Raw genomic sequence first — 125611 nt, 5'->3', positions numbered from 1 at the left:
ATGCTATGGACCTCAAAACAGTAACAACTATAACAAATCCTGGGAACCTCCACACTGCAGACCGGCGTCCGCAGCACCCAGGCACTGCCCTGCCCAGGTTCTTAGGAACATCCTTACAGTGCAAGCCCCCCCCCCCCCAAAAAAATTGAGCCTGATCATGGACAGACTATTCCAGAGGGGTCCTGTCCATGCCGCTGTGAGCGATTTCAGTTCCACTTCCAACTCACCCGCATCCAGGGCGCACTTCCTGAGCTCAAGGCAGCGTGCGGGGTGGGGTGGGGGGTGGGGGGGAAGTGAGCAAAGGACCGAGGTGAGAGAGAGCAAAGGCAGCCGCGGGGGAAGACGCCGTCCCGGTTGGGAGGGCCTGGAAGTCTTCATGGAGGAGGTGGCATAACAAACCGATTCGTCATTTATTAACATGTGCTATTAACTCTGTGCTGTGCACTGTACATCTGAGGGCCTGGGGTCACGATGATAAATGACAAGCCCAGAGTCTTCGTCTGCCAGGTGTCCCCAAGCAGCACCATGTACAATTGCCTGCGACAGGGGTGAACAAAGTCACAAAGGCTTTTACAACCTGATGGCAGAGAAGATTAATGTCATTGAAAAAAAGAAAAAAAGCAGGTGAAATGTGAGGCACGGACACCGGAGCCACTGCCACAGCAGGAACGGGGTGGCCACGGATTTCTTGCCGGAAGAGCATCTTTGACGTGTGACCTAACAACTGTCTTTGGCCAAAAAACGAGAGACGGGATTTCTCGTGTGTTCAAATGGATTTTCCATTTTTTCCTAAAGCGGAATTTACTTCTTTCCCCGGAAACCACAACCCACAGGGGCGGAAAGTAAATGAGACATAAATATAAACAAGGCCCCCCCGAAGGGCACTTGGCAGAAAAGGGTTCCTTGAGGGGACATGCCAACTGACGTCTCAGTGAGGTCACTTACAATGACTCACTGCCGTTCTGTTAACCAGAGAGAAAAGGGGGAAACCCAGGGATGGTCGTGAAAATGGTGCGATGACAAAGGACTCCAGGCAAAGCCAGGGTCCCCGCACCTTCATTCCCAAGCTACGGGCAGTAAACAAAGGACATCTTCTTCTTTCCTCCTCCGGGGCGCCTCCGGATTACAGACTCCTCTGAGGAGATCCCCGTCCGAGCCCAGAACCACGGCGCGGAACAGAGGGCCCAGCTCGGCCACCTCGGTGCGACCGGAGGCTGCCAGCGTGTGGGCGGTGTCACTAATCCACTTGGCGGGCCCTGAGTCCAGCCGCCGAGCCCTGCCGCCCTCGTCTGTTTTCCTGAGGACCGAAGGCTCGTCCCAAGAAATCAGCTGAGAGCCGCTTACAAAAACCTCACTTTAACTCGGGAGGCGGGGGAGGGGGTCCACAGGACAGGGCGGGCTGCGCTCGGAACAGACCCCCGCGCCCCGCCCTGCACGCTCGAGTCACCCGTGTCCTTTAAAAACTGCGGCGTGGGTCCCACCCAATACATGGCAATGACGACCTCATTGGTTTGGGACATGGCCTGGGCATCAGGGCTTGAAAAACTGCCCCTTCTCTCGTCGGTATAGGGGCGGCTCACTGACCGCACACCTCCCAAGGGTCGCCTTGTGGAAGGGGGTTCTGTGAGGCCCCAAGGGCCAAAACTCAGGCGAGGTTTGTCCTCAGCACGGTCGCTCCGGGGAGCCAGGGAAGTGGCGGTACCCGGTCCCGGGGTACGGCAACGACGGGAACCCGGGAATCATGCCCCGAGGGGCAGGGTCAGAGGCCTCGGACACAGACAGTAGATTGGGGACGACGCTCTAACCAACGGAGCTATCTGGCTGGGGACCCCCCTCTCTCTCTCTGTTTTCAAACTTCCTCAATTTCAAAGCCCTTTGAGGGCAAGGAGTAGAGGAAATGAAGAAATAAGTAGGTCTCTGGGTTTAAACTTCAGCGTCAAGGCTGGAGTTGGCGACCGTCCTGTGTGTGTGTGTGTCCTCCTGGGGCCTGTGACATCAGCGTGCACTCCGCTGGAAAGACCACCTCGGAGCGGGTTGCTGAATTTCCCCCCAGAACTCCACGGGGCTGCGCAGGCGGGAGAGGGGCCTCAACGCCAGGATGGCAATGTGTCACACACGATGGCTTGCACGTCTTTGGGGATTAGCGAACATCTCATTAATTTGTTTTTATGTTTTTCCCGAATGTTTGACAAAACCCTTCATCGAGAAACTGGCTGAAAAACAGATGTCGGCGGTGAGGAAGGAATCCCAGCTGCTGTCACGCTGGTCCTTTTCTGGGAGTCTCTGAAGTTCAGGGCGGGAGGGCTCAGCAGCACTGCCACCCAGGGAGGCCTCTGTGCGCCGCGGGGTCCCCGGGCAGCTCTGCGGACACCAAGGGAGCCGGGCCCGCCTTTAGGGGCGCACGGGGCCTGTCTGCGTCACGTCCGCTGGGGAGCCAACGTCTTGGGTTCACATTGGTGCTGGTCTCCTACTGGGTGCAAAGGACTGGGGAGCAGGAACAACTCGCCCAGGCCGGGGCCAGAGAGGCTTCCCGGAGGCGTTGCGCCTGTGCAGCAGGGGTGGGAAGGGCCATTCGTTGGGACCGAGAGGAGGGGTGTCAGCAGCAGAGGTCAAGACAGGGCAGTGCCTGCAGGTGAAGACGAGGGTGTGTGTTAAACACCAGCACTGACAGAGAGAGGGGTTCCATGAAGGGCAGGAAGCAGATGCCCAGGGGTGTGTACGTAGTTCGTCTGCTCCCTCCCTGGCCCCAGCCTCCGGCACCCTGGAGTACGGGTCTCTAAACCCTCTTTTATACGTGAAAACACTGGAGGTAGCTCAGTTGGTTGGAGCGTCTTCCCAATATGCTAAAGTTGCAGGTTCAATTCCCAGTCTGGGCGCGTACAAGAAGCAACCAACGGATGTGTAAATGGGTAGAACAAATCGATGTTTCTCTCTCTCAAAAAATCAATACAAACGTAAAAAAAAAAAAAGAGAGCGTGGAACAGAGAACACCCTGGACGCGTCGGTACAACGCTCCTGACCGCCCGGAGCCTGCCCACTCCCACCGGGCTGTGAGGAGGACACCGAGACCGGCCCCTGGAACGGAGCCGGGTGCTGATCAGCGCACAGCCCTTCCGACTCGAAGCCTGTAGTCCTCTGGGTGGGCGTGCGGCTGAACCGTGGCCATGGCCCCCTAGGGTGTCCACCTGCTATTCCCCGGAACCTGTGACCATGTTACCTCACGTGGCAAAAGCTGCGTTGCAGGTGTGATCTAGTTAGGAACCTCGAGGTGGGAGATTCTCCTGGATCAGCGGGGGGGGGGCCCGCCGGCATCACACCGTCCTGCAGAAGGGAGGCAGGAAGATCAGGATCAGTAGCAGCCGCAGAGGCGACGATGGAAAATGAGACCCTGATGTGACGTGAGGAAGGGGACAGGGGCCGAGGAGGCAGGGGGTCCCCGGCAGCGGGAGGGCCAGGGACAGGTTCTGCCCCTGCTCCGGGACGCCCTGAGGGAACCAGCTTGCCAGTGCCTCGGTTTTAGCCCCAAGTGAGACGGGTGTTAGGCGTCTGACCTCCGGAGCTGCCAGAGAATCAGCGATTCTCTGTGATTTGTTGCAATAGCCCCAGGAAACTCTTGCGTGTTGGACACATTTGCCACCACAGCACCACCGGTCACAGCGTCTTGGAAAAACTCACTGAGGAAATGGGCGCTGAACGGACGGCCTGGCGTCCTTCTGAATAAATATCCTCAGCGACGGCGTGCTTCCCTTTTTGATCAAGCCCAGCAAATATTTATTGGGCAACCGACGTCAGGCGCTGTGAGAGTAAAATGTGGCAAAACGCCTGTTTTCCTGCAGGTCGCTCCCAGGCTAGGAAGGAAGCAAAAGGGGGCCCACAAACCTCAGGGACGAAAGCGGAAAATGTGCGTCCTCAGAGGCTCCCGACACAGCGGACGGTAAGAAGGGGAGCCGTCGTCACCTGGGCTGTCCCCAGAGTGTGGAGTGGCAGGGAATCGGAGGAAACCGGCCTGGATTTCGGCTGCTAGAGAGCAGGGGCGGGGCAGCAGGCGGCCAGGGTGGGGGGAGGCCTGGGATGGGTGAGGACGCAGACCGAAGGCGCCATGGACACCAAGTGCAGGAAGGAACGAGGGCTGCAGGGTTCCACGCTACCCCCGTTCCCAGCTTCAGGCATCTGTTGGGGGCCTTGACATGTGTCCCCTGTGAATAAGGGCGGACACCTGTCCCAAACGGCACACGCCCCTCCACGTACCTGTCTCCTCGGGCGCGTGCGGGAAGCTCTCTCGGCCTTCGGAGTCGGAAACTGCTCTGAGTCACCGGGTTTGTCATTTGCGACATCCGGGGGTGTTGCCTAACCCTCTCCCGGGCTACTACTGTCCCCTGGTCACCGGCAAAAGAAGCCCCCATTTCCCCACATCCCCAGTTACAGCTGTGTTCCCAGATTTGGTAACCGAGTGACAGTTATATCCTGTTTGATTACCAGTGAGGTTTGGCCTCTTGTGCCCTCGGAGTTTCTGCGAATCGGCAGCTCAGGCCCTCGGGTCACTTGCCCAAGGGGTCACACGCCTGTGAGTTGTTATGACTGATCCATACTCTGAACACCCTCTGGATGCTGCTTTGTTGGGTATCTAACTTGCCACTATTTCCTGCCCCTTTACGGGTTGTCTTTTCCGTTTCTTTAAGCCAAATGGTTTTTTAGTGAGTCGAGCACAGAAATATTTTTATTTCATCACTTGTGCTCTTTGGGTGGCATTTAGGAAATCCTTCCTGACCTGATTTCAGGAATCTATTTTCCTAGCAAATGTTTTCTAATTGTTTTAAAACCTCAGCTAGTTCCATTGCATGGGTTATTTATTTATTTTTTGGCATGTTGTGTCCTGCGTATTGTGCCATGTCTGGAGCCAGGTGCTTTTCTCCCTCTGTGCTTGGCCCCCGGCACCACACAGCCACCTCCTTTCTGCACGTGTGTGTGTTTTCAGGCTCTGCCGCTGCGGGTCCCTCAGGTCTAGTTCTCTCTCTGCACTTCCATCGTACGGCGCCCAGCTGCCTGCTGGCCAGAAGCCTCCATTTTTCTTTCCTACGAGATGTCGCCCGAACTCCACGGGCATGGTCCACAGACCGCTGGGTCACAAAGTTGGCCTGGGCTAGTCACTGTTCAGAGCAAAAATCATTTTTACTGCCATGAAATTTTAAAAGGCCGTTACATTAGTTACACATATACGCAACCGACTTAATAACCGTTAGTCATCGAGAACATTCAGGGAATACAAATGATGATTGGTCCACAGCACAATTCACATCCAGGAGAAGAAAAGTTAGCAGAGCAACGATTAAGTGCTTAAACCGTCCGCCGAAGTTCGTCGGTGACATTCCTCGTCTCGCAGGGAAAAGGAGAGTGTTACGAAGCAGGTGTCCTGTTCCGGCCACCTCCCCGGGCAGCGCCCGCCCCGGGCTGGGGCCGGCGCCTCGGCCCCCAAGCCCGCTCTGGCCGCGAGCCCCAGGCACGCGGGGAAGGCGGGGCCTCTTCACGCTGCCTCAGGCCCAGGACAGTGGAGGAAGCGGGGGCAGCAGGTGGCCCCTTTGCACACAAGACAAGGGTCTGGAGAAGGGAGCAGGCCCAGCCACCAAACCTGTGTTTCCTGGTAAAACACAGGTCATTTCGGCCGTGACCTGCTGCCGTCGAGGGCTGTTCAGTGACTGGCGTGGCCTCGCGAACAGGACAGGCCCTAAAGGTCGCCGAGCACAGGCGTAAGAACCCACAGTCACGTCCCGGCCCGAGTACCGACACACACGCGCCTGTCCCTCGTTCCCTGGGGCGTCGTCCCGCGGGAGCGCGGACATCGTCGGAGATGCTCAGCTGGGAACACACAGCCTCCCTATGGGCACAGATAAATGCGCCCGGCTTCCCGTCACCCACAAACCCTCCCCTCCCGGGACTGAGAACTGCGCTTGTCCACGCCCCGCTGGGCTGCATTTAAGTGAGAGGAGGAGGTGAAAGGTCCCAGGAGGCAGGGCCTCCTCCGTTCCCTTCCCAGCCCCTCAGTGTCCAGCAGGCCAGGGTACGGCCAGCGGGTCAACCTAACGTGCCACCTCAGAAACCCCCCCAAGTTCCTGCCAAAAAAAAACAGAAGGACAAACACACACAAAACACCCACAACTTCCCAACTCACAGGCTAAAGGCCACGGTCTGTTTTCATTTTACTGAGAAATCATTCTTTGATCCAAAAGCTGTTTTTGTGCCTTTTTTGGAAATAATTATCCTGGCCGCGGGCCACGAGGCAGAGGTTGCCCAGCCGGGCCCCCTGGGGAGCCCCTCAGGGTCTGGTATACGACGCGGGGGGGGGGGGCGGCGGGGGGCGGGGGAAGAGAGTGCCCGCCTCCAGCCACGTCCCCCGAAGCCAAAGGCTCCTGAGGGAAACACACCCCCTGCACCTGAACCGGGCCACGTAGCTCTTCACAAGGGACAAACGCCGCTCTGGAAACTAAGGTCGGTGTTAATTTTGAGTCTAGGAACCGGGGTCACACAAAGCTGTTGCCGACTGAGGGCACCGCCCGACGATGCCGGGCCCGTGGGGTGGGCTCGCGGGGCTCACCCCTAAAACTGTCCCCCGTGTCACTGAGCAGAATTCACCCTGGCGAGGCTGGTCCTGGGAAGCCACCTGGAGGTGCAGGACAGGAGGCCTGGGCGCTGCTCCCGTTCACACCTCGGCACAAGGGCTGCGGACCCCCCGGTGAGCCTCCTGCAGACCCTGGGCTGCAGGAGGTCAACCCTCACCGGCGGGGCAAGGAGGGGAAACGCCGGCCCATGCGCCCAGCGCCCGGACCATGGGCCGCGCCGCCTGAGGCCGGGCGGCCGCTGTGCGTGGGGCGGGGGTCAGCGCTCGCTCACAACGCACGCAGCACTCAAGACGCCCACTCTGTCCCCACGCAACAGGCACAGGCACCACACAGCTAACAGGACGGGGACTCACATCACACTGCACAAAGTACACATCCACAGCACAAGAGACACAGCACAGGCTCAGCGAGCTGGGGGAGGAGCCTCCACGTGAGCCCGTGGCCCCTCACCCCTGCTCCTCTTCCCAGCTCACAGGACACAGGCTGCGCCTCCCGCTCGCCTCTGGGCCTCTGCCTGGGGCGCCCGAGCCCCACCCACCCCCAAAAAATAAAGGCGAGAAGAAACCTGGTCCCACTTCTCGGGCGGGCCTAGGGGTGGAGGTGCGTGGGTACTTGGGGATATAACCAAACTCTTTATAAGTGAAAATCGTCTATGACGAGATTATACACAACCAGATTTTAAGGACCCGGTGGCCTTGCCTCCCAAGGACACACAGATTCAACACAATAAATACAAGCGGCGCCCAACGTCTACCAGGACTCCGGGCGGCAGCCGGGCAGCCGCGGCGGCGGGTGAGCGCTGAGCGGAGCTGCGCCTGGGCGCAGGCGGGGGGCGAGGCGCCCGCTGCTGGGGGGTCCGCGGCAGGGCAAGCGGGCAGAGAAGCGGCCCCACTCACGCGGGTGTCCCCCTCACACCTGGGGCGGCGCTGCAGGGCGGAGGCCTCGCTCTGTCCACGGCTACTCAGAAAACGGCGGGAACATGCCCAGGTCAGCGAAGTCTTCGATGTTATAGTTGCCTGTCCCCTGGGTCGGGTCTCCCGGCATGGGCAGCATGTCCTGCAGCAGGGGGACAGGGAGGCCGCCGGGGAGTCGGGCACGCGCACGGCCACGCCGCCTCAGGGTTGCGTGTCCGCCTCGGGGCCAGCCCAGGGACGCCCCCCGCCCCCAGGGACGCTCTGCAGGGGTCCCCGAGTGTCGGGGGCCCAGGGAAGCTGCTCCTTGCTGGGTGCTTCATTCCCACAGGTCAACGCCACTGCAGGGCACAGCCTTTGCTTACGGCCGGGCCGGGACCCCGGGGTGCAGAAGGGCTGCGCCGCAGGGCGAACCCGGCCCGGCCCCAAGCAAGTGCACGCAGTCAGCGGCGGCCGTGCAGGAGGCGCGCGGCGCACGTGACGGGGCGCGGGGGCCTCAGAGGCCCTCGTCCCTGCGTCTGGGGAGGGCGCGGCCAAAGCCCGACGCGCCCAGGCGTCCCTTTCAGCGAGCCCTTCCAGCTCTCTGGGCCTCAGACCGCCCACCCAGCAAGCGGGAGTGGCTACATTTCAATTCCTAACGGCAACTGCCCGGCAGCGTGTTCTGTTTATTTGTCGATCCACGAGAGACGCCGGGAAGAAGGAGCTCTACGGCCCGCCAAGTTTGGGAAGCAGGGCACGCTTTACCTTCCTCCTAACGTCCTCGGTCCTCGGCAGTACAACGAAGGCTCTGGGAAGTCCTGCAGCCAAGCCACTGCGTGACTGTGTAGCCAGAGTTTCACAGACTTACTGGACCGAGAGCCCTGTCTAGCATCGTGACCATGACAAGCCAGGGAAGGGGACCCCATCCTGCAGGGCGGCTGGGAGGGGGAAGGGCGGGCCGGGCCGAGCTGCGCAGAGGGGCCGGGGCAGCCGCCGCCGGCCGCCGGCTTTACCTGGAACACCTCGGTCTGGCCGGGCTGCTGGTGGCCGTGCTGCTCCCCGGCCTGCTGCCCGTGGTGCTGGCTCTGCCACTGCGACCAGACCTCCGAGGGCCGCCCCGGGAACTGCCCGCCGCTCTGCCCGCTTTCAGCTGCAAGATCCGAGGGACGAGGCGCCAGCATGGAGGGGCTGCCTGCGCCCCGCTTCCTGCCGGCGCCCGGGCTGGGCCCCCTCAACGCGCGTGGGAGGCCGTAACCCCCAGGACCTGAGACCGCCACTCGGGAGTGGCCGACAAAGAGAGGTTATTCACGTAAAGCGAGGCCATGAGGGTGGGCTCCAGGCCACTAAGGCTGGTGTCCTGGGAAGGTCGGCCCTGGCCGGGCGGCTCCGTCGGCTGGAGCACCATCCCGTACCCGGCGGGTCCCGGGGCTGACTTCCAGTCGGGGCACACACCCGAGTCGGGGGACAGTGGGGTCCTGCAGAGGGACGGCGGGGTCGGGATGAGCTGCACCCCAGGGACGCGGGCTGGGGGCGGCGGGCGGGCCCGCGTGGCGGCTGGGGCTCTGAACAGCGGCCGCCCTCTGGACGGCACCGGGAGCTCCGACGGCCGGGCTCAGCCTCGCGCTCCCCAGGAAGTGCCCCCGGACCCCACTCTCGGGTGTCCCACGGTGTCACCCCGGAGAAGGCGGCACCGCTCAGGCTTCTTGCCAGAGCCTTGGGTCCCTCAGCCCACCCTGGGAGTGACAGCAAGGGACACACAGCAGAGGGTGGTTAGAGAGCCCTTTCCGGCCTGAGGTTTTGTGGGCAGAGCCAGGAAGGCTGTGCCGCCGTGGGACGGCCCCCTCCTCGGTTAACGTGAGAGGGAGAGGGAGCGCTGCAGCGTCCACCGTTCACACGGCCGGTCATCCCGGCGACTCGTCCCCCGTGTTTTGAAACAAGATGACAGGGTTTTTAACGCGGGGGTCCTGAGGGTCCTTGCCAAGGGACACACAGGGTGAAAGGGCATGCCGATGACCTCACTGGCGCAGAGGGACAGAGTCCCTGGGCCTTGACTGTGGCGGCGGCGTCATCCGCCATCCGCCATCCGCCATCCGTAAGGCCCGGGTCTAAGCAGCCGGTCTCCTAGGCGACCACCGGCCTCCTCAAAGCCGGAGAGGAGCGGGGTCCGCAGACCTGCAGACGCGGCGCCAGGATTCTGGGAGTGTGGCGCTCAGCCGCCCCCCGCCCCCAGGATGTTCAGGAAGCATCTCTGTGGGCCCTCCCAGGAATCTCTGCCCCAGCCCCCACCTACCGAACCCCGGGGTCCTGCTGGCCAGGCTGGAGTAGGCATTCCCTCCCGGCGAGGAGGTCGCAGGGCTGGAGAGCGGGCTGTAGGAGGCGGGGTCGGCCGGGTAGCTGTGGCTCGTTCCCATCCCGAAGGGGGATGACTGCGTCTTGCTGGACTGAGAGGGCATTTGCTACAATCAGGACAGAGCGAGGACATGGGACGCGTCGCCGGCAGGCCCCCGCCCCGCGCAGCTATGGGCGCAGCGGCAGCGCCTGCTCTGGGCTGGCGGGAAGCCCACGGCCCCCCTGGCTGGCTGGGCACAAGGCCTGAGACCCAGCCCACAGGTACGGGCCCGAGGATTTTGGTGGCCGGGGTCCTCCAGCTCCCAGTTATGGGGCCTCAGCCCCGGCTCAGGGCTGGGGCGCGCACACGGCGTGCCGAGCTCTGCTCTCGCGGCGGCCGAGGGCAGTGCCCTCGCGGAGGCCCATACCTGCCCGGGGAAAGGGGGCCGACTCCCCGTCCACGCCACCTGACTCTGGTTTAGCTGCCGGGAGATCTGGGACATGTTCTGGCCCGTCGAGGAGGACGACTGGATGTCGTTCACTCCAGGCACGTGAACCACGGAAGAGCTGGAGGAAAAGAGAACAGCACGTCGGTCCGAGAGGCCCCGCCCAGCCCACGCCCCGTGGGGACCACCACCTTCCTGCTCCCCGCCTCTCCCGCTCCCTCCGCTGATGATACCCAGGAACGGGGACGCCCGTCCCTTTAAAAACCAGCCTCGGCGCTAAGCGCCTCCTTTGTGCTCTGGTTAATTTGTTCCTCTGGGGCGCCTGCAGGGCTTCGGGCTTCAGGAACTAGGCCGCGGGCTGTCATTTGCTCCCTTTCAGCGGAAGGACGAGGCCGGTCCCTGGAAGCTGGGCAGGCCAGTCCTAAGCACGCTGCTGGCTGCCCCTCTGCCTGCCTTGTGGAACCCCTCAGAGCCATTGGGTGGTTCTCCGGGGGGGCCCGTGCAAGAGTCCCGGGGCCCCCTGCACATCCTTCTGCGGGCCCAGCTCTCTGACACTGGCGCGCCCAGCTGTCCGGGGGCCGGAGCGCCCACGACCCCCCCCCACGCAGCTGCTGTTCCTCCTCCGCACCGTGTCTCTGGGACAACAGCCTCGCCCGGGCGTCGCCTCGGCAGCGGCAGCGGCAGCGGGACTGAGTCCTAGCCACCCCCTCAGCCTCGCTCTCCCCTCCGCCCTGCACGCCGCCCTGCCCCCAACCTCCACCAGGGCCGAGTCCTCCAGCCCCGCCTCTCCCGAGGGCCCCCGGCGAAGGGGTCCAAACTCCTCCGAGTGGCATTCGAGGCCCCACAGCCTTGGGCTGTTCCTCCCCGACTTGAAGCCTCCCCCTCACTCCTGCCTTCTGGGGGCCTCCCCGGTCTCACTCCTGTTTCCCCCGTGGGTCCTGGGGCAGATTTGCCTCCGGGGCTGCTGCCAGGGCTTCCCCAGGGACCTCCGGAGGCCCGAGAGGCCAAAAGCCAAGGCTGGGCAAGGCCGACACGCTGCCTGCCCCCGAGCGGCCCTTAAGGCCGAGACCCGCGGCACGATAGGCCGTGACGTCCTCTTCCTCGGGCGAGGCCGTGGCCTCTGAAAACCTGAGGCCAGGGCACATCCAGCTCCCTTGTCAGGTGTCGGCAGCTCCGCCCCACCCAGGTCCTGGCGGGGAGCCAGCTCTGCCCCTGCTCGCTGGCAGACACGGTGGCTGCTGCCTCTCACATCCGAGAGTAACTGACACCGCGTATCTATGGCAACCCATGGAGGCTGCCGGGCAGAACCAGAGGCACCAGAGCCCTTGCTTGGCCAGGGGCCTGCAGACGGCAACCGCACACACACAGAGCCCAGCCGCGACCGCGCGGCCCCCGCCCCGCCCGGCCCGTACCTGAAGGCCTTGCCCGAGTGTCCGGCGGGGAACGGGCTTCCCTGTGAGTAGATCTGCTGGGTTCCCGCTGCAGAGGCTGAGCTCATCATCTTCTTCTCCGCTGCAGAGAGCAGAGCAAGGGTCACGGTCAAGGGCGCCCTGCCCTGCAGACCACGGGTGGCTCCCGTTGGGGCCTTCCCTGCACCCGACACCTCGGCTGGGACACCCGCCACAGGGAGGCAGGCCCTGCCGGGCGTCAGGAAGATGAAAAGAACTAGCGAAGTCCTTCCTCAGACGCGATTTTACCAGATCCTTCCAACCCCGTGGAAAGGAAGCGCCTGTGCGGCAGGACGCGAGCAGCGATCAAGGCGCTCGGTTCCGGCTGCGGTCCCGCTCCCGGCGCGGGGGCGGCGAGGTCGCGCACAAACGCCTCTTTGACATCTTCATCGTTTTGATTTCACTTCGCTCTGCTTGGCTTCTATCATATTGTGGCAGGTTACTTACTATTCAGGAGTTATCAACCAGGAGTCCTTGAACATCAACGTATTTTATCCCTCTTGATAGTCATATTTTCCTGAGATCTCCCTTTTTCTTCTATTTTGCAATTGGCTGACAATTTCCACATTTTTTCTTGGACATGAGACTACTTTCCTTCCTTTTCTTTTTCCCCTTAATGGTCATGTTTAGACACAATGGAAGCAGTATTTTTCTACAAATGTCAGCGATAAGACAGTGTGTACCGCTGAAAATATTTCTGTTTAATACCCCCAAGTCCAAACCATGCCTGGATCTTTCTGAATTGATTTGATTCTGGTGGCCTTTTCTGTCTTCTAACAATTTGTACATTAATTCCAGGTGTTTGTAGCTTCCTTTTTTACCCCTACGGCTTTGCCAAGCCGTCCCTTCGGCTCTCGTGTGCCACAGTTGATGCAGCGTTTGTCTCACAATGCAAGTCAGGTTTCACGTTGGTACAAGCGGGCGGTGCACGCCTGAGAATGTCTTTCTGTTGTTCCCAAGTAAGGGAGCAGGCTGGTTGCTGGAGGACACTTGCATCACCTCTTTTCTTCCCCTTTATTTTCTTCTCTGTTGATTCCCCTCTATTTTGTCATTGTTACGGGAAGGTGTGTGTCTGTATGCTGACACATGTCACGTGGAATTCCCAGACGCTGTGGGCACTGTGGAAACTCCTGCCTCCCTCCTGCTGGGGGAAGCCACATTTCTCTACACAGGTGGAGGACGCACGGGTGCAGGTAGAGGGCGCATCTGGGTAGTCAGGGGAACGAAGAGCAGGAGCCTCCCCGTCCTGGTGGCAGGTCTGTCTGCCGTTGGGGGCTGGGCGCCATGTGGTGCTGGCACCTACGGCCCTCTGTGGGCGGCCGCCCCCGCACCTCCTGTGACACCGCCACGCTCGGTCCTCAGCCACGTTGTAAGGACGCTGCGGCCTTCCGCGGCGCACACGGCGTGGGTACGGAGACTTGCTCTCTTCCAGCTCCCGGGGCCTCTCTGCCCCGCCTCGGCCCACCCTGTCCCCAGCGTGTTCATCCTCATAGGATGTTACTGGGGTTCCCTGCCAATGACAGCATGTCCTTTGGGGTCAGTCGGCTGCTCTCTCCAACTTCAGCTGACCTAGACCGCGCTGGATCTTGCCGAAATGCCTCAACCACAAGAACATGCTATCTTCCTTCTGAATTTTGGAACCGATGGGGACATTTCCCAGTTTTACAAGTTGCTACTCCTAGTAGGAATCAGAGAGGGAGGTGGCCACACACAGGGTTCCATGGGGCGCCCTCGCTGAGAACTGCGTCTCTGTCTCTACAGTAGGGGAGACAACCCGGTGCCCCGCAAACGGTCCAGAGTGAACTGTGGGAGTCGATGCAAGCGATAAAAATGACTTAGATTGTCTAATGATCTGGAAATAAGCTCACAATAAACCACCACATGAAAAGAGCAAGGTACCCAATGCTGCAAGCTCAACTATGTACATAAAAGGCCTTCATGTGTGTAAAAAACGCAGAAAGGACATACTTTTTAAAATGATTACATCCAGGTGGTAGGAGAGTGGATCATTTTTATTTTTGTCTTTAATGCATACTTTTATTTTAAAATGTGGTCTCCTTTATGTGAGGGATTAAGCGGAGATTTTTTTTTTTTTTAAAACAGGGACAGTTACAAAAACTAAAGCGCCCCGGGGATCAATACTGTTCGTTTATTCCAAAATTTCCCATTTTGAAGACAAGACGCCAGAGGCCTGAGGGGATGGGTGAGGAAGAGGCGTGGCCAGAGGTGGGCAGGCCCGCCCGGATCCTGCCCTCACGGCCTGCGGCCCCGCCCCCACGAGTGGCTGTCTCCCGTGGGCCAGACAGTGGCCGGAAACCCCGCATGCACAGCCCCGGCGCCGCCCGGACACTTACATGCTCCAATCCCCGCGAACATCTCAGCGAACCGGGGGTCCCTCTCCTGGGAAAAGATCGCATCCGCCTTTTCCACCGACTTCCCGGCTTCATGCACGCCAGCGGGCAGGCTGGGGACAGGGACCTGTTCGCACATCGAGACACAACAGCGTCCCGCGCGTGAGGCCCCGGCCCCCCAGGAAGCGGCCCCCGCGGGCCTTGCCGGCTGAGCCGTGGGGTGGGGCGAGCAGCTTTCCTATGCCCGAGAGCCAGGAACAGACGTGGTGGGGTGGGAACAGGAGGTCCCAGAAAGCACAGCAGGGTCACAGGATGACGGAGAAAAGCAAAAATAATTAATGTACTCTACCTCTCAGGGAGAGGGGACATAAAGTTTCCTTCAGGAGAGGTCAAGTGCCCATACCGGGGGGTCCCTGCCTGTCACCTGAAGCAGTGGGAGAGGAAGAGGGGAGGAGACAGAGATGGGGGGCCTGGGGAGGCGGGGGCGGGTGGGGAGGAAGGCGCGGGAAGGACACAGTGCAGGTGAAGGGCAGGGAGGAAGAGCGGGACCCAGACGAGAGGCGGGAGAGTCGGCTGGGACGGTTCGGAGCCGGGTGAGTCGGCCTCTGGCTGTTGGCGCAGAGCCTGACTGTGCCCGTAGCCCTGACGTTCTCGGCCCCGACTGTGGCTCAGAGGCCGCCTGTCACCCGGTTCACACCCTTTTGCGGCTGAGCTCTGCGTGAAAGAGTGACAGGTCCTCCAGGGACCCAAGTCTCTGCACAGCGTGGGAGGACGGAGTGACAGGCTCTGCTGGGCGGAGGGGCTCAAGCCAAGAGCTGGGTTTAGTCCGCAGGCCCCGGGGGCGGGGGCAGCTGCTCACCTGCGCTAAGTCGTAGGACGACAGCCCGTCCCGCTGGTGCACCTCCAACTCCGCCTGCTGCTGCTGGAGCTGCCTGGGGAGCAAGACGCCAGCCGTCTGTCAGCACGGCGGCCGCCCCGGGGCCCGCCCCGCCCCAGGCCCCACGCGCGGCCCCCGCCGGCTCCCTGTGTTGCTCCCGCGTTTTGTTTATTTCTTCTTTATTAAAATGCTCCGAATCAAGACGCCAAGTTCTGAATTCTAAGTGTAAGCTGCTGATGCACAGGAAATAAGTTTTGATTTATGACTTCATTTTATGCAGGATATAAAGACACTTCAAAGAAGGAAAAAACATTAAGGCAAAATTCAGAAAAGCAGTTGGGGTTTCTTTTTTTTTATTGTATTTTTCCCGTTACCGTATACAAAAGGCAGTCGCGTTTAACACGGAGCGAACGTTTAGATCTAAGCGCCAGTTTTCAGGAGCTAGCCCGACCCCCACGGTGCTGACTGGCCCCGGCATCAGCACTAACAGGCGCTTCTGCGGTGCGGGGCAGGGGCGGGCTGGAGCCACCGGGACGGGAGGCTGCCCTCATCCCTTTGAGCTCCTCCGCCAGACAACGCTCCTTCCACGGGGCGTAGAAAGCAGGTCGCGGGCTGGGCTGCACACCCCATGTCCGGACACCCGCATTCCCATCCCACAGCCCTTGGTTCCCACGCTGCCCTGTCCTGGGAAGAGGCCTGAGTAGGTTTCTTGGACATTTCGTGGAGACGGAGTAAAAATAAACCTTGGTACGTTTGCAAATTCCAGAGAGGAGAAATGCGCTGCTCAGGAGAAAGCTGACCGACAGCTCCTGCGAGGGAACCAGGGCCCCCACCGCAGCCAAGCGCGGCCCCCCACAAGCTGGGGGTGAGAGCTGACGAGGAGGAACCAGGCGTGTCCGGCCCGGCTCCCTGTCCTGGCAGCCTCCGCGCACCGAGGGCGTCACGGCGCGGGGCTGACGCGTGCGGATTTTCTCGGCCGGAAGGAGCGCTCGCACCCCTGGGAGAAGCCAGGGTCCGGCTGGAGGCGTCGGGGGGCTCAGCAAGCTCGGCCGAGCGGAGCGAGGCTCATCATCCCCGCCTGACAGAGCACCGTCTCCATGCCCGTGAAGGGCCCCGGAGCTGCTTCGCTTGCGGCCGGGGAGCGGCGTGTCTTAGAGAGTGTGCCCCCAGGCCACCTGGGCTGGCTCTACAGGGGCCGGACGGAAGGCGGGGGAGCCGCCAGGGAGAGGACGGGTGCTCGCCTGAGAGACGCCAAGGCCCCACCCGGGGCTCTGAGGAGGCACGGGAGCGGCCGAGGGGCCAGAGGAAATCCCAGGCAGAACCTGCAGGGTCCGCTTCTGGCCAGGCATCTGCTGCGGGTGGATGGGAGGGCGGGACCGGGACACGTCCCAGGTCGGGGCTTGGCGACCGGGTGCTCCGGCTCTAAGCCCTGCAGAAGCCAGGAACGAACCTTCCTTTCACTTCTTGTGTACCCCCGATTCCCAGCATCCTGCCAACTGCCAGCCCGGCGGGCGGGGCCGTCGCTGAGGACGGGCGCTGGGCTCCCAGCGGGGCTGCAGACGTGGAGCTGCAGGGAAACACACGCCCGGCGCACAGCGTGCAGCCGCGGTCAGGGCGGCCGGCGGGGCCGCGGACAGTCATCGCGCAGGAGGGAGGGCTGGGCCGAGCAGGCGCCGAGGGACAGCGTCAGGCACTCCCTGCCGACATCCTGGCTCCTAGGACGGCACGGCCCTCGGTGGGGCCAAGGCAAAAACACTGCAACGACTCCCGTCGGGAACGGCCCCCGGTGTGTCCCCCCCCCGCCGAGCGCTGCCCCCCCAAACTCCAAGACGGGGGCGTGCGTCAAAGCCGCGCGTCCAGCCCGTGAGACGGGCGTCTGCGTTGCTCTCCGGGCTTCGTCCCGCTTTCCTGCTCTGCGGTCACTCGGGGACGACGGGCCCTCTTCTCGGCGGCCGCCGACCATCAGACGCCTGACTTCTCCGGGACGTTTCTTTCCGATGACTGAGTGCGGCAGGGCTTGAATTTCTTTCCCCCAATTTTCCACAACAAGGCAGCCTGCTGCTGGCAAAGGCTAGGGCTCTGGAAAGAGCCAGACTGGTCCCCGTCCGCGGCCGTCACTGCCCTCTGCTGGCCACAAAAGCGGTCCACCTTGCAGCGCAGGAGCGGCGTGAGAGCAGGGTGCGCGCTGTCCCCACGGCGCCCTTCTGAACGCTTCCTCCCGTCGGGCGCCTACGTGGCTGCGGAAGCTCGCGCGTGGAGGGAGGGCGTGCAGCAGGCGGGTGAACAGCAGGAAAGGGACGGGATCACAACTGGGGGCAGCTCTCGCTAAGAACCCGTCAAAATGCTGGCATCAAAGGAGGGAAGTTCGAGCACAGCGTCTGTGGCTCTGAACGCACGACGATGGGCTTGCCCGTCTCCCCGGCACCCGCAGGGGCGGCGGCGGTGGCCGGCGGCGGGGCTGTGGCAGGAGGGACGCGTCGGGGGGCACGGTGCAGCCTGAGCAGGTGCTCGGCCGCCCCGCTGGCACGTCCTCTCCTCGCTGCAGCCCCTCCCTAGGGCCCCGCGCCCAGCCTGGCTCCAAGGGTCGGCCTGGAGGGAGCAGCCTCCCCACTGCCCGGAGCCTCGGGGAAGGACAGGAGGGACCGACACGGACACTGCCATGGGCAGGAGGAGGTCCACGCCCAGACCCAGCCTCTCGATTCGCGAGAAAGGCCGCAGGACCCGCCCAGAGGTAGAAGGAAGCCACGCAGTGCGCTTCCGGAAGCCAAAGGACATCTGGGGCTGCACGTAAGGAATGACCGAGACCCCGGCCAGCAGCTGTGGCAGGCGGCAAGGTGGCTCCCTGCACACCGCCCCCCTGCAGGGTGTGAGGGCGAGGCTCCACCCCCCCATCCCCAGTACCGGCGAGGCGGCGAGGCGGCGAGGCTGCGAAAGGGGACTTGTTCACAGGGACCCGGGACTGAGAAACCCAGGCCACCTGCCCTCAGAGAGACCTTGCGTGGGCTTGTGTGTCCAGGCGGTGCTTGGAGGCCGGACCCTGGCCGAGGCTGCGACGCAGAGGGCGCTGCTGCCCGGGAAGAAGGCTGCTCCGTGGGGCCCAAGGGGAGCTCTGCTGCCCAGGGGCCTGGGAGGCAGGAAGCAGGGCGACCGCCTGTGGGCTGCAGTCACGGGGACACTGCCGGCAGGCGAGGACGGGCAGGTGGCGGGTGGGAAGAGACCCGTCTCGGTGCTGAGTGTGGGAGAACGGCGGTGCCAACGATGGGGACGGGGGACGGCGGGCGGCCAGTCCTCGGCCCCTGCAGGCTGCAGCCGCCAGCACCCCGGGCACAGGAGCCAGGGCTCCGTGCGCTGGGCGCCGCGTCGACTTTGTTTATGCTGCTTCCTCGAGGATAAAAGCAGACAGGAGGCACGACCTGCATGTCGCTCAGAGCTGGGCCTCGGTTCATCCTGCCAGGGAGGAGGCCCCCCACGGCACGGCCAGGAAACGGGGGCAGAGGCTGAGGCCGGCCTGAGCCGACACCTGGAGGGCCCGGCTGTGGGAAGCAGCACGTGCCAGCGGCCGGGCACAGAGAGACCGCGGGTCCCCGAGGCGCCCACCCCCGGCCCCAGAGCCGTTCGCCCCTGCAGCCCGGCTCAGCAGGACCGAGCGCCCCAGCTCCGCGCGCAGGGGCGGGGCCGACGGCGGGGAGGAAGGCACGTACTTGACGTTGGTGTTGGTGCAGATGACGTACTCGATCTCGTCCGAGTAGGGGTTCTGGAAGGTGAAGCTGCTGGTGCGGATCAGCAGCCACTCGCGGTTCTTGGTGCGGAACCGGTACATGACCGACAGCACCTGCCCTTTCAGCTTCACCACCTGCAGAAGCAAGTGGAGACGGAATGAGCGAGAGGAGGGACTGGGCGTGGCGGCGGCCGGAGGCAGAGAGAGCGAGGGCGAGGGGGGCACTCCAGCCACGGGCCCCCCGCCGGCTTCCCCGCTGCGACTCCGCACTGCGCCTGGGTCCTCCTGCCGCCGCTGTGTGAGAGACCCAGCGAACGCCTGCCTTGTATCAGGGCTTTCTTAGCTTTCACAAATGAGATTGGGAAACTCTAAGGGGGACCGAGCCTCTTCCTGGGACCCCGTGCGGCTCCGGGGGCAGATGGCGCCCGGGCGAGCGTTGCAGTGGGGCAGGCTGCTGCCGCGTGAGCCTGTGTGGGCGGGCCCTCCTGGGGGAGGGCACAGCCTGAGCACACGTTTGGGGGCTGGGAAACGCGAGGCGCGGTGGGGCCAGGCCGCACCTTCGGGCAGGAGCTACGCAGTCCAGGCCTCAAGGCCAGGCTGGTGCTTCGTGCAGGGGCGATGCTGAGACCTGAGGCCACGAGGGCCAGGCTGAGGCCCAGCCTCACATGCTGCCCATGAAAACAGCTCCGCCTGCATCACCGTGGTGATGGGAGGCGTCTGAGCGCCGAGGAAGAGATGGGAGGGGACCCTCTGTGTCACGGGGCCCCGCTCCTCCGTCTGACTTCCAGGTAAACCGTGACCCAGAGAGGGGATCTGGGAGGCCACTCGGGTGTCCGGGCCCCCGGCGGGTGTGCTGTGACCACCCAACTCAGATTCCTCACGTGCGTGATCTGGGCCATTCGGTGTTTTTGTTTCAGCCCAGAGTTCAAGGGCTGACAGAGCTCCCGCCGCGCTTTTGAAAAAACAAGCCACTTCCCTGTATCAACATTCGTTGCCCACCCCGCTGCCGGTGGCCGAAGCCCAGAGAACACAAGCGCGCCCCGGGGCGCCCCGCGGCTGCGCGCCACTTCCCGTGGGCCCTGCGGGGGCCGGGCCAAGGCTCCAGGGGCTTCTCCTGGACCTTCCCCTCCCACTTGCGGGACGGAGGGCGGGGGGCGGCTCACAGAGCCAGAGTAACTGAGGCTGGAAGCCAGGCAGGGTTAGATGTTCAATTCCGTCCTTTTCTTCTCAAAGCCAACCAGGTTCTGGCCGCGTCAGAGGCCTGTCCGATGGGGAGGCCTGCGTGCGGGCGGTGGCACAGGAATGGGGGCTCTGGAAGGAGGCGAGCCCCAGCCCCAGCTCTGTTATCGCCGTGCTGTGGGACTCGCTCCCGCCCTCCCTGCGACCCTCCCCGTCCTCTGCTCTTCCCTGCGACTCAGCGATCTCTTCCCGATAGGTCTGCCTCCCCTGCAAGGCTGCGAGCTCCTTCGGGGCAGGGCCCTGACTGCCCAGTACGCTGTGGAGCGGATGTCCTGCCGGCCACACCCCCGCGGGCCCGGCCTCTACGCCCCGGCAGCGGCAGCGGCGGTACCTGCTGAAAGCTCTCGCGCAGGTGGCTCTGATCCTCCGAGTGGCAGAATTCCAGAATGTCCTTTCCCAGAAGATCCTACACAAGGAGAGAGGGTTTAATAACCCCAGTCCCTGTTTTCATAACTTACATATCAACACAGTGTTCACCTTCCACGCCCTTCACCCGTCTCCCGCCTGCCCCACGCAGGGGAAAGGGTGGGTGAACACCCTCCCCAGCACAACGCGACCGTGGAGCCGCGGGGGAGGCTGCTGGAACCCCTCCCAAGCCCCTCCGGCACCGCCAACTCATCTCCACTTCGCAGAGGCCCTCAGTCCACAGCATCGGGATGCAATTTTATTTTTGTTTGCCTTAGAGAAGCAAACTGCAACAAACGTGTCAATAAACATAAGAAGACAGCACGCGATAGCAGGCAGGCAGGTGGCAGGTACGCTACCTAAGAGCACTGGAATTGTTTAAACGTTTAAACTGTTTAATTGTTTTTAATGAACCGTTTAACTTGCAGCTCTCTTGTGGCTGGAGGAACACTGTTGCCACAGAATAACTGCACTTCTCAAACGCCTGTTTACGATCTACCTCCCCTCGCCTTGGTTCTAAGCAAAGGGCCTAGCGTCCCCCAGAGCAGCCGCGTGCCTCGCCGTGACGCGACCCGACGGCCATGCGCTCCGAGCGGCCCACCTGGGGCTGGTAGCCGATCACACTGATGCACCTCGGGTCCACGAACGTGATGATCCCGTCGGAGCTGTGCCGCGACAGGAACTCCGTGGGCGCCGACACCCCGCTCATGTCCATGCACACGGGAGAGCTGGTCACCTGCGGCGGGAGACCCACGGCGAGGAAGTTTGACAGAGACAGAGGAGGGGGCAGCCCGGGCAGACTGAGCTCACAGGTCCTTCCACATCGTTCACACGATGCGCCTAAACGTTCCAACAGCCCGATCGCGCCTCCGACAGACAGTGACCGAGGGCCACGTCCTCCCATCGCCGCGCCTCAGTTTCCCCATCAGCCCGTGGGAGTAACGAAGCCTGTCGTCCGACACGCGGGGGGTGAGACGGCAGAGAGGCTGCGCGTCAGACACCAGCACACGGTCGGTGCTGAGACACGTCAGCAGCCTTCCCTCTTCCCGCCTTCCCTCTGCCGCGGATCGCAGAGGCGGCCACGGAGCGGGCCAAGGTATTTAGAAAGTCAACACGGGGGGACTGAAGTCCCCCAGGGAGTCTCCCTTCACCCATCTGCAAGGAATAACCAATGTTTATCCTACGTGATCGAAACTGCTTACTCCTCTGTCTGAAAACGGTGAGACACAGGGAATCAGGGACGTGAACAGCAAGGGTCCTGTGCCCCATGTCTCTACGGCCCCCAACCCCTAAGGGGGGTGCTCAGTGCCACAGGGACAGCGAAGAGCCCCGCAGACGGAGCCAGTGCGCTTCAGACATGGTTCTCAGCGTGTTCAGTGTTTTTCAAGATTAAAAAGACGCATCCCCTACCCTCTCGGAGCTGCGGGAGAGGGGCAGGCGGGCAGCGGACTGTGGGGACAGACCGTGGACGATGGCCCCGGGCCGGGGCGCGGGGCCGGGGGTGTGACCTCGGACTGCGCGGGGGGAGGGGTCTTTGTAGCTGGGGCTCCTGGCGGGAGTGAACAGGAAGTACACGGGGCTCTGAAAGGAGGCACCGGGCAGAGGTGGGGACACGCGTGGTGAGGGGGGCCGGGCACGGCCTGGAGCAGGGTGGACGGCGCCGGGGAGTGAGGCGCCCCGAGCTGGCGCTTTGTCCTACGGGCCCTCGACGAGGACACACCCACGGTGACTAAACAGGTGCGGGCGGCAGACTGACCAAGCCCCCGGGGAGGCGGGGACTCTGCAGCTCACGGCCCGCAGCCCCGTGTGCTCCCACGTCCAGCCTCCTGAGACACGGAACCTGTACCGGTAACCTGCGGCCTCTCGTCGAGGTTAAAGGGGCTGTTTCTCACCTGCAGCCTCCCGATCGCCACGAGGCAGTATTTGCTGCCTTGCCCCACGTCCGCGTCCTCTTCGGGTATGGTCATTCCTGGAACGAGAAACGACGGACAGGAGGGGCGTCGGGGACGTGGCGCAGGCGATCGGCAGCAGGGACCCGCGGCCGGCCCCTCGGCTCTGGGACGGGGGCCCTGGAGCCCGCCCCTCCCCCGCCCCCTCCGCCCGACGTCGTTTGATAATTTCATGGCCCGTTGTCATCTGCACTTGTGGGCGATGCAGAGGAAATTAAGGAAGATGAAATGCCACGTGTTCATTCGTGCGTGTGCAAACCGTGGCCAAAACATTCCGTGACGGAAGGAATTTCAGTAAGAACGGCGGCTACGCATTTCAGGTTGGGTAAGCCTTTCCCGCGCCTGTTGACAAAGGACCAAGTAAAGACCATGAGAATCACTGCACTGCCATCAGCTGGTTCTTCGGGGTAGGACCCGGGTAAAGAGACACTTTTTAGCTCGTAACATTTAGAAAAAATTTTAGCAGCTTCCTTTCACTTTATTTTTCAAGGTTGTATAGATCTTCTAAATTTCTTTTAGGAAGGTGGACTGTGTGCAATAATAATAATAAAGACAGTTTTTCAAAGGGTGGCGCGTGACGCTTTGGCACGTAGCAGTGGGGGGCTTCCCACGCCTGGGACTCTCTCTGGGGCTGCATCTCGTTCTCCGGCAGCTTAGGCGGCAGAACTCCGCCCCGCGGGCTCCAAACTGAGAGAAGATGCACCCACGGCCGTGGAAGTTTAATTCTAAACCATCTGGCCGAGGTGCGGCTTGTCTTTCCAAACAAACAGCCACTGAGTCACGGAAAGTAACATGCATCTCCTCTTGCCTCAAGTCCCGCGTGAGCATTCTCTTTATAAACTTGGACTTGGAAGATAGAGCTTTGTTTCCAGTAAATCGTCATCTGTAAACAGAGTCGGGGGGAGGGGAGGGGAGGGCCGCAACAGTAGAGCCACCCCGAGGGGCAGCTGGCCCCCAGGAAGGAAGGAGGGGCAGGACGGTCTCGCCGCCGGGCACGGAGGAGGGGCCCCTTCCCTGGCGGGGGCGGGGGTGGTGGTGTTTCCTCGGAAAGCCGGGGCAGCTGTCCAAGGGAACCCGTGAACGCCGACCGCTGCCTCAGCTGTGGGTCTCACTACGATGGTCCGCTTTTCGTGGTAAAAAGTTCAGCGATACAAGGACCACGACACGCTCCGCTGGCTGGCTTCGCCCCGTTTCCGGCTTCCGGAAGCTAAACCCCACCCGTGCCGAGCGGGCCTCTCTCAGGCAAGGCTGGGCCTGGGGGTCCCTCTGCCACCCACCCCGGCTTTGCGGCTACGCCCTTCCTCCAGCTTCCCATCACAGCACTCCTGTCTGGGACCCCTGAGGGACGTGGGGAGACTCTGGGGAGACCTGGGGGCTGGCTGGCACCGACAGCCCCTCCAGGGCTCCCTTGTGCCGCCCCACCGCTCACCACAGCCCGCGCCTCGCCGGCCCCGTCCTACGTCTGCTCTCACCAGCGTCGCCGCTGGCTCCGCCCGGCTCCGCATCCTCCGCGAGCAGCCTCCCCTGCCCTCGCACCGGCTCAGACTGGCCAGCTCCCAGCCGGGTTCCTTCCGCTCAGCCCTTGGCGGCCGCACGGTTTGCAGGCGCAGACCCCAAGGTCCGCGCACGGCCTGCTGGCCCGGACGCTCATGCTGCCGCCTCCCCACGCCCTCCGCTGTCCCCTCCCCCAACCGTGCCTGCACCATTCGCTCCGTCTGTCTTCCCGGAACACGGCCTCGGCCCTATCTGAGCCCCTTTTCAAAAAAGCCTCAGGGGCCCCCCCAGTCACCCGGGTCACGGCCATGCATTCCCTCCGAGGTGCTGGTGGGTCCTCCCCGGTGAGCAGCTCATCCAGTGGGGCAGGGACCCGCGCGCGGCACCGGGAGCGAGGGTGTGCACAGCAGAATGGAACACCTTCCCGCAGGCCGGCAGAGCGCTCCCCCGAGCCTGCCGGCCGCACGCTGGCCAGGACGGGCAAGCCCAGGAAGCTGCCTGTGGCCTACGCACGTGGAGCAGAGAAGGGAAGGGTTTTCCTGAGCACGCTGGCGGCGCGCGGCCGGTCACCCCCCCTGCAGGAAGGCACCCGCTTGCTTTATGTTTGAAACAGCGGTGACAACATTCCCCTGGTTCCAGGAAGAAGAGCTACAGGGGCATGTCCTCGTGCCCAGAGCCAGCACTGAGAGAAGATGAGTCCGCAGGGACAGAGGGCTCCGGCTCTGGAGGGGCCAGAGGAGTCCTAGCCCAGAAACCCTGACTCCGCCGTCCCCTGACCGCAAGGCCTCCCGCCTCTGTGAACCCCACGAGGCGCGAGGAAGGGCAGCTACGAGCCGTGACGTGGGGGCAGCCCTCATCCCCGCTCCACGGGGCTGCCTGCGGTGAGACAGCCTATACGGGGCCTCCGGCAACGGGCTGGGCACGAGGGCTCGGGCGCCGCAGCGCCGTCCTTGGCCCCAGCCGAGGGCGGGGGAGATGCCGGGGCCCGCGAGGCACGCGGCCCCGGAGGGCCTCAGGCTGCCCTCTGCCGAGAGGCCTCGCGCAGTGCTCGCCTCGGCCCTGGCCGTCGTGGGCCCAAACGCCAGGTCAGACGTCGGCCGTGAGCTCAGCCCAACGTGACACAGTTTCTGAGCATCTAGTAGGCAAGCGCCTGACTCTCTGCTCTGGGTCAGGGACTCGGCCGCGCGGGAGACCGGCTCCTCCCCTCGGGGAGCTCACGGCGGGTCGGGACGGACCATCGCGATGCCATATGGTTAGCGTTAGGGCCGAGAGGGGCGCGCGGCCAGGGCCGGGCGCCAGGGCCAGGAGGGACGGGCGCAGCCCTGTTTAGCAAAGTGGTTTTTAATAGGAACAGGATAATTCCAGCCATGTTAGCGGATTTCGACAATTCCCCGATCCGTTTCACAAGCCCATTTTGCCCGTAATTAAATTACCTTTGCTTTGGGAGCTCTCTGCCCCAGCCAGGTCTACATAAACCTGAGTCACAGAGGCAGCACCCGCCCCAACTGTAACGAGAAACTGCCGCCTGGGAGGAGAGTCAGCCCTGGCCAGGAGTGCGTCTCCGCTCCTCACGAGGGGCCGCGTGCGCCCCGCGCCAGCGCCCGTGGAAAGTTGGGCAGCTGTCCAGCCACTCTGGGCGGCGTCTCTCCAGGGACTGACAGCCCCGCATGTGAATGAAGACACATTTTTCTGCCGTCCGCCAAATGCAGGCGGAGGAAAGAAAAAACCACCACCTTCTGCTGCGAGCAATTGAGGCCACTTGTTCACAGCCCGCTTCCAAAGTCCTCCCTGAGGAATAGTAATAAGATATAGGAAAACAAAAGAAGTCCCTTTGGCCGAACACATTTAACACATTTGGGAAGCGCAGTGTAAACGAAGACGAAGAGATTTCATCACCAGGGGCCTCTGCAGAGAACGACACTTGTGACCTGGGAGCAGGGAAATCAAGACGGCCAAGTCCCCCGAAAGGAGCTTTGGCTGAAAAGGGCCCACGGAGACCCCCTGAGTAAGCACCTGTCCCCACAGGGCGCGGCAGCAATGACGGCCTGAGACGAGAGAAGTCCAGGTCGGTGTGCAGATGACGGTGGGCCCCCCGACAGCAGGCCAGCCACGGCGAGGGACGGCCCCGGCGCAGGTCGGGCGACGCGGGGTGAGGGGCCGCCGCCAAGCCACGCTTCCCTGCGTCCGAGGGAAAGGCCCCCGGCAGAGCCCGCCGAGGAGCTCCGCGCGGCTGCGGCTCGCGATGAGCACCGCGTGGGGGCAAACCATGAGGGCACGCGCTCCCGGGGCACAGGCCGCCCAGGAGGGTCTGCGGCAAAACGCCCGCGTGTCCTGCCAGGCTGCCTGCGGCCCCCGTGCACAGACCAGGGGACGCCACCTCGCTCAGGGAACCGCGAGGCCGGACGTTCCTCTTCGGCCCCCGGCACGGCCTGACGGGTCTCCGGAGAGCCCACGCGACCAGTGATGGCACCGTCCGCAACCCTCGACGAGGGGCAACCCCGCGGCGCCCTCTAGGCCACGTGGGAGGAAGTCACAGGCATGTGGAAAAGGGCCGAGCCCTGGCCGGCCGGGCTCTGGGTGAGGGCCGGCTGGAGCGCAGGGACGGAGGCCGACCCGACACGCCGGCGGATGGACGCTCCCCCTACCCCCTGCCCCCGTGCCCTGCGGTCCGTGCGCGCCTCTGTTACGACCCCCGATCCGGGGCTGGGCAATGACCTGCACACCTGCCGGGCTCTTCCAGGGGACGGCGGGCTCCTTACAGGCAGGACCCGTGCCAGACCTGCCCGAGGACCGCCAGGGCCTAGCAAACGTGACAGGCGTTCAGAAGTGGTGGCTGAAGGAAGCGTCAGAATGGCTTTGCCCCGCCCGAGAGCAAGGAGGCCTGAAACTGCCAGCCGCCATCCTCCACCTCACGAGCGAAGTCCACGGCTCCGGAGTCTCCCCAGGCCGTCGCGGTGAGGGCCCGAGCAGGCGACGGGTCCTGCAGCGCACATGCCACGTGGGCTGAGGGTGGGAGACAGCGGGGCTCCGGCTGCGGCAGAGACAAGTAGCTTCTGGAGGTTTTCGAACGAAGGAGAAACAGGCACAGTTTGTCCAACAGCAAACTCCAGGAAGAGCAGAGCTGCTCTAGATGAGCTCATGGCAGGGCTGATGTGCCTGCTGAGCTGGGAGCGCTGGCCCAGGCTCTGCGGATCCCAGCCCAAACCCCACAATAACCTCAGGCCTCTGGCATGCTGCGGCCAAGGCTTCCTGAAAGTCCAGCAGCAAAGGGAACAAAAGCATCCGCCTTCTCGATGAGAAAGCACACAGGGCGCCAACAACCGAGTCCCTTCCTGACCCAGGGGACCCGGTGGGAGAGAACGTGGTCTTGGTTCCGCGCTCTCCCCCGGGGTCAGATGCTGGCTCTCCTGGGCGGGCCCACTGCCCGCTAACCAGAGATTTCCGGGGACTGTTAGGAGAGGCACCGAGCAGGCCAGATGACAGTTACTGTCACAGAAACGGCTTCTGGCTCAGAAATGAGTGTCCGTCTGTGAAGTACACAAGGTGCTAGGTGAGGACTACGGGGGGAGGCCATGAACACCTCCAGAGCTTCAAAGTCTCCTGGTGACCGAGCACGCCTCCCAAAACAGAACGCACAGCCATCTTCGGTGACTTCTCCTCTAGGATGCTGAGCGTAGCGTGCTTGCTGCACAGACTAAATGCGTTATGGATCAGACAAGGGAATGAACTATCTTTGGAACTCTTGTCCTACTCATACCCCCACAAGCTTGGATTGAAATCTATGTAAGGGGCCTAGGAAACGCGGCAGGGCCAGCTGGAAAGGCCACAGTGCAGCAGGAAGGGCCCCCGGAACAGGTCGGATTCTCTGTGGTGCGTGGCTCTCGGGGGGGTCGGCAAGGTGGCCCAGAACTCCGAGGGCCCGGCCGTCAGAGAAGTGTTTCATGAGGCCCGCATGTGCTCCGTAAAGCCTGCCTCTCCTCACCTTCGGAGACATCCAGGGTCGCCTGCAGATATTTTTAGCAACTTCGGTGTTTAGGAAACTTCATGCTTCCTAAGCAAGTCATTGTTTATCGTTGAGCAAGCAGCCTGAGCTCATGAGAAAGCAGGGAGAGCATTCCTCGCGGACGTTTACAAGCCATCGTGGAAGCATTAAGCGAGGTGCCGCCCTGATGCTCCAGTTCCGTGACCTTATGCTGGGGTAAGAGTGCCAATGACCTCACTTCAGCCCCTCCGCGGGGCCAGATGACTGTCTCTACCATCCTAAATGATTTCCGGGAAAGTGGATTCTATTAATGGCTTTGGAAATTCTAGGAAGACATTCCTTCACCAGTCCACCCCCTCCAGGTCAACTGCTTCGTTTGTCTGGACAAACGTCTTTCTTTCATCCCTCCAGCCTTCGCGAAACACCTACTATGGGCCAGGTTGAGCTGAGCACGGGGCTGAGCAAATGCATGAGGTGTGAGGGTCTAAATGATAAGCACAGAGTGTTCCGTGTGCTGAGAACGTACGTGCCAATCAAGGAACCAAGAACAAACAGCCACAGGACAGGGACTGTGGCCTGCAGGACCGCCAGGAGCGCCCGGTGTGGGCACAGGCTTGTTTCCACAGCCTCGGCCTTTACGGAAATGCAGTCACTACACACAGCAAAACAAAACCCAGAGACGTACAAACAACCCCGCCCCACAAACATACGCGTCTGATTTCCGTGCAAACCGACCGTCGGAAAGGCTCCTAAGATGGACTTCATACAAATGTCACTGTCTCTGATTATGAAAGTCATGGAAGACTTTGGAAAATGCAGGAATCGACAAGAAAAAAAGGAACCACTCATCTACTACACAGAAGTAACAATCATGAGTATTCTATACATTGGTACAATGTTTCGACGTGTGGACAGACCCGTGGTTTGTCATTTTCCAATGCATTTGTCATTGCGGTGCTGATGTTGTATAACCCGCCCCTGTTTTCAACTATTCGCACTTCGCCTCCTTCCTAACGCGTCCTCTGAAGCACATGCCTGTTTCATGCTTGTCCGGTTTTCTGTGAAATAAGCGTTCCAGGCTATTCGTAACCAATTCTCTGCCACTGAGGTTTAGATTAATTAGTTCAAAACTTTCCTCAGAATCAACTCCCAGGAGCGGAGTTCCTGTGTGTTGCAGGGATGCGCATCGTAAGCCACTGAGCACGTACAATGAAAGTGCCCCGCAGAAGGCAGGTGCTGACTTACACCCCCAGCAGGCACACCACGGACGCACCCCTCTGAACCTCACCAGCACGGTGGGCTCCGTCTCTCTTACTTTTTGTGAGTTGGTAGGTAAGAGGAGACGGTATCAAATGATTAGTATTTGCAGTTATGATTAACAAGAGACCGAAGTTTTTATTTTTATTTATTTATTTATTTGCCAAATGCTTAACGTGTGCGCGCGTGTGTATTTTTTAAGACCCTTTTCACGTCCTCGCTCATGTTCCCAAGAGTGAAATTTTCCTTTCGGTCACTTTCCTCATTTTGTCCGAATGGTGCCTTCTCTGCAATTAACCTAAATAAGAGATGAATGCCTCCTGCGTGTGACACCCCCTCAAATATTTAAAGGCAGAAATCATGTCGTGCTTTCTCCAAGAAAAACACCCCGGCTCCTCCCACCATGTCTCCTGGGGCCAAGTTTCCAGGGCGGCTGTCGAAGGCTTCAGGCATCATGCGTCCCTCGGCCCACGGCCTGCACGTCCAGCGCTCACGGCGCCGAGCTCCGTGCCCCTGCCTCCCGGGCGCCTGCCCGGGGCCGTCTCGGCGGGCTCTCCGGACGCCGCCCCTGCGCGCACAGCGGCCCGGCCTCCTCCCCCGCTCACCCCCGGGACGCCAGGAGCTAGTGTCATGGGGTCGTGGCGTGGCTCGTGGGTTATAAGGGCCCAAAAGAAGGGGTGAGAAAGAGCATGGCAAGGCCAGAAACAGGAAGAGGAACTTGCCTGGCGCGATGACAGTGACTGACACAGTCCAACGAGGGACACGTCAAGGAGAGGGCCCGCTTCGGCCGGGGTCCCCAGGGGCAGTGCCCATCCAGCATGGTCATGGGCCTCCTGAGACCCGGGGGCAGGCAGGGCCCTTCCCTCTGTCCCCAGCGCTGAAGGCGCCACACCCTCCCGTATCCCCCATGCAAGTGCTGGTGCCCCGCCGGCACGTCCCCGTGGACGGGAGGGACCGGCCCACGCCCGTCACGTCTGCCCACCGCGGGAGCTCGGGGACGGGGCGCCCCTCGCCTCCTCTTTGCCTCCCACCAAACAACCTTCTGAGGCAAACCGGGTTCCTCAAGCACCTCAGGACCTCACAGGCTCCCTGGACGTGGGCGTGAGCGTCCCGGTCAGAGACCGGGAAATCCCAGGGCACGTCTGCCGAGGGCCTGGCCGCACATCAGCTCCGGAGAGCTCTCCGCGCTCCCTGCGTCTGCGGAGCTGGGGCCCGGGCTCCGGACCCGGCGAGGCGCTGCCGCCGTGTGAGCTCCTGTCCCGGGGTCGAGCTGGGGCCTCCAGGCAAGCCACACTCTGACAATTGCGTGTGTTGTGGTGTAAGTAGAACAAATACATACGAATAAAAATATATAAATTAAAAAATGAGCATCTATACAAAAATGCCAAACTGATAGATGCCATATGGCAAACATGAAACGCAGCCGACTCCTAGCAAAGCTGCCATACGAGCTTAGACTAAAGGCCCATCTACCTCCGTCCCTGTGACCTGACACACCGCGTCGGGACTTCAACAAAGATTTAAGGGAGAGGCTAAAAAGCGAGGAAAAAAGCACCGCCTGAAGAGACACAGCCTCAGAGTCAGACTCAGACAGGACACACATTTTCCAATGGCCAGACAGGGAACGCGGGGTGATCACTACAAGGCCTCTGATGGGAGAAGCAGCTGCAGCGCGGCCGGACGGGCAGTGCAGCGGAGAGACGGGCGCGCCAAGAACCCGAAGGAAATGCTCGGAATGGAAAGCCGTGTGGGAGGATATAGGGAGTAGCTCTGACAGCTCCTCCGAAGACGGGAGCCGCCAAGGAAGGAAGCGGGGAGCCGCCGAGGACCACCTCCCGGGCCACAAGGCGTCCGCCAGCGATTAACATCGCGCGGACGCTTTTGTTCCACAGAGTTGCGGGGATGTAACTCACATTCATAAAACTTGCCCCTTCGTGTGCCTAAGTCAGGGGTTTTTCATTGTGCAACTATCCTCGCTGCCAAATTTTAGAGCACGTTCGCCACCTCGCAAAGAAACACGGTCCCCATCCACAGTCGCTCCCCATTCCTCCCTCCCCCGGCACCTGGAAACCACAAATCTACCTTCCGCCTGGATGGGTTGCTCTGTTCCAGGCGTTTCACATAAATAAAACCGTACAACGTGGCCTTCTGAGTCTGGCTTCTTTCACTTAGCCTGATGGTTTCGAGGCCCACCCACATTACGGCACGAATCGATACGTCGCTGCTTTTTGTCGCTGAGTAACATTTCATTGCATCGGCAGAGCATTTTGTATGTATCCTTTCCTCAGCTGATGGACACGTTCGGGTTGTTTCCATTTTTGGCCAATTTTTGCCTCGAACGCCCACGTACGCATCCCTTTGGGGACGTGCACTTTCAGCTTCCTCCGGTCCGCGCCTAGCGGCGAAGCTGCTGGTCCGCCGTGCGGTCCCCTGACGCGTACCATTTTGAGGAACTCAGACTGGTTTCCAAATCAGCGGCGCCGTATGACAGCCCCACCAGCTGCCTGTGAGGGTTCCGGTCGCTCCGCATCCCCCCAACGCTGCCTGCAGACGATTCTAACCCTCTCAGCGAGCCTAAGGGGCACCCTGTTGTGGTTCGGGTGAGCCTTTCTCTAATGACCTAGATATAGCTCTCGTTTCAAATGTCACTCAGACGCCACAGGGCGCTGTGGGCGACAGACTGCAGAAGAGGCTTGCTGGGCACTCAGCTCCTGGACGGCGCGCACAGGCCCTGCTTACCCGCGGGCGGCCAGGCCTTGATGTAGCCTGTGCAGTGGACCACGGCATACTGTGCCTCCCCTTCTTTCACGGGGCCGAGGCCGTTCCTGCAGGGAGAACAGTGGCCAAGTGGCTTTCGGGACCTGGGGTGAGGCCAGGACCCCGGAGGCTCCTTCCCTTGCTCACCTGGCAGTTTCGAATCTTGACTTCCCGCCTCCCTGCTTCCCCTCCTTCCACGTGGTCTGAAAGTCCACAATAAATTCCACCCGACTCCCTTTCTCACCGGAGCCCCAGAAGCCTGAGGAGCAGGTCCCCGGGTCCCCTCTACACTCAGCCCCTCGACAAGTTCAGCTACTCCTCAGCCTAGGACGCTCGGCCGCCCACCCCCAGCGCCGACACGCGTCGGAATGCGCTACCGACCTGAACCGTTTCCTCATGGTGGTTATTCTGTTTAGAGGGAGGTGGTCCAACGGGGCATTTCCACACCTAGGAGTCGAGAAACACAGTAGATGAGTGAAGACCCAGGCAGGTTTATACAACACGGAGCTGAGGGCGGCGGGGCGGGGCGGAGGGCCTTTCTTAAGCGGCTGTGCACCTGGGTGGCCCTAGAGCCGGTTCCCTTCCTACGCGTAGAGGCCGGCTTGTGCGTCTCTGACCCCGGGTGGTCACCGCAGGTGGGCAAAGTGGGACACGGTGTGCAAGGCTCACCAAACGGGTCCCCGGGCCCAGCCCGGAAGCTGGGACCCACAGAAGGACTCGAGGGGACCCTGGCCGAGCTCAGTCCCGCCGATCGCCGCCGCCTAACGGGGTGGCTTTCAGGAAACGGGGGGAGGGCTGACGACAGCAGCGGTGTCTCCTCAGGCCTGAGCGGGCACATCGGTGCAAAACAGACGTGGCCGGGGGATGAGCAGAAGCCTCTCCTCAGGCCGCCGTTCGCCGCTGAGGGAGCCCGCCCGCCCGGCGTGTCCTGGCACCAGGAGCACCGGACAGCTGCAGGCCTGCCGTCGGCGTGGGGACACGGGACGGGAGGCGTCCCATGTCCACCCTGGCAGGGCCCTTTCTGCCTCGGTCGCCAGGGACCGGCTCAGCCTCCCGGCTCTGACCCCCACGGGGTGCGCCCACGTGCTACGGCCTTGCCACTTCCCACCTATGTGACAGGTAGGACCCTGATGTCTTGACAGTCAACGCAGCAAACACGTGAGTCAATCACCCTCTGAGACGGGGCACAGCGGCCAGCGCCGGCGTGGTTTGCCCCGCAGGGCCGTCCATGACCTGCTGCCCAGGACGTGGGCACGGCCCTCTGCCCTATGTTTCCAGCACATTCATTCCTAAGCAAACTGCCGAGACAGTGCAATGAAGACACCACAGAGCTGGCGCTGGGCTGACCGCTCAGCTAGACGACAGGCGTCTACCGACCAAAGCGCTGAGGACGGGCCTGCTAGGCTGGACAGCAACGGATGGCGCTTGGTCCCTGGCGGACACTGAGGCTCGCCAACCCCGCTGCCCAGCTTGCCCCAGTCAGCTGAGCAGAGGGCGGGCAGCCTGTGCGGACCCAGCCCTACGTCCAAGGGGCACGGTCATGTCTTCTGTCACCCCAGCGCCACCTGAGGCAGGCGGCCAGGGGGCCCCTCCCGTGCCTCCCGGCCTGGACAGGAGCCGCCTCCGAGGCGAGGACCGCCAGGCTCAGCCCCTCCTGCCTCCGAGGGCCCGGCGAGAGGTGGGAGAGGCAGACTGTGCATGAGCAACCCTCCCCCTTCCTGCTCGCTGTTCCATGTGCTTCCTCTTCCTGCACAGCACGTGACCGCCGTGTGACGTTCCATGCATGCACGTGGACCTGGCACTCTGTCAGATGCGTGCCGCCGAGGTCCGGGGTTCTGTTTGCTCTACTGAGTGCGGAACCCCAGCACCTCGCGGGGCCCCTGGCACATTTGCCCAAGAACTGAGTGAACGTGTAAACGAAGGGGAGGCGCTGCCCCATGCTAGCGCCTCAGGAACGGCACGCGCCGGACGGGACGGACTCCACCCTGCGCCCCCTGCCGGCCTCCCCCGGGGCCACAGGGCTGACGGTGCAGGCGAGTCAGGTCTGGGCAGGAGGGTCCCTTCTCGGCCGTCAGAGCAATCCCCCAGGGCCCCCGAAACGCAGCCACTCCTGCATTCCGTCAACGGCTGCACATTACAACCAAGTGTGTGCAGAACAGGCTGCGAGACTTCATGGGAGGCTCCAAGAGGGAGGAATCAAAACTCTTACCCTTAAGGAAACTATAATTTTCTTCTGGAGCCCAGACAGGCACGGTTAAAATATCAATCGGCAATGTAATGAAGGATGAATAAAAAAAAACACGTGAGGTGGCACGAGAAAACGTGACAGTGAATGTGAAGTAGGTGGGTTTGCTACAAAACGTGCTGAGAACAGAGCCCGGGGAGGCTGCGGGTGAAGAGAGCCCCGAGGAAGGGGGCCCAGCTGGGACTCCGGGGACAGGGGGCGCCAGGCGAGGGGCGTGCGGAACGGGCACCCTGCAACGGGGGAGACAGGCAGGACGTGCGTCCGAGGCGGACGGAGGAGTCTGCAGGCACACGTGCGGCCGTCAAGACGACGGGGTGACTGGGGTGAACGTGAGGAGCATGCGTGGCCCTGGCCGAGCCCTCGAGGCTCCTCCCGGTGGGTCAGAAGGGCGCGGACCCGCCAGACCGCAGCCCGCGCCCGCCCGCCCGGACGCACCTCATCCTGCAGATGAAGGACCTGCGCGAGCCCATGCACATCCTCATGGACGACTGCTGCCCCTCCTTCTTGACCGTCCCCGTCTTCAGGTCCAAGATCCGGCCTAGGGGAGAGAGCAGGACACGCGCATGAGCCTCTGCCTTGTCCGGGGCCGGGGGGCCGGGGGGCCGGGGAGCCGGGGAGCGGTCTGCAAACGCTCTGCAGATGAGGGCGAGGAGGGCCACGCCAGCGGCCCGTTCCGTGGCATTCCCCACATTCTTTGGCAGGAAACGCACAGGGCGATGAAATCCACTCAATTCTCAGCGTCTGTTTTCTTCAAGGGGCAATCGACACTCACCCTCTCGCCTCGAGCGCCTTCACTCCGGCCTTCTCCCCGCCGCTTCCCGGAAACGGCATCTTGGCGGGCGTCGGCCAAGGTCACCGACAACGCCCTTGCCACTCAACCCAAGCTCATTTCCCCCCGTCTCTTCTGGCGGCCTTGCTGGACCTCCCCCAGCCCCACCGCCCCTTCCTCACCCTCTGCGCCCCCCACACGACCTTACCCACCCAGGGTTCTGAGGAGTCTCTCCTGAGCGCGATGACCCTGCACTACACCCCCAGCGCCGGCCCCAGGCCCCTCTGACCGGCAGCTGACCGCACACCTCCCAGGACATGTCACGCCTCCTCCTGGGCACCAGCAGAGGCGGCGCCGTCCACGGGGAACTCGGCCAGAATGCCAGACGTCTGCACGGAGGGGCCCTCCCGTCCCCCCACTTCCTGCACACCCAGCCCCCTCCCCATCTCGTCTGCCTCCGCCGCGGGGCCCATCCTTCCCCGGGAGCTGCCCTTGCCTCCTCCCCTGCAGTGCCTTCTGCCAGGGGAAACCCTTCCCTTTGCCCGGCTGACTCCTACTTATTGTCCCAAGTGACCCCGGGCGTCACCTTGCCATCGTCTCTTAAACATCTATGAAGCGCCCGGAGTGATGCTCGGCACCAATCGAAGCACAAACAGCTAAAAAGGCAAAAACCATTCTACGCTAGAGGGTGAACAGACAACAAAAGCCAAAGAATGGAGGGGGTGTATTGTCCGATGGGGGTGGGTCCTGCGCACAAAAATAAAGCAGAGCAAGAAGGCGCCCAAAGACCCGCCCCTTTGCAGCAGTAAGTTGACTGGCTTTCTATCCCTTAAAAGCCACAGGGTCGTGAAGAAGACCCGTCCCCAAGCCCCAGCTCCTACAGCTCCAAACGCGGGGGGGCGGAGGGGGAGCAGGGTGCACAGGGGTGGTGTTCGCCGCGCCCGCCAGCTGCCGCCTCAGCACCCGTAGCAGATTCACGTTCACGTGGCCCAGGCTCTGCAGGGCAACCGGGGCCGCCCAAGTACCAGAGACCCTGCTGTGCTCACAGCCGCCGCCGTGACCTTTAGGCAGGGCGTGTGCAGCAGGGCCTCCCACACGGAGAAGCCCAGCCTTCCCTCTGCCGGGAGCCCGGGTGCCTGCCGCCAGCCTCAGGTTGGACACCGGTCTGTCTTGCACACAGAAGGCCCCTCTCACGGATGCTTTTGTGTGACCTGTCACTTGCTTTATCCTCAACCAAATGGCGAAGGAGTCCAGCTGTGAAGCGGACCAGCGGGAGAGTCTGCCAGGTTCCAGAGTGCGCCCCGGAGGTGCAGCCGCAACCGCAGCAGAGCACGCGGGCCGCGGGCCGGAACAGCACGTCTCCGCCCGCCGCCTGCCACCGTGACCCCGGGAACAGGCGCCTCGGGCTGCTTCTCTGTGTGCTCCTCCCGTGTCCCCGGGCCCCGGAAGCCCCTTCCCAGGTTCCTCAGGAGTGAGAGCACGTCCACCCTCGCCGCGCAGGCGTGCTCGGCGAGGCTGTGCACGGGCTGGGTTTCTGACACACCCAACGGCAGTGGGGACGTGCAAAGGCCCATGGCCGTCCCCCGGGCCCTATGGCGCGTCCCAGCGTGATGCGCCGGAGGTCACACTCCGTCCCCCTGGGCATTGGGTTTACCCGCAGTGCGGCTGCAGGTAGAGAGGCAAGCACAGGACCCTGGGTCCCGGAACCGGGGGTCCGGATTCCTAGGGCAGGTTCCCAGTGGGCCTGAGAGGCTCCCCCAATCGAGGACAACGCTGACTCCCTCGGAGCCTCCCCACGGCACCTCGTCCGCTGGGTCCAGAGGCTCCATTCTTCCCCGGCCCTGTCATGGGCCTGGCCCCGCCTCGAATCCCACCCCGTGCTTGGCCAGGGCCAGAACGGCCGCCGCCCAGTCACCTCTGCTCTGCCCACGTAGCCCCTACTCCCGTCCCTCCTACAGAGCCGTCCGCAATGTCCGCGCTGGAATCCACACACTCCTACGCCCTCGGCTCCTTTCAGGAGTCCTGGGCTCCGAGTTAGCACGCCATCTGGACCCACAGCACTTCTGGGGAAGCTCCTTCTCCCACGCCCCACATGGCGGGCTCAGCGGCGCCGCCGCCCTGGGCCCGGGGCCCTTCCCAGCCAGCCCTCCTCTCCCGCACCCCGGCTCCTTGCCGACGCGCGGCCTCCGCGCTGTTATTTTAGTGGACATGGTATTATTTTGTTGGGCAGTTAGCTGTTCCCAGGTTTTCGGAGGGCAGATGATGCCGTGGTAAGTAGCTGTGTAAAAAAGAAATATCCATATCATCTTAGGACAGAGTCCCCAAAATGGAATTACTGCATCAAACGAGGAGACTATCCTTATGCCATTTGCACCAACACCCTGTCCGCCTCCGAAGCTCCTGGGGGGCCTGCTCCCAACCCCACGGCCAAACACACAGTTCCCACTCTACGAAATGGACCGAGTTACCACACGGCTTGGGGTTTTTAGCTACACTGTTCCTAAGACAGTCGAAAAGCGTGAAACACTGTGCCGGGAGCTGGCAGACACTGGCGGGCCGCCCCTGCCTGTTCCTGACAGGCTCGCGGGAACAGAGCTCGGGCCATCCGTCCGCTTATGGTCCATGGCTCTCTCGGGCGACGGCGGCAGCGCTCAGTCCATGCGAGAGAGACGGGGTGGCCCCCAGAGCCAAACACGTTTCCCCTCTGGCTCCCCACAGAAAGCCTGCGCCAACTCGTACTTTGGAAGAAAGACGAGGAAGAGCCCAGCGGGGACAGCGCATCTTTCCTGACGCAGGGTCCGCCCAGCACTGTTCTCCGGAAGCTGGTGTCCAAGTGTTATTTTAATCAGTAGTGACTTTCTTTTAAAAAGGGGAACCCGAAGTTTGTCTTGGATAAAATCACAAAAGGAGGCTTTGTGCTCATTAAAAAGCTCCCCAGGCTACCACAGAAATACAAATAGAAATTAGGATTATTTCATCAAAGGAATCCTTAAGAAAACAGGAAACATCTTATCTTGGTTTAAAAAAGGGGGAAAACCAAGATAGCAAAGGAGGAAAACAAGGGAAAATGATCAGCAGCAAAAGCACAGCGATGGCCCCCGAGATGCACAGTATCTGATGTTCTTCCAAAAATGTGCGGCCCACGACCCACGGGCCCGAGGCGGGAGGGAGCTTGGGTTGCTGTTCCCGTGACAAAGTGTTCTCATGCCACAAGGCCGACCCCCGCCTTGGAGCAGCTGTGCACACAAGGGCGCCCCCCGGGGCCCAGGAATGCAGCCGTCCAGGAGGCCCGCCCACGGCGGAGGAGTCCGCGCGGAGCCGCGCCCGCAGAGCCGGGGACAGAGTGGGCCTTCTGCGCTGGGGGCGGCAGCGTGGTCTCCGCCTTTCATTACTGCTGGCAGGCGTTTAGACACGGCGAAGGCTCAAACGCACCGGTTCTCAAGGTGTAGCCTGACTATTTCCTTCCCAAAGCAGAAGAGGGGGCTCTGGATGGGCAGCAGAGCTCCACCGGGGCGTCTGTTACTCCATCCTCCCAGAACCTCCCCGCCACAACGCTGTGTGCTAGTCCTTTAGGAGGAAAGTCAAAAATGGGCCGCCACCTTCCTACAAGGCCCCGCCTCCCAGGCCATAGTGACCAGTGGAGGGCTGGGCACCTGACACAAGCTGAGCCAATCACAGTACCTCATCTACCCTCTGTCCACAGTGATGGGTTGAGGGCGGGGCACCTGACACAAGCTGGGCCAATCACAGTACTTCATGCTGCTTCTGTCCACAACGACGGGTCCCACGATTAGGATGTGACCCAGACAGGCCAGTCAGAGGCCTCCACAGGCAAAAACGTGACCGTCCCACCCTCCCCTCTCTTTTCCTTAGGAGCCTGAGCGCGGCTTTTCCCGCAGCAGTGACTCCAGCTTCCCGGAGAAGCGGATCTAAGACGATGAAAGGGACTCTAAGAAAACGGAAAACCAACCGGTGCAAGGGGACCCTCGCGGTGTTGAAATCACCGGTGCCACCAAACCCCCCTTTTAACGCAGTTCAGTGTCCGTTCCCGGGCCTCGCCACCCCGCCGTCCGGACTGACCCACCAATCTCTGGCCTTTGATGGAAGAGGAGGGACAAGGGAGTAAGTAAGTTCAGAGAGGATTTTCCTGGGGCCAGTGCTGTGCTCCGACTCTCTCTGCCTTTCCCTCCCGTTTGGAATTCTTTCCTGGTGGAAGGCTTATCTGACTGGGTCAGACCTAGCTGGGTAATCTCATCTTTGTAAGGTCAGCTGACTTGGAACTTGAATCACATCCCTAAAATCCCTTCCCAGCAGAACCTAGATCTGCGTTTGACGGAATAACCAGGGGACGGGCCCTTTGGGGAGCCTGGGAGGGTACTGGCCGCACGGTCCCCGACGTTCCTGCCGCTTGGGCTGACGACCTGCCTGTCTTCCAAGACTGTGGACTCTGTGAACACAGCTGGCCGTGGCTGGGGCTTCCCCACCCCCCCCTCCCCCAGCCAGGGTGCCTCCCACGCAGTGCGTGTCCGGCAGCTCTGCCCCGGGTCACAGCCCCGGCCGTGGACGGTATGTTGTCAGGACGGCTCGGTGGCCAAATCGGAACCCTCATGTGTTCCCACACGTGTCTCTCCCCTCATTTCCTAAAGGGTCCCCGATGATTCGGGGCTTCTCTCTACGAGCACCCCCAGGCGGCCTCAAACCCAACAGGGCACCTTCCTTGAGCAGCAGGAGCCCCGAGCAGCTCCTGGGAGGGAGCCGACCTCCGCACCTTCTCAGCAACCAGGAGGCGGTAAACACAGGCCTTCGCTAGTGACCCGGGCCCCAGCCAACTAGCACGTCTCCTGGGGCTCCACCTGTGCGGGCTGGGGGGGTGGGCGCGAGGTGACCTCGGTCAGCAAGGGCTCCGAAGGCGGCCCAGCCACCCTGGGATGGGGGATAAGCCCTGTGGAGCAACAGACTTTTTTTTCTGTTTTCAAAAAGATATTGTCAAAAGGTGCACGGCGGCCCACGGACACGTAGAGGCTGCAGGGGAGCGAGAACCTATAGACGCCGTTCGACAGAAACGTCCAGTGCAGACAGCAGACTTGTGGCGAGGGGGACGCTGGGCCCTGTTCCCACCTAACTGTTCAACCTGGTCACCTGAGGGTGGAGGAGAGGCCTGGACAACGTGCAAAGGAGGCACAGAGCAGAGAGTGTGCGCTGTGCGGGAAGGACACCGCAGGCCGCGCGGTGCGAGCCTGGGGCGGGGCAGTGGCTGGCAGGGCCTGAGGGCGGCCGAGGTCCGCCCGGCCGGAGCTCAGAGCGACAGAGGCTGGTGGGGCGGGCGGGGCGGGGCCGGCGCGCGGGCCCTCAGAGGCAGGAGAGCCAGACTCCGCGCGCGGAGGACACGGGCCTCCACCCCCGGATGCTGCCGGCAGTCAATGTTGCACGTGCTTTGCAGAGTCACCTCGTATTCTAAAAGCACAAGTCCTGGCTGCCCCACAGCTGCCCGGGGACAGTCATGTGACTTGTATTTTGCAACTTCAATTTTAGAGGCCGAAGCGCGTGAGCCCAGCATTCCCACCGAACGCTGTCCATCTCTGACACTCAGGGCAAGACGACCCCAGCCTCGGGGACGGGGAGTCGCTGAGGTAGCGAGGTCCTGTTCTGCCACAAAGACGCGAGTTGGGAAGAAAGGACCGCGGGTGACGGCGGTTGTGACCACTGAGCGAATGGCGCTCCCGGCGGAACCGTCCCAGGGAGCAGGGGCAGCTCTGAGGGCACCGCCCCTCTTCCGCTCGGAGAAGCGAGAGGCTCCCCCGACCAATGACGGTGGCGGCTGGGGTTTGGGGTAGGGCTTGGCCCGATGGCCGAGGAACCAAAAAAGAAACCAGAGGCTCACGGGACCCTGAGTAGGGCTGGCAGAAGGGACCGAGCCGGGTGGCCAACAGGCCCTGCAGACGCTCAGAAGGAGCCTTGCTGCCGAGCAGTCTGGTCCGCGTGTCGATCCTTTGTCTCCCGCCCGCCAGCTGGGAAGGTGCTAATGAGAAGCCAACCAGGAAGGAGGAGGGCGGCCGAAGCTGCGCAGAGTGACAGAGACAATTCCCCCCGATGACAAGGCCGAGGCCGGGACACGTGCAGGCGAGCCGAGGGCACAGAGCCCCGGCATGGGTGGCGGCCCCCCCCCCGCCCCCGCGCCCCGCGGCTTTCTCCAGCACTCACATTCCAAACGCGACCCGGCGTCACGGGAGCGCCGCGTGCTGAGCCTGCCGCTCTGCTCTTCATTAAAAAGTCGTCACCCCCACGGCCCCCTCCCCGCGGCCGGCTCCGCTTCTGCTATTTAATCTGCAGACAAAAGTACAAATTCTCCATCCTGTTTAGAATACGCTGGAGTGTGATTTAAAGAAATACATTCCTCTCCGGGTATCATGCTACAAGAATGCCAGCAATGCAGGCTTGAGGGCTTTCGTTTGAACGGTAACCGATTAACCCTCCTCCTCCGCTGGCCGCCTGGCGGATGGAAAGGGGCCAGGCTGACGGGGAGCTCAGGAAGGCGATCTGAGGCCATGCCTCGCCTCGCCGGCACATGGGCAACGAAATGATCCAAGAGTGCAAACGCGGCAGGAATAATCCGCGTCCGTGCAGAAAAACAGCGGGCGGGGCTTGAAGAGCTCAGCCTGCGGAGGGGTTTCGGCAGCGGCAACAGCGCGCCTAGGACGGCATGGAGGTGAACAGGAGCGGTCCGTGGGCCCGCAGACACAGGAGTGGCTGCCTGGGAAAGACGCGAGGAGGCCCCCACGAGAAGCCTCTAGAACTACCAGCAAGAAGGAGACCACGGAGTCAGGAAGCAAGGGAGACGTGGCCCCCAGTCCAGACTCACAAAGGCCGGGGCACGGCTCTCGGGTCACCTGGACGCGTGGCAGCCAACCTGCCCCGTGAAGAAAAGCAAGGCTGCTTCGGGGGCTAGGGGTCCGTTAAAGCCGTTGGGGGTGCCCTGCCCCGTCGGGGCCTGGCCCATGCACACGGCCGCCACAACCTGCCGCAGCCTCGCGGCTCCCCCAGGAGAGAAGTTACACTGACCAAAACCATTCAAATCTTAGTGAACGGTAGGAACATAGAGTATAGGAAAAGGTGAGGCCCTGGCCAGGAGGCTCAGCGGGTCGGGGTGTCTGTTGCCCCCGCACCAAACGTTACGTGTTCCCCTCCTCCCAGCCCGGGCAGTACCCAGGCTGTGGGTTCGATCCCCGGCTGCAGCAGGTACAGGAGGCAACTGATCGATGTCTTCCTTTCACATCCATGTTTCGCTCACTCACTGTCTTTCTCCCTGCCTTCCTCTCTCTCCAAAATCAATAAAAATATCCTCAGGTGAGCACTGAAAAAACAATAATAAATAAAAATGTTAAGAAAAACAAAGAGAGGGAAGGGGAAGGTTAGCTTAGTGTGTGAAAAGATTCGGTTCCCATGAAAAGGAAGGAAGTGACCTGAAACGTTGGGACAGACACCACCGCGCTCCACGAAACCATCCCACGGAAGACAGCGGTATCTGAAACACCCAGGCTCAGCGATATTTGAGAAGATCTTCCACAAATAGAAAGAGAATGACCTGATAGCCTGGAAGATGGCTTTTCGATGGAAAATACGACTTCAGAAATGAAACTCCGACCAAAGCAGTAAATAGCAACGATGCTGAAAGCCACGTCGCCGACGTAGAAGAAACCTTGGGGAATGGGTCCCGGAAGTCACCGAGCGAGAACAAGGTGGTGCAGCGCGTGTGATAAACGAACCGCTCCCGTCCCCGGAGCACCGAGTCAGGAGATCCACTACAGGGAGCTTCAGGCCAGAGCGGACAGAGGAGGCCCGGGGGAGGCTGTCAGAGGAATTTACAAGAACCTCGGCTCCCAACCAAGATGGAGTCACAGGCGCCAGATTTACCTTCCCCTCTCAAATAACCAAAACAACCTACCAAGTACATGGAGCAAAAGTGCTCAGAGCACTGGACACCAGCCCTGGCTGGCGTGGCTCCGCTGGCTGGCATGTCATCCTGGTTGGGGCACATACCCGGGCTACAGGCTTGATCCCCGGTCGGGATGCATAGAAGAAGCAAACAATCGCGTCGAGGTTACTCTCCCTCTCTTTCTCCTTCCCTTCCTCTCTCTCTAAAAAGTAAATGACATCTTTAAAAAAAAAACAAAACCAAAGCACCGGACACCAGGTGGCAGAAGCCAGTCTGTGCCCCCGAAGAGTTGGGAGACAGGCAGAGTGAGCCACGCGGCCACGTGGCCCCAGGCTGAGCCAGCCAGGAGCATGGCCAGCTGCAGCTCAGGTGGGGGACCCGCCCGGGCCAGGCGACTCCCTGAGCCTGGACAACGAAGCGGAGAGGCCGGGGGACCCGCCCGCAAGAATCCTAGTGCAGGGCAGAGCGCCGGGGTGGGGTGCACAGAGAGCGCCCCAGGGCCCCGCTGAGGGATGCGCAGGCCGGGGGCACGCACCTGCCCCCTGCAGACAGCGCAGCGTCCAGAATCGGCCCTGCTCAGAGAGACGACTGGCGCGGGCAACGCCGGGAGGGAGGACAGTCTTCAGCAGAGGCGTGCGGGACAACTGGACACCCCCTCCCCACAAAGGACCTCTCGTGGGGATTAAATGAGAAAGAGCTTCCCAGCGCTGGAACAGTCTTTTAGCATAAAAATGCGCATCAGATCCCGTTAATACCGTTTCAGGGGCTGCATCTTGCACTCCGAGCAAACCTTCCAAGGGGGACAGCCCAGGTCCTCAGTGCCTGTCCCTCGCTGCTCCCCGCACCTCAGCCGCCTCCGGGACTCAGCCACTCCTTCCCGCCACAGGGTCCCATCGCCTGTCACTCCGGCAGCTCGGGGAGCTCCTGGGACCCCAGGCCCAGCGACTGCTGACCCCGCCCGTATCCTTGCACCCCGGCTTCCCGTTTTTCTGAGGGAGGAGCCTCCCCAGGCCGCACCCTCCCCACCGCTTCTAACACAGGGGTTAGGGCCCGGATCCTGCTTTCTCAGCCTCCTGTGGCTTCCCCTTGGGACCCTCTTAATGCTCTGCTCATCCTGGGAGCTCTGTTGCCCATGGCTTTGTCGTGGGTGGCGAACTGGGCCTGACCCAGCTCTGCTGGAGCCTCAGTCCAGCACAGCGACATGTGCTGAATACGCCGCTGTCAGATTAGACAAGGACACGCGATCGGCCTGCCCGACGGCCTGCTGGTCACTGGGAGCGACCTCGTCACGGGCCAGGCTGCGGCAGTCCCGGCGGGCGGGGACGCGGAGGGCTCTGGACATGCGCTCTCTCAGGCCGACTCGGACAAACCTCAGGGGCTCTTGCAGGCAGGCCTGAGCTCACCCTCTGCTCAGGGGCTTCCTTACTCTGTCTCTGAAGTCCATCGCCTTGACTCATCGCCTGGCCGTGAGCGAGTTCGCACGTGTGCACGCGTGTGTGCGCGTGCTCACACGTGTGCGTGAGCGGATCCCCGGTCCTACCAAACGAGGCCGGCGGGGCTGCGCAGAACAGTGGTGGGGGGCCGGGGCGGGCTCCACAGCAGGCACGGGCAGGTCCCTGCAGAGGGGACACAGCCAGTCTGCCCTGTGGACGCTCGCGCAGGAGCCACGCGGTCCCTTTCCAGGCGTGTAGTGAAGGGAGCCACGTGGCCGAGAGGAGGGTTGGCCTGGGTCACCTCTGAGGTCCCCACGGCGTGCGCTCCTGGGACTCTAGGTCCTCAGAACATGCACACTCAAGGTCAAAGCAAGACACTGTGAACAGCTCCCTGGAGAGCAATGAATGTCCTCGCCGGAGCGGGAGAGCTGTGACTGGCCGCAGATCGCTGCCCGGGGGGCGGCCGGGGCCCGGCGCTGCGCTCGGAGAGACGCAGCCACAGAAACGGAGGAAACACTGCACGGCTTATTTTGCTCCATTCGCTTCTACTGAGCGAGCCGTAAACAGGAAAGAACAGCGTCTGCACGCATTTTCATTGAACCATATGGCATGAGCCGTGACATTTCAGAAAGAAATGTGTCTCTTTTTTTAGTGAAACTAAAGGAAACTATTTTAATTTTCCTGATCATGCTGAGGTTGTTGCAATCAAGTTATTTTTAACCACAGCACTCCAAAATAGGACCGCCACGTGAGAATATTCCTGAAACCCGGATCACACTAGCAGGAAGTGATGATTCCGTTTATCTTTTGAAATGTTCTAAAGTAACTCCAAGTAATTAATATCTGCCTAAAAACAACACTTACTAGTGTATTTTTGTTACAGTTGCTTTTTATAGGGGGAGGCAAAAATAAAACTCTCTAATTTACTGGTTCAGCATCAAAGTTAGGAGAAAGAATTCAGAAAACAAGGGAGTTGCAAAAAGTTACCAGCTGTGTTGCTCAGTGGTTACAACTTTAACATTTTGTTTCTTTCTTATCTTGATCTTGCTGGAACTTCTCTCCCCGTAAATGGAGCAGGCTGTTGTTTTGCTGGGATGCCAGGCATCCTCAGCCTCCGGAGGGCACTGGACCGCCTTCAAAAATGCAAATACCTGGCCTTCTCCACAACACTGGGAAGTTCAAAGAAACGGGCTGAAGACCCCTCACGTTCCCATGTGCCCTGCACTATTTTAGGGGCTCAGCTTTTATCTATGTATTTTACATGTAATATTTTATTCTTTTTCTTAAAAAAAAAAAATAAGAGGAGGCTCCCAATTATATCAGCTCCCTACCCCACCAAACCTGGAGGGGCTGAGCATTTAAAAACCTTATTTACAAAGCTGCTGTTTTTAAAGAGCTACTTGGATGTTCTTGGTTTCAACAAAAGCTGTGACGGGGACATGAGCCCTGACCGGTGGTGGCTCGGGATGGGGCGTCAGCCTGCGACCCGAGGGCCCTCTGGTTCGAAACCTGGTCAGGGCGCAGGCCTGGGCTGCGGGCCAGGTCCCTGGTGGGGGGCGCGCAAGAGGCAACCACACACGGATGTTTCCCTGCCTTTCTCCCTCCTTTCCCTCCTCTCTAAAAATAAATGAAATCTTAAAAAGAAAAGAAAATGAGAATTTTTAGAACAGATCTTCAGAGGTGATTCTTAGTGCATCCAGGAAACATACCCACGGCTCTTTTACACGGACGTCTCCGCGGGGATGCAAAGCAAGAATCAGATTTCTCAAGCCTAAGGCTTCCTCTCGTGGGATGGAAACTATGCATAGGGACCAGCTCCCTGCTCTTGGGAAAGCCTGCTCCCCACCTGGGGGCCCTGCCCCGGGCTTCTCGGACGCGGCCCCTGACTCAGCAACAGCTCAGCTGGGCCTTGGCTGCGGGGCTCCCCCCTCTTACCCACGCAGGGTCCCAGCTGAAGGGGGAGAGGCTTGTCCTCTGGCCCAAGGCGGGAGTCTGGCTGGTTGTGCATAAATTCTGTGAACAGAGGACTCACAGTCGCGGTCGCCGCCCGGCCACTGTGACGCCCACCCCCCCCCCTACCCGCACAGCCCCCGGGGGCAGGCTGCCTGCCTCTCGGTTACTTCTCTCGCAGAAGGACGCCCGCACCGACGGAACACCCGCCGCTCAGCGCCGGGACCGGGCGTTGTCCCTCGAGCCCTGCCGAGCCTGGGTGCTTCCCCAGCTACGGTCCTTCCCCAGGAGGCGGTCACTCTGGACGCCCCAGGGTAGGTCCTTGCACGGGGCGAGGGGGGCGGGCAAGGACAGGATGCGAAAGGAGTCTGGGTGGCGAGGGAGCGGGCGTCCGGCCCTGGCCGCAGGGCCCGACCAACCGCACAGGGCGCCTTGGGAAACGCAGGCTCGCTGACCAGCCCCCACCGCCGCGGTCCTGCGTCTGGAAGCTGCTCCGCGCCCCGAAGGGCGGCAGGGCCAGGCAGGGCCCACAGAAATGCAAACCCCCCCTCGTCAACAGTGTCCACCTCCGAAGGCCCGTCTTAGGGGGGTAAGAAAAGAAAGCAGAACAAGAGCGGGGGTTTGGAAACCCCACCCCCTACCCCAGTGTTCAAATGTACATTGAACAACTGTACGTTAAACGTGCAATTACTGAAAAGGAAATGAAACCTGCACAACCCCAAACACCACAGTGAACTATCGACATTATTCCGTGTCATCTCAGGCTTCAACGCAGCCCCGTAGGGGCCACGGGACTGTCTGCATTTACATGAGGGGACACTGAGGCCTGGGGAGGTCAGGTCACTGACCCGAGGTAGGAGGTCATGAAGTGAAACCGTCACGGGGTCCTTGTGACTCCAAGCGCAGGAAGACGCACTTGCAAAGCAGCCGGCCCCCCAGCCGGCCCCCGCCATGCGTGCGAGGACTCCGCTCCGGCTCCTTTATCTGCGGGCGCACCCGGGCGAGATGAACCCCCGCCGCCCGAGCTGGAGACCTGTCCGCATTCATGAAATATCTTTCAACATAAAATATGAGAGAAGAACACAAACCACTCGGCAGCATGAGTGTGCTATGCATGGAGCGAAGCAAAACAAGGCAGGTTGGATAAATATTTCACAAGAGCTGAACGGGCGCCAGAGAAACATCTGGAATAACAGGGTTACGGAGGCTGCGGTTTCCAGCGGGAAAGTCACAGGGAAAATACGAAAAATAACCGGCCCTCGGCTCTGCGGTTTCGGTCTCGCACGCGCTGACCGCCACCTCTGGCTGCCCGGCCTGGCGCCAAATGCCTTCTCGGTGCCTAAGGGTTTCCTACACAACTGTGCCCTTTCCGAGGGGGCTAAATCACAGAAACACGCTTTTCTTGCCACTGAACACTTTATTTATATTTCAAATAACAGTGTTATAATAGTTGACTCAGATAAACTCACATTTCTTTCGCCACGTTTATCTGTTACCTAATATGGCCGGAAACGGACTGCCGAGCACGCTCAGAGTCCCAGCTCCTGGCGCCGGCCCAGGACGGAGCGCGGGTGTTCCAAAGGACACAAGCTGTGGGCGAGCGAGGGGGGCTCTCGTGGAGTTACCTTCGTGACTGACGCTTGGGGACAGGCCCTCTTTTTCCAGCACGGATGCCACGGGGAAGCGGCTTCCCCATTCCAAGGGCCCCCCGCCATGGGACCGGTGCTCTGCCCCACGTTCCTCTGCCGCAGGCTCCTCGGCAGGGCCGAGCGCGACCCGCGTTCGTCCTGGGCCCTTTTGCGAAGCGTCAGGTAGGAGGCTGGGCTGCCTCAGGCCGGCTGGGACTGGACGCTGACCACAGTCGGCTCCTTCGAGGACGTGCGAGCTGGGTGTCCCCTGTGGCGTCACGTGGCAGCCTGGGCTTCTGCGTTAGCTGGCTCCTCACAGGGACACGGGTGGGGACGCCCGCCGGTCCTGTTCTGCAGTGGAGGGCGCTGTCTGGCGACCCTACCAGCCTCCTGCGGAGCCTGGTGCTGCAGAGCCTGCGATACGTGGACTTGCAGAGCGAGGCCCAAGGGCCGCTGTACCGTCCCCGTGCCGGTCAGCCGGTGCCCCGGATGGCAACCTTCAGACGGGCTCCCCGTCCTGCTCTCCCCAAAGGCCTCGCCCTGGACCAAGAGCTGGGCAGACACGCGCTGGGCAGCAGAGCTGATGGGGGCCGACGCCCCCACTCCATGCCAGTCCCAGGAGCAAAGGATGCTCCCCGTCTCAACGTGCTAAATCCTTGGCTCAGGGCATCTCAGACTAACACGAGCATAGAAATCCCTGGGGCCTACGAAAATGGAGATCCTCGGGGAGAGGCCTGGGCCGTGGTGCTTCTGCGACGCTGGCCCGCAGAGCACGCTGACCCAAGGTCACCAGGGTGACCTTCCAAGTACAAAGGCACGTTTGCCTTCAGGTTCACCGTCGACGAGGCATCTCGCAAACCCACAGCAGGCCCCCCTTTACGAGGAGGGAAGTTAAGCTCAAAGGGGCTGGCGCGTTCTAGGCTGAGGCGGACTTGGTCCAGGTGGCCGGTTTCCCGGAACCTGGTTCTCGAACTTCACGCATCAGCAAGGCCGGGAGGGTGGGCACAGATGCAGCTCCCGGGGCTCCCCGGCACTGAGTCAGCGAGCCTGGGCGCAGCCAGGGGTCTGCCTCTCTAGCAAGTTGACAAGTGACACGCACGCAGCTGGCCCAGGGACCACACTTTGAGAACCACTGGCTCCACAGGACCCTGGAGACGCCTGGGACGTCGGACTTCAGTCTCGGAGCTTTGAGGCCACTCGTCCCTCACAGGCCGCTGAACCCCACGGCCCGCTGCCCGCTTTGCCCTCTGTGAGCCAGGCCCCCAAAGCCCTGGGCTGAGCTACTCTGCCCAGACTTGCTCTGTTGGTCCGTGCGAGGCATTCAAGTTTCTTTGTATCCCGATGTCCCCAAAGGGGACAAAGCTTCCTCTGCGTTGACGATGGCCTCCACTCTGTAGCAGCTGTTTGGCCTTTGCCGTGTGGCCCTGAGACGCTCTCAGTGACTTCAAGCTTCACGCTCCCCACCTGTGAGAGAGAGACATCCACGCCGTACGCACAGGACGGTGACGAAACCCAGGGGAGCAAAGCACCCTGCCTGCGCGTCGGACCGCCCAGGGAGCTCTACACAGGAGCAGCGCCCGCCCTCCCCAAACCCCGGGCCGGTGTAACGCTGCATCTCCCCTGGGATCGATGCTCCGGAGCAGCCAGGGCTGTCAGCCAGCAATGTGCCAGAACGCGTGCGAAGCCAACGGAGGAGGGCTCCCCAGAGCCGTTCACAGTTCACTGTCGGGGTCGAAGGACGCGCTAAAAGCGAGGCGTGCCAGTGCCCCGCGGGCGCCCTCTGTCCCGGAGCAGGAGGGAGACTGGCACGTGAGCGCACGTCTCAGCCTCTCGCAGCCGCACGGCGCGACGGCAGGCTCGCGAGCACAGCTGGCCGGACGGCTCCCTGGCGCCCGCTCTCGGGAACACTCTCTGTGCCCAGACCACGGCCCGGCCGAACCCTGGGGTCCAAGGCCCAAAGCATCCCTGAACGCAGGCGACGCCCTCACAGAGACAAGGCAGCCGGGCCACTGCGGGCTGGGAGGCGAGAGTCGTGCACAGAGGCTTTCTGGCCACAGCCCTTGGGGACCAGCCTGGCTCGGGCTCCCCCCAAATTACCTCAAAGGTTCTGGGCAGGAGCAGTTAGGAAACAGGTCCGTGCGTCCCACAACGGCTGGGAACGCCTGTTGGTGATGCGGGAAGGGGGCGGCGTGTCCCGGCCGCCCTTCCTACGGCCCTGCGGACAGGCACCTGCTGAACGGGGCACTCGATGGCTCCACGAGGTCGTGAGTGGGCGCCGGGTGAGGCGGCCAGCCCCAGCCCGCGCCCTGCCCTCCGCCGGGCAGCCGCCTGCCGCGGGCGCTCCCCTGCGTGCCCCGGGACGCGCGGCTCTCTGCAGGGAGGGTGCGTCCAGCTGAAGGAGCGCGGCAGACGGCAGGCCGCGGGAGTGGGCCCGGACGCCTTGTTGGCAGCACCCTGGCTTCACCTCCCCCCACCTGTGTCCTGGCTGGGGAACCCGGGCCCTTTCCGCGCCAGGCAGGGCCCGTGGACGCTGACACGGTGTCTCCAGTTTCGGCTCCCGGGGGGCAAAGCAAAGCCTTCCAGAGTTCGGCAGCCACAGGAGGCTTCGGCGGGGCCACGAAGGTACAAAGAATGCGCTGCCCTGCACTCCTTTCGGGGGCTGCTGGAGCCCCGAGCCCAACACCTCGGGCACATCCAGTTACAGCCAGAGACTCCGCCATCACCTGGGAAGCCCCGGGCACGCCCTCAGCTCCCTGCCTTCCCCACAGTGAGCTGGGCTCAGGCCCCTCTGAGACCCACAGCAGCTGTTTCTGCAGCCTCTCCCCCGGTCACACTTGATCCGACCCCTCGCCTCCTTCAGACCTGCCACTGTTCTGCCTTCCACCCAGAACCCTGGGACCCAAACCCCCCAGCATCCTGGGGACAGGAGGAGCCTCCCCGTTCCCCGTAAGGACCACGGAGGCCGCCCCCACAGCCAGCACCCCTGCCTCCGTTCAGTGACAGCCCCCCAGCTCCCCGGCTCCCGGCCCCCGGGGAGGCCCTGCTCCGCCGCCCGCCCGCAGGCCCGCCTGCCCTGTGCGCAGCGGCTGCGCCACGCCTGGCTCCGATGCTGCAGCCGCTGGGACTGGGGGGGCAGGGGCCTGAGTGGGCCAGGGGAGCCCATCCTGGGACCCCAGCTGGAACCGCAGGGGAGGCACTCTGCTTCCGCTGCAGACAGAAGCCCAGAGCGGCTCATCAGCCTTCCCAAGGGGAACCCGCCTCACCCTGCCCTGTGCTCCCTAAGGAGCTGAAAGCAGGGTCGCGAAGGGATGGATGCCTGCACCCCGTGTTCACGGCAGCACCATTCACAGTAGTCAAGACAAGGACACACCCTAACGCCGCTGGCGGAGGGATGGATAAAGAAAACGTGGTGCGCGCACACAGTGGGATATTATTCTGCCCTAAAAAAGAGGGAAATCCTATCATTTGCAACCATTTTGATGAACTTTAGATGCCATTACGCTCAGGGACGTAAGCCTGTCACAGAGAGACACAACCCGCTTGAGTCCAGTTCCGCGAGGAGCCACAAGCAGCCCCGCTCACAGGCGCAGAGGACGCAGCGAGGGCTGGCCCGGGGGCGGGGAGCAGCGGGGGCTGGGGGCGCAGCGCTCACTCGCTCCCGTTCTCAGAATGAGTAGGTCCTAAGGGACCTGGGGCACAGCCCTGGGCCCACAGTTCACAGCCACGTAACGTGCACTTTGACAAGCGTTAAGAGGACGGACCTCGTGTTCTTACCACAAAAGAAAGAAAAAGAGCCGCAGAAGAACAGGAGGAAATTTGGGGAGGTGCTGGAGCGTGTGTCCCTGACCGCGGTGGGCCACGTCCCCTCCCTGGGCGGAGAGGAACTCGTGCAGGGACGGGAGGGTTTGCGCGACCCTTGTCCCACATTCACAGGCTTCCAGTCTTCCCTGGGGCTTTTTATCACAAGCTTCTATTACATCCTTTTATTATACGACTTTTTACTGCGTGTTTTTATTGCGCTTTGGCCGGTTACGAAGCCCTGTTCCCAGCGCCAATGAAAGCCCGAGGCCCGCGCCGGAGTGGCGCGCCGCTGCCGTGACCTGCTGTGCGTCCCCGGAGCATCGCGGCCCCCCCAGCGGCTCCCGGCCGCCCAGGCGCATGGACCCTCGGCTCTGGTCCACCTCGCTCTCGTCAGAGCAGCCCCGCCCGGGGGGCGCTTGCGGGCCGGGCCGTTCACCGTCCCGGGGTCTCCTCCCCCTGCACCCACTCCGGCTGCCACGGCGACCAGCCAGGGTCCTCGCCGCCGACACCCCTCGCCAACCGTCCTCTGAAAGTGTGCCAGGAGCAAGAAGGCTCCCCACGGACGGAGTGTCCACCCAGCTCTGGTGAGCCGCTGAGCTCAGCCCTGGGCCGGAGCCCGACCGGCCCTCAACCACCGTGTCCCGGCCATCTGCCCCCGCGGGGCCCGCTGACTGGCTTCCAAAGAGCCACAGCCTGTGGGCGAACACGGAATGTGGGGCACAGCTGTCAGCGCCTGAGGGATCTACACTCCCTCCAGGCGCTGAGCTCTGGAAGGCGGGGCCCAGGGCTTCTCTGTGGGCTCCTCCAAGCAGCCTCGGGCACGGCCCTGTCCCGTTTTAGCACCGCTGTTTGACACCCACGTGGAGCTCGGGGCCGGGTCACGTCACCGTCTCAGGAGACACAGAGAGGAGACAACTCACACCCTGTCCTCCCTCTTCACCCTCTCTCCTCTTCCTGCCTCTTATACCAACACTGAGAAAACCCCTGTTACCGTTCACAGACCGCGGTACCCCTGCCACGCTGGGCCACCCCCGACTCAGTCTCACCATAAGGGTTAAGGGCCGGACTGCGTCCCCCCAAATCCGTATGCCGAGGCCCTAACACCCAGGACCTCAGAACCGACGGTACTTGGACCCGGGGCCTTTCTCTGCAGAGGGGGTTACGGGGAGAGCCACACTCCCATTCTCTTAGGTTCCTGTTTTCATTTCACCTGTCGCTCACAGATACGGGTGTCGTGTTCCTAACCCCCTTCTCCCCATAAGCCCTGTGGTTTTTTTACTTCACAATTTCGTACGTTGCACATTTTTTTATTATAACATGTATGTTGTCATAGCAGAACTGACTGCGTTGAAGTGTCTCAAAAGGGAACTTAATCTTAGGCAGTTGAGACCTGGGTAGTCAGCGTCTCTGATTAGTATCACAAATAGTCACCCAAAACTCATCACAGAGCATGTCGTTCTCACTACTACATCAACAGCGCCTCCTTGTGGCACTATCTCTAATTGCAGGTAAAATACGGGGCAGGGGGAGGGATGAATTAAAAATGGATTTTTATGCACTAGGATAAATGAAGCCATGGCAAATGTACGCCCTCACCTTGAGGCAGCTTCTACTGACCTGCAGCTTCCTGATCTCTTTGCTGAAAGAAAACGAGGGTCACACAGCTCCTCAGAGGGAGCCACACTGACCTGTCATGGAGTTTTCTGAGGTGCACAGCTGCTCTCTCAGCTTCTCCACGTCGTCGGGGTGCACCTGTTCGTAGAGGGTGCTCCCAAACCACTCCGACTGCGGCTGGTTCAGAACAGGGGTCACGGAGTCAGACACGTAGATCACACGCCCTGTCTCAGCCGCCACGACAAACAGAAACCCGTCGGCCGCTTCCAGGATGAGATGCTTCAGTTCCTGGAAAGGAAAGGCCGTCACTGGGGAAAAGCGCTGGCAAACCCCGGCCAAGTCAGTTTTCCTCTTGGCAACCTTCAGCTTTCATTTAGATACTTGTGGGGATGCACACCGTTCTGGAAACTTTGATTGCTTTTTTTTTTAATTGCAAATGAATTTTTCAAAACGCGCAGAGCTCGTACCAGCCCGAAGACGCAGCTACTTGAAATGCCGGCAGCCCCGTCTTAACTAGTCCTCTCTCAGGGGGAGGTGCAACGCCCAGCTCAGGGGGTGAGAGAACGGGGAGCGATGGCCAGAAGGTGCTGGGCTGTCCCAGGTGTGAATGGCCTCACCTACACATCCAAACTGCAGTCATGTCATTGGAGCAGAAGGAAGGAAGGAAAGGAAAGAGAACGGGAAAGCGAGGTGACAAACAGAAAGGGGCCAAGTGACCCCTCACCCACCGCATGCCACGCGGCCGGGGCACCCCGTCCTTGCACTTCCTGGGCTTTCCGGGCGGAATGCTGGCAGTGGGTGCGCAAGCATCGCCTTACATCTGCACGTCTGTCCAACTGCCAGAACAACTTGACAGCCAACATCTCGCCAGACTCTCCGGGTAATCCCGGGAGGTGGCGGGGCACAGAGCCCTGACCACCTCGCCCTACAGCAAGAAGAGGGGTTCGCACACCCGCCCTGGAGCCACACGGACTCCCCGGGCTTGGGACTGGCAGTGACGGTGGGAAGGAAGCTGCTTGGGGACAGGGAATGGGCCGCAGGAAGCCTTGTCATCGGCCTGAGACATGGAAGGGGCGAAATCAGCCTGGTTAACGTGAGCGTCTTTTCTCTGCGGGGCCCGAAGGCAGCTCCAGAGCAGCTGCCCACCCACGTCATCCTTACATCAGGCCTGGGAGCCCCTTTCTGCTCGTGACGCGGGCTCCGTCCCCGCCGGAACTAACTCTGCCGCATGCATTCGAGCCCGCAGGTGCGCCTCCCGCCGCCTGCCCTGCTCAGGCCCCGGACAACAAAGCCGCCTTCTGGGCCAGCGGTTGGCAAGAGCTCTTGGTGGGAATCCTTCGTTCCAAGGTAATTGTATGCGGAAACCTCTGCGACACAGAACACAGGCCCGCTGCACGTGGCCCTGCCCTAGGTCCATCCCCGAAGATTCGAAAACATGGACCTGCTGGTGAGCGGAACCCGGGGGGCTTCGTGAGGGTCTCCGAGCCCGTGACTGGGTCAGAATTCGGCCGTCCTCTGCCTGGGAACGAGGGCGGAAGTGGCCTCTGACAGAAAAGCCTCTTGTGTCCGTTTCTCCTGCCCCGCATTTCTGCTGAGTGTCCGAGACGCTGACTTCATGCGGAGGACGGGGTCAGCATTTCTATTTTCAGAGTCGGGAAGACCTTCCCAACAGGAAGGGCTGTGGAAATGGAGGAGCGGGGGCGGGGGTTCCGTCCCGCCCAGGCTGCTGGACTGTGGGAAGGGCTTCGGGGACAGGGCCTCACGCTCATCACAGACCCCTCTTTCTCCCCCCCGCCCCCCCCGATTTCTGCCGTCTGGGAGCACGCCACCCTCAGCCAGAGTCCTGTGACTGGATGTCAGAACCAGCCTGGCCTCCATTCTCAGTGAAACCGACAGTGAGGCGGGAGGGCGTGGACTTGGGGGGAAGACACCCCGCTCGGGGCGCGTCCCCTGGGCAGCTGGCGCCCCTGACTTCACGTCCCCGGCGTGCTTTCCCACAGGCGCACGAGGGGGGAGCTGTTCGCGTCCTGAACCGCCAGGCCGCACGTCCTCCCAGCCACGGCCACTGGGTGGCGCCTTCCTGACACCTGTCGGGGGCGCCAGGGGCCACCGGGATGAAGACAAACGAGAACGTCCGCCACAGGACCGGCCCGGGTGCTCGCGCCTCCTCGTCCCGCGCGCCCTTCCGAAGCCTCACTCCGGGCGTGAGCAGGCTCCAGGCACCCGCAGCATAAGCCACTCGCCTCCACACGCCCGCCGTTGCCACCCCCGCCCAGCGCTCCCGGCTCGCAGTTCTCCTCGAGTCACACGCACCCACCGCGGCTTTCTGGGCCCTGCCGCTGTGCACGGCGGCGCTTCCTCCTGCTCTTCCCTGGCGACCGCGTCCCTCTGCCTTGCTGAGCGCTTTCAACCCATGGGCTCCTCTACCCGGCAACGCCCCGAGTCGGGAAGGCACGAGGCTCACCTTCGTCTCCGAGAGGCGCACCCTGCAGCGCACGGCCTGCACCCGCGCGCCCGGCAGCCAGCGCGCAGAGCGAGGACCCGGAACCCGGTCAGTTCCTAAAACACGATCCCACTGGCCCTCACAGGCTCGCTCTTCCCAACTCTCCAGAAGCTAATGCAGCTGTTAAAATACGGCTTTGGGGTCCGACCAGCCTGTGTCAACACTGGGCTCCACCAACCAGCAGCTGACTGGCTTGAGGCCAATTGCCTCAACTTCCTTTACAAAACAGGGATGAATTACAGCGGCGGCTTCCTGGGGCCCGAACAAGGGGTAAACGAAATGACACACAGAAAGGTCTGACTCCAACCAGGCCCGGAGAAAGGCCTGTCACGTGCCGGCGACAATGACCCTTGTCACGTGATTAGCGTGAATGCTACCAAAACTACCACCAGCATGACCACCACACCCCCCTGCGCACAGAACTTCTCCCGGTGTCAGCGTGGCAGGCACCTGGCTCAGATGCTGAACGCCTGAGGGATGCCTTGCCAAGTACACGGGGGACATAACCCCGGAGGATGCAAAGGTGGGACCGGCAGCCCCCGGGAGAGGCCTTCCGGGTGGAGAGTGACGACGGAATGTCTCGAGCGCGTCCCTTCCGCAGCCCGAGCCCCGCTCCCCGACGGCCACCGTGACGAGGGCGGGACGGTACCTGCTCGGTGAGGAAGGAAGGCTTGTAGGCGCCGTCTGTGGACTTGTTCCCCGTGCCCCGCATGGACTTCATGTGCGACACAGCCATGCGCAGGATGGTCAGCTTGTCGGGCTTGCGGGCCAGCGCGCTGCAGGTGGGGACCATGTCGGAGAGCTCGGTGATGTACTGAGTCATCTTGTTCCGCCGGCGCCGCTCAATCTCACTGTGGTTCTCCCTTCCCGGGGGCACGGGGAGAGGGAGAAAGAGGAGAGTCAGAGGGGTTACCAGCTCACAGGGCGAAGCGGCACGTTGGTAACAGCCAGGGCCCGGGGGGCAGGACCAGCTCGTGACGGCCGGGCGCTCGGAGCCCGCCCTGGGCAGCACGGCTCCCCGACACCTGAGCGAGCTTCTGCATCTCACCTCCGTCTCTAAATGTCCTAGAATCGCCCCCCAGGAACCTAGGCACTTGGTCATAAGCATCAAGGATTCACACCCCTCCCCTGGGCAGCAACTGCAGCCCCCCGCAAAGCCGCCGGGCGGGGGCAGCCTCAGGCGCGCGCCCGGCTTGGAGCAGCCCTGAGGCACGTGCTGACCGGCGGGCTCTGTGGGCTGGGGTCCGGCGGCCCCGGCTCATACCACCTCAACATATAGGAAGCCGGTTCGTCTTTCTCTTCTTTTTAACGTGTGGTGGAAAGACAGAAGCTGAGGTCTGAACTCTGGCACTCGAGAGCCCGGGGTTCATCGATGGGGCCTAACACATGGGCTCCTCGTCACCCTGCCTGGTTATTTCGTCACTGACACGGACCTTCAACGTCGAACACATCCGCTGCTCACGTCTTTTCCTCTTTTTGTTCCGAGGCTCCAGGAGCCATTGCTCCCTGAGCCACCGGGGCGCGGGACGGTATCGCAAGGGGAATTCTGACCCAGGGGAATCAAAGGCGTTGTTTCCTCGCAAAAGGGAGGCCGCGGGGGGCGGGGGCCCTTGGGGTGTGCAGCGGGCGCCCTCATTTCCGAGAAGAAAGTGCCCTGCCCGGGGAACGGCTGGCCGTCCCAGCCGGGGTCCTGCCTGCACCACGGGAAAAGCAGTGCGCACTTTGGTTGTTTCCGTCACGTCTTGTTTGGGCTGGAAACTCGAGCGTCATCAGGGGTCAACTGCCGTCCGTCCCCCGTCCTGCCTCCCCCGGAGCCGCAGCAGGAGGCGAGAGGGAACGGTCTCAGGTGTGTGTCCAGGGACGTCCGCCGTGGGTGGGAGACCCCAGGGCACCCCGGGACTGCACTGCGGGGCAAGCTCCGCTCGGACTCGGGGAGCGTGAGCTCCATCCACAACCACAGCACGGGTGGAAGGGAGCACAGCCTAAGGCGGCTGCCACGGGACGAGCCAGCTGGGACGCCAGTGGGCCCGGGGCTCTGCCCGGACACCGTTCCACCATTCTTCTAAAAATGTTTAGAAAACAGCCGAGGCCATCCCCCGACCTGTGCGCGTGGATGCCGGCGGAGGGTACCTGTCAGCCGGGGCAGGCGTCCACGGTCAGCCACAACCAAGAGTTAGGGCACTGTGAGGGCAGGTGCGGACGAACGTCCAGGCAGGTGCTCCCGTAGGTCACGGGAGCACAGGCGGGAATTTTGCTGAGATTGACAAAACAGTCAGGGCCTTTCTCTCAACAGCCAAACTCCTGACTACAGCCTACAAACCCAGAAAAGTTTCAAAAGACGAGCGAGCCGCGGGGCCAGGCCACCCTCGCCTTCTGCACGAAGCACACGGGCCACCGCCGGCACCTGGGAGCCAGTCCCCTGCCTGCGGGGTGGTCTGCGCTCCGGCCGCCCAGGTTTCTTACATTTCTCCTCGTTTTACGTGGCAGAAAAAGAAGCCTCGTCTTGACCGTTTATCGAACCCTGAACTCTAGGCCCGTCTTTTAAAAAGAAATCCATTAACGTGGGCAGTCACGGTTTCAGAAACGCCAGGAGAGTCACCACCTTCTTCCTTAACCGTCAGCAGCCTAGGCTGGGATGTGGGAGGGCTGCCGCTAGTTTCCTGTCGCTGGGCACAGAACGGGGGACAAGCGTGGGGGTCAAAGGGCAGGCAGTAGCTTTGTCGGTGACAAGAGACCGTCTGTCCCAGGCGGGGGATGGCTGGCTACAGGCTCCTTTAAGTCTAAGGAACATAAAGTGAACTCACCTTGAAAATTTGCTGGGACCTTCCCCATCTTCATCATCAAAGTCCATTCTGAAAAGTCAAGGGCAGGCGTGAGCATCATTGCACAGAGGACCTGTCACTGGTCACAGGAACCGCGGGCACAGGGGGCCGTCCGGCCGTCCCCACCCCTGGCAGAGCGGGAAGCAGCGACTCCACACAGTCATCAAACAGGGTCAGGAAAGGTTGCGGCCGAATGACAGGTCTTCCCTTCCCCCGGGCGGCAGCACCGTGACAGGGCTGGGACATCCGCTGCCGCGGGTCCCTCCGGCCAAGCGAAGGGTCCCCACTCCTCGCCTCCCCACAACATGGGGACACCGCTCCCCACTCCCATCACCGGTCCCGCAGGGAGACTTCCTTTTTTACTTTATTTTGGGACATGTTAACAGAGTAAAACAAGCTCAAGGAGGCTTGAAAACAGGAAGCTGTAAAGGCGACGAGGGGGTGCTGAGGAGAACAAGACCCACCGCTGCTTGCGCTACGGGAGGCCTCCGCTGGTCTGGGGGAATCCACGTGAAAAGGACACTTCAGGCCATCCCGCGCGGAAGCGCGGGCCCAGATAAATGGATGCGGAAGGAGAGACGGCCGCGCGGAGCCTCAGCGCTCGGCGAGGCTCTCTGCTTGTTGAAACTCACTAAACAAACACTCACATCCCGACTTTGCTGGGCCTCTCAGTATAAACATAAAACAAAAAGTCTTGATAGATATTTGTTTAAATGATATCCCAAGCTGTCCTCAAGGATCCAGGCCTCTCTGATACCCGCGGCGTCACTGCCGGGAATGTCCGGGCAGAGGGGTGCTGAGTGCACAGGGCACGCGGAACCTTCGGGAGCAAAAGGAGAGCTGGTTCCGATGTCTTGGCTCTGGGGACATCCAGGGCGGGGGGCTCCCTGGGAGAGAGTGCCTCGGAGCCGCCACGCTCCCCACCCTGCTCTTGGCGCGCCTGAGGGGCCGAGTGAGGCACCGTCCCCAGGGATCCCGAGCCGCGGGGAGGCCGGCAGCCCGGCAGCCAGGGCCGAGCGGGACCTCGTCAGCAGGGAACGGAGTGTGTGTGAAAGACCACAGCTCGGCTCACAGGGACGTGGTCCCCACCCCGGGCCTGAGGGCGGGGCTCCGCGGGTCAGGGTGACATCAGGAGGCCCAGGACAGCCGGGCCACCAGGAAACGGCCGAGCCGCCCTGTCCCGGCGCACCCCCAGCGAGAGGTATTCTCTAGGCTTTGGGGTAACTCGGGGACATGGAGACCAGCACTAGGCCGGGCAGAGGAGCACGTTCTTCTTTAAAATGGCGCCCTGAGATGCCCAGGCCGGGTGGCTCAGTCGGAGGGAGCGTCGTCCCGCACACTGAGTGGCTGCGGGTCCGACGCCCGGTCAGGGCACATGCAGGGGAAGGGGCAGCCGACTGTGTCCCTTCCTTCTGTCGGTGTTTTTCTTTCTCTCTCCCTTCCTCTCTCTCTAGAAATCAACAAACGTATCCACGGGCGAGGATTAAAAATACTTAAATAAAACGGTATCGCGGGCTTGCTTTTTGTGTGTGTGTGCATTTGTGGCCACAGTTCGCATCTGGGCCTCGGTCTCCCCGGGAGGCCTGATGGGACCCCTGACTTCCCGACGCGAGGGCCGCCCAGGCTGCTGGGGATAAAGGGGGCAAAGGAGTCAGACACCGGGAGTGAGGCCGTCAGGCACAGTCCCCCAAGAACCAGCGCAGGGGGAAACGGAGGCAGGGAACAGCGAACGGAAGGCCACAGACCCGCCACCGGGAGGGACGGACACGCCCCTGCCCACACGGTGGGGCCATCCACGCACCAGCCAGCAGCTGCAGGGAGTCTGTCCCAGGAAAAGGAGGCCCTCACGTGCGCAACTGGCTAAGTGAAGCAAAGCCACTGCTGCTCTGCACGGTGACTTAGCCGCCACCGCAGCTTTGCGGAAGGTTAGCATCTGGGAGGCACCCCTGGGTTCTGCGCAGACACGGGGCCACACTGCCACCTGGTGTTCATCTGGGAACGAGCATGCCGGTTCCCTAAGCCCCGCCAAACACATTTCAGGGTTTAGGACAGAGATCACCTTTCCAAAACTCCGGTGGCTGAGCCAGCCCGCATGTGGCTGTGGGAGGCGCAGGAGCCTTTAAGGCACCTTTTCGCTCTCGCCGAGAGGAGCGGGACGGCCAGCCCTCCCTCGGCCTGCATGGCCTTTCGGGGGATTTCGGGGGTCCAACCATCCTCGTGCTCCCAGACGGAGAGGATTCCTGGGTGACAGGACCCCCGTGCTCAAGCTGGGGAGGTCCCGGGCCCACCGGGAGAGCTGGTCACCCTCGTTTTCGTAAAGACATCTCTGTCCTTTGCCCGGACAGCCGTGGAGCAGACAAGTTGGGGAGCGAGAGCCACCGTGTGACCGTGACCCCCACGGGGCCCGGACCTGGGCGAGGTCCGCACCGTCGAGCAGACGGCGCGAGAAAGGGATGGTGCCCAGGGTTCCTCGAGGCCTCTGGGAGCCCGGGAACCAGGATTTGTCTACAAAAAAATAAGGGACCGCGAGGCTGTTGCCTCTCCACCTGTGCGTGTGATCACACAGGGGCAGCAATCAGGTTTAGTCTCTGGAACGGCGTGACGCGGGGTGCACCCAGGGGAGACATCAGGACACTGACGGCTGTTCCCGTCCTCAGGGTGACCCACAGGGCTCACTGCTAACGGCAACATAGGGACAAATGCAGGGCAGAGCAGCACTGGCCCAGACAGCCTGCGGGTCTCTGTCGCCACCTTAGGAAGGACTCCGCGAGCTACAGGCCTGCCTCTCCCGCTGCGAAAACTCTGACCTCAATCACCCTTTGTCTTAAGACGCCTTTCATTGCCTCTACTGCGCTGAAGCATCTGGATATAAAGGAGAGAAACCAAAACAGGACTTCCAAGTGCTACTGAGTTCACTCTGAAGAATTCGGTACGAGGAGGGGATGATGAGAGGCGCCTCCAAAACGCGGGCGGCAGGCGCCAGCGCACTCTCCCGCCCGCCGGCCCAGGTTCTCACCTCGCTCAGGAGCCACGGGCGGCATTTATTTCCGAGCCTGTCCCTGGTGAAGAGCGAGGGGTATGGGTCTCCCCGGCAGGGACTGTGCCATAATAACGCTTCATCAAATAGGAGCCACCAGGCACAATTCACTTATGCTCTCGGCACAGGCTGGGCCAATAGGGCTGGTCCCAGAAGGGCAGCCACGGAGCCACCCTGAGGCGTCCTCAAACCAAGCTGATATGACACCGGTGCCAGCAAATGCTCTTCCTTCAGACCTGGACCAGGCGCAGTCCCTTGATGCCAGGGCCCAAGCGCTACACTACCGGGGGCCTCAGCGGCTCCGAGCGCACCCCACCCCTCTCCACCCTGTTGCTGAGACCAGGCAGGCCTCTGCAAAAACACAGTTCAGGTGACTGGCTTCACCTCTTGTCTCCCACATGTGGAATCACTTTCCCAAGAATCTGGAAATTCTGAACCTTCCCCTTGGGTCCCCCTGGCTGGCAGCGCACACGCCGGCTGGGACGCTGCCGGGGAGGGAAGGGAGAGCGTTCAGCCCGAAGCACCCGCAGCGCTGGGCGAGGCGTGTGCCCGCAGAAGCCCAAACCCAAAGGGTCCGCGCCACTCGGCTTGAAACGCTAGGGCGGGATGGGTGGGTACCCCGGGAATTTGGGACCCTTCCCTCCACCAGGATGACAGGTCCGGCTGGGAGAACCAGGCCAGGAGCAGGGGCCGGAAGGAGGCCCTTGCCTGCTGCCTTGTCCCCGTCCAACCAGCCCACCCCCGTGTCTCTCCAACTGCGCCCACACTCTCAGAGCGGAGGAGGCGGAAGAACACCACTGCCCAGCACGCCAGAGGGTGGGACCTGCTGCGGGGCCACCTGAGCCCCCAGCTGAGGGCGCAGCCCGTGCTCCGAGGAGTGTGCCAAGCTCTACAGCAGCAGGGGCCTCAGTCGCAGGATTTCAGCAAAACGTGCAGAAATATCAGCTTCGAGAATTACTATGGAGACAGCCCTGGAAAAAGGGAGACTTTTCTTAGACGCCGAGGAGACGTCCCCGCCTCACTGGGGCTCGGCAGAAGGGACCGGGCTGGACAGCCCCCTGCTCTGCCAGGGAAAGGAAGCGGGCGCCTGGGCCCCGAGAATGCGGACGGCCGAGGACGAGCCCCCTCCGCGCCGGAGGTCAGCACGGGGGCCTCCGTCCAGAGTGCGCGCGCCCCGCTTCTCCTTGCCGGGGGCTGCGTCCTCAGCGGCTCCTCGCCCCCTTGGACCTCTCGTCTCCTTTCTCTCTCTCGGCGTTCTGCTCCCTGGGCCCCGCCTCGGCCGCTCCGGTCCCTCCGCAGCCGGTGTCACGCCGTGATCGGTGCCGACAGGGACAGCGGGGGGCGCTTGGCAGAAAGAAGGCCGAGCCCACCGCCCGTCCAGCCATCAGCTCGGGAGCAAGCAGCAGTCAGGGTCTGGACGCCAGGCGGGGGTCAGGACCTCGGAGGCCAGGCGGGAAGCGGCCTCGCCCCTGCAGCTGCGCCCTGAGCCGGGCACGGACCGGACACGCACCGGACACGCCTGCAGGAGGGAGGGCGGCAGCTCCTCGCCCTGGCCGTCCCCGCCTGCGCTCGGCCCCGGCCCACCCTTCCGCCCTCCCTGAACAGCCCGTGCTGGCCTCCTGTCCAAGAGAACTGGGCACTCCCGGGGGCTCTGTCTCCTGGGGACGGGTGGCAGCGAGAGGGCACAAACATTTAAAACGAGTTTAACAGACCTGGAATCTTTTTTAAAAATTAGTCACTTGATATGTTGACAGCAACCCCAGCCCAGTGAGCAGGGGCTGCTGGTTAGTTGGAACGGCCGCGCCTGGGTCGGCGCCGGGGCCGCAGGCCGCTCTCAGGGCACAGCCGGTCTGAGGACCTGCCCCCGGCACCCACCCTGCTCATCACAGCTCTGCTGCCCGCCCCCCCCCCAACCCCGCCAGGAGACAAGGGCAGTGGCGGGTGGGGACCAGGCTGCCGCAGCACATGGGTAGGAGCCCGCGGGTGCAGGAAAGCTGGTGAGGCCACAGAGCGCGCCGCCTCAGCCTTGCCGGCTCTCCCGGGAAACACCGAAGCCGCGGGTCGTCCTCTGAGGACCGCACGAGGCCCACGGCACGTTGTCTTACAGCCTGAAGTTGTAACGCTGAATCCGAATGTGCGTTTCATCCTAACCCACTCCCTTCCCGGTCTTCACACACAGCACCCGTACGCCTGCCCACCCGGCAGGCCTTGCACCCGACAGGTGTCTTCTGCTGACACTGCGGCGCGGGGAGGCTGTGCTCTCGGCAATTGCATTGGCCCCGGCGGGTGCGGCTCAGCGGACTGATCACCGGTCTGCGAACCAAAGGGTCGCTGCTCCGATTCCCCGTCAGGGCACCGGCCTGGGTCGCAGGCCGGGTCCCCAGTCGGGGACATGTGAGAGGCAACCACACATGGATGCTTCTCTCCCTTTCTCTCTCCCTTCCCCTTTCTCTAAAAATAAGTCGGTAAAACATTTAAAAATAAAAAAGAAAACAAAATTGCATTAATAGGAAAAACCGATCCCACTTCAAGGGAAACTCTGTGTACCGACTTTTTCACTGAAAATAACGTCGACTCAATGAGGGACAGGGGCTGGCTCACTGCCTGGGCCTGCAAGTGTCCGCTGCGCTTTTCCCGCAGGGCCTTCAGTCTGAGCTCTAAGACAGGGCTCCCTGGAGTAGATGCGCCTTGGGTTTCACCGGTGCAAGAGAGGCGACCTCTCTGGCGCTGCCAGGATCTACCATGTTATCAGTGCTACCCGCAGAGCGGCACACCGTGCAGGCCGCCCGGCCTTCAGGGGCCCGGATGCTGCAAGGAGCGGTTCCTGCACACACCCCAGCAAAGACCGGCCCCCCAAGGGAAGGACAGCTGGCACCAGGGAGCCCCTGCGGCCAATGCGGCGGGCGGGAGTTCAGGGGGCGCCCAGGGCCCCTCCCTCGGAGCGATGGCCTGAGCAAGGCCCAGGACCGCAGGGTTCATGCTCCCCACAGAGACGAGCAAACAGAAGTCCCCAGCAGGGCGCCGAAGCCCAGAACACTGAGAGCCCCGTCACATGCACAGTCCGAGGTCTTGCAAAAGCTAAACAGGAAGCGAACCGCTGGGCTTTTATTCTCCGGGACAGGGAGGGACAGCGAGGGACAGCGTTTCCCTGACAGGTCAAGAGTGTCGCGCAGCGCGCAGGAAGCCCAGGCCCAGGGAATGCTGAGATGGCTTACCCAGAGCGCCGCTTTCCGCCGCGGGCCGGCACGGCCCCCGCCATCCTCACCTGTCCAGAGGCCGCCATGGGCGCCACGGGCAACGTCACCGAGCCGGGGATGTCTGAGGCCATCTCTGGAAGTCAGCAAAAACGAGAGCATTTGTCAATCCCAGAAAAACACGAAAGCTGGCCGATGGCACCAAAAGCACCCCCCGGGAGGAGAGCCCAAGGCCGGGTCCTGGGGCTGCCCTGACGCCGCCACTTGGGTGACTCAGTGGGTCCTTCTCGTCTGGGCGCTGCCTCTCCTCTGGACAAGGGTCTCCCACGCAGTGCACCCGTATCCAGTTCGGGTGGCTAAGAAGAGTTAGCACAGCTTAGCGGCTCTGGCGAGGACCTCCTGTGTCCCGGTTGCCTGGGGGCAGGTAAGACGTCCAGGAATCCAGGCACAGGAAAGAGCCCGCCTGGTAGCAACCTGGTAACCCCAACGGGCAAACCCACCGAGAGCCATGGGTCGGGCCCTGCGGCAGCGTCCGCAGGTGCCCTGCCCTCACCCTGGGCATTTGTATGCAAGCAGAAAGGCCGCTGCCCGCCCTGAAACTGGACTCAGAATTCTGAGGACAGAGCTCTCACGGCCCCCACATTCTCGAGGTGGAGAGGGAGGTCCAGGGGCCGCAACAGCGTCACCAGGCCACGCGGCGAGCCGGCGGTGACAGCCAGGAGTAACGCCGCAGATTTAAAAAATGCGACAGTGCCTCTCCTGGGCACCACTATCTCATCTTCTGTTTCTCACAAGCTGGACACATCCATCGAGGCCACGGCAGCCGAGGCACCCCGAACGCCAGCACCACCACAGTCTGCAAGCCCCCACTTCCCACTTCAGCGAGGGCTCCTGGACTCGGGCAGCCCTGCTCAGGCCAGGGAAAGACGAGGCCTGTCCTCAAACGGCCTCTCGGGTCTGGTCATTGTCCTTGGGAGTGACGGCTCCTGTGCCGGCCCCCCCGGCTCAGCTCTCACCCGGGGCAGAAGGGAAGCGACAGCCGCAAGGGAGCTTTTGAAAGAGGCGGCGCGGAGAGCGGGCGCGCACACGGGCACAGTTCTGCCCTCTGCCCCCTCCGGGCACCGGGGGAGGCGCTGACGCCGGCCCACAGCTGCGCCCGAAGAGATCATGTTCATCAAAGTCATTCTAAGGTCATCTGCACTATCCGCCTTGAAACTTTCTGAAGAACTTTACAATGCTAATAAAATCTCAATTTAGCTACTCCGTGATGTTCCCGAAAATTTGAGAGCAACCACAGTTGGTTTGTTGTTGGTTTTTTTTTTTTTTAACCAATGTACACATTAAAAAATTATTCAAGAGAAAAAAACCCTCCTTGAAGCAATCCTCTCCCCTGTAGACAATTACTGTGCTGGACAGCTAGACCGCGTACCCTGATCAGCAGCTTCCTGCTGATCAGAAATCTGTATTTTTTCCCGAAATGGAGGCTAAAGCATGTTAGGTTCATTACGTCCCTGAAAGCCACCGCTCCCCTAGTCCCACAGAACATCAGACCCTCAAGATTCTACAAGGAGAGGGTTTTGTGGCCAACAAGTTATTGCCCTTCTTGGAGAAGCCAACCTCCCATTCGACACATCCTGAGAAATCTCGATAAGGAAGCAACTTGAACCCTGATTAACCCGGCACATCGCCAAGGTCCTATGTGTGGGAGCGTGTGGCATTACTATCCGCACGGCTCCTGTGCCATGCGACACGCTGGTGTAGTTTACAGCCGCTACCTCACGCCTGCCTTTGAGTTCAGGAGAGTTGAGGCGGGAAGAGCTGAGTCATGAACGCGAACCTGCGAAGGCCCCCCCGCCCCCCGCCCTGCCCCACCTGCCCGCCGGCTCAGAACGGGGCGGGGGCGGGAGGCACTGTGTAATGAGGAAAAAATAACATTCACCCCATTTTGGGGGGGAGCACAAAGAGAGGGGTTGTTTTTTGCAGGATGAGTTATAGAAAGTAAAGCTCCGCAGAGGCCGTGGCTGTGCAGCAGGGTCGAGGGATCCCGGGAGCCCCTCAGAGGAGGAGGGAGGGGGAGGGAAGGTGACGTGACACACGCGGACAATTGCCTGCGTGGACCCCGGGCCCCCCCCCGGCCTCGCTGTCCCATCAGCATCGAACTCTGTCCCCCAGCAAGTGAGCCCAGGGTCCCGCCCCGACCCCGGGGCGGTGGCAGGCTGACCACGTGTGGGCAGGAGAGGCGCTTCGGGGGACAGACGCCAGGGCTTCCCGCGACCCGAAGGCGTGTCCACACCAAGTCCATCGCCCGGCGGGTCCCACGTAGGAGCGGACGCCTGCCGCGGGGGCTGGGTCGGCCGCGCCCCTCAGGCCTCGAGTCTCCTCGCCGCCCCCCGCCCCCGTCTGCCTGGCAACCCTGCGTCAGACGGCGTCCCGCCCCCCCCCCCGGGGGCTCTCCTCACGGGGCTCCCCTCTTGTGAAGGCAAGAGGCCCCTTTTCCGCCCCCGCCCCCGCTGTGGGTGCAGCCCCCGTGGCCCCATCTCGAGCACCCCCTCCTGGTTTCCAGGGGCGACCTGCCCGCCTCACAGGCCCCGCCCAGCCCAGCCCCCCCCGCCCCCCCCCCCCGTTAGAGCGTGCTCCCCTCCACTCTCCTCCGGCCGCTGATCTCAGCCCGGGCTTGGCGCCCACCCCATCTCTGCGCTGATCCCCGAGCCCAGGCACCACCCCCCGCCGTCCCCTCCTGACGGCCTGGGCAGCCACTGCTGCCACTCCCGGGGCCCCCGTGTCTCCCCACATCCACTGTTTCCCCCCCATTCGTTCTCCACGTGGAAGCCGGGCGCAGCCGCTCCGGCCCCTGAGTGTGTCTGCGACGGCTGCTGTCGGCTCCCGGCACGAAGGCGCTCCCTACCACGGTCACACCTCCCGTGTGGCCAGGCCACTGCCCGCCTCGGCAGCGCCGGCCGCACGGTCTCTCCCGCCCCAGGGCCTTTGCACACGCCATGTCCTGTGGCAACAAAGCCCCTTTCCCTCCCTTCGCCCTATTAACGCCGCACGGTCTTTCGGATTCAGCTCAAACACCATTGTCCCAAAGAGGCCTGCCCCTGGCCATCCCCTGCCCCACCACAGGTCGGAGGCTGGCTGGTCCCTGTCACCTGTTCTTATTGTACCTGCACGTCTGCTCTGAATGAAGGCCACGGCCGCCTGGGCGGAAGATGCCACGGCCTGAACGACAGAGCTGAAAAGAGGACACTCAGGAGGAAGAGGATGATGTCAGAGCTGAAAAGGGAAGATTCTAAAGAGCCTGGTCACCTGATCCTCCCACACGGAGGCTGCACGGGGGAAGAGAAACATGGCTGGGCTGGCTGCATGTTAGAGCCGCCACGCCGTGTGCTTCATCCCGGGGACCGCCGTGGGCTGGGGGAGGGGCGTGTCTCCCGTCCTCCCTCCGCGCGTACTCAGGGGGCCGCACGCTCACGGGGGCCTGACGCCGGCTCTGGCTTCGCCCAACGTCACACAGGGTCTCCGTCTACGCTCCAGCTAAGAAATGGGACACCTACTCCAGACATTCCTTCCTCCCCAGAGGTGGCCCTAAGAAAATGGTGGAGGGGGTTTCCATCACAGTCTAACCACGTCAGCAAAGCTCTCCTTTCAGGTCAGGTCCTGCTAGAAAACGGACAGTCAGAGGTGAAAGGACCCCGTCCTGCCTCTGACGGCTTCAGCCTTCAGCGTGATGGGGACACGTAGCTGCGTGATTCCACACGGAGAGTTGACTGCTGTGGGGGAGGCTGGGAACCACCGGCAGCATCCAGGAAGGCTTCCTGGAGGAGGCCGCCCTGTGCTGTCCCAGCAGGGCAGGGCAGGCCTGCATCGCAAGCGTAATTGTGAGGGGGCCCTTTTCCTACATGTGCTCCTTGGACGGCTCCAGAATTGCTGAGCAGACCCTCATGCCTCCTTGTTCACATCCTTCCACCCCCAACAGCAACTCTGCCAGATCTGGAATCATCTGCCACCTCAAACGCCACCCTCCGCCCGGGTCACCTGATCTCTGCTCAGGGCCCCGGATCACCATCAATGACAAAGGCAGAGGTAGACAGAGAGGACTCTGCACGGGGCCTGGGGATGCAGAAACCCCCACCCCAGGAACCTGCTTGACACAAAGTTGCAACAAGGTTTCCAGATGCTCCTAACTGCCCGCACCAGCAGCGTGGCCATGACTCAGAAAGCACACCGGGCTAGAGAGGCAGCGCCCCGCTAGAGCATCTCGCCAGCGCACGCGGACACGCCGAAAGGAATTCCTCCGGCACAGCACAGGCAGCAAAAGCTGGGCGACCCCGAAACTTGAGAGGACTGCACAGGAAAGGAGCACGAGGAAATGAATCCACATTCCGACCCCCCGCACTCTTGCCCGTGAATCCAAATGAGAAAGACAGCCCTTGATCTTCTCATCAGGAAAAAAAAAACCAAAACAAAACCATTAATGACATACGAACTTTCACAATACAATAACATAGGGTATTTTAATGCTTAGTGGAATGTACGAAAAACCAAAAGATTCTCTCTGTGGAAGGGGAGGGGGGAGGCGGCGACCCCAAGAACAGCCTCCTCACGGGTCCTCTCCCTTCGGCAATCCCTCCCACGGAAAGCACATCCCATGTCACAGCCCTACCTTTCCAGGGAGCTCCCACAGAGGCCTTTCTTCCTGTGACGGACACCTTCTCGGGAGGCTCTGCGATCCGCGGAGGAGAAACGCCAGGGGCCTCTGGGCGGAAACAAGCTGCATTTGTATTCCGCTCAGAAAATGTCATCCCAGATCTGTTTACCTTGACTGTGGACCATGATTCAGCCGTGACAACTGTCTTGCATACTGATCAATGTATGTGCAGCAAAATTTCTACCGTTAACTGCTTAGGCTCTGAAAAATAGGTGACTTAGATTTCTGGTGCAACCCCAAGATGCACTGAAAACACCTCGATTATGGAAACATCTCCGGGGGAGGTCAGAAAGGCTTCCTCCTGGTGTGCAGGGAAGGAAGGCGGGTCTCTCCCCCAAGGCTCCCGCGGGGAGGGACTTCCGTAGCTCCCTGAGCAAAACAACCACGGGGAATCTGCCCCCAGGTCCTTGCTGGGCTCTAAGCAGCTGTGCATCCTCTGTAAGGCTGCCATCATGGGGGTGGGGGGCGGTCTGCACGGCAGGAGGTGGCAGTCACGGGGAGTGGCAGCCAATGGGCCCTGGCGAGGAGGGAGAGGCCAAGGCCTGCCCCCGGCAGCCCGGGCTGCAGGCCGAGCCGCCCCCAGCTGGCCTGGCTTCAGGGGCCTGGGGCCACCTCAGCTAACATTGCGGGCGTAGGCAGAGCTGGGCCCTCGGGCCCCGGTGGGCGTGGGCTGTGCCCTCTGAACCAGAGCCCCCTAGGGCGTTGGCGCCAAGTTCCCACTCACGCCCAAGCCCACCCTGCTGGCGCAAGCCCCAGCACCCCTGCACTGAACTTCACAAAAAGGGTAAGAAACAGGCAGCCGGCAGTTCCAGCAGCAAAAAGGGAGGAGGTCACTGTGGAGGTGACAAATTCGGAGCCACTCGACAAAAGCGACCTCCACACTCGGCCTGGCCCCTCTGTGGGAGATGACAGACGGGTCCACATGTCTAACCACATGGAGGGACGTCCCCTCAGAGCCTGTCTCACGCTTAGTCAAGTCCACCTGCCCGAGACCATCAGAGTGACGCCGGTCTCGTCGGCCGCCCGGAGGACAGGCCGGGCCCCCGGCAGGGAGGCTGTGGCCCACCAGCCCGGGGCTTCAGCAGCAGAAGCCCAGCGGCCCAGCCTCCCAGCAGAAAGTGCCGGGTGTGGTCTGCCGGCGGGCCAGCTAGCCAGGGGCTCGGAGCTAAAGAGTCCAAACGTCACGCTGAGGAGAGCCTGCGGACGAGACAAAACGCCTCTGCTTGAGGGACTCACTGAGGCAGGAGGCAAGCCGACGCTCTTCACCTGCGTGCGCGCCCTTCCTGGGTCAGGGCGAGGCCGGTGCTTGGATCTGCAGAGGCCGCGGCTGGCGGTCAAGGCGTGAAGAGCCAGGAAAAAAAATGAGTGACTCAGAGGCGTACTGACCGTCCAAATACGGCTTGAGGCTGAACAGGAACCAAATAAACAAAAATGTCTCACATGAAGAGAAAAGCTAATAAATTATGGAAAACCCACAGCAATAAAAACCACTCGGCCATTAAATAACATGATTTCAAAGACGAATGTTGCAGGAAAACGCCGAGGGCAAGGGAACAGAGCAGGACACAAAATCTCATGTGCAGACATGTCCTTGTCAGGGGTCTGTCGGAGCTCAGCTTCAGCCCCCCGGGACCGTGCGGCCTCGTCTGGGGGGCAAGCTGTGGGAGGTCTATTTCAAGATCGTTTCTGCTGGTCTTCTACTGTGTGCAAAGGACACCACAAGTAGTTGATTTAAAAACTAAGGAAAAAAAAAAAAAAAAAGCCTTGTCCGGGTGGCTCAGTTCTTTGGAGGGTTGTCTGGTGGACGGAAAGGTTACAGGTTCGATCCCTGGTTGGGGGCTTGTATGGGAGGCAACCAATCGATGTTTTTCTCTCTCCCCACCCCCCACCTTCCTCTCTCTCTAAAATCAATCAACAGCCTGGGCTGCTGTGGCTCAGTGGATTGAGCACCAGCCTATGAACTAAAGGGTTGTTGGTTCGATTCCCAGCCAGGGCACAGGCCTGGGTTGCGGCCAGGCCCCCAGTAGGGGGTGTACAAGAGGGAACTACACATGTTGATGTTTCCCTCTCTCTTTCTCCCTCCCTTTCCCTCTGTCTAAAAATAAATAAATAAAATATTGTAGAAATCAAAATAAATAAAATCAATAAACCTATCCTTGGGTGAGGATTTAAAGAAAATTAAAAATCATTTCTGGCTCCCCGAACCCGTGCTCAGGGACCGTCTGATCACACCAGTCACCTTCATACCTACACTACACGGTACGTCAAGGTCAACTCCCCAAACAAGGCGCGCCACGTGACCACGCTGCTCAAGGCCGAACGCTCCCTCTCCCTTGTAGACGCGCGTTCTGGGTCACTCTCACTGAAAACCTCCTGTAAGCTGGAGACGCCTCAGCTCTCCCAGTCAGACGATCCCTACATGCAAGCGCATTATTGCAGGAGCATCGCGTGTAATGAGCCACAGCCATAGAGCAAAAGCTCTTCATTGTATGTGCAAAACCAATTATTGAGGAGTTTCAAATATCTAAATGTAAAAGGAAATGGAGAAACACTACAAATATTCAGAGAGAATGCAGGAGCCTGCTATCTTTAGGAAGACCATTATAGCCTTTTTGAACCCAAACGTGTAGAGAACCATAAACAAAAACACGGCAGAATAAAACAGAGTATCAGAGTATTTGCAATTAACATCTTGCTGGAATTGTTTGTGATACTGGCCTTCGTCGCAATAACCCACTGGGATTTTTTAAATTAAAAAAAAAAAACAAATTCTGTTGAGGCCATCCATGCATCTTTCCAGATAAAGTCTTAGTGGCAAGTTCTCATGTGTTTACAAGGATGAATTAACAACCAGCTTTTTTGAGTACGTGACCTCAGAAACGCACGGGGGGACCTCCAGGCCTGAGTTGACCATCGTCAGGGCGATGCGGGCCCTTCTCCCCAGACCTCAGGGGGCCCCGCACGGTGCCTGGTACCCGGCAGGCAGAGAGGCGAGAAGGCAGCAGAAGGCGGGTGGCGTTCCGCACCAGGCCGCGCTTCTGGATGGCCCCTGGGAAAGAGCAGGTCCCCTCTCGGGAGAGAAATGAGCCTTCGTCCCCGTCTTCTGCCGGCACCGAGAGGCCCTGAGGTGGGGAGGGAGGCCCAGGGTCACTCCCAGGAGGAACACCCCCCCCTCTTCCGACGACTGCCATCCTTAGCCCCCACCTCTGAGCTGGTGGCATGGTCCCCTCCCCCACCTTGAGCAACTAATTCTCCAGCTTTTCCTTGCTGGAACCTCACCTCCTCCGTCTCTTATTCTATTCTATGAGACGCTGGCAATAACCCACATTTACCCTAAGAAGAAGCACAGATCACAAGAATCTTCTACACCGGCCACAGAAGGCGCTGGGCAACCAGTTGCATTTATTCCTTTTCTCTTTCATCCAAGCGCTCCATACATAGTGTTCTTGTCTTTTTTTAAAAAAAAAATCCTCAGTTCCAAAGGCTACGTAATTCAATCGAGCCTGGGGGACAGATTCAGGAACCTGAATACGGAACAGGACCCTCAGATCACCTGCAGAAACGCTTCTGAAATAGCAACCTTCCTCGAAGACGGTGGGAAAGGAACGTACCCACCGGGGTTTCAGATGAAAACCCAGCCGTGAAGGGAGCCGCCCCTGCAGAAACAGGACAGTGGAAAGAGGACACATTCAGGAAGGGAACGGGCGGCGGTCTCGGCTCTGCCGTCCACCCCACGCCGACAAGCTGGGCCTCCGTCTATCTCCTCATCTGGGACGGGGGCTGCTACGCCCAGCCGTTGGGGAGAGTCAGGGAGTCCGTGGGCCCGGGAGCCCTGAACCAGGTGAGTGAGCTGGCGGTGGACCTGAGGGGTGGTCCTGGGGCCAGCAGCGTCCGCATCACCCGGGAACTCGTCAGAAACGCAAGTCTGACCCCTCTCAACCCTGGGACCAGCCCACCCTCCTGGAGGTTCTGATGCAGCGTGTTTGCGCGGCTCCACTACCTGTGTGAGGGCGCCACCTGGTGGTGAACAGGCCTCACAGGCCTTTCCTCCGCTCGCAGCCTGGTGGTCAGTCTAGACCAGAGGCTGCCTGCCCTTCGGGCCACACAGGCACAGGCTGCGCGGTCCTTTCTAACTGGAGCGCTCCCAGCACAGACTGCTGAGACTGACGAGGGGCCGGCAGGCAACAGACATCTGCTGAATGGACAGATGATGGCAAACGAACGAACCTGACCAAAGAAGGCGCATGTCCTCCCCCCCCCGGGCTGCCCAGTCTGGGGACTCAGCCTGAGGCCCAGCAGGTCCGTTAAAGAGGAAGGAGGTGGGGCCTTTTTAGCTATCGCTGCTAGAAGCCGTCTTGTGATACGTCACTTCGGTGGTGGATTTGATGAAAAATTTAAAAAGCTCAACCCCCGACGTAATCAGGAAGCAACATCAAAAAACAAACAATAAAAAGGAAACAGAGAGATGAAGGGGGTTTCAAGGTACAAACTTCGTCACGGGCATGTGAGTACAGCAGAGGGAACACAGTCGATTATACTGCAGTAACTTTGTGCAGTGACAAGTGGGTATGAGACTTACCGTGCGGACCACAGCGTAAGGTACCTAAACGTCAGGTCCCTGTGGTGTACACCTGAAACTAACATACTCTGTACGTCAACTGTACTTCAATAAAAAGTTTTGACACCAAACGGAGGGATATTTTACAAAATGCCTGGACTACACTTAGCAAAAATGTTAAGGCCATAGAAGGCGGGGCTGGGGCTAGGGCAGGGCAGGGGGGAGGGGGACTGAGTCATTATTCCAGAAATAAAGGAGATTAAAGAAGCTTCACAGCCAAATGCAATCTATAATCCTGGATTGAACCCAGGGCCAGAAAACAAAACAAAAACAAAAATGTAGCCAAAAACTTTTTGTTAGACAATTAAACTTCTGTTTAACAATTGAAGAATGATTGTTAAAACAGGAATAAGGCCTGTGGATCAGATGATACTATGTTATTAATGCTAACCTCCTGGTTTTGGTCATAAGCTGTAGTCATGCAGGGGAATGCACTTTTCCTTAGGAAATGCCCACCGGGGTATTTGGAATTAAAAGGGGCACCGGGTCTTGCACGTGTTCTCCAGTTGCTCAGAGGGAAAAGCTGGAGGCACCAGCAAGGCAGACGTGTCAACATTTGGGGTCTGGGTGGCGGGTCTGCAGACCTTTCTACATTCTTGCCGCTCTTCTCGAAGCCTAAAAGTACTTCAGCATCAAAAGTCACCAAGAACAAAAAAATAACCTTGTGGTGGATGTACCTCTTCTCACCGGTTTATGGTTTGGGGACTCGAAGTCCAACTCATTCCTTCCTTCTATAGACATTTATTCATCACCAGTGATGAGCCAGGCCTTGTTCGAGGTACTGGGGCGGACACAGTGGCCACAAAAAAAAAAAAAAGCCACAGCTCTTGGAGAAACGAAGCGGCCCGGAGGCTTCCCACAAAGCCCAGCCTCGCTGGGACACGTCTTGAGCTCGAGATCCCTTAAATTCACCGTGTCCATGGCCAAGCACATCACGACCGGCCCCGCGTCCCCTCGAACCGCCCCAGAACCCGGACCTCATCAGTGTTGCTGCTGCGCCAGCGCAGCAGCCCCGTGACTGAACCGGGGGCCCTGCCACCCCGCCTGCCATCCACCAGGTGCCATCTATGGGTGGGTGGCGTCGGCTTTCCCTCCTCAACAGCTCAGGGGCCCGTGTGTTTCTCCCCACTTCCACTGTCCCCGCCTGGCCAGCCCCGCTCAGCCGCCGCCTCCCGACACGTCACACCCCTGCTCGACACTTCAATGGCTTCCTGTTGCATTCGGAAACAAAGACTCCTTTCTTCGTAACACTTACTTGAAGGGATGCCCTCATGCACGCACGTGATTGCTTGGTAAATGGCTGACTCCCCAGCCACACAGTGAGTGCCCTGAAAGCAGAAACCACGCCCCTGGCTTTGCACACCGCGCGCGCACACAGCTGGCATTCAATTAATATTTGTTTAATTAGGTGGATAAGCAATTAAAATAATTAACGTCTGGCTTGGGCCAATGAATGGAGAGCGGTGCCATTCACTGCCACAGGGACTGAGGGAGGAGGGCGAGCAGGGGGTGTGGCCGTGCAGACTCTGTGGGCCGCGGGTGGGGAGGGGCGCGGACGCCCGGCAGGCGCTGGAAATGGAGGCCCGAGGCTTGCGGGCTGACTGGAGCTGAAGTGAGCTGCGCCCCGGGCCAGCCCCACCACCTGCCCCCTCGCTCTGCCTGTCAGCAGGGGCTGGTGGGATCTGCCCCGTCTCCCTCTCTGTAGTCATCTGCATGAAGTGGTCCCCGCGGGGCCTGCGTGGAGACGGGCTGAACACGCATGGAGCGGGCCTACTGGGCTCCGCTCTGGGCGCGGCGCCCTTCATCGGGCGGGTAGGCAGGGGTGCTCCGGGAAGGCTGGCCGAACCCGACTGGGAGCCTTTTGGTGTAAAACACTTTCAGAAAAGAAAGAACACAGCTGTGATCCTTGATCACATTCATTCATTTTATTCTTTGGGGAACTTGGAATCCATCAAGCATATCAAATGATGGCAAATGATGCCAGACTATGCCTCATTTCAAACTGCTGATCTGATGGAAACATCAGCGCGGCTCTAAAAATAATTTTTTGAAAAAACCTTGCGGTTCTGTTCTTTTACATTTAAATTAACTTCCGCCACAGATATCATAATTATCTGAAAAGTCTCCTCTTGTTTCCGAAGCCGCCATGTGGTTTCCTTATGCTGCGGTGGTGGTCGCGGGAGTTGCCCCTTCAGTCTCTGCCAGCCCCCACCCCAGAGAGCCCCGGGCCCGCCCACGGCCAGGGCCCCGCGGTGTCCAGGACGGGATGGCCCCGCATGGCAGGGGGCCGCTGCGTGCACCGTGCGGTGTGTGCAGCGCCCCCCTCAGCCTCCGAGATGCCACCGCCACCCCACCTGTGTCGGGTTCTCAGAGGTTCGGTCCCGACTCAGTCAGCGGTCTCCCCAAGATAAGAGAGAACATGCCCTGTGGGTGTAGTTGTGAATAAAAACGCGGGATGTGACTTAACTTGGGGCCTCCTGTTGCCTCCAAGTGTGGACTCAGGCCCCGGGCTGATGTCTGTAAGGGGCACCCTGCCCTCGGTCATTTATCAGCTTCAGTGGCATTTTCCTGAACTGCTGTGAGGGCAATTTGGTGGGCCAGGCAGGAGTGGTCTTACTCAGCAGCCAGAGGGGTGCTGAGGGCCAGTCTGGGTCACTGCAGGGTCCCAAGGAGGGTCTCGTGTCCGAACACATCCCTCCGCCCCTGTGGCCCCACTCGGACCCCAGCAGGCCCTCCGCAGACCTGGCTCCGGGAGGCTCGGGGCCCACCCGCTGAGCTTGGTTTCAGCTCCAGCCGACTCCCCCAGACACCACTCACCCCAGAACAGAGTGCCCCGGGCCCTCACAGCCTGCTCTGCGCCTGCGTCTTTCCTTTGTCACCTGCGAAAGAGCAGCAGGGCTCCCCGGGTCCGAAGCGGCCACACCCGCCCCGGCAGGGAAACCTCCTGGCTTTGTATCTGAAGCAGGAGTAACTGCCGTGACCTGTCCGAGGCCACAAAATGCAGGCACGAAGGCCAGCGTGCTCTCTAAGCCCTGAGGACTGGTACGCCAGGCGGTCTGCTTGGAAATCCGTCCTCAGTCCAAGGAGGGTGTGTGGACCGTAGACAGTGACATTAGGTGTCTGGGACAGTTAGTGGCACCTGTGGGTGGGAAGGCTGTGGGGAAGAGGAACAAAAGAAGATGTCCAGGTGACGCACAATTCCTCACGGCCGCTGGTCTGAACTGGAACCTGATCCCTCATTTTCGGGTCACAAAAGACGAGGTGGCCGTGGCACTGCAGATGCAGGTCCCCTACACACGCCCAGCGAACCCCAACCTCCAGCATTTCACACGCGCGGGAACGCGTACGTCCACCCACAAAGGAGGGGAAACAAGTAACACAGGGACATGGAATAGAATACGCTAGGGGACTCCGCTGTCTAGTCTAGAAGACACAGGCGGTCCCTGTCCAGAGACAATCGAGAAAACCAGCCACTACGACAGTATCAGTGACCAATGCACCTGGAGGGGGGAGGTGTCAGAGGCCACAGGGGAGGGGACCCAGACCCAGGGCCCCATGGCAGACGCCGAGCAGAAGACATCCAGGAGCCAAACCCTTCCTTTGCCAGAGCCCGTTCCTCCCCCAAGGTAGCTGGTGGGATCCTACCCTAAAACCCAACCAGGGGACCTAGAAGGGGCGGATCAGAGTTGCACACCTGGCTCATGTCACCTGAATAGCACGAGAGGGCAACGCCTCCAACCTCCTGTCTCGTCACCTGGACCCCGACTGAAGGGAGCCTGCGGAGCACGGCGGTCAGCCGGGAAAGCGGGACCGAGGGTGGGGTGCGGCGGACAGGGCTCGGCTCTGACCTTTGTACCCTGGGCCCAGAAGAGCCGCAGAAATAAACATCAGTGCCTCCCAGCCCGTGTGCCTGTGTTTACCAAGCTCTTACTCTTTGCAAGGAAACGATCTGGGGAGAGGGGTGAGGCGGGAGGAGCAGCAGGCCTCCTCAGAGCCACCGCACGGAGGCCCCTGGCGACACGCTCGGGCGCCCCGACTGCAGGTGACTCTGAAACCTCCCTCGGGCTCAACCCTAGAGCCGTATCCCTCGAGGCTCCTCCACCTTTTCTCCCAAAGAAGTTAAGAGAGTCACGCCGGGCAAGGACAACACGCCCCACAGGTCTGAGTGTTACCGCAGGGGACTGGCCAGAGAAAAGGCGGTGGACAAGAGGAGAGGGGACACCTCAGAGAATTTCACTGGAGAAGCTGTCACCAAGCTCAAGCTCTCTGGTACTTGTGCCAGCAGAGAAAAGACACGAACATCACTCTCTGCCCATCGGGCCGGGGTTGACCAAGTCTAAAAACTACCCGGCAGCCACGCCATATTTATGCCATAGCTCGCAGGACAGCAAAGCGGACGAAACAGCTCTGAGCAGACAGGGCAGCGTACGTATGGACACATTACATAAACTGCCTCTCGGACTTTATTCCTGTTTCCAAGATAGACCTACATTGGACTAAAATATCTTCATTTAACTTGCTTTACTTTTTCTAACGTCGTAACGCTTAAATCTATCCGTTTGTCACTGATGTTTAAGCTGCTGAACAGGTCAAAATCGCGGTGACGGGGGCGGGCAGACGGGCCCAGCTGTTTTCAGACCAGCCGCTCTCCCTCTCAGGGCTCCGGACGGAGAACCCCGTCTGCCTTGGCGAGGCTCACTGCGTGTGGAGGCTACGGAAGCCTCCTCCTCGGAGCCGTGCAGGCTCCTTGCCTCCGCGCCCCCGTGCCCCGCCTCAGCCCGCGCCCCGAACCGAAGCAGGGCCCCGCCGCTGCTCCTCCGCTGCCCGCGGTGCTGTCCTCTCTTCTCTGCTCCAGGCAGGGCCCCCCAGCTCGGCCCCCTACCTGCCCCCAGCCTTCCTCACCCAAACATGGCTGACAAGTCAGTCCTCCAGAACCGTGGTCCCGGGCCTTCCTGGTCAATACCTGAGGGGGCTCTTCGCGTGGAAGGAGTCTGTCCTTCCTTCCCAGCCCTGTGGGGCCTGGCTGCAGCCACCCAAGTCTGTGGGACCCAGCTGCTCCCTCTTCTATCCCGGGCTCCAAAGCGACACCCAGGCTGGGAGCGGGTCCACCTCCACGTACCTACCCCTTCCCCCTGCAAGTCCCCTCAGCCCTGGCTTCGCGTGTTCACACCCTCGGGTTCTTCCCAGCCGGGCTCCAGCAGATGCGGACTCCAACAGCGCCCTGCAGCCGGAAGGGACCCTTCACTCCCAACCCTCCGGCCACGCTGCGGGCTGGCCTCTGAGTGCCTCTGCGCCCTCCCAGGGCCCTGGCACCAGCCAGGCGTGCCGCGGCCACCGCCCGGCGCCACAAACTCCCGCGCGGCCGGCCCAGGCGACCCCCTCCAGTCCTCGCCGGCTTCGGGCAGTCGGTCCCCCGCACAGGGAGGGCATTTCCCAACTGAAATAGGATTTCCTGGCTATGCTTGCTTAACAGGTGACTCTTCCCACCCACCGGCCCGGGAGCGCTTTCCCTTCTCCAACTCCGGGGGGATGAGCTGTGGCCACAGACCTGTGGATCCCAGGCCAGGAGCCCAGGAGGCCGAGGGCATGACTCGGGCGGCCAGGATGTTGGGTCTGTGCGCATGTAACACGGGGACACGCAGTGGTCCCTTGTGAGGGCGCCCGGGACCAGGTGGGCGGGGAGAGCGGGGCTGTCCTGCTGGGTCCTGGCTCCAAACTTTCCCTCCCCGGGTCCCCGCGCGCGCGAGGACAGAGGCCGAGAGCCCGGGCAGGAAGAAAGGTGGCATTTTCAGAGCGTGAGGGGGTCCTCTGGCCGTGCGGGGTCCAGGTACGCGAGGCCCGGCCGCGCTGAGGACGGGGACGCGATGCCGGAGCCCGGGCTGCGCGTGCTGACAGCCGCCCCACCGCCGCCCGGCCCCGGCTGCGCGCTCCAGGCCCGCTACTTACCCGGAGGGTTGACGGCCGCCGGGGTGGCCATGTCGCGGGGGGACGAGGAGGCCCTGCGCGCGGAGCCCGGGCGAGCGCGGCCGGCGCACCACACAAAGGCCGGCAGCTCCGCGGCCTCGCGCCGCCGCCTCCCCGGGTCCCGCCTTTGTCGCGCGCCGGGGGGCGCGGGTCCGGCCGTAGCACCGCGAGACTTGGAGCCGCGGGCGGTGGGCCCCCCGCGCTGGGGGCAGGGCTGCGGGGAGGCGCAGGTGCTGCGCGCGGGACCACGGCGCCCCCTCGCGCAGGCGCTGCTCAGCCTGCCCCACGCCCGCGCCCGGGGTCCGGCCGGGAAGCGACCGAACGCCGTACCCCGCCCGCGGCCCGCGCGCAGCGTGGGGGGCCGCCCGCGAGGATGCACCGTGTGCGCCGCCCGGCGGGATCCCCGAGGGCCGGGCGCCGAGGACCGCGCCGTAGAGGCAGCGCCCGGGGCCGAGCGAGGCACTCAGCTCTGCTCTCTCCGCGCCTTGGGGCCTGTCAGGGGCTATTGGTTGCAACTGACTTATTGACACAACCCAACTGAGAATTTAAAAAAATATGTAAAGTGGTTTTATCTGCATAGCCTGCTGGAGTTGGGCTGCAGAGAGCTCGGAGGGGGCGTTTTACTGCAAGACCCCGGGGGTCCCTGTGAGAAACCGTGGCTCTTCGGCAGTAACCGCCACCACACGGGTCCCCGTGAAGGGTACCCAGAAAAATGAGTACCTCGCAGGTGGGAGTCCCCAAGGGCAGGACAGCCCCTAATGCAGACACGCTTGCCAAAACACCAGACTGTGGTAAATCCTCACAAAAGGAGCATTTGGGGGGGGTCGAGGCACTTTCAAATAAGCATTGTCTTCGGGCAACATTTGTCATTATTGATCGGACTAATAGGCGCTTAAAGATATTCATTTGTTTATCGATTCCACAGACTGTCTGCATGCCCCGCATGAAGCTAGGTGTTGGGAGGCCCAGGAAGGAAGCCACAGCTCCAGCCTCCCTGGGCTTGGCGGGCTCGGGGGGTAGCGGAGCCCGAGGTGGTGCTTGCTCCCAGGAAGCACGCAGCTGCCCTGGGGGGCCGTGCTCTCTGCTGAGTGAACGAGGGCAGAGAGCTGGCGTGATGAGGGACAATGAAAACGAGGCCTCGAAGGAACGGGTAGGACGTGGAGAGGTGGAGAGACGTGGAAGGAGAGACAACCACGCGTGCGCCCAGCAGCAGGCTAGGCCAGGCCCAGGCAGATGAGGCTGAGGCAGACCAAGGAGGACCACAGCTGGGATCCCCGTCCTCGTATCCGGCAGACGGGCCCCGGATTCCCCGGCGTGAAGCCAAATGACAAGGCGGCCTCTTCCACGTGCCCCCAAAGACAACACACTCAAATACCCCCGCGCACTTAATTCACTGTGGACGTCGCTGCAGGAGGAGGCACGGCTCACTGCGTGTCACAGGAGGTGAACACCCGCCCGAGAGGACCCCGCTCCCCGCAGCGGCTCCCGTCTGGCCCCGCTCTGGCCCCACAGCACCCGGCACCCCGGCACCCCTGCGCCCACCTCCCGCGGAGGTCTCTCCATTCTCCAACTGCGCACACCTCTCCGAGCCAAGCAAGTTCCACTCCTGGGTGTTTACAAAGCAGCCACCACATGCCAATCATTTGGGTATTGTCTCCAAATATTTTCCTAATATCCTCCAGGGAGTCTGTCATGCTGTGGTTTTCGGTAAGTCATAAGTAAGTCTGAATTTTAACAGAGAAGGAGACGTTTCATCGCCTCCCCCAATGACGGCATCTCAGAGGTAGAAAGGACCTTTGACATCACCCAGTTCAGCCCTCAGAGTTTGCAGATAAGGGAACAGAGGCTCAAGGTGGAGAGGTGACCTTCCCAAGGTCACGTAATTCAGGAGTTAGACCAGACTTCAAACTGAGTCACCTCCAATGCTGGGACTTGGTGGGTGCAGTCAGGGTGGAGGCGCAAAAGGGTGGGGGGTGATTTGGGCAGTCACTTGTTTTCCTGTGTCTCAGTGTTAAGTAGATAAATACCCAGAAACATCGATTATGGATGAGAGCCCCACTCTTGAGTCTGAAATGGAGCGGTTAGTTGCTGTTGAGTACCAAGGCGAATACACAATACAGTGGGCCCTGCTAATTATGAGAGTTAGTAGACTGTGACCAGTTAACAGGCCCAGGAATTCCACTCAACCTTTAAACAACCTAGAGCTCTTTTATATTCCAAAGAGGATATTGAGTTTGAAGCTAAAGTTTGCAATTAAAAAAAAAAAAAAATTAGCACAGACCCACTGGGCCTGCAGCAGGGGATCCTGGGCACTGTCCTCCCAGACATGACCCGGGCTGCCGGCCACAGTTCTAACAACCGGGTAGGAGAGAGCGGGCGTTTGTAGGCGGCGTCCTAGCCCTTTGATACAAGAGACGGGACTTCCTTTGTATACTGTGTAATCATTGAGGAATTTTTATCTTCTCTTAACTCTGAGAGCCAGGGCCTGGGAATGGGCACATGGCCTTCCTCTGAGGGGGAGGGCACGGTGGGGCAAACCGCGGGCTGCTGGGACCGCAGGCTGTTTCTCCGGCCACGTGCTCTCTCTGCTCTCCACACTCCCTTACTTCTTTCTCGCCTCTTTGTTAGCCGGAGAAAAAGGCCTGTAGGTCTCTGTCATCTCCAGTGCCGCCTCCTTCTCTGTAACTCAGCACAGGCACCAACGGACCCCCGCTCTCCGCCTAGGGGGATGCGACCTTGGTTCTATGCAAGAAGGCTTACGCGCTGGCCTCGGCAGCACACGGCGTGGGGCGTTTGCTCTGTCCTCACTCTGTTGCCCCTGGAACTGCGTTCGCCCTCTTCGGCCTCACTTTCCCCCTCTGTGAAATGGGATCGGTATTCAAGAGTGTGCTCAGTCACAGGGAAGATTCGACTGAATGTGGTCACAGGTGCACACCACACACTTTTGAGACACAATGCCGAGGGGACGAGAGAGAGACACAGAGAGAGAGAGAGAGAGAGAGAGAGAGAGAGAGGCAGTCCCGCCCACGTGTGCCTTCTCAGGGAAGACACATTAAACGAGCGGATGGAAACACTAAAGGCGGGGGCCTCCACATCTGGCAGGGACAGGTGGTGCTGCAGGATCGAAGGATGTGCCACAGAGCCAGGCCCGATGGGTGTCCTACTCCCACGGGCTCCCCGTGGTCTGCGAGGGCCCTCGCGTTCCCCCAGGTGAGGGCACAGGAAGCCATGGGAGAGTGTGGACGCACGGAGGCCTGGCTGAGGACGCAGGGGCTCCAAGGGAGCGGGGCTGAAGGGACAAAGGCTCAAAACCGGGGGCGTAGACTTCAGCCCCCAGGACAAGGTCTCCCAAAGATGCCCGAGGCTCACCGGCCGAACGACCGCCGCCGCCCCCAGTGTCCAAGGCCCCCTGCCGCCCCTTCCCGGCCCTCCACGGCCACCTGGACGCCACCTGGACGCCACCTGGAAGGCAGAGATAAGGACGAAAGAAGGTTCTCTACTCAGCCCCACGCGCCACACAGCCGGTCCTCTTTTTCTCCGCGTGCGTGAGAAAGATTTCGGCAGTGATTAGAACAACTCCTCACCTATGTTCAGCACTTTCTGACTTTTAAATCACGTCAGCATCCTTATTTCACAGGCTCCGGCGCTTCTGATGAGGCCCACTTCGTGAGGAAAGGCCACATGGGTGCAATTATTCAGATTTCAATAGAGAACCACGTTCCTGTTTGTATGAAGCCGTTTCGGAAACCACCCTCGCAGATGACAAAAATTTTTTCCCCCCACATAATAAAATTCTCAAGACATTGTAGCAGTTAATGCTAAAACTTTGTGCATGCGGTCTTTTGTCATGTTATATATTAAAAAAGTGAATTTTGCTTACAAATGCCAAGTGAATGAATGCAGTCGGTTAATGATTCATCTCTCGCTCTAAGACATCCCCGGCGTTCCTCCAGCGCCCACGCCGGTCACTCTGACACAACACGGCCAGACCAAGTTCCTCATCCAACCGACGGGTCTGGGACTGCTCAGTCATTAGCATACAAATTACCACAAGTAAAGGACAGGTGACTACGCCTCCCCTGCCTGTAGGTCACCCCGTTAGAGGAACACCAGGCACGTTTCTGTTGAAGCACACTTATTCGGGGAACATGGAATCTAACTCATGGAGAGGTTCGATGCTGGCCTTTTGAACCTCTACCTATTTTAAACACAGCCTAGAATTTTAGAAGTGAACCTCAGGAGCTTGCCAGTGCTCCCTGCTTATCAAGTAGGAGAAGAGGGTTGGGTGTGGCGGGGGGGGGGGGGCAGGCGAGGTGGGGAGTTGTGGTTGGAGGGAAGGGGAGCCCTCGCTGACCCTCCCCTGCTGTGTCTCACCACGTAACACACCCGCCTTCCCGCTCTCAGCAAGGAGTCTGGTTTTTCACAGGATGTCCCGCGCCCTCTCTTGGGGTCCTCAGGGAATCTGAATTTCCCACACATCTGTCCCGGTTTCCTCTCGCCACCCCACGTGGCCACCTTCCTGCACCATCTGGTCCAGACTTTGCTCCAGATCAGCACGTTCCTCTGCCGATGACCCTCCTAGGTGTCCGAGCTGCTGGGCACTGCTGACCAGGACTCAGCCTTCAGGTCGGCCTCTGACCTCCTCACTTACAAAGGGCACTTCTGGGGCTCAGTGGATTGAGTGCTGGCTGCTGAACCAAAGGGTTCGATTCCCAGTCAGGGCACAGGCCTGGGTTGCGGGCCAGGTCCCCAGTAGGGGGCGCGTGAGAGGCGACCACACATGGATGTTTCTCTCCCTCCTTTTCCCCTCTCTCTAAAAATAAATAAATAAAATCTTTTAAAAACACAAAGGGCACTTGCTGTTCCTTCCGTGCCCCGGGACAGGGGCCAGACCCTAGGAATACCTCCAGCTACTGGCCTAGCAGCCGAGTGCTCCACAGACTGGCCATTCTCTGTGCCGCTAATTCATCCACCGTGTGTACTGAAAAGCAGCGATCGACTGGAAACCAAACCGAGCAAAACACAGAGGCGCGTTGGAGCCACTTGCCTGGCCTGCCTCCACGCGCATGCCCCCACCCCCCGCAGCTGGCCTCCGGGACCCCTTAAAGTCCGGAGCCCCACTTTCTTCCAGCTCCCAGAGAGAGGGGAACGTCTTTCCCTTTAGCCAATTCGGAAACCGCCTCAGCTCCTGGCGTATGATCGCCGGCTTTCCCAGAGGACTGAAGTGGGAACACGCGGCCCCGTCCTGACCTGCCAGGACGTGGGTCCCTCTGACCGTCCTTGTGGTCTTGATAAGACAGTGAGGGGACTGGTAATGGGACAGTCGCCAAAGCACAGGCCTCTGTCTGACTCCGCACCCAGCTCTGAGCCAGCCTGTGGCGCACGGTCCACAGCTCTGGCTTTGACATCACAGCGTCTGCCCAAACGCAGAGCGCTCCCACGCAGACACTTGGCTCTGTCCCGGGGGCAGGCTATTCTGAACCTCTCCAGCTGATCAGGATGACCTTGGGAACGGGGAACCCACGCGCTGCGGTATTTTCTCCTCGCGGGACCATTTGCAAATTGGAACAATGGACTCTTTCTGTCTCTTTTAAGCAATATTCATTATCTTAGACAAGGCCTGGGCCTCCAGCCTTTTTGAGTTTGAAAATGAAAATCAGATGTAACATCAAGATGCAAGATAATGAAAGTGTCGTTATTGAGTCAGGAGAAAAGAAATAGAACAAGATATAAATTCAAGGTAAAGGTGGCACTGGGTGAAACAGAAGCAGAAGCCTCTGCTTTTGCTCCCCGCAGAGTCCCCCCGAAACACTGCCACCGGTGTACAAGCGCGCATCCCATTGCTTCAGCTCAAGGGCACCGGCGAGGCCCACTGCACAGCAGCGAGTAAATATGTTCCATGATTCCGGTTCAACTGCGTCTACGCCAGCTCAACCCAAAAGACACCGTCTCCTGCACTCTCAGGGCGTGGTCCCTGCGCATCCCAGGGCACAGTCAGAGACTTCTAGCCCTACTTCCTTATTTCCCTGAAGGCAGAATGTATAATAAAGGACATCGTACTTAATTAGCCCATTCACACCGTCACGTGGGCACAGACGTGACATCTGACAACAGGAAATGGGGTAAATCAATGCCCATGATTTCAGCCCCACGCTTTATAATTAGACAGAAAAGACAGAGGGATAGCTTGATGCCGTTGGGTGCCTTTACGACGGTTGTTTCTAATGTATTAGGTTGGAATTCTTGACACCAAAGTGCTTAACTTCATCTTCATATTTATATGAGGCAAGAGTTTGAGTGCTTTCCTACTTAGAGGCTCCTCTGCGCCCCTCCGGGCTGAGTGGGGCCACTTGGGCGCGTCGACCAGCCTTCGCTGAAGCTGCTAGGCTACAATGAGAAGTTCTCCCAGAGAAAGCCAGTGGCTGTGCCAACTTCCAGAGCTCAGGTCCCGAAAGGCACAAAGTGGACGAAATCCTGACGGGGTCTTCTGGGCTGAGCTCGTCCTGTATTTTGTGCCTGGCTTTTCCCAGCAATTTTAATGGATTTACCATCCCTAGTGTCTCCTTAGCAACCAGTGCAGGCAACTGTGATTACTGGGCATTTTCGTCCTGCAGTCAGAGTATGTGGTGCATCGGGTGCTGATCGTGGCAGTTCAGCAGGGGACAGGTAAGAGATGGAACACGGGGAGGACAGACAGACACAAGTGCTGGTGCCACTCAGTCCTGCGTCTGCCACCTGCCCTGCGATCTTAAACAGTTTGCTTCACCCCTGCAAGCCTCAGTTTCCTCACATGTAAAGTGGGAACAAGGTCACCTCATTCTTTGCTCAGTCACTGGGAGCAGTTGAGCCACTGACCGGCAACACAGCGCCTGCGCATGGTTACTGCTCAGTGGACGAGCCAGGACGAGAGCAGGAAGGCCAGCGCAGGCCGGGGGCTGAAACGCCGGCGATTCGCTGAAGACTTACCTGCGGAGTGGACTCTGAGAAGCCTTTGAGGGATCACAGCTGTCCTCGTGCTTGGCACAGAAAGCGAACCTCACGTTTCTGGATGGGCTCGTTCCCAGCTTGCCCCCTGAACGCACGTCTCGGTCAGCGCCTGGCGTCTCATGCGATCTCGGCTTTGTTCTCTGGGGCTGCAGCTTATCACGTGTTCGTCCCTCCACCCTCTGGGGTTGGGGCTCCTTCCACTTCCTGCACTGGCCACACGCGGGGTCCGTGCCGCTTCCCACGTCTTCCCGCCCTGCGCAGCCTGAAGCCACGCTCTGCACACCCCCAGGTGCCCCGGCTCGTTGCCTGCACAGTCTTCCTGTACAGCCAACGTTTTGCCCATTTCTTTTGCCGTCTGTGCAGCTCGAGGCATTTCTCTCACGTTGGAAGGTAAGCTTCCTGAGGGCGGAGGCTGTGTCGCCATGTTTGTCCCCACTTTGACCCGGGAGGGTGGCTGTTCCCAAGTCACAAGTCATCTTCCCTGAAAACGCCCCTCACCAGTGGAGGGCGCTGGAGCTCTGCTTGCTCCAGGAGACACCCGTTGGGGTTGAAGGAAGACCTTAAGTGCTGTGGGGCCTTCCCGTCCTGTCCTGCACCTGGAGAGGCAGAGAAAGACGGATGGAAGAAAGGTGAGAACAGGCAGGCAGGCGGTGATCACTCAGTAAGGTACATAAATGTCTGATCACAATGTTGTACACCTGAAACTGATACATTACTGCATGTCAATGGTAATTAAAAATATCTAAAAACTAGGCAGGCAGGAAAAAAGAGCAGGGAGACAGAGCCGTGCACCTGAGTGCGCTCCGGCTCTCGGGCACCAGCACTGTTTCAACAGGCCCTCTGCGCGGTCCTAATGCTCACTCGGCCCTGACAGCCACCAGGCTGGGGAGCGGTGACGGTGGGGTCCAATCTGTGAAATGAGGCAAGAAATTGAAGAATGAGAAGAGCGGAAACAGGCTGGGATCGCGATGCACGACAGCGGACGCCCGGTTCAGGATGGGTCCTGAGCGCCATGCGGGGTCGGCTGGCTCTGTGCCCCTGGGGGCGGGGAGTGGCTGCCCCACACCTCGGGGTTTGCCGCCCCCCATTCATTCATCCACTGAACCATCCACTCCAGGGTCTTCCACGGTCTGAGGGTTTGGTGCACGGGAAAAACAGAAGCCAGTCAGCGCCTCTGCTCATAAATAACTTGTGCTCTGGAAGGAAAAACAGTCCAGCAATATTCAACCTACGACACCGTGGGAAGAGCAATAGATGTGTGAGTGACAGGTGCCACCGGAATGAGGAGGACGAGGGAGCCCCTCAGCGACCTGCCCTCGCTGGGCGAGGGCTCATTTGAAATTATATCGTTGACATCTTAGAAATAAGCCAGCTTATTTCTAGCCAACACTAAAATTCTCTCATTGTACAGAGGAGGAAACAGAAGCTTAGGGAGATGAAATGACCCTTCTAAGGACACATGGCCTTTAAATACAGGCCCAGGCGTCAAGCCAGGTTTTCTGGCTAATTCCAGTTCCCTGTTCTCTGTGCAGCTGGGGCCTTTGCCCAGTGTTCTTCTGTGGTTTGTGCCATTAATATTAATAGACAGCAAGCAGGGCCATGCCGAGCCTTTCATTCTCGTTTGAGCGACTCTTAGAAGAAGGGCACGGCCCTCCCTGATTAAAGCGACAGCCCGCTTTTCCAGAAACGCAAAGAGATGTCCTTTTCAAAATTAAATCCGCCTTTTTAAACAGGATAACAGAGTTTATGCGCAATGATATTCTTTTCCGCTTCCTGGTCTTGCAGGTGCGACAGGCACGGCTGGGAACGGCCTGCATGTGAGGCCCAGGCTGAACCTCTTACCGGCTGCGTTACCTTGGCCAGGTTGTGCCAACAAGCTCACAAAAGTCCTGAAGAGGTAACAGTGGCTCCCGCCGCCAGGGGGGCTGACACGGCACGCTGCTGGCTCCCCGGCCCGCTGGATGTTCCGTATTTTTCATCCTGGCTCTGTTCTCCTCCTTATATTCCTGTCCCTGTGCCGTGGCTTTCCTGAAATGGCCCAGCCCTGGCCCTCCACCGTTTCTGCTCCGGCCTCTGACCCCTGCTGCTCGTTCCAGGTTTCCTTCCGGTCCGAGAGCTGGGTGTGGCCTGCGCTGGACCTTCCCGGTCCCTCTTGGCTGCCAGCTTCCTCACTGCCCTACACAGGAAGAGCTGGCACCGTAAGAAATGGATGCAATTGGGACAGGTTCCTTTCTGTATTTTATTCATGAATTACACGCCACAGGCCTCTCCCTTATTGTTTCCAGGTTCAAAGGGAAGATATTGATCCTTGGGAGGTGTCTGTGATTGGAAAACGCCCAAGCGTTCACACAAAGAATGGAAGCGCAGCCAAGCAACGCATCAGGAAGTGCGCCGTGATGCTACAGAAAGACACGCCCGAGACCCAAACCTCAGGGACAAAAGGGGCGCGAACGGGGCTTATGCTTCTGTGTCTTGGAGAAAAGCTGCCATAATGTGATTAAGCTTTTTGAGTTAGAACTTAATAAAAATGCCTTTGCTATTGGTTTCCATGGTTGTCCAGTGAATAGAGTGAATGCAATTATGGGAAACACAAAAGGCAGTTCAGGGCTCTGCAGGACAGGGCCGTATTCCTTCTACTATTTGCTTCTGCGGTTTTAGGCCGCAGGCCCACTGGCGGGCGTGTTCTCCCTGCCAATCCCGGGCAGCTTCTTCCGGAGCAAGGAGAACACCACCCGGATCTGGAGGAAGGCGTGGGGCCTCACGCCTGAGCTGGCCGCCCGGCTGGCTTGAAGGAGACAGAGGGGAAGGGCGCTCTCCCGGGTCCCTCGATCTCAACACGCTCTCTCCTTCAAGGGCCCCTGGGCCACGAGGAAGATCCCACCGCTGGTGGCACTCTCCTCTCATCCCCCAAGGGCAGGGAGACAGGTCCTGTCCGCGCCCCGGGGCGAGGGCACGATGGTAGTGAAGGTCAGCGGTGGGGGCGTGAGAAAGGCTGTGAGTTGAGCCTGAAATCAAGTGCCACCTGCGCCTTCCCTCTCGGAGCCGGGTGCCAAACAGCCCCCTCTCTGAGGCAAGAAGCAGTGTCTCCCATGACGCGGTGGGGACGGCTCTCTCTTCTTCCCCCTGCTCCACCAATGACCCGTGGCCCCCTGCCTTCCGAGACAACGTGGAGAGTTCTGAGTTGCATAACCTCTCTGTGCCTCAGTTTACTCCTCTGTGAAACAGAGAGGGTAGGAGTCAGTACCGGCGTTTGCTGAGAGGATTAAGTACATAGGAGGTGAAAAGCGCATTAATTGAACTCTAGTGTCCCATCTCCGACTGCCCACCCTAAAGCCTCCACTTCCATCGAAGAGGGTCTTCCCATTATCCTGGCCAAGCGGGACGTCCCTGCCCTCCCCTCCCCCTGCCTTCTAACAGCGCCCGTTTGCTATTCCTGTCCGGTGCTGCGTCTGGCTGGCTACCATCTGTGCAGGTGTCTGCAGGTACCCACTTGCGCACGCACGTCAGAGCTCGCGCCACTGGAACTGCCAGGCAGGAGGCTGGTTTGGGTGGTTGGGCGATGACTGTGGCCTCTGCCGCCTGTGACCCTCCTGTGACCTGGCAGGACCACCCAGATCGCAGGCTCCCATGGAGCCAACAGGGCAGAGGCGAAGCCAGTGGCCAAGGAGGGTGAGACCCAGGACCGGAACCCAGGAGCCCAGGAGGTGGACAGCGGTGAGTCATCAGCGTCCCGTGTCCTCTCCCAGGAAGGGTGCGGGAGGGGTCGTCCCACGTGTGCCTGGATCTGCCTGGAGAAGACAGAGCCTGGAGGCCACACGGGGGGTGGCCTTTCTGTCCAGGCCGGATCCAGCTCAGGAAGACTTTATTAGGCTCACACGCCGTTTAAAAAAAAAAAAAAAGCTAACAACACACAAAATCAGACTTTTACAAAACCAAACTCCTGCAACACCGGGCCCGCTTTCCCACATGAAACAGAGTCACCAGGGCCCATGGTGGCTGTCCCCTTTGGCTGGGCCTCGTGGTCTCCAGCTTCCACACCTCGCCTGGGCCCGCCACCCTGTGACCTGCCTGGCACCTGCCGTCATTCCAGCGGCCTGTCCTGACGTTCTCTGATACAAGGGACAGGGAGGGTCCGAGGGAAACCTGGGGGCTCACTCTGATTGCTCAGGCAATGAGGTAACTTGAACCAGCATCCGTGGCTTCAACTTCCCACGGGGCCTCAGATTTTCAGGTTGTTGGAACCACGCACCACTGCTGGGCCACTCGGTCCCGTGGGACGCACCCCCGGGGGCGTGGCACAGCGCCCTGCCCAGCACCCCCTCTGCGGGGACAGGGAAGGGCGGAGCCACAATCCCTTCTCTTCAGGAACCTACCTTTGCAAGGTCTCCTGCCTCATATCAGTACGAGGTGACGTGGACGTCGCTCGAGGCCCTGCTGCCAGACAGCGCACTGCTGGTTCCCAGTTCCTCCTCCTCTGGGATTAGTTTCCTCTCAGCAGGAGATGCTCGGGCAACAGTGAGGTTCTGGCCCGTGGGGGCTTCACCTTCCTTCATCCGAGTTCTTCCACTGGTGTCAGCTGCCCCTGCTTCCCACGCGGATAGGTGCTGGCGGTGTCAGAGCTGACAGTCTGGTTGCAGAACCTTCTCAGCCTCTCTGTGGGCACATGCCCTAAGCCGGGTCCCCGGCAGCCCCCACGGACTTGCTCTTGCTCTCAGCACTGCCCGGCTGGGTGCAGACTTCCTTCCTTCCCACCTGCAAGGTGCCCAATAAAAAACAGCCTATTTGGAGCTGGGTCCTTCCTGAAAGAAGCCATGTGATTACTCAGACATCTTTTCTTCTTTGGTTGTTTCTTAGTCTTCTCTGAAAAATGCCCGGAGGTTGCCTGGAGGGCTTCTTGCCAAGTCTTAGGTGTCTCGGCCCCATCTGCTGGTCGGGCTGTGGCCGGCAGGCAGCTCGGGGGCGGGGTGGGTAATGTCTGCACTGCGGGAAACAGGAAAACAAGAACAGCTCTGCCGATTCTGTGCCTGTCCGCCTTCGCCTGGAACCGTTGTTTGGGAACTGGGAGCTGGGAAGGGTGTGGAGCTCGGGGCGACGGACCGCCCCCTTCTGGGGTTCCCAGGAAAAGGTCTTCTGGGGCCTGGTCTGTGCGTCGCTTTGAGGCCGTCTGAAGTGAGTATGAGACCCAGAGGTAGGTGCCCGACTGGAGACCAGGGAGAGATCTGTCCACAGCCTGGGAACGCGGATGATCTTGAGGGATGTGCACCTAGAAAGATCACAAGGGAAGATGTTCAGGGATGACATCCAGGAACAGGCAGGCAGAGGTCTACTGGGGACCTGTGACATGCTCAACACACGGGCCACGGAGCTTTCCAACACAGGGCATGCTGCCGGTGACATCGCTTAGCCCATCATTGTTCAGAGAACGGTCAGAAAAATAATGAATGATCTTACTGGACTTGGTAGACTGTGCTATCCTTCTTGCCCTTGGAGCCTGACAGGAGCTATTTGTTTTAGCGTAAAGATATAAAATTCATGCTTGAGTTTCACAGAAGCAAAACTAACGGGCTCAAAGGAAACACAAGTATGTGCTTCTGAAGGAAAATTCTTCCTGAATTGCTCTATAATCTTCAAACCGTTTCAGGGTTTGAATGGAAGCCCTATTTTGTTCTGGCTTTTGAACAGAGCACGCGATGAAGGAGGGATGAAATGGCGTCTCGGCCCCCGACACTGTAGGGGTCCTGTGGCTTTCCCCCCCAGACAATCTGAGCCTTCTGTTTGCATGTTATTGACCGCAGAATTGGAAACGAAAGCATAAACCTTAGGAGGGAAGCATTTTTATAGCACACAGCTGGAGAGAAACATACAGGTTTACTGAAAGGAGATATATTTGCTCAAGAGGCTACATCCAAGTTTTTCTTTTATTTGATTAAAAGGTAAATATTACGGCCTGCGTTCTTTTAAATTAGGTTTATTAAGCTGCAGACCATGCCCTGAGTGCCTATTAATATGCTGTCAAGTTTTTCATTTTATTTAATATCACTAGGAATAAGTGGGATGAAACCACACTTCCTGGTTCGATCGATGGCACTAGAACTGAGATTGGACAAGCTCTCTGGAAATCAAAAACTAAGCAGCAGCCCATGAATCACTCTCATTGGGGCACAAATCATATCTTTTCCATTCTCTGTCTCGAGAGTATTGTACTTGTCAAGTATCCCTCTCTGAGTTTGAAATCGTTGATCTAAAAGGCTGAATGGCCGTAAAGCCCAAATGACCCCAACCATGGACCGTCACTACCTGCCACTCTGTGTCCGCCGAGCCTGCTTTTCTTGGTCATGAAAATGGTTTCCAAAGAACAGCACGGTATGTTTGGCATTTAACGACTTTCAGCGTAGAGTTGCCACACTGACTACATGTCAGAGATAAAAGTATCCGTGCATTTTCATCTGCTGACTTTATATTTTTAATTAAGAACCCATTCATTCAGTTTGTCTTTCTGACAGATTTAACCTTCCTTTCATAGCCTTGGAAATGTCTCCCGTGGCTTCCCATAAATCAGCTCTGCTGAGCTCAGTACCAAAGTTGAAAGTAGAAGAGAAAATTTAGGGAAACTCACATTCACTCTCCACCTCATTTGACACCAGAAATTGCTCCTTATGATGCAGCAGAATCAGTGTGACAGGGAATCATCCATTACTGATAATTCATGGCATTGCCCAGGGAGATTTTTCACCGTTCTCCCTCAGCTCCTGCAGCAGCCAAGGCTGCCTGCGTCTTATCTGTAAACCCGCGTGAGCAGGATGGGAGCCACACAGGCCTCAGGTGGGATGGGAGAGGGTGCAGCAGTGAGGCTCCCAAGGGTAAGTCCCCCTGTTGCCTGTAACCCAGCGTCAGGTGACGCTGGGACAAGCCCCTCAACACGAATTAGATAAGATCATCTCTGACCAGATCCACTGTTCTCACAGCCCACGAAGAGATGATCTGGTCCCTGTTTCGATGGAAAGAATGGGAGATGGAGGGATGGATGGATGGATATGTGGATGGGAGGAATATGGAAGGGGGGAAGGAAGAGAGGAAGGAAGGGAGACAGGAAGGGAGGGAGGAAGGAAGGGAGGGAGGGAAGAAGGGAGGGAGGGAGGAAGGAAGAGAGGAAGGAAGGGAGGAAGGAAGGAAGGAAGGGAGGAAGGAAGGAAGGGAGGAGGGAGGAAGGGAGGGAAGGAGGGAGGGAGGAAGGGAGGAAGGAAGAGAGGCAGGAAGGGAGGAAGGAAGGAAGGAAGGGAGGGGGAGGGAGGGAGGGGGAAGGAAGGGAGGAAGGAAGGGAGGGGGGAGGGAGGAAGGAAGGGAGGGAGGGGAGGAAGGAAGGGAGGAAGGAAGGAAGAAGGGAGGAAGGAAGGAAGGGAGGGAGGAAGGAAGGGAGGAAGGAAGGGAGGAAGGAAGAGAGGGAGGGAGGGAGGGAGGAAGGAAGGAAGGAAGGGAGGGAGGGAGGGAGGAGGGAGGGAGGAGACTGAAGGAAGGGTCTCCCACCCGGACAGGGCTGCTGCCTGCACGGGGACACTCCAGACCGTCCCTCTTCTTCAGACAAGTCCTGGCTGCTGCAGCACACGGGGAACTGAAACAGCACGAGGGCCAATGACAAGTCATAACATTCTGTTAAAACTTAAAACAACAGGGCCCATATGGGTAGGAAATTATTTTTAAATGACTGAAATGTCTGATTTGCATTATTTATGTCTTGTTCATACTTGCACCCAGGGGGTGTTCTATGAATATGTGAATACTTGATGACTGATTAATATAAATGGCTAGGGCCTCTCATTGTTGAGAAGGGTTCAAACCAATTGCTTTTCCTTTAAGGCTGCCAGTATACGGAAGAAGTATAAGAGTGTCAGAATGGGCTGAGGACATGTATAGGCCACGCCAATGTTTACATTTAATGAAACACCCGGGGGGCCCCAAGGCCCTCTCAACCCCCAGCAACATGGCTGAGAAAACGGCCAAGACTTACCCAGATTCTCGGCAGCCCCCGGGACAGCACCGGGCACAGTGCACTGCCCTCCTCGCTCACTAGAGGGCAGGCGCGAGGTGAACTCAGGGGCCTGGGATTTCCCAGGGGCTGCAAACTTGGAGGAGCCTGAAGGCCAGGCATCTGAGCCCTCGGAGCGTGGAGGGCGAAAGAAGCTTGGGGCCGGCCTAGCACATCAAAGCGCTGAAGGACTGATTCTTGACGTGGAAATATCCCCCCATGATTTTTATTTTTTCCCCCCTGAATTTTAAAAAAATAAATATAATCATACACTCTATAACAAATATTTTTTTTTCCAGCTTGTCGTTTACTTTTTAATAGTTTCCGGTGTCTTTTTTTTAATAAATGTATTCGTATTTTTATAATCACATCTGTCAGTCTTCTTCGTTTATGGTTTAAGATATATTTAGAAAGGCTTTCACAACCCCAGGTTTATGACAAATGCTCATCTATATAGTCATCCGATTATTTTTTGGCTTCGTTTTTTCCACAATCATTAATGGATGGATTTGGAATTTATTTTGCTGTGGGGAAGTAGGTAGAAAACCAGCTCCCGCTAATTACGGTTCTGTTATTCCAAAATTATTTTTGGGAAAAATCCGTCTGTCTATCAGCTTGAAGTGCCACCTTAACCACCACAGTTTCTTACGTTCCTGTAATTCTGGGCTCTTCGTCCCACTCCGTTGAGCAGTCTTCTCCGAGCTGGTGACATGCTGGTTTAATTACTGTCGCTTTGTGATAAAGGCAGTGCAGCGTGGCAGAGGCCTGCGCGCCCTGACCCTCCCTTCTCCCTGTGTGACGGTGAGCATCACAGCTACCCCACCGGGCCCCCGCTTCCTTAGCTGTGCCACCAGTGTTAGTATTTGCATCGCAGGGTGGTGGTGAGGAATAAAATGCACTAATACGTATCAAGCACTTCCTTTGGCCTAAGCACGCCAGCAGAATTGCATTGTGTTCAGCCGTGTGTGTGTTCTTTCAATTTAGTACCTGGCGTGGCTACGCGGCCTTATAATCTCTTCATCAAGATTTTGTGGGCTGTCTCTCTTTATCCTTCCACACAAGACGTGGAATCATTGTGTCAAGATAAAAACAAAATTCTACTTGGTGGGGGAGAGGGTAAAAGGGGATTAAATGGTAATGGGGGGAAAATACAATAAAGATTAAAATAAAATAAAATAATTCTACTTGGAATTTGATAGAGATTGTATGGACTTTACATTTAAAGAGGGTTTGATACGGTTATTTCCTTGTTTAAGAATAAGAATCATTTGTCCATACACACAAGTCCTCTTTAGTCCCTCAGGAGAGATGAGAAATTTTATACAAAATAGAACATATTCCCAGATAAGTTTCTATCTCTATCTAGTTGTGGTTTTGCTATGAATGAGAATGAGATTTTTCATCCACATTTCTAAGAGGGCAGCAAGCACAAGGATACTGTTTATTTGGTCTGTTTCTCTGCTGCAAATAGTAACCGTTTTTCTCCTGCTTTCCAATTGTTTAAAAAAAAAGGCAAATATACATATTGGTTTTACAAAGGCGCAACTTCAGCGTTTTCACACCTTTTTCTTCTCCAGTCTAGTTTGCATTGACCAGAGTTTCCAAAGCGGCCTCCTGGCCGTGATCCTAACTTTAGTGGAAATGTCTGGGTATTAAGCATAATGCAGGCGGAGGCTTGGGGAGAGGTGTCTGCTCTTCCGTAAATGAAATATCTGAACGCCCAGATTGGTCCGTGCGCCTGCCAGGGGCTCCCGGCCCCCTCCCCGCGCGGCCCACGCTCTGTCTGGCCGGGGGTGAAGTTTCTCCTGCGTTTCCGCTTGAACGGCATCCAGCTGCCTCGCCTTTAAAATGCCAGGCCGGCCGCCGCTCCGCTCAGAGCCCCCTCTCGGCGGCTGGTCCGTGCTCGCCCGCACCGCCGGGGCGCTGACTCAGCCGCAGCCGCGCTGCCGCGCGCCCAGCCGGGCCTGGCAGCGCCCCTGCGCCCCGCCGACCCCAGCCTGGAGGAGCCGCAGCCAGCCAGGGCCCCGAGAGCGCACGGGACAGGCCTCGCCAGGTAAGGATGCGGGGGCACCCGGGACCCGCCAGGCGCCTGCCGGTTGGGGCGCAGGGTCGTCGGCGGCGCGCAGGGGGTCCCGGGCCGCCGCCGGAGAGTCTGCTCCCTGAGGTGGGGCCAAGACCTCTCCTCGGGGGCGCGCGCCCTGCCGGCCGAGGCGGGGAGGGCCGGCCGGCCGCCGCAGCCCTGGGCGGCCGGGACTGCAGTGGCCCCGGCCGGGCTGTCGGTGCGGGTCCCACACCTGGGAGAACGCTGTGTTCCGGCACCAGCACGCTGCTGAGCCTTCGCTCTCCACCCAGGGATCCTAGGCCCCTCTGCCGCTGAGGGGCTTGAGCCGTGTGAGTTGTCACTGAATCAAAGTTAGAAATTCTTCTTGTCAAGTTCAGTGCCGAAGATGCAGTTCCTTCTTGTGGCTGACAGTAACACAGAACCGGTTTCTCCCGGCGTAGCCGGTGAAGGTCACAATTGATGTAACTTCTGGGAAAAGTTCTGTGGGTGGCAGCCTTTCTACATGTCAGGTCTCAGCTGGGTTTGGTTCTGATCTGCGATGAAAAGCCTAATACGCCTTTCAGGTATTTCATCCCCTATCAGTGGAGAAGTGGAGACTGGCTCTGGGTGGCATTTGGGGGGATGTATTATAGAACTGAATTTTGTAAGAGTCTGTGCTGCCCAAGGGAAAGTTCAGAGAGGGAAGGACCACGATGTACCTTGAGAAGGTGATGCACCTTCTCAATAGATGCTCGGTAAGGTCACTGTGCCTTTGGACCCTCCCTGTCCTTAAGCGGCCTCTTGACACAGACCGTGATAACCTGATCTCCCGTCTTTACAAACCTAAAAAGGGGGCTTAGGACATCATAGAGCCAAACACCCAAGGCCTTCGATGTGACTTACAAATTGGATTTGGATCACAGCCACATTTTCAGGGATGGCTCAGCATAAGATACACACCGGCTTTGAGGACACATCAGGAGGAAAACGGTGCAAGCAAAAGCTTACCTTTGGAAAATTTTTCTGAAACCAATGACTTCACATTTATCTAAAAGACAAATTGTGGGTAGGCTGCTCGTTTATTCTGTGTAATCGCTGCATTCATATATTCTCGTTCCAAACGATTAATTTCCCAATCACTTTTTCCAGTTGCATTTTTTATTTCTGAACGACAGGAAAGTAATGAATGCATGAAATTTAATGCGACTCTAAACTCAAATGAGTCTGGAAAGTTATAGCAAATTTCTAGCCATTGGATATTTGAGATATAAATTTAAAATAAACAAGATTATGGTGGAATAAGGGCTTAAAAAATCGTATGAAGTTTAATTAGCCCCCCAAAAATAGTTCAGCTAGAAGCAGCTCAGTGACAGCTTATAAGTTATGATTTAGAGAATCCAATATCTTCCCAGTTTATTTCTTTGCTGAGTTAATGGAAGAGGCAGCAATTCTGAATATACTGCTTTGCTAATCTTTCTCCAACAAATATTTACATTACCAGGCCATGCTATCCCAGCACAGACTCAATATCTGCAGTCCTAACGTGGTTTTACATATGGCATCATTCAAATTTGACACAATTTCCATGATTTAAATGGAAAACAAAATGATATCAAGGAAAATGTCCTTAAATTATCCTGTCTGGCCACAATCAAAAGAACAGTGCTTATAAAATTGACACTGGTCCAAGACTCTGAGGTCAGTGCTTCTAACAAGCTCTGATGGGGAGGAAGGCTATAATGCGCTGATTCTTGGCATTAAAAGCTGTGGAAATGGTCCATGGCAGTGAAATTTTTTTGTTTTTCAGACAACTGAGTTCATGTTAAGACATTAGGAGTGACAACATTTCCAAACATTTGAACTGTTTTGGGAGGAACGATTCCTCAAGTGCACCATAGCCTTCCTACGATCAGGGCCTGGCCAACGGGAGCAGAAGCGTTTCCCGACAACACAGGACCAGCCCCGTGAGTCAGTTATCTCGTGTCCAGAGCAGAGAAGGACCCTGGTGTCCGCAGCTGGCAGGGACAGCATTGGGTCAGGCGACCTGAATAAGCTGCCTTTTGGAGCTTCAGATCTCTCACTGGTGAAGCACTCACTATGTGCGGAGTATTTTATAGACCTAGTTAATTCCCAGAGTAACAGTTCTTAGCCCCATTTTCCTGATGAGCACCTTGAATTCCCCCTGGTTAGGTCAGGGCAGGAGAGCTGGTGTATTGCAAACCTGGCTCATCGCATATTGAGTCTTCGTGCTGCACCCATCCCCTGAGGCTGCCCAGAGGAGCCCATCGGGACCGAGAGTCAGCACTCAAACTGATCACCAGTTCCGCCTTGGGAGGGTGAAATTAAGCAACATCGTCCACATTTGGGGCCTGGGAGTGGTCCCTCCGTAACTGGTCTCTCTGCAGTCGGTTGCTGCTCGGGAGCCCGGATCTCCTTCTGAGACTCAGGTTCCTGTTTATAAACCTGGGGAGTGACTGCCTCCTTGGCTGCGATGCTGCGGAAATCACCGCTGACGACACATACGAGAGAGCACGTTGCAGGTGTTTTACAAATGGGGTCCTCCTGCCCCGCCCCCTGCATAGTCTGCTACTGTGTCCACCGGGGACAGGCTCCCTCTGTGTGTCCCTGGAGGGTGCCTGCTGTACCGCCAGGGACGATGACGCTGCTGGCCCTCCAGGTGGAGCCCCTGGGAAACTTATTTCAGGGGACACACAGAAGGACAGTGTCCTGGACGGGAGACATCAGGTGGCAACAGCTTTGGCCTCGAGCCTCTTTCCTCCCGTCCTGCCTCCCTGCTGACCCCAGGACAAGAGGGAGTGTGATCCCGGGGTCACAGTGAATGACAGGCTCCAAAGCACACATTTCATGTTCAGTACACAGATTTTATATATATATATATATATATTCTCTGTGCTTAAGGGCATTTAAAAAATTTTTAATTACTTAATTACTCAGCTTTAATGTTTATATTATTTTGAAATACATTCTCCTCCTCCATTGTCCGTGTTTGTTTTCAGACAGAGCAGGGCCACCCACCGGCTGCGCCGCCCGGGGCCTCCCTCCCACACCCTCGGTGGCGTGAGTGCCCCAGGAGGGAGGCCAGGCTCCCAGGACTCCGGGGACGCCAGATGGCATTTGCTTCCTGTCCGTGGGTTGGCATGAGGGGAAGGAACCCGGCATCCCCCCACGAGATTACAGCAGGGTCAGAAAGATAAGGAATCAGGCCAGCTCTCCCCCAGCCCATGGCGGACACCACGGGTTGAAATACAATGTTCTTTCCAGGGACGTGCATTTTCATGCTCAGGCGGCTATGACAAGTTGACCACAGGCGGCGGGTATGGTGACATCTGTTTGTCATCCAGCAGTTGGCACCAGGAGCCAACAAGTGGCCTGGAGCTGTATGGCCTGTCCTGTCGTATCCCGCTCCCTCTGGCTCCGGTGACTGCTCCTTGGCTCGGAGGAGCGCCCGGCGCTCGAGAAGACTGCAGATAGATGGCACACGTCTGCTGGGCCTCCCTCCCTCGCCCCGGGCAGACGTGGCTCATCAGTCACGGCCTTCCTTCCCACGGAGCCAGAGTGGGGCCCCACAGTCCTTCCCAACACTGCCTGGTGGTGGCTCATGAAATGTCATTTGGTTGGGGACTGCAGGCATCGGAAGACGTGGAGGAGTTTTAAGCTGCAAGAGTAAGGCGCTGCCCCCGCTTCCCCACGCCCGTCCTCTAAGTCCTAGGTCGCAGGGCAGTGAGACCGGCGCAGGGGAACACCTGTGAGCACTAGGTCCCTGGAGGGCGCCGATGGGCTTGCCATCTAAACCCCCATCAAGGGCAGGACCGCTCAGCTCCCAAGATCACCCTTGTCTTGGAAACAGTCTGATCCTCTGTCTTAATAACTCATGTTTGGGAGGGCGCTCTTCTTCCCGGGACCCACAGGTCGACGAGTGCGCATCCTGGACTCGACTGCCAGGACCTGGGCTCCGTCAGCATCAACCACAAGGCAGGACTGTTCGGTGGCAGTCAGAGCATGCGTTCCCTGCCCTGTGCCCCAGTTAAAATGCTAATAATACATTCACCCGGAGTGTCTGCAGGAGAGAGAAACACGGCCACCTTCAGCAAACTGAGCTTTGAAAATCCTGCCTCTCTCCGGCGGCCCCCTCACCACTTGAGCAAAGAAGACAGGACTGTTAATCAATGTACACGGCCAGTGAGATCTAAGCAACTTCCGTAACGTTCCCGTTCTTGTTCCACAGTCTCTGCTGAGAGTGCAGCTCAGCAAGATCGCGGCACCCACGGCGGTGTGGGGAGGGTGGGTCTGCCCTGTTTCAAGGGTGACACCGCTGTCTAGAACCGACTTCCCCTGTAACGCTTTACTCCCCGCCCACCGAGTGCTACCACCCCAGCTCAGAGGAGGTTCCCCGCCTGTGAGTTCAGGGAGGGGACCCTGCACCCAGTCGCCAAACGCTACCCCTCTCAGAGGCATCTCGGACGCAGAGGTGTTCGGGGATGACGGGCAGTGTAAGGAAAGAGCTCCTCCATGGGATGGGGGAAGGTGCAGGGGGAGACCCAGCAATCAATTCCTCACAAATCAAAGAACCGCCGGAGCACGAGGGCCTCTGGCTGGCAGATTCCCCGGACCTGCCTCTAGATCTTACGCCACCACTGACAGCTGCTACCCTGAGCAGGTTTTCCCATGGGTCAAATGGAGAGGTGAACGCCGACCTCCTAAATTTTAGAAGGAGCTGAGAGAGGAGAAAATGTTAACTTGCACCATGCTTGCCACACAGCCGGCCTGGAGACGTGCGTGGAATCCGAATCCGACAGCAAAAGCACACCTCACGTGGCCTGAGCGAAGCAGAGTCATCCTCAAAGAATCACCAGGGAGGCTCCCTGAGCAATGCAGATTCTGCGGCCCAGCCCCACACGCCTGAGCCACGCCTCCTGACACAGAGCTGGCAAGGCACATTTTTAAGCAGCTCTGAAGGGATGATGAGGCACTGGAACCCTGAGTCTACAGCTGGAGAATCACTGAGCCTGCCTAGGATATTAGGCTTGAATTCAACTCCGAATCTCTCAACGTCCACAGCTCATTCTGTCTGAACGGTAACATGAATGTCCTCTTTCTCATGTAGACCTAGGACACACATTAACTCCAACACGGGCGTCACACAAGGGCGCCCCATGATTTCGTCTTCCACAGAAGCCGCGACTCAGTCAGCTGCCAGCAGTGCCCGCAGCCCAAGCTCCGCTGTCCAGGCTGGCGCGGGCGCGATCTGCGGTGCGCAGCCCCGGGAATCACGGAGGGACAGCCGCAGGGGAACCTGTGCTCCCACATCTGACGCGAGAGCGTCCTCTGACCACGACCCTTGGACCACAAAAATCCAAAGCTGCTCCAGTTTCATCCTATATATCAGGAAGATTATTTCTGTTCATCCCGGATCTGTTATGGTACTTTTCTCACCTTTTTATAGAATGACTTTGGAGTAGCAGTGTGATTCTTTGAAGGGCAAAGACTTTCATAGCTGAATAGCTGAGTTATTAAGATTTCAGTTCAGAACAAGAAACATTTAACATCTAGTTTTAAATATACTTGTTCTGGAAAAAGATATTTTTCTGATTGTTCCAGTTATAGATAGATGTACTCCGTGGAGGTTTTGGGGCAATACTGAAGAATGTAAAAGAAGGAACTAACCAGTACCTAGGATCCTGGGCACATAACTATCATTTTCATTGTTCCTCCAGCATTCTCACCTCTACATACCTCTTTGGTGCTACTGTTTCTCTCCTTGCTCACGTAACTGGAATCTGTGAGAATGAGGCCCAATAAACGGATCATGAACACGAGGCTGTGGGGTTCAGGGGTGACAGGCGGGAGGGACAAGGAAACATCTTGGAGAGTGACGTTGATGAGAGCCCTGAGCAATTTGAGCAGCAGAGGTAGGCAGGCGGCATTTCAGGGACAGAGCCTCCGGGTGGTTTTAAAATATGTACCAAATTCTTTGACAGTCACCGCACTGAGCGGTGGAGTCCATGTTCCCTGCCGTTGGACGTGGTGGGCCTTTGTGGCTGCCTCAAGGTATCAAATGAGGCAAAAGTGACATTTTGTGACTTCCAAGTCAGGGTTCGGGTGAGGAAAGGCCACAGGGCCATTGCTGGTCTCTCTTGGGACACTGGCTGTGACCCTTTGGCTAACATGTCAGGGGTCGACGGAGCCTGTCTGTTCCGGCCCTGGCTGCGTGAATCTTCCCAGCTTGGCCACCAAACATGTGAGCGAAGGAACCTTCCAGAGGACTCAGCCCCACCCACTGGCTGACTGTAACTGCACGTCAGATCTCCTAGCAAGAGATACCACCCAGCCAAGCCCAGTTAACCGAGATTTGTAAGCAAAACAAATGGTTGTTACTTGTTATAAATTAATAACCCGAACTGCCTCTTCAGTCTTGAGGTACACACACAGCTGTCACAGCAGCATGCCTGGTGGGCTGCCTGGGGTCCCGGCCTGGAGGGCCTTCACATCCACGGCCGGAGCCCCGCGAGCGCCCGTCCTCGCCTGCACGGCAGCGCTGGTGTGTGGACTGTCACCTCTGTGCGGGGCGGTTCTCGGTGCTTTATCGACGTCACTCCTCTAACCCTCCGACTCTACGGGCTTGGTGCTCTCGTCGTCACCCCTATTTGACCTACGAGGAAACTGGGGCCCAGACAGGTTAAATCATTTGTCCGAGCTGCCGTGCTAGTCAGTGGCGCTGGGCTGAGATCCAAAACCCAAGGACTGGCTCCAGTCCCTCCTCTCACCCCTGCGCGCTGTCCCTCTCCACAGGGGCGGCTGCAAAACAGATGACATCGTAGCAGGGCCAGTGCCTAACAGCATTAGGGTTGACCTGCCCTTGCCTGCAGGAAGGAGCTGCACCAGCAGCACCATCATCCCCAGGGAACCTGTTAGCAATGCGATTCCTAGTCCCTGTGTCACCTTTGCTTGGATCGCAGAGGGCAGTGCCTGGGTCTGACTCATATTTACGGCCAGAGCTTGTGCACAGCCGCCGGGTCCTCGCCGACCAGTGCCCGGCATCCATCAGCGGTGCACAGACGCAGGAGAGCACTGGCCCAGCCTGATGCCTCCCTTCTCCGCCAACAGAGGCCTCGGAACGTGCCGCACGTCCTCCTGAGAGAATACGGCCCCCTGGCCAGCCCGAGGAGCAGGCCGCCTCGGGTCCACCCCTCCAGTCCACGCTGGGTCAGGCTGCCCCGGCCGGCGGTTCTTTTTACCCAGATTAAAAGGATGATAGTCGCTTCTGTTGATTTTGACACAACCTGCACCAGTGTCCCCCGCTGTCCTGAGCATGGGGCTGTGCACATAAATTCCCAGGCCTCATCTGTTCACTTCAGTCCTGCGTGCTGGGCCCAGGGGAGAGGGAGCATTAGCAGAGCCTGCGTGGGACGGCTTTATGTGCAGCAGAAAACAGGCAGACACTTTCAAGGACTCTAAACAGAGATGGATAATTAATAACATCATGCTGGATGGATCTTCCCATGCCCACACTCTTGGCCACTAGGACGTGACGCTCAGCTGGGTGCTGAGGGACGGTCTGTGCAGAGGACAGGGCACAGCAGGGTGGCGGAACCAGGCACATTGCGACACCCTCCAGCAGGCCTGACTCCTTGGTCCAGATGGCCCAGGGCACGTCTCCTCAACTCCCACTGCTCTGCCCGCAGGGGCCTCCACGCGGCGGTTTCCACTCATGCAGAACACTCTTCCATGATCACCGCTGCGTCTGAGCCGCCAGCCGGGGGGCCGGGTGTCACCGCCCCTGTGCCAGGAAGAGGAGCTGGCGACGGGTGGGTGAGCCCAGTATGAGACGGCCAAGTCCACACGTTCTACACCGTCTCACTGGCTCTCAGTGGCACTGTTTACCCCAAGGACAGAGATGCTTTTACTCCCAGAATTTTGCAGGAAAGAGGGGAAGATGATGGCACCACAGAGTGTGGATTCTCTTCATGCGTTACTACCCCCTCGCCCTAGAGAACCGCTCTGGCCTCTTGTTCAAGACATTTGCTGCAGCTGTTGGCAACGGCCAGCGAGGACTCTGCCATTCCAGGGTCCCGCCCCCCCTCACCCCTCTCACTCACACCGCAGGTGGCCCCCCTCGCCTCCCCAGGGCTGCTGGGCCTGGTTCAGAGAATAGCCCCAGGCGGCGGTAGGTGAAGGGCATCCCCGGGGTGGCAAAGTGTCTTGGCACCATTGGAGCAGCGTGACTCCCGCCACGCCTTGGAGAAGTCTAACTTTGCATTTCCTGAGCTTACCACAGTCCCCAACGCCCAGGCCACCCGGAGGCCCGGGAGGCTCCCACATGCCGGCCGTGCCGGCAGTGCGGACTGACATCTGTTCTGGGTGGCAGGTCAAGGGAAGCGGGCAAGGGCGCTTGGCGCAGCCTCCTTCCTGAGTGAAGAGGCGGCGGCGGAAAGGACTCCGAGTGCTGGCAGACGGGAGCTGCAGTGCCCGTGGTACAGATGACATCTCTTACGAGTCCAAGGTTCCCAACCAGCTTGTGTGACAAAGACGGCATGTTCTGACTCACGGCCTTTTCCACGTGGATCTACCGCAGCTCCCCCGCCCTGAAACCGCACACTTAGGCAAGTGCGCCGGGTCGGCCCGGGGGCCATTCACTCACCCAGATCAGCACCCCTGACTCTCAAGTGAGCTCACCCCCAGCGCCTCAAGAAGCTGGCAGGTGGAACATGTGGTTATGCAGCCTTGGTGCTGAAGGACGATGCAATTGTGTTGGGGACCCGGGGGCTGGCCGCGGGGGGCGGTTAGTCCCTCAGCAACGAGGACACGGCAGCTCCCTCCTGGGCCGGCGTCGGGCCCTCACCTGCACCGGGGCCGGGTGGGACGCGTGCACGGAGCAGTAAGGTTAGAGAGCACCCCCCAACGGAGGGCGGGAAGGCGGGTCCGTTCTCAGTGCCTGTTCTTGGCATTCACTCCAGCCAGAAGGATCTGGAAAACACTGCGTCTCCCCCTGGGGTCTGCCACCAGGTTACAGGCCCCGACCCTGGCCCCGTGACGACAGGGGAGGGCCGCCCGGCGGTCCTTCTGGGTCTGACCTCTACACTTCGTGGGGCATCCCCGTTAACCTGAGGCCACCCTGGCCCGGGATGTCAGAGACTCAGGCTTTGAGAGGCCGGACTGGGTCCTGCTGTGAAAGGCGGCAGCACGGAGCTCCAGCCCATTCGCCCTCCCTGAGGGTCCCATGGGATCGACCCCACAGGGCCCGAGGCGCAGCCTGGCTGGGGTCGGAAACGGGGGGCTGGCTCCACGGCCGGCTGCGCCATTGCCCTGGGACTGAGAAAACCTCTTCTTCCCGCTACGTTCTAGTCTCTTTGTCTATGTAATGGCGTGAGAGGGGACCAGGTCAGTGTTTTGTTTTGTTTTTTTAAAATCCTTATCCAATGACGTATTTCTTGATTTTAGAGAAGAAGGGGAGAAGAAAGAAACATTGATCGGTCGCCTCTCATACATGCCCTGACCGGAATCGAACCCCCGACATTCTGGGGTACAGGAGAGACTCCAGCCAACTAAGCCACACCAGCCGGGGCTAAAAACTTTTTTCAATTACAGTTTACACTTAATAATATTTTATATTCGTTTCAGGTGTACAGCATAGTGGCGAGACAACCGTATACTTTACAGAGTGGTCCTCCTGATAGTCCCTGTGCCCAACTGGCACGGTACACAGTTGTTAAAATATTATTGACTACTCTCTGTACTGCACTTTACGTTCCCGCGACTATTGTGTGACTACCCATCTGTACTTCTCAATCCCTTCTTTTGCACCAAGTCCCTCAAACACCGCCGCCCCCTCCCCCCCACCAAAAGCAACTCTGGAGTCTTAGTTTTGCAAGATGAAGAGCGTTCTAGAGACAGACGACGGTGCTGGTTGCACAACGCAGACACTCAATTCCACTGAACCGCACACTTAGCAATGGTCAGGATGGCCAATAGTGTTATTCACGTTTTACCGTAATTTTTTTCAAGTTATTATTTTTAAAAGAGAGAAGAAAAGAGAAAGCAGCATTAGAATAAAGCGTGGTGGCTACGCCAACGGTGCCCGTGGAGGAGCTGCGCAGGCCAGGCCCTCCTACCGGCTCAGGTCGTGTCTGGGCTGGACGCCCTGGGATGTAACTGGCCCTGTGCCCTGCTCTGTTTCAGCCACGCCGGCCCCTGCGCCTCCTCTCCACGGAAAGGTCACGGCGCGCACAGGCCCTCAGCTGTGATGCCCCGCCACCCCCCCGCCCTCCTGCAGCAGCCCCACCCAGGGGGCCAGCCCACACCGTGGCCCTTATGAAGCGGTGACCACTCCGACCAGCAGGTCAGTGCCCTCTGGGGACGGGCAAGGAGGGAGACAAGGTCTGAGGAGGGGGCAGCGTGGCCCCCCGTGGTGTCAGGTGCGCCAGGACCTGCCAGCCAGAAGCCTGTGCAAGTGTCCTCCTGAAGCTGCGGAGGGGACGTGGGAGGTGGATCCCCGCTGCTCCCACCAAAGGCGGGAGGCCAGCGCGGGCCTGGGGTTGGGAGGAGGGGCTCGGCTAACTGCCCCCGGAATTCAGGGCTGCTGGCGGTGACGGGCTCAGGGGGAGCGGGGACAGCAGCGGTCACTCCAGGAGCCGAGGCAGGGACGGAGGGAGTGGGCGCCCTGCCCCTGCCACGCTCGGCTCTCCACAGGGGTGGAAGATGGTACCAGCCGACCTGGAGCCGGAGGAGGAGCCTGCAGCCGCCGTCCTGCGATGGAGGAGCCCACGCCCGAGCCCGTCTACGTGGATGTGGACAAAGGACTGACCCTGGCTTGCTTCGTCTTCCTCTGCCTCTTCCTCGTTGTCATGATCATCCGCTGTGCCAAGGTCATCATGGACCCTTACAGCGCCATCCCCACCTCCACCTGGGAGGAGCAGCACCTGGACGACTGAGGCAGGCCACCCACGATGCGCCTCTGTGTCCCCATGGACACGGGGAGTGGACTTGGTCCCCCCGGGGCAGGAAGAGTCACCTCAGCCTCGCGGCCGTCACACGTGCGCCAGAGGGCTGTGCTTGGGGTGCTGTGGGGGGTCCGGCCGTGGCCAGTCTGGGAGGCACTGTGACTGTGGGCGGTCCCCCTCCCTGGCTCCGGCACAGATGCCCACCCGCACACCCCGGTGGTCTCGTTTGGAGACTCTGCCCTGGAGGTGCAAACTAGCGCCTCCCAGTGGTCCATTGCGGAAGGAGGGGGCGGAGCCTCCCCCCAAAACCCACCGAAGGCACAGGGGCTGCTTCCCAGCCATATTTTTTTAAACTAAAACAGAGAGGGGTATATTTTTCCTGCTACAGGTGAAATGTGCATTTTAGAAATTTGGGAAAATACAAAAAAAAAACATAGAAGGAAAGGGAGGAAATAACACTTACCATCTCCTCTCCCAGAAGCCGCCATTTTGAAATATTCTCCCTGCCTTTTTTACACGTGTTTTTAAAATTGATTCGCGCCGCATGCCCGATGCCCTATCGTTGCTGTCACAGCATGAATATGCGCCCATCACTGCCGGTGGCTGCAGGGAGCTCCACCAGGAGGCCGGGTCGTAGTTTAATAACCGCCTCCTTTGGTCAAACACTTCGTTCTTCTGTTAACTTTCCCCCACATAAAATTATCTCACTTAGTAACGTGTTAAGAATGCACAGTCTGCGACAGGAATGGCGCGCGGCGGGGGAGACCTGGCTTCCAGTCCTGTCCGCCTTCTCCGCGGCTGCGTGACCGTGAGCAAGTCGCTTCCCCTCTCAGTGCCTTGCTTCCCTCATTTTACAATGACGGAGGGGGGAGGGGGGTGGCGGCAGGGGGGTGGGGAAGCCTGGCTTTTTTTTTTTTTTAATTGTGCGTACACCTCATGGGAATAAAAGGACAGGTCGGGGTGGGGGCCTCGAATGAGATGAGCTGTAGTTGGGGGAGGAGACAAGGACTAAGCTGTTGATAAGGAGACCCCTGGGCCTCCCTCCTCACTGTCCTTTGCAGCCTTTCCCTGCCTGTCACCCTATCACCGACATCTGTGACCTTCAGCAGGAAGAGGGGAGCCGAGCCCACAAACCTGGTCCCAAGTCCCAGTTCCTCTACTTCCTTGCTATGTGGCCCCAAATAACTCAGCCTCTCTGAGCCCCAATGCCCTCATCTGAAAAATGGGGGAATAACATCTACCTCACAGGGTTGTTGTAAGGATGAAGTGACAGAACATGGGCAAACCTTAGGGTCCTTTCCTGGTTCTGCCACCCCAGGAGAAGCCAGGGGTCAGAGCTGCGGGGAATCGAGGTTCTGGGGTGCCCCGCCGCCCCCGCAGAGGCAGGCGCCCTGTTTCTCTTCAACTTCCCGGGGCTGATTCTTACAGACCGACCCTCCCAGCCAGGACCGCTGGTCACAGCAGTGCTCAGAGCGACCTGTCCCAGCACCTGACCCCAAGGGATACGGTGCCTACTAATTTACATAATTGTCATTGTCATCGGTTTTCACATACCCGCCACAAGCTAAATGAGACCACCTGCACGCCCCCTCCTCTGAAAGCATTCAGTTCATCCCCCGAAAGCATGGCCACTGTCCACCAGCAGAGACCTCCCTTGCCATCCCCTGCGTCCCAGCTGTGGGTCCCACTCCAACAGGCCACCTGGGAAACGCATTTCCAAAGCTCTGCCACCGCCAGGGGCCCACTGAGTGACCGAGGCTGCAGCTGTTCAGTCAGCATTCCAGGGCACCTCCAGCTGTCCCCTCCACCCTGTGGGATGCACAAGGGACAGCTGGCAAGGGCGGGGGACCAGGACACGCTGGAGGCTCTGTGTAAGGGGCGGGTCGCGAGCAGGGGCTTGGGGCGTATTGTCCCAGGCCTGGCAGCGGCCTTCGCTCCCTCAGACACACCAAGCGCTTCCGTGAAAAGCCCGCCTGCCATCTGAAGCGGCGCCCATCCACTGAGCGGCCGACCCCGAGGGTCAGGACGGGCCTTGGAGACCTCGCCTGGGGGCGCGTCAGGCCTGTTGGAAGCAAACCCCAGGATTCCCCAGGGCTGTGCTGCTCAAACAGTGATGACGGGCCAACAGAGTCCGAACACCGAGGAGTTTGTTGGAAATCCAAAATCGTGGCCCACTCCCGACGTAGGGGGTCAAAATCTCGGGCGCGAGGGGAGGGCAAGGGGTCAGGAATCTGCCAGCACACCCACCGAGTAATCCGCGTGCACATTAGGAGTTTGAGGGGCACTGCTTTTGTTGTCCTGGGGTCCCAGTTAGTCCTTCTCCACCTCTAGATTTCTTAGTATTCCCTAGCATGTCTAGACATACTATTTCTTAGTATGTCTAGACATGGTGGGGACCATGTCTATTTTTTCCCTTTCTTTTTTGGTGGCAAGGGGACATATGCTTTTAGAAAGCAGAAAAACTTTAGAAATCACTTCCCATCCAAGCCTCCCACAAAACAGCGATATTCATTATAGGTCCGTCTGTTCCCTTCTAACCCTTGTCCACAGGCGAGACGCCCTTTTTCCTCAGGCTATCAGTCACATCATTCAGACCGCACGCTGCCGCCAGTCTTCCCGCGCCTCATGTCCGTGGCTGTCCACCACGCCGTCTGCAGCACGTGCACACTTAGCCAGGCTCCCAGTCGGCACTTGGGTTGATTTCATTTCTTCCTATGACACGGGTCCCAAGAGGAAATAGGAAGGTCAAGAGAGATAGGCTGAACCCTGGGCGTTTGCTCAAAGCAAAGGAGAAGATACATGTTTAAACTATACACCATCCACGAGTGGGAGGGAGGCCTAAGAATCTTCCGGTGTTAAGAGAGAAAAGCAACTGGAATTTGAGTCAAGCTCCTGGTGTCGGGTTCTGCTGCTGAAGGAGAGAGGACACGGTTCTCTGGGACCAGAGCACCTTCACCACTGAAGTTTGGGGCTGTGGAGGGAGAGAAACTTCCCAGCAGAAGAAATGAACAGGGTTTTCAAAGACAAGAAGCTGGCAGAGAAGAAACGGAAAGCACTCCGAGAGGCCCGCGGAGTTGGCCACAGTCCCGGACTTCAGGGAAAACGTGGCCAGGGAGAGGCTTCCGGCCCCGGGGAGCGCGTGGTGGGTTTTCCAGGCGGTGGCGCGAGGTGGCCAGTTTTAAGTCGTTGTCCGTGCTGTCCTGTACGGCCCCTTCCTGTTATTCCAAACCCTCAGTAAAGCCTGAGACACCATGCACGTTGTGGCCGTTGTGTTTGGAGACAGTAAAGACATCTGGGAAGTAGGCAGGGGAAGGACTGCAATCTGGAAGGGGGCACAGTCCCAGAGACAGCGAGGTGGCGGAGGCAGCGCGTCGGAATGGCAGTCGCTAGGAGAGACGTGGCCCTGCGGATGCTCGGGTGCGCCGAGAGGACAGCAGGACCGCGGCCTGGCCAGCCTGCCGTCTCGGCGCCTGTCGTCCCTATTTCACTTTTTCAGCTAGGTGCCCACGCGCCTGCACGCTCCCAGTGGACTGAAAGCCATGTCTCCCTCTCCCGGAAACTGTCCCGCAATTCCCACGACTCACGCAATCCAATGGGGCCCTGCGTCCAGACACCGGGTCAGGGGAGCTGCTACACCTCCCACTGGTTCTGTTTCTCTGAGAACTCGAACGCGGCTGCCATTCCCGTCCCAATCCCAGGGAAAAATGCGAGGCCTGAGGTGTCTGATCAGGAAATTGCGCACAGACCCTCAGCCTCACTAGTAAAAACAGGTCAATGATGCCTCCCGAGGAAGCGGCCCACACCCTGCGCCCCTGAGTTAATTCAAGGACAGACATGGACGTCGCACTCTACGACAACGCAGGGCTCCGAGCGCGGACACAGAGCACAAGGGCTTTATTTACTCCTGGAGGAGGCCCCGGGGGCGGCGTGGGGGTCCAGCCCTTTGTTTCAGGACGCGAGAGAACCTCACGCGGGCAGGAGCGAGGGCAGCACTTTCCCAGCACACTGGCCAAAGCCGACGCGGTAGCCGTCCCCCTGGCCGTGCCCTGGAACAGAGGGGGACAGGGGTCAGCCAGAAGCCACTGGGCTCCCTGGAGCCGGTGCCCAGGAAGCCGCAGCGCCGCCCATCACACAGCCAGGCCCGCAGCAGGAAGGCGCCATCGGGAGGGCGAACGTGCGTTTCACACAGAAGACCACCCTCCAGAAGCTTGTTGGAGCCGCAGGAGTAGCTGTGGTGGAACTCCAGGCCCCTCCACCCCGTCACGGAGCCTCAGGAGCCGCGTGGGGAGGCTCCACAGCGGTCCACGTGGTCTCGCGTCCAAACCCCAGGTCCACTAATTAGCCCGAAGCGTGGTGCCCGGGTTCAAGGCCTGGCTTCTCTGCCGGCCAGCTCCATGGCCTGCGCCCCCCGCGAAAACTCGGTTTCCTCGTTTGTGAGGTGGGTTTAACGACAGTAGGCATAGCACAGGACTGCTGCAAAGGTGATGTGAATACACAGAAAGCTGAGAACAGCACCTGGTCGTGGCGCCTAGGCAACGAATATCAGCTACTGTGACAGCTGGAAGCTGGGTGATGGGGGCAACCCGCTGAAACCCCGAGCTCGGCCCCTCACCTGCGAACAGGAATCATGTCCTGATCGCGCAGGTGTGCGCGGACTCAGCGACATGCTCCAGGGAAGCCCCCAGCACGATCTCCCCACCGGGCGGATGTTCAGCGAGCGTTAGTGCCAGTCATTGGACTCCATTTCAGCAAAAGCGACGGGAAGGCAGAGAGAAGGAGCGCGTCCCTGTCCCGAAGGAGGGCCGGGCCCGCGTGGACAGGAGCGAGAGGAGAAAAGCTTGCGAGGCACGGAGAGCGCAGCGCGGAGGGCACGGGGGCAGGAAGGAGGGAGCGTGGGGGCGTGGAGCGGGCAGAGGGGGCCGCACAGCCGAGGCACAGACACAGGCGAGAGAGGCACGTGCTGCGCCTGCTGTCGTGCGGGGGGACCCTGAGAAGCCAGGTCATGGAGTTTGAACCTTCTCTGTCCTTCCGGCCCAGGAGCTACATCACCACCACCACTCCCGCTTCCGGAATGCAGACGGCGATGACACCCTCTCCCGTCCCCTCTCTGTCCCGGTGGGCAGAGCTGGCCACCACTTCCCCAGTTCAGTGGGCACGGCGGATGCCCGGACACAGGGTCTCTGCCCTGCGAAGCCCAGAAGGACGGGAACCTGACACTGCTCACTGGGGAACCTTCTCATTCTGCTCAGGGAGAAGGGGGACAGAGCGGGACGTCCGTGGTCATTTGGCCCAGGGGAAGTCAGGGGAAAAGCCTGTGGGCGCCCAGCTTGGGCGAAGGGCAGAGCAAGCAGACAGAGCCCTAGGCATGCAAGGACAGGGCCAAGCCAGACAGATGGCTCACACCGGCAAGGGGACGCGGCCGCGGCCTGGCTGTCTCACCTGTTATGATGACTTCATCCCCGTCCAGCAGGAACTTCCTGGTCTGCCCGTTCCCCAGCTCGATGGCCTTCGTCCCTCTCCACGACAGCTCCAACATGGAGCCAAAGCTTTCTGGCTCCTGCATACCAGGACAGGAAAGAAAGTAAGAAAGTGTCACATGGACCTACTTCTTGGTAAGCCTGCCGGCTCCAGCACGGACAGGGCTCAGCAAGGCCGGGGAGCCCCAGGCTGGGGCGGTAGACCCCGTGCCACCCGGAGACCCTGCCCTGGCGCAGCCACTACGGGCCTCCACTTGGCACCCTGCCCCTGCCCGCTGGGAAGAAGAGGCTGGACCCCTCAGGAAGGGGCTGGCATAGGCGCTGCCCCCAAGTCATCATCTCTGAGGTTGTGAGACTCTCTCATGGGCTGAGAGTGCCACCGGGGGAGAGGGGCGGGCCAGAGCAGCAGGGCCACCGCATCCCGGGAGGATCCAACCGCCTCTCTGGCTGTTTCCAGACGCTCCCCACATAGACAGACGCAGCCTCCCATTCATACACCACCTCTTTAGCTCTGAGTTTGGAAAGGGGGCCCCTTCTGTACCTAGACATGGAGGAAGCCGAGTAGGATGGAGGGGTCAGACACACCTGCCTGGGGCTCGGATGCCTTCTCGGGGTGAGCTGCGCGCCCCCCAGCTGCGTGAGCAGCAGGGGAGCTCCGCCTACGTGCCCGGCCCAGGACAGTAAGACACTCACCGGCCCGCTGATGGTCCCAGAAGCCAGGAGGTCGCCCGGCCGCAGGTTGCAGCCGTTGACGGAGTGGTGAGCGAGCTGCTGCAGCATCGTCCAGTACATGTGCTGCGGGCGAGGGGCACCGGTGGGGCTGGGCCTCCCGCACACGCTGCCCCGCACCGTGGTCCCCCGGCCCCTTGCTGGGCCCCACACCACTCTCCCCGGTACCATTCCACAATGACAGCTGTCCTCCTGCAGAGTTGCCCGAGGACCTTCCCCACTCTGTTGCAGCCCTGCCCTACCCCACGCTGTCCAAGAAATACCCCTGGAGCAGCGGGCCTCTGCACAGAGCCTCGGTGCGCGGCCTGCGCCCATCGACGGCTGTGCTCTGCCCTGTGAGCACCCCGAGCCCAGCAGAGGCTTCTCCTGAGCAAAGGCCTCCGTGTCAACCTCCCACCCTGGGTGTTGCAGTGGAGGAGCAGGGCCAGGACCCTGTGCCCCCCCAGAGGCTCAGATGCAGCACCCACCAGGAGCACCTCTCTCCATGCCCAGAGCTGCTTAGATCTGCCATCCCTGGAGCCATGGGGCTCGCACGCGACCCACATCATTGCCCCAAATGGATGCCCCTCCCCTGTCCCTGCCAGGAAGAGACTCCCTCCTCCCTCACTGCACCGGCCGCTGGCCCAGCTTCCAAGCTCACCTTAAAGTTGGACTTGCATATGGTAACTGCCTGGCTCATTCCTTCTCCTGTGGGGAAGACAAGGAACATTGACAAAGAGACTCAACTCTGTTAATCAGGGAGGAAAGAAACCGTGTAAGGTGAATTTTGTGGGCTAAGCTTCCCATGCTCCAACGTGGTTTTGCTTAAAGAGCCCAAGAAACGAGAAGCTCGTGTACTATCAGAGCTGGGAGGCCTCACGGAGACGCTGCAGCCCGGGCAGGGCAGAGACGCGCACCCCAGCAGGGCCTTCCCTGCCGCCCCTGGGCCCTCGTGGCCTCAGAGTCCCAACTAACACAACGCTCCTGGCGGCCATGAGTCAACTGGCGCCCAGGGCGAATCCCACTGCCATACCCCAGGAACCCCTGGACAGCGCGGCCACGTGCCCCCATGTGTCCAGTGACAGGCAGAGAGCCCCTTCACAGTTTACTTCCATGGCATTTATTAGACACCTACTCCATGGCATGGGGATCCAGTGCGCCTTCCCCTCCTCCTCCCTTTACAAGGACCCGCGGGTCTCTAAGGCTGCCGCAGGTGACAGTCCCCCCACCCCAGCTCCGGAGCCATCCAGGCAATGGCACTTGGGCACATGTGCCCCCAGGGCCCGGGGGCACAGCCTCCCGCCCTATGACAGTACCTTTCAGGGCGACAGAGAGGTGGATGTCGAATGTGTAGGGCTGGTCATGGCGCAAATACGGCAGGGGCTTGGGGTCCTGTGAGGGCAAATCACAGCACAGAGGGTCACTGGCAGGGGACCCCTCAGCACAGGACATGAGGTAGAAGGGGCAGCGCTCCAGGGACCCAGCACCCCGTCCCTGGACAGTGAGAGGTGAGGGGGGTCCAGATGCCAGGAAATGAAGCCATGGGAGGGGCATCAGCGGGTCAAAGGTACAGGGTCAAATCGGAGGTGTCCCAGAAAGGCAGGAGTGGAGCCCTGGGGACAGCGGGCAGTGAGAAGACCACGGATGGGAAACAAAGCAAGGCACGTGACAGGAAGGAATGGCGGAGGCAGGTGCAGCTGACAGGCTCACAGCCCCGACTAATTTGGGACCGTACGCGGAGGCAGTTTGACGGCCGCGCCGGAACGTCTGCACTTAGGCCAAAAGCAGTGCTTCTCCAGAGCGCAAGGCTTGAGTCCAAACTGGTACATGACATAATTAGTGTGGTTTCATTTTAATAGTTACGTGTTTCTTTTTATGATTAACTGGGCATCCAGGGACGCCGGCAGGGATATAAAGTTCCTTTTCTGAACACGTTATGTGAGTTTTAAAATTGGAGCTGTTTTAAAGAAAAACGTTCAGACGTGGCAAGAGGCGTGAAGATGGAGCGCAGAGGCGGTTCGGGAAGAGCCGGCGCAGAGGGACAGGGAGAAGCAGCGTGCCCTGTGAACGACAGAGGAGGGGCCTGGAGGGGCCGGGGGAGCCCAGGGGGGTGCGGGTGGGGCCGCGCGCAGATGAGGCGCTCAGGGCAAGTGTCGGGGACGGAGTCGCCCCGCCGCATCACAGGACTCCAGACACACGGGAGAACTGAGACAGGTCACATGCCAGGAGCCAAGGAGGGAGGGTGTCTAGGAAGAGTCGGAGCTGCTGGGCATCCACGCCGAGGAAGGCACAGGGCCACGGCATTGGCCAGAAGGCCGCAGGGCACTTGGTGAGGCCGCTGGTGGCGAGGGCGGGGGTTGGGGGGTAGGCTGTGGCTAGACTGTGACAGGCTGAGGAGCGCGGGGTGAGAAGGGGAGACCAGGCCTGAACACACGTCTGGGCTCCAGGGCCAGGGCCAGCTGGTTGCCCAGCTCCAGACTGCATTCTACCAGTTGGGCTCCAGGGGCGCCATTGCGCAGAAAACAAGCTGACCCCCGCCCCATTCCCCACCCCAACGTTGTGCAATGCTGAGCCACAGGCAGGGACCTCTTCTCCTGCCAACCAGCTAGCTCCCTGGTTTCAGAGGACTCTGACGCTTATAAAATTGTGTGTTTTCCCCAAGAACTGTGCAGGGGGCAGGGCAGGCGCAAGGCAGAATGATTGGTGCCTGCCTGGAGGTCACGTGCGGCCTGCCGGCAGCGCGGAGCTGTGCTCACCTGCTCCGGGTTGGGCACCACAAAGGGCATGAGCGCATCCATGGTCACCACCCACGGGGATATGGTGGTTCCGAAACTCTTCCCGAGGAACGGCCCCAGAGGGACGTACTCCCACTTCTGAATGTCTCGGGCTACAGGAGAAGGGAGGGCCGAGCAGGCTCACCCAGGCTGGCCAGGGCCTGGCCCCAAGGCCGCCGCCGCCCCTCAGCCCTGGAGCATGGACGCCCAGCACAGCCTCCCCCGCGGCGCTCCGGCCTCAGCCAGGACGCCTCAGGACCAAGGGCCTACAGCACTCAATGCCGAGGACACAGGTCCTTTGGGGTCACTGTGCCAGCTCACAATAAAGAGAAGGACAACCAAAGGGCAGGAAGGATCTTTCCCCACTAAGGGGCTGCGTGCTCCTCCTCACACTGGGAGGTGAACACTCCTGGCCTTCGGCGACATCTTCCTCCTGCGTGTGGCAGGGGCCTTGGGACAGGCTCAGAAACGGGCTGCTGGGTGTGAAATCTTAGCTCAGCAGCTAACTGCCTCAGTGCCGCCCCACCCCTGTACGTGGGAACAACGTCGCCAGGACCTTGCAGGCATCCGGACAGGGCCCCACAGGAGCGCTGGGGCTCTGAGGTGGGAAGTCTGTTCGGGACCCAAACCCACACTCTCGGGACCCAGGGCTTCTGTAAAAATGCCCCAAACACCCGGTCTCCACCCACAGTGGAGCGTTCACAGTGACCTTGGCCTCAGGCCTCCCAGGCCCCCATACTCACCACTCCAGTCATTCATAAGGACCATCCCAAAAATGTGCTCGTGGGCCTTGGAAATGGGGATTGGCTCTCCAAATTTGTTCCCAGGGCCTACAAAGAAAGCCTGCCAAACAGAAGAGCTGTTTAGAATCTGGGGCTCAGCTGGCACCCCAGGTCACTTGTCTGGAAGGCAAAGTCAGGCATTTCCAAACCGCAGCCAGAGACCAGGACTCCCCAGGGGGCCTGGCCCTGTGCTGAATGCACAGTGTTTGCAAGCCGTGAGCTGCAGGTGGGCGGACGGAGGGCCACCGGGGCGAGGCGACAAGCTCCAGCGCACGACCTCGGCGCAGCCCCTGAACGGCCCGGGAACACCAAGTGCAGCAGCCGCCGGCCTCTCTGCTCCGCCCCTGTCACCCCACACACCTCTGCTGACAGTGACGTGAGGCTTGTGAAAAATAAAAGTACTGGGGTTTGTATTCACGCAAAATCGAAAGGCTGCCTCCAAAACACAGCCAGGACCTGACGGGGCGCCTGCCGCCCCCCATCCATCACCCGCCGCCGGGGCAGAAAAACATCGCCAGCAGGGGGACAGTGACGGTCGAAAGCACAGAATCAGCTAGGACACTGGCGAGACCGGAACCACGGTTTTACCTGTCCTGTGACAGTGGTTAAACACTGCAAATTTTTCATGAAGATAAAAAAGGATGAACCCAAGGACACCAACTTGGAGCGAATCTCACCACCATCCAGTCCAGATTACTGTGCTCCCCCGATAGCTTCTGCCTTTTCTCCACCTGCCCCATTTGCTCCCTGACGGGGAGCAGGCCAGGCGAAGCGCCCGCCTGCACAGCCCTCTGTGCACCCGGAGAAGACCCCGCTCCCAGCCCGGGCTCTGCGCCCTGCTCTCTGGGTCTGGGCTGGGAGCGCTGCCCGGGGGTCCGCAAGGCACTGTCACTGCGGCAGCAGGAGGCAGAGGGCTGGTGGGCCTGGGGCGCCGCTGGGCAGTGCCCACATATGTCCTTCCTCCTGGCAGAGTCCGGAGAAATCACCGGGCAGCTCTGGACAGACAAGGAGCTCCTGCCTGCCTCCAACCAACCCTGATTCCCACAGCTGCGGCGCTGAGGGGGTCCCACGCCCCTTCCCCTCCACCTGCCGTGAGTGGACGCCCAGAGCTGCCCTCGGTCTCACCTAAGCCACAGGTGCTGCTACGAAGGGCCCCTCTGTCCGCCTGCCTACGCCCCCCCACTGGGCCGGGCTCCACCACCCAGCATCCTGCCACCGTGGTTCCGGAGGCCCCTGCCAGGAACCACCGAGGCCCCACTTACCATCTCCAACTCTATGTCCAAGAGTCTGCAGGGACCATACACAGGAGGCTTCGCTGCAACATCAGAACAAGAGGCTGCTGTGAGTGCCCGGCCAGGGAACTTACTGCGTGAGGACACAGAGCCACAAGGCCGGGGCCCGGACGTGGGGACACTTACAGTCGTCGGGCCTCATCTGTCCCATGGGCCTTCGGATCGGGGTGCCCGACACCACGATGGAAGAGGCGCGGCCGTGATAGCCCACCGGTAAGTGCAGCCTGAGGCAGGAAGGCGAGGGAAGGCAGGGTGTAGATGTTATTACGTGCTGCAGGAGGCATTTCAAAATTCTTAAAAATTAAGAATACAAAAGGAGCCAACATGTACACATGGCTCACAAACCAAAAGGCATTTCCACGTGTCTGTGAGGAGGTAAATGGATCAGCAAATTTGCTCTATGCATATAATGGAATATTGCTCAGCAGTAAAAAGGCAGGAAATTCTGACATCTGCTACAACACGGATGAACCCTGAGGACACTGTGTTCTGTGAAATGAGCCTGACAAAAGAGACAAAACTTGACTTTAGCCGATTGAGACTAATTCTGGACTGCTGGCCCCCAGAACTGTAAGAGAATATATTTGCATTGTTTTAAGCCACTAAGTTTGTGGCAATTTGTTACAGCAGCAGTGGAAAACCCATACCGTGTATATGGGGGCTGTTCAGAAGGTATCCAGCCATGCAACATGAAAAAGAGAGACATTTTTTGAAGAGGACACAAGATACGAAAAACACTGTGCATGGGATTTCCTTCCACTCCCCATTCTCTCGATAAAAGAGCTCCAGAGGTTGCCCCCAGGTCCCAGCAGGTCCGGGGTGAGGCGGGGGGGGGGGGGTGAGACACCAGAGGCTGAGACCATCGTTTGCAGACCCACCATGGTCATCGCTGTTTGTGGCTGAACGGATTTTCTGAACCCAGGAGCGACGTGGCAGCTCCAGGGACAGCATGATGCTGCAAACGGAGAGACAGAGTCTGAACTTGTCAGACGCTGGCCTGGGACATACCAGTTGGGCATCAGCGCGTTCTCCTTGCCCCTGAACATGATTCCGACGTTTGTAGCGTGCTGCTGAGACGAGTAGAAGTCTGTGTAGTCACCTGCCGAGGAAAGTCACAAGAGAGTCTGTCAGTGACCCAGACAGCTCAGGAGAGAGAAGGGACAGTCCAAGGACCAAGATGAGAGGAACAGGGCGGAGGAAGCAAGAGCGCAGTCTTCCTCTGCCTCCTGTTCTGTGGGGAGGCAGGCAGGGGCTGTGAGCGCACACCCACAACGTTCGCACGGCCCCAAAACTCAGCCCAAAACGTACACAAAGTAGCCTCACTGAAACATTATTTCTGAACTCCCAACCAAGAAACAAATAATAAAGAAGAGCTCTGGCCTTGACCACGGGCCTGAGTCAGTGATGGGGAAGGTTAACAGCCCCAGGGATCCTCCCCACCAACAAGCAGGGCCCAGCCATCCTGGCCCACTGGGCCGCTCCGTGCATGTCCTAGTAACGAGACTGGACTCACCTATGGCGGCTGGAAGGTGCATCGTGGCAGAAGCCTGGGAGACAAACGCACTGAAACAGAACGAGGGGCTTCAGGGTCAAGACCCTGTGGTGGTGACCCTGGTGGGGAAGTCACGTCACCAAGTGGTGAAGTGAGGTCCCAGCTCTGGTGGCCCTCCTGCAGACTCTCAGCCCAGACCACCCCAGAATCCTGCAGACGCTCTCCGGGCTGGCCTGGGCCAGAGCTGGGCTGAAGCAGCCACAGCAGGGAGGGGCTCCACCCGCTAAAGCTGAGATGCCTCTTCTCTGGCTGCGTTCCACTCTAGGAAACGAGCTGAATTACTCCCACTCTGGGGACCAGACAAGAACACAGATGATGCTGATGAGGAAGGAAGTGGGCCAGTGGCACTGGGGAAATCCCAGTCCACCCAGAGCCCCCCACCTACATGTAGCCTGGGCAGAGGCTGCGCGAAGCCAAGGCAGCCCTGTGGGGACTCAGAATGCCCCCGACCACCACACTGGCCTCTTCTCCCCGCCCACCGACGTCCACGTGCTCCTCACCGCTTCCGAAGCTCCGTGTCATCTCTGAGCCTGGCTTGACTGGCAGACAGCAAATTCTGCAAGAAAGCTCTTGCCTCCTTCCAGGCAGCCTGACCCAGGCCCATGAAGCTGTTGAGAGTTGGCTGAATAGGGAGAAAGAAGGTCACACCCAGGAAAGTGCTGGGCGGTGCCCGTCCTGTCCACAGGAGAGGCTGGCCTTCCTTGCAGGCCCCTGTCACTCATCTCCAGGCCGCTGAAACTCTTAGGACTTTCGCTCTTAGCTTTGTCATCTGGTCTTCAAGGTGGGGAAAGGTGTCACCTTTCCTCACAGGACTCAGCCCCACACTTGCACCTAACTGGCAACGCCTGGGAGCCGCTGTCTGGATGCTGCAGGCGCAGCTGGCCTGGCCGGCAGCTGAAGGGGTCTAATGGATGCGCGCTCCAGCCTGAGGGTTATTGAAGTCCTTGCACATCCCCTCACATAAGTGAACAAGGGGTTTCTCAGCCAGTGCGGCGTGGCAGAAAAAGCACCTGTGGATTCCGAAACCTGGAGTTACAGCCCCAGATCCAACACTGGTAGCCACGTGACCAGGGAGAGTCATGTCTTCAGATTAGATCCTCACCCATCTAATAGGGATCCCAATTCCTGTGCCAGAGGGGCTGCTGTGAAGACTGGGCGAGAGAGGTGTGTGAAACTCCTGGCACATAGGAGGTGCTCAATAAATACCTCTCTCCCTCCTGACCCACAGGATGCGAAGATGCACATCAAATCACCCGGCCGTCTACCGGGAAGTAAAGTCACATCGTTCCCACAGGTATGTGTATTGCAGGCCGACAACACAGAGGGCACTGGGGACAGCTGTCCCTTCCAGATCTCCAGGGTCACTGAGATCCAGGACAAGCCATGTCACAATGTCCTACCTGATCAAAGACATCCCGGTGTTTGGAGAGGACAGGCCCCGTAAAAAGGTGCTTAATAACACTGAGGTCCAAGATCTGGTCACCAATGGCCACACCGATCCTCGGTCTTGGCTGGGAGGAAGGTGGCATGGTTAGCCCAGGAGGAAGTCTCAGCTGGGCTCAGTTTGATTACCCAAAAAGCCCATCTACTAAGCAGCCGGTGGGTCCCCCTGGAGATGGCCCTCGATGGAGACAGAGGAACTGGATCCTCAGCACTGAGCCCCAGCTCCCTGTGCCCCCCAGTGCGCTGAGCTGCCTGCAGCGACACTTTCAGGCGAAGCCTGAGGCCCTGGGATGCCAAAGAGGCCGAGTCCCCACCCCGGCACTCTCCCAAGGGCACTGGGAAGGGCCTGTCTCTCCCAGGCATCCCCCGTGGCTGTCCCCGCACACCCTCCTATGAGGCGAGCAGGGGGAGGTGTCCGAAGGCCACCAGCCGTGCTCCCAGGGGCGTTAATTCCAGAGTCCTGCGGAAGAGCAAGTCCGAGCACCCGACCCGCCTCTCGCCAGTGGTCCTGCCTCATCGATCTGCGGTTCCACAAACAGCGAGGGCAGGGCCGCCGAGGACACAGTGTCAGCGCGGGCAGAGGGCAGGTCTGCCAGCTGAGGGGCGGGTCACAGGGTTAAGGTTTAACGTGTCTCCTGAACTGCATCTGCGTCCCTCCCTCCCGCAGGTGGAGATGCAGCGCTCGCCTTCGGTGTCCTGGCGGCACCTGGCCAGGCCTGGCGGTGGTGAAACCTCAGGCCGACTCTTCCAGACCGCGAGGCGCTGGCACTGGCTGCGGGGCGGCCGACCGACCCTCGGGGTCAGCGGTCCCCACGGGGGACGCGCACCCTCTGTCCAGGGCGCGGCTCACGGCCCGCAGCGCCCTGGGGCCCCTGCGGCCTGGGCACGGAGGGGTGCAGGCGGGGCCGGGGGTTCTCTGGTTTATGTTTAAAGAGGGGCGCAGACATCGAGGCAAAAGTACCAGGAACACCCCCAAAGCCCCGTGCATTCCTCGCCCGGGCTCCGCGTCGCCCCCGTTTGTCAAGAGGCCCCATCCTCACAGGCGGCCTTCTCCCTACGGGGCCGCGCCAGTGATTTCCCCACAGGTGCGTTTAAAATCAGCCAGACCCGGCCAGGCGGGCGCAGCGACCCCTCTTCCCTCAGACTGTCCGGTAAAAAAGCGACGGCCGCCACCGCAAGCGCTATCCAATGCGACTGCATCGAAATGACACCGATTTCTTGGATCAGAGCAGTAAAAACTGCGTGTGTGTGTGTGTGTGTAATTTTTTTTTTTTTTTTTTTTTTTTTGCCGTGCCGCGGAATTTGAGTAGTTAGTTGCTGTGCCGTGAGAGGAACAGGCTGAAAATCGCTGCCTTCGACTCAGGGAAAGTTGGGCTCTGGCCCCGAAGGGCTTCTCCTGACCCGCCTGCCGCGGGGCCCGAGCCGAGCCGCGGACGCCCCGGCGGCCTCGGGGGAGGCTCGCGCCCCAGCCCCGGCGGGACTTCCGTTCGTACCACGTTCTCACGCGAAGCTGCGGGGGCACCTACAGCGCGCGACCCGCTCCCCAGGAGCACGGCGGCCGGCGGCCCCCCCCTCCCGCCGCCCCCCACCGGCTCCTCCGGCCGCGACCCAGGCCGCTCGGGACGTCCAGCGGGGGACAAGGGGGCAGGGCGGAGGGGGGGGTCCCGGGTGAGGGGACGCGCGGGAGGGGAGGGGAGGCTGGCCCGCCCGCCCGCAGCTCACGTTGCCTGGGGTGGAGAAGACGCCGTAGGGCAGGTTGTGAATGGGGAAGTCGGAGTTCTCGGCCACCGGGATGAACGACATGCTGACAGGCCGGAAGCGGCGAGCGGGATTCGGGACTCCGGGCGGGCGCGTGAGGCGGCCAGTCAGGCGGGAGCGCTCCTGCGGAACCACCTCGCGGAGCAGCCTCCCCTGAGGGGACGCCAGAACGGCCCCCGCCGGCCCCGCCCCCTGCTCCCGCCCCGCGGCCCCGCCCCCTGCTCCCGCCCCCGCGGCCCCGCCCCCCTGGCTGGCCCCTCGGCGGCCCCGCCCCCCCAAGCCCGGCGCCTGGCTTTGTCTGCCGTGGCCTTGAAGCAGGAAATGCCTCTTTCTGTGCGCAGCCCGGTCAATACCCAGCAAAACGCCGGGCACAGAATACGTGCTCCGGAGATGCCGAAGTCACCAATGTAACTGCGCACTGGCGGCAACGCGTCGCTAGGCTCGGGGCCGCAGTCTGTGCCAGGCCGGGAGCTCCCCGCGAATACACGCAGGCTGACGAGCCCAGATGAGAGAAGCCGTGTAAAGAAAAATCCGAACGCCCTGGGGCGAGCGGGGTGCGTGTGGGGAAAGGGTATAAAGATGGTTGACGGGGAAGGAAGATGTCATGGCTTTAGAATAGACTTGCCAACCCACTAATTACATGTCGTGTCTGAGAGCGCCAAAACTGTCGTTGGGAAACAAGAAAAAGCATTGGAAGTAACCAGCGAACACAGTGTATGTTCTTTTGTCCTTTTTGGGAAGAGGGGGGGGTGTGTTACCATGTTCATTACAACTACCGTAAAAAAAATTTACGGAAAAAATGCCCATAATCCCCCCAATTTACAGTTGTCGCGTTTTCCTGTTGTTTGTTCATCTCCTTTGTAGGCACAGGGTTTTCCCGTGTTTGTGAACTTTACAGAGAGACAATTTTTCAGGCTTTCCCCGCATTTTTCTCTTGAACACTTTTCCTTGTGCCCAAATAGGTTTCATTATTGTCATTTTCATTGGGGGAAGAAGCTGCGCCGTTGTGGATTATGTTAATGGATGGAGCAGTGAAGATCTCTGTCATGAATTTACTCTGTTGGCCAGGATCTAATTTTGTTGGCCTGCAACCTAATTTTGAATATAAGCAGTGATAGTGGGCAGCCCCTTGTGTCTGACTTTAAAAGGGAATGAGATTCGTCTTCTTAAACGGTGCATACTTTTTGTTTGGTTTTACAGAGAAACTATCAGCTTAAAGAAATACCTATCTATGGCTTATTTATAATGGGATTTTCCAATCATAAAGGACTGCTAAATTCTATTAAATATTTTATCTGAATTCATTGTGATAATTTTTAATGTTAATCTGTTTTTAATGTTCTTTTAATGCTATTTTATTTTAATCTGTTAATGTGATAAACTGTTTACAGATTTTAATGCTAAGCCACCATTACATACTAAGATAGAACATACATGTAGTAAGTACACAAATTTAAACCTAGACCTTTGTACTGTAAAATACTGTTGTCATCTGTTTTACATATTTCATGTTTTAAAAAGGCTGGCTGCCAGATAACTTGGAAACCACAGGACAAATGGCCTTTTGAGGGTCTTTCTACTCTACAATTCTCCAACTGCTCTGTTTGAATTATGACTTCAGTTTCTCTAATCCCACCAGAAAGAGTAGCTTCACCTAGATGCTAATTCAGTGTGACAAAGTGTAGAACAGGGAATCAGTCAAGAGCTAGAAAGTATCATATCCTAAGTGACAGAAGTTCTTGGCCTCTTTTTTTTTTTTTTTTTTTTAATTTTATGAGTTTGAGCCAAACTGACTACATATGCCGGGAAGCAAGATCTTAAATGCTCCCAGAAGTGCTTGGC

At 59.7% G+C, this 125611-nt stretch overlaps 3 protein-coding genes across 4 annotated transcripts; 1 reads left to right on the top strand and 2 right to left on the bottom strand.

Annotated features, from left to right (window-relative positions):
- Positions 1 to 7532: 7532 nt before the first annotated feature.
- Positions 7533 to 80091, bottom strand: ARNT2 (aryl hydrocarbon receptor nuclear translocator 2). Of its 2 annotated transcripts, none has more exons than XM_054588398.1 (19): positions 79957 to 80091; positions 64706 to 64820; positions 58436 to 58483; positions 56281 to 56494; positions 53203 to 53416; positions 34436 to 34538; positions 32137 to 32202; positions 31738 to 31823; positions 22209 to 22285; positions 20918 to 21052; positions 20243 to 20317; positions 18656 to 18807; positions 14937 to 15009; positions 14081 to 14204; positions 11691 to 11790; positions 10261 to 10399; positions 9795 to 9960; positions 8518 to 8654; positions 7533 to 7670 (listed from the first exon to the last, which is right to left on the bottom strand). In XM_054588398.1, exons 1-19 carry the CDS (start codon positions 79985 to 79987, stop codon positions 7572 to 7574), a joined length of 2154 nt encoding a protein of 717 aa, XP_054444373.1. In that variant the 5' UTR covers positions 79988 to 80091; the 3' UTR covers positions 7533 to 7571. The 2 variants fall into 2 exon arrangements, with proteins under 2 accessions (XP_054444373.1, XP_054444368.1); XM_054588393.1 differs by having other exon boundaries at positions 9795 to 9945; positions 79957 to 80037.
- Positions 80092 to 96994: 16903 nt separating this feature from the next.
- On the top strand, positions 96995 to 108677 carry CTXND1 (cortexin domain containing 1). Its single transcript, XM_054588384.1, has 3 exons — positions 96995 to 97037; positions 107223 to 107382; positions 107733 to 108677. The coding sequence occupies exon 3, from the start codon at positions 107795 to 107797 to the stop codon at positions 107972 to 107974; it is 180 nt and encodes a 59-aa protein (XP_054444359.1). The 5' UTR covers positions 96995 to 97037; positions 107223 to 107382; positions 107733 to 107794; the 3' UTR covers positions 107975 to 108677.
- A 3169-nt stretch (positions 108678 to 111846) lies between these two features.
- Positions 111847 to 123917, bottom strand: FAH (fumarylacetoacetate hydrolase). Its single transcript, XM_054588380.1, has 14 exons — positions 123734 to 123917; positions 121969 to 122079; positions 121069 to 121190; positions 120530 to 120579; positions 120025 to 120115; positions 119143 to 119240; positions 118987 to 119039; positions 117686 to 117785; positions 116925 to 117055; positions 115485 to 115560; positions 114830 to 114876; positions 114154 to 114255; positions 113423 to 113540; positions 111847 to 112029 (listed from the first exon to the last, which is right to left on the bottom strand). The coding sequence occupies exons 1-14, from the start codon at positions 123812 to 123814 to the stop codon at positions 111950 to 111952; spliced, it is 1260 nt and encodes a 419-aa protein (XP_054444355.1). The 5' UTR covers positions 123815 to 123917; the 3' UTR covers positions 111847 to 111949.
- Between the last annotated feature and the right edge of the window lie 1694 nt (positions 123918 to 125611).

This window comes from Pteronotus mesoamericanus, unplaced genomic scaffold, assembly GCF_021234165.1.
Source record: "Pteronotus mesoamericanus isolate MK-2021 breed Mesoamerican mustached bat unplaced genomic scaffold, CSHL_Meso_final contig_1242, whole genome shotgun sequence".
Lineage (NCBI taxonomy): Eukaryota > Metazoa > Chordata > Mammalia > Chiroptera > Mormoopidae > Pteronotus > Pteronotus mesoamericanus.
Note: the sequence above shows the minus strand (reverse complement) of the source record. Positions and strands in the feature narration are given on the sequence as shown.

What these genes read in the sequence shown, in the direction of transcription:
- ARNT2 (XM_054588398.1), bottom strand. Translation starts at nt 79,987, where the DNA reads ATGGCCACCCCGGCGGCCGTCAACCCTCCGG. An exon ending in TGGCGATCGGGAGGCTGCAG is followed by an intron (nt 21,053 to 22,208) that starts GTGAGAAACAGC and finishes CTCCCGCCGCAG; the next exon opens with GTGACCAGCTCTCCCGTGTG. An exon ending in CACTCGGGCAAGGCCTTCAG is followed by an intron (nt 10,400 to 11,690) that starts GTACGGGCCGGG and finishes CTTTTCCTCCAG; the next exon opens with CTCTTCCGTGGTTCACGTGC.
- CTXND1 (XM_054588384.1), top strand. Translation starts at nt 107,795, where the DNA reads ATGGAGGAGCCCACGCCCGAGCCCGTCTACGTGGATGTGGACAAAGGA.
- FAH (XM_054588380.1), bottom strand. Translation starts at nt 123,814, where the DNA reads ATGTCGTTCATCCCGGTGGCCGAGAACTCCGACTTCCCCATTCACAAC. An exon ending in TGGACATAGAGTTGGAGATG is followed by an intron (nt 117,786 to 118,986) that starts GTAAGTGGGGCC and finishes TCTGTTTGGCAG; the next exon opens with GCTTTCTTTGTAGGCCCTGG. An exon ending in CTGGGACCATCAGCGGGCCG is followed by an intron (nt 113,541 to 114,153) that starts GTGAGTGTCTTA and finishes CCTGGTATGCAG; the next exon opens with GAGCCAGAAAGCTTTGGCTC.